This window comes from Antechinus flavipes, chromosome 3 (assembly GCF_016432865.1).
Source record: "Antechinus flavipes isolate AdamAnt ecotype Samford, QLD, Australia chromosome 3, AdamAnt_v2, whole genome shotgun sequence".
Lineage (NCBI taxonomy): Eukaryota > Metazoa > Chordata > Mammalia > Dasyuromorphia > Dasyuridae > Antechinus > Antechinus flavipes.
The window spans coordinates 396,435,360-396,557,255 of NC_067400.1; the positions used below are offsets into that span (position 1 = coordinate 396,435,360).

The following is a 121,896-nucleotide window of genomic DNA, read 5'->3' on the forward strand; positions in this document are numbered from 1 at the left end:
ATCTGAGAACCATTTTTACTAATTTTTCTATTTCTTGTTAGTTGATAAAGGTCATGGCTAATTTTTCTAAAACTCTATTTAGAACTTTAACTTCTTTCCTTGACATATTTTATTATTTTTCTAATCTTAATATTATTTTCTGTTTTCTTCCTGTATTTCAAAGTTTTTAAAATTTTTATACACTGTCATTTGATGCATATGTTTAGTGGCAATATGATTTCTTTATTCATGGCACTTTTAAGTATATTGTAATTTCCTTGCTTCTCTATTTTTAAGTGTCCTTATTTTTATTATTGCCTTGTCTGATATTATAGCTACTATCCTTGCCTTTATTGTACTAATGTAAGGCATAATTGCTTCTATACCTAACCCTTATCCTAACTTTATAATGCTTTGTTTGCCATTTCTTTGTAAACCACATTGTTGTATTCTTTCTAAGCTATTTGGCCATTCTCTGTATAATGGCTAAATTTATTTGATTCAATTATGATTTTTAAATATGTTTTCTCCTTACATTTCCTTTTAAATATTATTCTGACTGGGATCTTTTAGTTCTTTCTTTCTTTCTGGCTGCAAGCAGTGTTTGAATTCTTTATCTAATCAATCAGAAAATTGGATTTTCCCTGTAACCCTTGTAGGTGGTATGTTCAATTTGGTTTCTTTCAAGAAGAATCTTAATTTTTACCTTGCCACAGGCTCTAATATTTCTTGAATTTTTTCTTTTATGATTTCTTAAAATGTTGTAGTTCAATTCTTTTTGTCCCTTTTGGTTTAGTTATGATTTTTAGAGTATAAGTAATGATGATTCCCAAATTCTTTTCTGGTTTTCCGGGTCAGTTATTTGTGTGTGTGTGTGTGTGTGTGTGTGTATGCCTATAGACATATAGATATAAAATTACTTATCCTAAATTTTCATTTTATGATACTGTGCTATTTCTTGTTGCTTTGCTGAACTATTGAATTGTTTGCTTTGTTCTGTTATTCTCTAGGGTGTCAACTACTTGGAGAAAGTTGTATACTTTTTGCTTTTTTCTTCTTTCCAAATGTTTAATTTCATCTTTATCTGCTTTGGCTCTTCCTTTATTTCTTTTATCACCCACTGGAGTCCTTGTGGCTAATTTTTTTTTGCTTCTCCTCCAGTTCCCCATTTATGTTGACAGCTTTAGTTCTTGGATTAAGGCTTTGTGTCAAAGACAGAAATTGCTTTCTCTCTCACACATACTGCTGGATGGAGTGACTGAGATCAGATATGGTCTTCCATTGTAATTTTGGTGTGGGATAATGCTGTCCATGAATTAAGTCCTATCTTCACTACGATCTGGATTATGAACCAAACTACAAGGCATTGCAATCAAGACCATTCTATAGTCTGCTTCTAAATCTGAATTTATTAACATTGGTTCTAGGACCCAAGTTGTATTGATACACTTTTCCTTAAGTGGCCATTTACCCAGATATCTGCTATTTCAGGTCCATAGAATACCCCCACCACAAGACCGTGCTGAGTGTAGGTTGGTCTCTTAATGGATACTCAAATTCCTGCAAGTTGCTCTGACTTGGCCTTTTTCTTTTGTGCTACCCCTAGCAGGGACCCTGAACCCTTGAGTGGGGCCAGGAACTGGACCTTTGCTTCAGGTCTTCTGTTTCCTTGTGCTATTAGTGATGAGACAGAAAAGCCCAATGATATTCTTCTTTCATTCTGTTGTTTCCTATGGAGCTCTTCACCATTACTAAGTAATAAATATGCCTCAAGGAATAAAGTTGGAGTTTGTAAAAGATGTTTTTGAACCTCTAGGGATTAGAACTATGTCTAACAGATACTGTACAACTGAACAATGTAGATCAATATATTTATAAAAGCTGATTTTTTTTTCATTATGAAGTCTCCTGAACTATATTTAGTACAGATGACAAATATTTTAAAAAGTTGTTATTTTCATTGTTGCATTATAAAACAAATACATTATTTTACATATATTGTAAGGGAATATTCTTACAGAGTAAATTATATAAAGAGGTTAAGAAATATTTACTAAATTTGTTGAATGGATGAAAAACAAATGATATGGAATTTAAAAATTCCAACTATATATATAAAGAACCTTTCAATCTAATTAGACTTTTTATACATATGTGTAATTTATTTCAGTTTACAAAATGGTGAATCTTAATTAAAACAATCATTTGTAACATAAGATAATACAAAAAATGCTTAATACGTGATTATAAAGTTTTAAAGGAAGAAAGATTCCTTAATGGAAAAGAAAAAAACAAAATATTCCACCTTACTGAATAATTTGTAAGCAAGCATCACATAGTTTTTGGAAGGTGTGTTAAGTGATGAAAAAATGGGCGACCATGAACACATCCCTTAATTTCATTTCCAAGCTGTCGCTTCATCCTATAGATAATATCTTGTACATCTTCTTTTGATAAATATAAAGGTAGCTGTCGAGAAAGACGCACTGCTTCTCCCTATTAAAAAAAAAAGCCACAAAGATATCATTAATTTTTTGAAAAAGATATTCATAATTTTGGCAGATTTGGTGAAGACAAGTTGGATACATAATAAGTTTTTTTTAAATTATAGTAAGATAATATTTTAGATGAAAAACAGATACTTTCAAAATATTTTATTTATATTTAATATATTTACATATATCGAATATATATTATTACTATATTAACAAATATATATATATGTATATATATTTAATATGAATCTTTTGGGGGAAGAAAACACTGCAATTGTAAATTACTGCAAAGTAATATTTTTATTTTCTTTTTTTTACCTACTTTCACAGCAGGAGACTGGTTTTATCCTGATCTTACAAATGCTTAAGTACTTTCTTCCAGCATATTATATAACAAATAAAGCATCAAATTTCCATTTATTAAATAATATGGATTTGTAAAAAGAGATAAATATTGGGGATGAGCTAGTACACTTCATCCTGCCTATGGAACAAGTATTTAGTATAAGATGGATATATCAATTACTGACTCCATTGTCAGTATTATTATTTATCAAAATTCCCAAAGCATTTTCTTATTAGGTGCCTTATCTATAAGAATGTTCCCCATAGGATGCTCATCAATTTGGAAAAGACTGAACAAGTTGTGGTATATGATTGTGTTGGCATACTATTGTGCTATAAGAAATTATGAAGAGAATGGTTTCAGAAAAACCTGGAAAGATTTATATGAACTGACATAAAGTGAAGTGATGAGAACCAGGAGAATATTGCACATAATACAACAATATCGTTTTGACATCCACTATGAGTGATTTGGTTACTCTCATCACTATGAAGATCCATAACAATTCGAAAGATCTCATGATGAAAAATGTTATCTGCCTCCCAAAAGAGAATTGATAAACTCTTAAGTATAGAATGAAGCATATATTTTTTTCTATTTTATTTTTTAATTTTTTGCAATATGGCTAATATGGAAATTTTTTCCCCTCATGTGTGATGGATATCACATTGCTTGCCTTCTTAATGGATGGGGAGGAATGAGAGAGAATTGGAAATTAAAAATTTTAAAAGTGAATGTTAAAAAAGACATCATTGTTCTAGCCTCCCTTTCCCAAAGAAGAAAAGCTAATAATGATGATAAAATCATTAAACAAAAAATAAACAAAAGATCGTTCCCCGTAATGAATCCAAAAATAGCATGATAGTAAGGCTTTAGTGTAGATGAATGGTAAAAATATTCTAAAATAATGATTTTTTGCAACTTTCTTACATTCAAATTAATAGACAAATGGCTTAATTTTCTAATTCAGAACAGTCTTAAGTCCTCTTAAAGTCTGCTAACGAATAAAATACTAACATACCTCTAAATAATTTATTACTTTACGAGGTCTACATTCATAAACTTCCTTTGCATTTTTATTTAGCACTGCATTAAGGATTTCTTTTAAGTCCAATATTCCATAGAATGGGATACAATTAGCCATTCCTTCTATTTCCAGATGGTTTTCAGTAACTGAAGTTCCTGGAATAAAGAAAAAAAATAATAAAATCTTACATCAATTTTGAATTACATTCCAGAACATATCCATTAAAAACAAAATCAATGTTAAAACATTTAGTGGACTTTGATTAGAATTCAATTTGGAAAAATATTTCTTTTTTCCCTTACTTAGAGACCATATAATTTCCCACAGGGCTCCACATTAAGAGGTGGTGCCCACTGACACTCCACATGTGCCTCAAGTAATGTAATTTCATCTAAGTTATTGCTGTTTTGCTGATTCTATTTGCTTAGAACATTTCTTTCTTTGGAGAGAAAATGAAGTCCCATGATATTTATTAAAATAAAAGTGACTTTAAGCATTTTACCAACTGCTATTCAAGTTCCTAACCAAGATTCCGTTCTGGGCTCTATATTTTCCCCTCTTCATTCTCTCTCTCTGAAAATTCATCCACTGACATAGGTTCAATTATCATCTCTAAAAAGACAATTCCCAAATCTAAATATTTATCTTAAAATACTCAGATGAATCTGTGATCTCACCAATAAGGATGGTTTCTCCAATTATGCAGATTATAAGTCATTCACAGAAGTCATCTATGTATGCACATCCTGTGTGATTTTTGCCTATGTCCTCTCATATATCCACTACACAAGAGACCCCAACATGAAAAAAGCTTTTTTCACTTTCTTCTGACATAATAAGTGTACTAATGGAGCACTGTCATCCTTCATTATATGACTGATTCATCTTCTTTTTGAATCAATTTATTTTCCACATAACAATCTTTATTCCTGTTCTCCTTTAAAGTTCTTCTTTTTTACATGTTGAAACTTGAATATACCCATCATGTCCTCTCTATTGTTCTCCCAATGATACTCATTATCAGTGTTTCAAACTACTGTATTTCATGACTCAAAAATATTAATATCACCAAAAGAATGTTAATTATACGAGTCTTTGTTTTTAAAAGAAGCTTTGGGTAATTAAAACAGTTTTATAATTTCAAGTTGGCAATCCATCTCATTCTCCTCCTACTTAATTCTGTGCTCATCTCATTATCCATATGTATATATTTCATAGATGGACCAATTGATGAGATGTACAGATTGTTCCCCCAAATGAATCCTATAAAATGATTAACACACGTTCCTCACCCATTTGGTTTTTCCTAATTATTAGGTCAAACTATTTTGAATGGTTCCAGATCTCTTAAAAAAGATTCTACAGTATCCCTAACATTGGATGCAATCAGCAGGCTATCCACAGAAACATCTGGAGCACTTTACCATCCATTGAAAATTCTTCTTCACTTTGGATTCTATATCGGATGTCCTCCACAGAGTTGTGGACAACCTTTGAAGAGCATAAGTCTCTCACTTATGTCTGATGTTTATAATCAGAGTATTTGAACAAAATTATTTTTGTTATTATCATTTAAGAAATTGTGAATGAGTTTGATGTCTCAATATGAGATATTTTGTTGATACTTTTAAGGTAGCATTTTGCTCTACCAAATCAAAGGTTTGTGTGTGTATGTATGTATGTCTGTGTATACATGTATATATGTATTTAAAAAGCAATACATATAGTAGTATCTTGTAATCACTTTTCAGTCAATTGTGTAATGATAAAAATATGGCCCACTGTTACATTTTCCTCATCCTCCCTGTTCAAGTGGTTTCCAAGTTCTGATCAAATCCTTTTTGATTCTATCTTCACATCATCTTCCATGTCTGTCTCTTTTTTATTCACCTCATCTTAGTTAAGGATCCCATTACCTCTTATTTGGATGATGAATGAAACTAGTCCTTCTGTCTTTAGAATCTCCCGATATTTCTAACATGAAGATCCATATATACTATCCCACCTAAAAATAGCAAATAACCTCATACTGTCGCTCATATTTCCAGTCTTGTTCATATTATTCTCTGACCTGCAGAGAATCTTCTACTCCTACCAATTTTGTTTACAACTTACTCTCTATATGATAATATTTCATCTTCTGCCAACCACATATCAGAAGCCATCTTCTATAACAGATAATTCCTCATATTCCCAAGTTTTTAGTGCTACCGTCTTCTTGAAATTAATTTACATATACCATATATTTAATAATACTTTAAATGCTATGTTCTCATAATATAATATAAGTTTCTTCAGGGCATGAACTATTTTGATTTTGAATTTCTAGTACCTAATACAGTAATCAGTACATAAGTGCAATGGGAGCTATAAAGATAAAATGGTTTCTGCCCATGAGGAATTTAAACAAATAGAAAAATCAAGACTAGTACTAGAATAATTGTAATTGATATGAGAAATGCAAACAGATGAGAAATACAAAGAGCTATGAGAACACATGAAAAAGATTGCTTCCATCTTTAGAATAAGGCAAACATTCATGAAGGAGGATAACATTGAGCCATTAATAATAGTTAAATAGTGACAGAAGAAAATGAGTATATACAAGAAATTCTCCAGAAGGAGCTAACAAGAGTGATAAAAAACTCAAAGAATGGTAGCCAGACCATATCATTTAAAATACAGGAAAAAAAGGAGCATAGAGAAGGATATGGGAGATAATTTTCTTAAGTATTAATTATGCCTAACATTAGATATATTATTTGGAGGCAGGACAGTATATTAGAATGAACACTGGCTCTGGACTCAGAAGAACTGGATTCAAATTCCTTTTTCGAGTCTTTGGGCAGGTCACTTAAACTCTCTAGGCTGATGACTTTGAATTTTTTTTTTCCCCCAGTTTTGTATTTAAGCTCCTGTGATCCTAACTCACCTGTAACAATTGGACTCTAGAGAACTATTCCCTTGTAAAAACTGAATGACAACTATCAAAAAAAAATTCAAAGAAATTGGTAGAATTACTAATTACTTGATTGTTTCAGTAGTTTTGGACACCAATTATCTATTTTCTAGAACTAAGCACAGAGTTCAAGTAATCTCTTTAATGGAAAATAAAAACTTATTTGGCAGCTCAAAAGGAAAAAAAAATCTAACTTTGAGAATATAAGAAATAAGAAATCTGTATCTATATGTTGGAGAGTTTCTGGATGTTCTGGAACAAACTAGTTCCAGAAAAAGAAGGAATCCACCATCAAGACCACATGCCTACTGAGTCTAAAAAGAGATGCTAGTTTAGAATGAAAGATAAAGAATCTAGTTTCAACAAAGTTCAAAAAAGAACTTTAGAGAGTTCTGAACCACAGAACTGAAGGAGCAAAGTAGAAAACTGTAGGATAGCCTTGAGTTACTACAGTTACTACAGGGGATACTGAAAGTCAAGAGCTCATTAAAGTATTTTCTTCATCCAGAAGAGAAAACCCTTCAGCAATTGCAAAGAATGGCTCAAAGCAATATACAGTATGGTCCAGAAGCAGGAGATGAGCTGAAGGGTTCAACCTGGAGATATGATTAAAAATCTCTTAGAAGGGCTAAATATTTCACTATTCCAGAAAGAAGTACCAACCTAAATCCATTTAAGAATAAAAACTTCTTCATTATCCCCAAATAGGACTATGAAAAAGGAAAAGAATGAGAGGCCAGAAGCTCAATAAATTGTGTAAGCCAATTTCATCTCTAGGTTTGTAATGGCCAAACTGGGGATCTTAATCTCTTTATAAAAAGAAAAAAAGGAAAGAAAAGAAAATGTATGTTTTTTTCCCTGATCATTAAGCAAAACAAATAGGGCAGTGTAAATGTTAAAAGGATGATAAAAATAATATGAAACTATCTCATTTATTAAAACAACATGAATACAAGGCAAATTGTTTCAAATCCATTTCATAAGTAGGAACCAATTATTTATCCATAAGGCATATAATGGCCTTTTTAAAATGCGACTTAGAAAAGTTCTTACATAGGTATTATTTATATGTTGAGAAGAAAGTTAATATGTCAAAATGATAGAAAATAATTTAAGGAAACTAATAATTCAAAATAAAAATTCAAAAGGGAGTTTACAAAAGAAAGCATTTGAATTTATTTTTCAAATTTAGTAAATGTTAAACATGTCATCACACCTGGTATCAATTTTATCCTGAATCCATTTGCTGTAAGACGTGGATCAGAGAAATAGATCGAACCACTGAAGTCTTGATCATCTGTTGTCATTTTATTTAAGATCTCTAAATATTGCGATCCATTGAAAAGACTGAAAAAGAAATCATGGTCTTTTAATTTATCAAATTATATATGACAAAATTAAGAAACCTAAAACAAAATTAAGAAAATTAAGAAACAATTCTCCCATAATTCCCTTAGAAGACTGCTCAAGGTCCATTTTTAAAGTGTTCTCATAATGAATCACATTGTTAAAAAAAAAATCTGATATTTATTAGATAATTACAATATGTATAAGGTATGGTTTGGTAAAGGGGAAATTAACAATATCTCTTATTTCTATAAAGAAGCAGTATGGTATGGTGAAGAAGTAATAGTCTTAAGGGTGAGTTCTGCTATTAGCTGGTATTATTTCAGACACTTCACTTTTCTAAGACAAGTCTAAAAAATGATTCTAATATTTACAACATCTACCTTTTAGGGTTATTATGAAGCAAACAGTATATAAGCTATAGAATACTCTTAATAATTACTACTCACATTTATATAAGGTTTACAAAGCATAACTATCCTCACAACATCCTTAAGTTGTTAGTATTAGTATCTTGATTTTACAGATAATAAAACAGGACCATAAAAGTTAGATGATTTGTCTAATGTCACAGAGATAAAAGTGACTGATTCAAGTTTGAACTTTTGTGTCCTGGTGCTAGGTTTAGTGTTTCTTTTACTCTACTATGCTGCCCCTTAAGTATACAGAGTTACTAGATACATTAATTTTGCTAATATGGGGCCTTGAACATAACAAGTACTCAAAAATACAGGCCAAATTGAATTTTACAGTCAGTAACATTTATCAAGGACTCACAATACTGAAAAATTTACCTAAGGCACTACAAAGAACTAAAAAGGAATAAAGGCAGCTTATAGCTACTATGCTGAAATAAAATTTGGAAGAATGCACAAAATGCTTTTCAAATCTAATAACTCATATATAATGCTTTTTATATATACTATCATATGCCACATAATATTACATATTAATATTTTACAAATCTGAGATTCTTTTTTTAAAAAAGGATACAGCAATACATTAATTATCAAGATACTTAAGACATCATCTTGTTTAACTTCCAATTTCTGGGCAGAACTTTTAAAATGATTAAAATGAGATAGTATCCTTCTTATTCTTAAGAACTTCTAGGGAAATAGATTCCATAATTTTTCTTAGTAACTTGTTCTAATATCTAATAACTCTAATAGTCAGGGAAAGCTTCCTGCATAGTTTAGCATGGAGATCAGCAGGCTGTGGCACTTGTGCCAAGGATGGTCACGAGCTGAATTTGAGTGGTGTGGCCTGGATTGGCCCTCTGCAAAATTGTGAAGTAGCCAAAATTCATCTTTGGCACATACCCAATTGATGCCAATCTTGCTAGACTATATCATATAAGAGCTTCTTGGGATGGGGAGTTGGGGGGAATGGGCTGCTGATTTCTGTGTGTCTACCATCCTATTATTTTCAGAAATGGGTGCTCTAAAACCAGTCTCCATATTCCCCTCAACTGAAGGAATAAATGAAGACCAAATCAACATATGAGTTAAAGAAGAGACACCATAGCCTGAAAGAAGTATTTGGCTGTGATCAGGAGATATGTGCTGACCTAACTTTACATTGATCACACTGACTGTTTGACCTTTAGAATACCACTTCACTTCTTTATGCTTTTATTTTTATCCATTCCAAAAATGGAAATATCTGCAGCTATGTAATAATTCACGCATTACTTTTAAAAATACATAAATATATAAATAATAAAATCATCCTACCTCTCATAAAAGAAACATGTATTGCATAATAGAGACCTGTACTAGTGCTAGAAGATATAGATCATAAGTCTTTTGTGTCATAGTGAGGTTTTTTCCAAAAAAAAATTCAATGGGATATGTCAAGACATCGGCCATTAGTCAATTCATGCTTACAAGAAAGCAATTATCATTTTCCCCTTAAGATGCCCAAATTATTTCTTAGTGGTGCATTTGGGCCATTATAGCTTACAGTAAATATTACCCTAGTAGAGTCTCTTAATAATTGGGATGAATGAACTGGATGAATAAGTATACTTTATAGAATGTTGTGCAAATCATTCTATCTCTGTAGAATTTTTAATTACTATAAATAATTTTTTTAAAGTTTAGAATTCAAGCTATTCTTTATTTACATGTAACTTAAGTTTTAAAAATTCAAAATAACTATTAAAGAAATAAAATCCAGCATATTTTTATTTCTCTAACATACCTCTCTGTTAATATCACTGGATTTTCCAGTGGCTCTGCAGGAAGTTTATGATTCTCAATTAGTCTTTTAAAAAGTAAAGCTTCTTCCACTCTGTATGGATTTAACAACATAATCTCTGTTTTGGAACCAATTACCCATGCATCAGGAAAACTTAAATGGTGAATCAGGCAAAGTTGTTCTTTATGAAGAAAGTCACCCTTCATATACTTGTCATACTTAAATTTTAAGGTTTTCATAGAAAAAGGAACCTGTACAATTTTTGTATTTTGTGCCTTGTTTTTCCTTTTCTCACTTTGCAATTGAAAAAGTTCATCAAGCTTTGGCTGATTAGAAAATGAAGTTTTCAGATTCTGTTTCTGTGCCAGATTCTGTGCTGCTGTTAGTTTCAATCTTTTCCCGTCATTATCTTTTAGTGTTCTTTGTAACCCCTGCTCAGTAGCTTTCTTGATTTGCTTATTGTAACGTTCTAGATCTTTAGTAGCTTTTTCTTCATATCTTAAAAAAAAAAGGGGGGAGGAAAAATGCAGCCAATAAGAATATAATCAGTTACATTCTTAATTGATAAAATACATACAAAATATAAAGAAATGATAAATAAAATGCAGTTGAGGTAATGAATATTAATGAATTTGTTTTTGTGTGCAAAAAGTACAATGTACTAACATTTAAGTTCTCTATTAGTGTTTTTAATTCCAGAGAGTTAATTAAGCAAATCAGAATTCAATACACCTAAAATTCCTTTAATTATTTCCTTAACAACAATATACATTAGTAAGCACATTTTTCTAATGGTAGTACTGTGTTTTCACTTTTTCTTTTGGAATCACTGAAACTATATATTAAATATTAACATGATAAATTTAAACTTCAGAATTTTAGTAAAAGCAAAACTCAGAGGTGAAAGCTTATTGGGGGAGGTGAGGAGACTGGGAATAGGGATTGGGAAGTTAAGTGACTTGGCCAAAGTCACACAGCTAGCATTTGTAAGAGGCAGGAATGTAATTCAGATTTCCATGATTTCAAAAATAGACCTCTCTATCTCTCAATGTGAGGACAGTAGTTTTAATATGCATTGAATGGTATTTCCAAGAATTTCACTAGTTTCTATAGTTGTGTTCAATGTTTTCATTTGCTTGCTGTTTGCTTCTTTTGAGATTGCAAGTAACAAAATTATTGACTGAAATCCAAGAGTTTATAACTCTATTTATTTTGAAAGATCCATAATAGCCCTATTTTGAAATAACATTTTTATTGTAATGCTCTTAAGAATTTGTTATTTTATGAGTTATGCCTAGAGTAAGGTCTGGATTTGAAAATTTATCAGTGACTGATCTTACACAAATCACTTTAATTCTATGAGTTCTCATTTTTCTCATTGTCAAAACACATATAGAATAATTACTTTTATCTTGCAAGGCTGCTGGGAAAATACTTAGCAACTTTTAAATATGAATGTGAATTATCATCACCAGTATGGGTATATTCCTTCCATTGATACAAAAAAGTAACCTCTTTATATACCTTCTTATTTTGTACAACTCTAGTCCTTACTTTAACAATTCAAAAAACATTTAATAAAGCACCTAGCATGTGCAAAATATTACACTATAGAAGATAACAGAGTTCACAAGGGTAAAGAACATTGCTTCACAATAAATACAATGAAAAATGTTTGGGGGCATTTATTTCACATTTGAAAATTTTTGAGTTCCCTTCTTTTACTTACAGGATCTGAATAGGAAAATAAAATCCACTTAATTTTCAATATAAAACATTTTAATAACAATAGAAATAAGTAGTTTTAGTTGTTGGAACATTAAAATTCAGGATTTTTCCTGCATGGTGGAAAATTAGTTTAACAAAAAGGTCACCATTTGTAATTAATTATAATGTTCAAACTTTCACATATGGTATCAATCTTAGGTTTACTCAAGTAGTCAATTTAATTAGTTTCTTGGGATGAACAGTATGCCATGTCCAAGAAAATATTAAGTAAATGTTGAGATAAAAAACAGCTGCTACCTATGTAGTTAATGCGGTTAAGGGATTTATTAACCTGAATGGAAAAAATTAATCCTTAACACTATTGAGGTTTTGATCTCACCAATAAGCAATCTTTATTCAAAGAATGTTAATGGAATAAAGAAAACATCTAATTATATGGCTTTGACTAACTAAGTTTTAGTAGAATCTAGTGTCTAAAATACCAAATTAACAATGGAAATGAGTTACTGATATGGCTCCTCCAACTGAATCTCTAAATTGCCATTCATCTGACTGAAATTCCCAGTGGCAGAGGGAATCTACAGTACATTACCCAGATTTAGATTCCAAACTGCTGAAGAAGGGCAAAGAGACAAGAAATCCTAGTTCTGTTACCCTTTTAAATAGAATATCAGTAAGCAGCTCAGAAGTCCTGATCCTATCCTATCCCTGCATAATACTATACACCAAGTATTTTTAAGCACTTTCTACGTGCCTGGCACTGTTCTATGTAATGGAGTTACAAAGAAAGGCAAAAAATAGGGCCTACTCTCCAAAAGCTTACAATCTAATGAGGGGAGACAACATGTAAAACACTATGTACAAACTACATAAAGGATACAATGGAGAAAAACAACAGAGGGAAGACATTACCATCAAAGAGAATTAGGCAAGGCTTTTTATATAAGATGGGCTTTTGGCTGGAATTTGAAGGAAGCCAGAGATTGCAGGAAATGGAGATGGGGAGGGAGAGAATTTTAGGAATAAGGGACAATCTAGGAAAATACATGAAGTTGGAAAATAGAGTGCCTTGTTTGAGGAATAGCAAGGAGGTCAGTGTCACTGGAATGGAGAATACTTGGAGAGGAATAATATTTATGACCAAAAAGTGGGAATCCAGGTTATGAAGGGCACCAAATGCCAAACAGAGGATTTTATATCTGGTCACAGAGATAAACCACTGAAATTTATCAAATGTAGAGAAGGGGAAAGGTATGTATGACATGATTAGATTCATGGTTTAAAAATATGACAACTAAATGGAAGATGGGGAGGAATGAGAAGAGATTTGAAACAGAAAAACAAAACAGAAGAGTCTGGTGGGTATCAAAGAAAAGAAAGGAGCATCTATGAGAAATGTTATATTTGGCATAACTGGAAACTGATTTTACTTGAGTAGCAGAAGTGCATACAGTGGTATCCTAAATAGGAATATAAAGTAGGAAAATGGGAGGGTTTTGGGGGAAAGGGAATGAATTCACTTTTGGACATGTTGAGATTAAGATGTCAATGAGAAGCCCAATTAGACATATCCATATAGACAGTTGGGGATATGACATTAAAGATCACAGAAAGAGAGAAGAATCTGCATAGAAATGTTATGAAACCATGAAATCTGAATCCATGAAAGCTGAAGAAATCATTGAATGAAATATTATAGAGGAAGAAGAAACATCTCTGGATACAGCCTTGGGGGACACATCCATGAATAGTTATCCAGCAAAGGAAACTGAAAAGGAATAATCAGGTGGAAGGAGAAATAGGAGTAGACCCAGAGAAAACTAGAAAGAAAAGTATCAAGGAGGAAAGGATGATTAACTGTCAAAAGTTGCTTTTACAATGTCAAAGTATTACTTTATCATGTAAAGTACTTTATCACTAAAAAGGGCATAGAAAGTACTTCTGTATTAAGAAAAAATAAAACATTGAATTAATTGGTATAAGATTTAAGACTGCTCTTTCACAGATGAATAGTTTAGTATTTGGGAGTATTAGGAAAAAAAAGCTTTGGTTTAATAAAACTTGCTAAAAATATGTGTGTAAAGAAAGTTTTCACATGAGATTTTAGAAGTTTGGAACAGAAAAAGAGTTGTAAAACAAATATAAAGACAAATCATTTTTGTAAGGATATAAGATGATTTCTCAATTTACATATATACAAACATGTACACATGTATATTTACATCATATATACACAATGTAAATATATATACACACATATATACATGTTGGATGGTTTAAAGAGGACAGAGAGATTTTACTTTAAAAATGTATGAGCATGAAGAAACCTTGTAAAGTACAAAAGATTAAGATGGAGAGCAGTTTTGAGAATTTTAAGAGAAGAAGCATGGCTCAACTCACTGAAAATAACTTTTTAAATGTCATATTACTATTTAGAAGCTAAGGGATGATTAAATACAGACAGTTGATTTTGTAGAGAAAATGTAGCCAACTATTATCTCCTAAGTGAAAGGCTCCAGAAAAACTGGAAAGGCTAAGATGGTGAAGGGAAGAGAATAAAAGATTTGTCAGAAGAGGAAAGACTCAACAGGGGATTAAAATGCAATTCTGTTAGAGATGTATAAAAAAATCAACAGCAAGAGAAATCTTCTTTTCTTTTTTTTCCAAGGCAATAGAGGTTAGGTGACTTACCCAAGGTCACACAGCTAGGCAGTATCAAATCTCTGAAGGTGGATTTGAACTCAGATCCTCCTGATTTCAAACTCAGTGCTTTAACTACTGTGGCACCTAGCTTTTATCTGCTATTTTTTTACTTACTGAATAAAATTTTAATACCAGTTATTGTCTTTCACTCTACTACCCAGAATTTGAGAGAAGGGAAGTTAAGTGTTGCTCTTTGCTTTCCCCTCTGGTTTAAGGGAGAAAAGCTTTTACATCTGTTTTACTATATATAGGAAGAGCTGATGAGAACTAATAGAATGACTCAGGATCCTGATAAGTGGAGAGTTGGTAAAGCTGGCTGACCTTACCCAGAGAGACAAGCTAAGCTGTTCTGAATTCTGTTGTGACTGAATAGATAATGCAGCATTTCTATAAGTTTAAGCAGCTAGATGGTCTTATCTATACTGCCCAAAGATAACCAGTGTGATGATCTTTGCAGTTTTTGGCTTAGAGGGAACTGCTAGCCAATTCAGTAATGTAACATTTTCAAATGCTCTTCTAATGGTGAATGTATGTTGAAAGAGTTTGTAAATGTTATACTGGAAATAGAAGGAAGGAATAATATAGAACCTACTATGAACCACACACACTATGCTAAACATACACATGAAAAAGACAAATAATAATGAATTTGATCCTCATCACAACCTTGTTAGGTGGGTGCTATTATAAGAACCCTCATTTTACAGTTGAGAGGTTTGAGGCAAATAGAAGGTAAGCAATTTGCCCCAGGATCACAGAGCTATAAATATCTGAGGCTAGAAGTCAGGTTTAAGTGTAAAAGAGAAGAGTTGTCTACTGAAGACAACCAGTAGATGAGCAGTTAAAAAGAAGTGACTTTTGTGTGTGTGATGCAAATGTTTTGAATGAACCAATAACACAAAATCCTATAATCCAGGCTTAAAAGTCATCTTAAATACATGGGTTTTCTTTCCTCTAGCAGTTTTCTGTTAGTTTTCCCTAAGACTGTGTGCACTGTTACCCACAAATACTGGGCATAGCAATTACAAACTCTTTTAACTTACGTTCACCATTATAAGAGAGTGAAATCTAGGTTTATATGTGAATTGTGACATATTTGTTATTTCTGCATTTGTTTAATATGAGCAGTACCTATGATTTTTATTTCTTTTGCTTTGTTCTAAGTAAATGATTATGTTTAAGATATCCAAGTATCACCATTGTGAGTAGGTGTTCTGTGTAAATGGAAATATACTAGTGAGGATCAAAAGCTAAAACTAATAGGAGGGAGAATGTACCCCCTAAACAGAGTTGCCTTAGGACCCTGATATAATCTCATATGTAACTTCATGGTCCTGGTATATGGAACGTAGATCTGAGTTTTTTTTTTTAACTTTAATAATATCTTATTTTTCCAATTCACATGTAAAGATAGTTTTCAACATTCATTTTTGAGTTCCAATTTGTTTTTTCCCCCTCCCTTTCTTACTTACTTTTCCCAGCATGAAATCTGATATAGGTACAATCATATGTGTGTGTGTGTGTGTGTGTGTGTATACACACACACGCGCGCACACACACACACACACACACACACACACACACACACACATATATACAATCAATTTAAACACATTTTCACGTTAGCCATGGTGGAAAAGAAAAATCAGAAAAAAGGGAAAAACCACAAGAAAGAAAAAAACAAAACAAAAAAGATGAAAATAGGATGTTTTGATCTGCCTTTAGTTTCTATAGTTCTTTCTCTGGAAGTAGATGACATTTTCCACCTAAGTAACTTATAAGAACAGGTTGGAGGAAGTCAGCCTGCCCAAAGAGGAAAATAGGTGTCCACATGTTTGGGTATGAGAACCTAGTGTGGGGATATAGATATCCCAAACATGTTATATTTGTATCGCAGAACCTTTGTTTCTCTACAGTGGGAAAGGCATTTCTACTTTGTTTCAATCTTTAGAATTCTTTCATGATGTAGGATTGTTAGGAACCAGTATAACCTAGAATAGTTTTATGTAGACTGCAATAAAATTGTAGCAAAAATTCTGGAATCATTACTCCCTACTTTCTTCAGACATCAATTTTAAAAATTTCCCCTTATTTTCAATAATAAGGGCTTTAGTTCCAAGTTGTGAATCATTTCTTCATGTTTTCATATATATTCTCCAAAATAAATTTAACTTTAATATAAGATGAAAATCAAAGTTACTACCCAGAGATTCCCCCCTAAGTATTGCATACTTAGATGGAATATGAATACTCCCTACTTTAATGCAGATTATAACCTATCTGTGTCTTTTTACTCTTTGCAATTATTGTTGACATCTTCCTTTCCACAGCTAGGTAATTCTAATAACCATTTAAAAAATATAAAAGTCCTAATTCTGGAGCTGCAGAAGGAGATGAAGCATTTGCTGAATCAAAAGGGAAAAACAAAGAAAATATGTTTCCTTTTGAAACAGATGAAACATCTGTCACTGTGGAGTTAAATTGTGGGGTTAAAACTGGCAATTCTGCTATTCACAGCAGAATTTTTATGGTAGATTTACCACTTTATGGTGCAGTGGAGAATGCACTGAGTCTGAAGTTAGGAAGAGCTGAGTTTAAATCAAGCCTTAGATATTCAATAGCTTTATGACCTTGGGCAAATCATTTAGCCTCGATTTCTTTAATTATGAAATGGATATAATAATAGCATCTATCTCAAAAGGTTGTTTTGAGGATCAAATGAGATAATATTTTAAAAGGATTCCAATGGTATCCTATGTAACAGTACATTCAAACTAAGATTTATTAAGTGATTCTCATATCAGGACACTCTGCTAGGGATTATGGGAAATACAAAGATAGCTAAGACATATTGTTTGTCTTCAATGCACACAGATGAGAATATTTTAAATGAGGTAAAAAAAATGAGATTTTTTTTTTTTTTTTGGTAATGAAAATTAAGAGATTTGAGTTCAAAGATGGCTTAACAGAGGAAGTGGTACTAACTAAATTGAGGACAAGAATTTCAACAGAAGGTTAAAGAAATGCTTTTCAGCTTTTGGGGAAAGAATGAAGGTGCATAGGTGGGGGAAAAAAGGATTATTTCAGTAATGGTAAGCTCAGTTTGGCTGGAACAGAAAGCATATGAGAGAAGAAGAAATAAGGATGGAAAAATAAAGTAGAGACAGATTGTGGAGAACTAAAAAAAAAACCAAAAAACAAAAAAACCAGGCTGGCTTTTATTTGATAAGTAGAGGAGAATCAGAGACAACTTTTTTTTAAGGAGGAGAAAAATGAAAATTAGCAGGATCACTGACAGAAATGTAGAGAATAAATTGGAGAGGGTAAAACTGAAGGATGTGTGTTTATGTTTGTGTTTATGTGTAAATGATACTCTGAGGCTACTGCAATAGTCTAAGCAGTAGATAATTAGGGACTGAATTAAAGAGTTGGCATTGGAATATAAAGAAGGCTGAGTGACATTTCTTGTACAGTTCGAATCAAGAGAATTTGGCAACTGATAATATCTGTAAAGTGAGAAGATAATAGAAAAGGAAAGAAAAACATCTAAAGTGATTTTCAGTTTTTTAAAGTTATTGATCCCTGGTGTTATCAACAGAAATAGAGAACTCGAGATAGATAAAGAGTAGTTTTTATTGTATTATTTTTTAAATAATGAGTTGGGCTTTTGAAGATAAGTTTGAGGTACAATAAGATAACAAAGGAAGTGTTCAAAAGTTAACTGGAAATGAAGAGAAGGGAGTAAGGGCTAAACATATAGAGACTTAAAGAGTCAGAATATGATGTGGTAGCTGTAGCTGTGGAAGTGGATAAGGATCCAGGGAAATGGAAAAAAAGTTCAGCTGTACCTAAAGGGCTATAAAACTGTGCATATCCCTTGATCCAACAGTCTCACAATTGGGTCTGTATCCCAAAGAAATTATAAAAGCGGGAAAAGGATCCACATGTGCAAAAATGTTTGTAGCAGATCTTCTTGTAATGGCAAGGAATTGGAAACTGATGGGCATGCACATCAGATGAAGAATGGCTGAATAAGTTGTATATGAATGTTATGGAATGTTACTGTTCTATAAGAAACAATCAGCAGGATGATTTCAGAGAGGCCTGGGGAGACTTACATGAACTTATGCTAAGTGAAGTGAGCAGAATCCAGAGGACATTGTACACAGCAACAAGATTATGTTATGATCAACTGTGATAGCCTTGATTCTTTTCAAAAATGAAGTGATTCAAAGTGATTCCAATAGATTTATGATGGAAAGTGCCATCTGCATTCAGAGAGAGAGAGAACTATGAAGACTGAATATGAATCAAAGTATAGTATTTTCACTTTTTGTGGTTGTTTTTTGCTTTTTTTTCTTTCTCATGTTTTTTTTTTTTCCCTTTTTATTTTTTTTTTTTATTTTTCTTATAAAACATGACAGATATGGAAATATATTTAGAAGAAATGCACATGTCTAATTACCATATCTGATTACTTGCTGTCTTGGGGAGGGAAAAAATTTAGAACTCAAGGGTTTACTACAAAGGTGAATATTGAAAACTATCTTTTTTCCATGTATTAGAAAAGTAAAATTTAATAAAGTAAAATAAAATTCAAGAATAAAATCTTAGGGAAATATTTAATGGAGGGGAAAGAAATCTTAAAAAGAATGACCAGGAAGGTGGTAGAAAGAAAACCAGTAGCATGAAGCCAACAAAGGAATGAATTTCAAAGATATCTACTAGTAACCAATGTCAAATGCTTCAGAGGTCAGAGGATGAGTGTAAATAAAAAGCTACACCAGGTATGGATAACTGCTTCCTCCAAAAAATAACACACTTCTTTTTTTTTTTTTCCCTGAGGCAATTGGGGTTAAGTGACTTGCCCAGGGTCACACAGCTAGGAAGGCAGCTAGGATGTGCAAGATCAGATTTGAAATCAGGTCCTCCTGACTTCAGGGCTGGTGCTCTATTCACTGAGCCATCTAGCTGCCCCATATAACTTACTTCTTAAGAAAAATGAAGCAGTACTATTCTATTTGTGTTTAAGATGAAGCTGGGACCCTCTGTAGTTGCTACATGGAATCAAAGATTAGTAGGATAAGATAATTGGTTGAGAATTACATGCTTAGAATAAAACTATTTCAGGTATACTTTAGAGAGAAACAGAAACTGGATGACTATCATTTGACACAAATGGGCCGGGATAAAGGAGGTGATCAACATATCTAAAAGTGAACACATTAAGGGGCAATTATGAAGATGCAGAAGAGAAAAGGGAGGATATTTAGTGGGAAAAGGAAGAGAAAAGGTGTCACTGTATGCTTGTGTGTAGTATTTAATGTTACCGAACCCTGAAACAACCAACACAGCTGTGTTGAACTCCAAAGTATATACTCAATGGGACTTACACACAATAGGGATGATATGATAAAAACTGTAACAAATGTTTGCATCACTATTATGGATATTTGGATAGATGGCAAGGATAAGACAAAACTAAGGAGGATATTGGACCTAATGATCAATGTTAACCCAATGGATCAATATATTTAGAGAAAATGATATTTTCTGTCAGAAAAAGAAACTAGGTAGCAGTGGACAGAGTTTTGGACAGAGTTTTACTCCAAGAGGCAAAAAGACCTGAGTTCAAATGTGGCTTCAAATATTTACTAGTTATGTAACCCTGGGAAGTCACTTAAACTCCATTGCCTCAGTTTTTTCAACTGTAAAATGGGCATAATAAAAGAACCTAGCTTGAAAAGTTGTTGTGAGGATCAAATGAAATAAAATTTGTTAAGCACTCAGCCTGGGGCCTTGCATATGGTAAGCATTATATGTTTATTCCCTATTCCACTCCAAATTAGAAAACTGATGGATCTTGTAGACAATCCAAATAATTCTAAAGAGATAAGTTAACTTCCATGCACTTAGAATTATTTGCCGTTTCTTCTATTTCATCTCCTAGCCCAGGGCAGAACAATCAAACAGTTGAATATGTATGTACATAGATTTCATGTGTGAACATTATTATACAACTGCATCTTAGCCCTTACTGCAGCAAGTTAATCTTTCTATTCCATTTTCATCTCAGGTCACAAAGGCTGTTCCAAATGTTAACTCTTTTCAAAGTTTTCAACATCATCCTCTCTGCCACCCTCTTACTTGAGGCCTTGTCTAACACTTTATCGAAAAAAAGTTATTTGCCAGAACTCTTCTCTCCTCCACTTCTGACAACTATTTCTCCTTATCTCAGAGGCCTTAAGCTTCCCCTCCCCCCTTTCTTCTAGGCTTTGTTAAAGAAGTAGATTTCCTAACCAAGTCAAATCCTCTACATGTACTTTTGAACCCCTCTCTTCCCTTCTTTTTTCAGCAAACTGCCTCTATTATTATCCCTTCTATCACTCTAATCTTCCATGTCTTCTACTGGTTCCTTTTCTGCTACAAACAATTCCAAGTCTTCTCAAAAACTAAAAATTCTTTAACAGATCCCATTGCTATTGTACTATATGCTTCTTCCCTTTCTCAGTCTAACTTCTTGGAAAAAAAGCCTACAATTAATACTTCCACTTCCTCTCCTCTCACTCTCTTCTAATCCTCTGTAATCTCTCCTTATCAAATTTCTCTCAGCAGTTACAGATGATTTTTTAATTGGCAAAAGTATTGGACCTTTTCTCATTTCCTCATCAATCTAATGAATCTTTTCTTACTTTTCATCCTTCTTGACCTTTTTGAAGCATTTGATACAGCTGACTACATTCTCCTAGATATTCTCTGCAGTCTGGGTTTCTGTGATACTGTTTCTCTACCATTTCTTTTCTTACATGACTGCTTCTTCTCAGTGTTCTTTGTTAGCTCATCATTCAAGATATATCTTGAATGGGTGTTCAGCAAGACTCTGTCCTGGGTCCTCTTTATTCTTTTTACATTCTCTCTTAATGATCTCATAAGCTCCTGACATATAGAAAAAACAGAATTCTAGTCACTCTCCTAAGTCCCGTCACCAACAGTATATATCATATTTCAAACTATTTTGAAGGCATTTCAAAAAAAGAATCTCATTATTTTTTACTCTTTATCCAAAACTATACCTCTTCCAAATTTCCCTATCATTGTCAAAGACATCACCATTCTTCCAGTTACTTCGGTTTACAACCTCAGTGTCATCCTCAACTCCTCATTCTCAATCACTCTTCATATGCCAGCAGTTGCCATGTCTTGTTACTTCTACTCAACAGCATACATAGTTACCACCCTACTTCAGGTTCTCATCACCTCTCACCTGGACTACTGCAATAGTCTCTTAATTGTTTTTTCTGTTTTAAGTCTATCTAACATTCCAATTTATCATCAACATAGTTATTTTAAGGCAGGTCAGTCTAATTAAGTTACTTCCTTGCTCTGTTTTGTCTCCAGCATCAAATAAAAATCTTCTTGGTATTTAAAGTTCTTTATAACCTGCTCCCTTTCTACTTTTCAAGTCTTCTGGTACATGTACCTATGCACATTTACATGTGTACACACACACACACACACACTCTCTCTCTCTCTCTCTCTTCCTCCCTTTCCTAACTCAATCGATTAATTCAGTAATCTCTTTTATGTAGGGGGAAAAAAATCTTCTAAAAAGTAAAGTAAATCATAGACTATAAAACTATAGAAGATCCAAGTGAGTTTTCATGTTCTTTCTCTTTCTATTCAACACTAATGCTACATTTAGGTAGCCCAATTTATTATTTTTCTCAAGGCTAAAATCTTTAACTAAAAGGTTAACTTTTAGAACTCCCATTTTAAAGAAAATTTTACTTAAAGTTTTTTGGAGGTGTTTTTTTCCTTTTTATCAGATAAACAAAGTGTTTAGATATGGCATTTAGGGAATATGTCTTCTTGCTTTCTACCCTGTCTCTGGGATTAGGCTCACCTTGAATTAAAACTTTCAAGTTGAAATAGTGTTGAAATTTTCACCCTAAAACCCTATCATTCTTACTGGTGAATATTTCACACGACCCGCTACATCACAGCCAGCTCTGGCCATACTTTGCTTTGCTTTCTAACCCTCTCTTACCTGCCATGTTACTGTCTCATGTACCCTCTGATCAGCTTCTCCTCTCCTCCCAGCACACCTCCCTCATCTGGTCATTGCTAATAATAAGTATGTCAGTTTACTCCTCTGACAATCCCTAGAATTTTCTAAACTACAATAGCCCCATCATGAATACCACACTTCTTTACTTCTGCCACGGTTCCCCAATTAAAATGTAATCTCCTTTAGGACAGGATTTGTATTGTTTCTATTTTTTATCCCTAGTGATTAGTATAGAGCATGAAACATAATAAGTGTTACTTTATTACATTTACTCACTTAGGCCTTAAAGCTCCTATTAATTCTTTGAAGACTTACAAAAAATTCCACACCACTTCTTTCCAGGAAAACTAAAAATTCTGTGGTAGTTCATTATTTTCTAATTTACAAATTTTTAATTCTATAAAGAAAAACTCACACAATTCCTAATGGTCCATGTATATAGGCAAGGAGCGATTACTGCTGACTTTATAAGTTAGGGATCTACATAGTTCCATGGAAGAATTGCATTAGTTGCATAATTACCTTCTGGTTGTTCATAAGAAAATACCTTGGAGCAACAAATTAAAACCTATTATATACAGAACCTGGACTTGCTTTAAGTGACTTTATCCCCACAAAGAGAATGATTACATTCTGAAATGTTAAAAACACTATATCATGGCCTCAAGGGGAAAAAAATATAACAAAAACTTTAAATTTTTCTCCCTAGCTGGCTATTAAAGCAGGAATAAATGTAGAAGGAGGAAGATGGAATGGAAAAAGGCTAGGTTAAAATTTTTATTACATAAGCCTAAAATGGAAAAGATGCACAATGGCTCTACAGAAAAACTTTTTTCTCTCAGTTTGGTACCCTGCCTGATCAAAACTAATTTCTAAGAAAAGTCAGCTTTTACCTTAGGAGCTTGGCTAGCCATCCAGGAGAATTCCCTACACCAGGGGAAAAAAGCTCACACACACACACACACACACACACACAAAATCTTTCCCGTTACTGAGATGTCTTGGAACACTTGAACAAATGGATATATAATGCCTATAATATACAAGGATGAATGAGAAAAAATAAAAACTTAAAAGGAAGTATTTACTAGATTTTGGTAATTTGCTAAAATATGGGATATCAGTGACTGCTACACAAAAAACAGAATTAGCAGAATTCTTGATTCTATATAGAAAAGATTTTTTTTAAACACTGAAATATAGAAATATAGAATGAGTAAAATAGTAATTCTGTCTTCTAATTCTAGGTTTAGGTTTTTTTATGAGAATTTTATTCTCATAAATTTAGGATGTGCCATATGTATGTTTATAAAGGTATTTGCACAAGTGTATGTAGACATGCATGCACATGCACACATATGTACACAAGTGTATATATACATACAAATATTTGTATACGCATACATCTTAGGTAACCAGGTTAGGAAAAAAAATATTTCAAACATTTTATCTTCAAATATTTGACTATTTGTAAACATCTTGATATCAAAAAGGCAAAACAGAGGTTCCTGAGGTCTATAAACTTTTTAAAAAATATTCTGATAATTATATTTCATTATAATCGATTTCCTTTTTTATCATGCATTTTATGTATGCATTTAAAAACATTCTGAGGAATATATAGGCTTCACCAGACTGCCATGACACAGAAAAAGATTAATCATTTCTGTCCTAAATCAGTTAAGAACACCACGCTATTTTATTTTCTCAATACTTACTCTGCTCATCTAATTTTAAAACAGTGACATCTAAGCTTAGTTATATTGGGTAGCTACTATTCAGAGACTGATAAACAGTACTGTTGATTTATAATTTTAAAAGTTTCTAATTTTATAACAAAATATAATTAAGCTAGAATTATACTACAATATGCAATCACATAGAATATTCCGATATTAACTCTTGAGTTGTCTAGATTAATGTCACATTCTAGTCTTATGAAATAACATATCATCTAAGCAAAATAAACAATAAAGAAAGTGATGTTTTTAAATTGAAAAGCAGAATGGAAAATCTCTAACATCAAACTTAAATCAGAAAACAGTAAGGTCCTGTACTAAATAAAAAATGAAAATTAGAAACAAAGTAATGCCAGAAAGGGATCCTAGACCTGCCAGAAAATAATTTTCCATTTTCTTTTTTCATAAGTAATTAATATTTATTTTATTTTTTTCACCTAATGAGTCATATAGAATGGAAACAACTAAGCATTCTGGTCACATGTAAGATCTGGAAACTTACTTCATTCTTTCCTCTTCACTCAATGTCTTCCACAGTTCTTCAATTTGTGCTGTCATATCCTTTACACAGGTCTTTGGATTTTCACTGAGACATTTTGAACGTTGATCTTGAATAAAAAGAGCTCTTGCTGAAATGGGTTTCTTAATTACTCGGTTGCTAATTAAATCATAGGCTGTAAGCTGCCCATATTTATCATCTATCACATTTGATTTTTTTTTACTGGGGCTTTCACTGGGACTCTTCTGTTCAACACTTTGTTGATTACAATTTATATTTACATCAGATGTTAAATCTTTTGCTGTTGGCACACAAATTTTCACAGGTTCAATGTTCTTTCCAAATGGATTTTTAAGTGCACTTCCCTTACTCCAATCATCCGCACAGATTTCAAAAGACCTTTCAGATACTGTTGCTTCCTCATTTTTTTCCAATTCATTAATAGGTCTGTCTCCACTACCATTTGTAGAGTGAATGTGCTTTAGAGCATCTAGAGTAAACATTTCACTATGTTGGCCTTGGTTATCCTTACATGAAGAAAAATTATTTATAAAGACATCCTGACATGTATTTTTATTTGCTTTATCAGTGCTACAATTTTCACTGTCAAAATCATGAGAATTATCACGAGAAGTTATCTGATGCTTTAAGCAGACCTCAGTGTTATTTCCTGATTCACAATTCTGCATTTCATGTTGGAATGAAAAAGTTGAAATATCAACATTTGAATAACTATTTCCAGATGATTCCATTTCATTAATATGCACATCTGTTAGTATTGTTCTGTTAACAGCCATGTCAACTGAGGAAACATCTGCTTTATTATTTTCACGAGAATTTGTACTAGGTAGTGATCCATACCATGATGTCAACACATTTTCAACAGCAATTAAAACAGATTCCTAAAAACAAAAGTCACCAAATGTTAGAGGAAATCACTTATAAAATAATTAATAGTTGTGTAGAAAACATGAAAAAAATAAAAGAACATGCATCTCTATATAAACTTGCAGCTAAAGAATGATTTTCTAAATCCCATTTTGATATTTGACTCTTATGAGTTTTATAATGTCTTACCTTTTAATGTACAAATTAGATGCATCTAGGCATCAAAAATTATAAAGTCAATATGGCTAACTATACAAAAAAAATTAATAGGTCAGTTTCACAGGTCATATAGCTTAGTATTATGTTTTTGAAAATGACATTAAGGATGTTTTGTCTTAGGGCATTATTGCTCATCATGAAATCCACAGAAAAAGTTAAGAATTAAGCTTAGTAGTCATTCCTAAGTTTCCCTAATAACCTGTTATGAATCAAATAATTTATATATGTCTTCTTGAATCTATTTGTATTTTTCAATCTATAGTAGTTGATCTTTGGAGTAATGAGTTCCATAAATTTAATACTTCCTTTCATTTATACTAAAACTATCATTTTCAAACTTCAAAGGATACCTTCTTTCTCATGTTATTTCTTTTTCCTCATCTTCTTCCCCTGTTTATCTTTTCTAACCTTTCTATTTTCCTTCTCCTGATACAGAGTACAGAAAGGATTATAAGCAGAAGAAAAGAAGGGTTAAAGAAAGCTCTGTGAAATTATATCAAAAAGGAGGTCAAACTTAACTTCAATTTCTTTAAGTTCCAGGATCTGATGGGATAAGTCACTTTAGTCATACCTTTCAGAAGTTTATAAACTTCAATCAAATTCTTCTTCCAAGACTTAACAATAACCAAAAAAAGAATATATATGAAATTACGTTACCTTATTTTGTAATAATACTTGACTTTTATCAGGAGTCAAATTTACATCCACATCTGCTGTAGGCACAACAATTTTCATGAAGAAGATTGGATAAGAACGAGTTGACTCTTTTAGGCATTTCTCATTGTAGTAGTGTCGAATTAACTACAAATATATGGAGCAAATTTAAATTAGAGTTAACTGTAAAATAGGGTGAAACCAATTTAAAAAATATAGGACCACATTTATCAAAGAAATGAAGTGATGACAGATAAAACATAAAATGGACAAAATATTTCTATCCTAAAGTTCCTTTACAGACTTTGAATTGCTTATGAAAATTTAAACAAACAACAGTGATCAAAGTCCAAAATAATTAGGCTTCATGAATCAAAGGAGGTTTAAAAAAAAAAAAATTCTAGTCCTCATAAAATAAAGATTTAGTCTGTTTGTAAATGAAAATATAGTTTTGATTCTTGTACCAGATTTTAAAAAAATTTTCCAAAATGTGGTTACCTTTACCTTTAAGATGTCTTTTTGATGTACTGGTCGATTATTTATAAAAATAAAACTCCTTTCTGGAGTTGAAAGATTTGTCAAGGAATGATCAGAATCAAGCTTTGGAAGAAATCCACTCAAATGAATCTAAAATTTCAAGAAAAAGTTAAATATTACTTTGGGAATAATTCATATATAATTTTGTTAATAAATATGGCCTCTGAAATAGGAGAAGGATCAGATTATGGACAGGACTTGTGATTTCCTCGATATAGATAGCTCCCAAGTGAAGAAGCTCTCTCTACAATTACAAGATGGCACTTCCACTCAAATTTTTAGTATTGTATCGGGGGTTCTTAAACTTTTTTGTATCATGGATTTTTTTGGGGTACTTTGGTGAAGACTTTCAATCATTTCTCAGAATGTTTTTAAATGCATAAAACACAAAAGATTACCAAGGAAACAAATTATACTGAAATATAGCTATCAAAAACAATGTTTTTGACCATAGGTTAATTAATGATTTGCTAAATTTGCTAGAAAATATAAATGTATTTGAAAAAAGTCTCTTTCCTTAATTTTGTTGTATAAATAAATGAAAACATGTGGTTAGTTAACAATACATAATTTTATATATACATAAATTACATATTATAAAACTAGTTAACTACATAGTTATATATAGTTATGTATACATATAATTCTGTATATAATTGTATAGTTTTATATAACTACATAGTTAACTAACTATATCCACAGACACACACTACCTTCCCAAGAAAATCAAAATATAACAACTTCATTTATGGTCTTAATTTCAATATTTTCATGACTACAGGAATATGACATAATAATGACAGAGTTCAACATTATTCAATTTTATGTTTTTTTCCCCCTAATACTATTTCTTTCCATTACCATCTCTGCTCTCTTTGCCCTTTTTTTTCTCTTTTACTGATAGAAGGGAGGAAAAGAAAGACTTATAGCAAATATTAAACATTATGTTAATAGGAATAAATGCATGAAAAAGCACTCATTACACTTAATTTTAATTTCCCAAAGTCTGAAGACATTCTTTTCTTTCGGGTTTGTGGCCTTTTCTTTCTTTCTTTCTTTTTTTTTTTAAAAGAGCAACTGTGATGAAGCTACTTGTCTACGGTCATACAGCTAATAAGTATCAGATGTCTGAAGCTGGATTTGAATTTACGTCCTCCTGACTCCAGGATTAGTGCTTTATCCACTGCACCACATACCTGTCCCAAACACAACTTTTTTCCAAGATCATCTTGGTCACAAAATTTGTAAAGTTAAAATCTCAAATATAAACATTTTTCAATTATTGTTCTTAAACAAAATCTTCTATCTTCTTCAAATGCTTCCTTGTCACTCTCCCATTTATACACAGAATGTAGGAATGTTTAGGAAAAAATGCAAAGTTCATTTCCACATATGTCATGTCTCATTTTAATTTTGAGGACTTATAAGGCAACAGCCAACTTGCAAAATAATATTCTTACTGGATTTCTGTTTAATTTTTGGAGTTTCTTAGCAATCTTTTTTTCCCCCGAGGCAATTGGGGTTAAGTGACTTACACAGGCTCACACAGCTAGGAAGTGTTAAGAATCTGAGGCCAGATTTGAACTCAGGTCCTCCTGACTTCAAGGCTGGTGCTCTATCCAATGCATCACCTAGCTGTCCCTTTCGTGGCACTCTTAATAAAAGTAACCACTTGTTAAAAACTTTATCTACTAATAAGCTAGACATTTCATTTATAAAGCTCATATTCATGTTTGCATTTTTGTTTTTAATACTTCCAGAATAGCTATAGATTTGAAGTAAGGGGAGACTTTAGAAAAGGATAATCATAGAGAAGATGAGGAACAAGAGGCATGGAAAAAGCCCTTGTTCTATCCATTCAGTTCAATTTAGTCCCTGGGCTGGTGAGGCTCTAATTTTTTATCTTAATTATTTCTTCCAATATTATCTTGCTAATTCTTCCACTCTGATTATCTCTGATAGTCCAATGATATTCCTATTCTCACATCTGATCAGGCCTGTCTCTATGCTTCCCAATTAAGTTCCTTGAAGGCAGGAAAGCTTTACATTTTTCTTTGTATTCGCAAAGTAATAAGTTCTTGGTGACTGACTGATGGTCTCCCTCACCCATATGTTCCCACTAAAAAAAAGTAGCCTTCTTGTTTCTCTGCTTCCATGGTGATGGCAACCAACCTAATAACTTAATATGCATTAATGAAAGAAGACTTGGGCAGAGAATATCTCCTTTTCCCAGGAACTTTCCTCCTCTCCAGTAACAAGTGAATTTTAACTTTGGCTTTTCAAAACTAATTTTCCTGAAATTAATTGTAAAATTTCTGATTAAACAGAAAAGTGAATTAGCAAAGAAGTTGTTTTTGGATAGGCAGAAGGACCTTGGGGCACCTTACAAGATACACTGTGTGGGCTGCCACCTAAGTATAAGGTTGTCTTTGAGTGCATTACGCATTACTTCTTTTAGACCACTAAGTGCATTATTGTTGCTGTGCCAAATTTTACCAATTAGTGAAAATAAATAAATCCACATCATCCATTACAAATGATACTACTTAATTCATTGTAAAATTTCACAGTACTTATAAATGGTAGTTTAATTTATAAGGTAACATGAGATATCTCTGTAGCACCTGCTGAGCAGTGGGGTGAGGCCACTGGGTCTTTGAAAGATTTACATGGTTTATGAATTTCCAAAAAAGACTCTGCCCCAGAAAAGATAACAAGCAAATAAAAAATATTCCTAATGTTTTCATTTTCTTGCATTTATCCAATTAATTTAAAAAATATAATTTAATTATAAGCATAGGACAAACATATGAGTGAGGCTAATCTTAACATTATAATATTTAATTCATAATACTGAAGTTATATAAAAGGTGAAATGAAAAGGTAAAACCCTGGAAAATATATTAAAGCAATTACTAAATCAAAATTTCTTTGGGGAAGATAGTTTAACACAGCTGGCTGAAATGTTCACTTTATGGTTTACAATTTTTCATTAAGTTTAAGAAAACACACCACATTTTATGAAAATAATTACCTACAGAAAGAAAATTTCAAGGAATGTGTAGTTCTAATTTAAAAAAAGGTTTTAGAACAAATTAGCTTGACTTCTATAGTTTTTTTTTTGGTTTTTTTTTTTGCTGTGATGAGGCTAAAATGATCTTGCTAAACATGTTGAAAATTTAAACCAGAAATAATTCTAGCAGTGTGATGCATGCCAGGTTTGCAAACTGTACCTGTTTGTAAAAAGAATAGGAAATGAAGCAACTTTCAATTACACATGGAGGTATCTAAAGAGACAAATTCGAATAACAGTAAAATGAAAATCAGGCTAGGTCACAAAGGAGAAAAAGAAACATCAGGTGAGAACAAAGACATAAACAAAAATAAGATATAGTCCGCAAGAGCCATAAAAGACAATGTCATTTTACTACATAATTATTGATTAACAAAGAATAAATCAAGTCAAACATCTTTACTTGGTATTTGTATTAACCATCTATGATCAGAATAACTCCTATTGTGCCCAAATATAAAGATAAATAATTGGACACCATTTTAAAATATTCGAGATGTTTAAGTCATTAGAATTCATGACGAGCAACAAAATTTGTGTAAAGACTTGGTAAAAATTACAGGACTCAGGAATTATTTTTAAAGACTAACAAATTAGAGTTACTAGAAATACAATGGGAAAAGTTTGAATATTCTGCCCACATTTGAAAGATTAATCTTAAAAACTCTAGTTTACTAGTTTACTAGTAATTAGAGTTACTAGAGTTTACTAAAAAATCCTAGTTTACTGTCTTACCATTATAATGAACTGACCCTTCAGATTCCTTAAAGCTACACTAGCATGCACACATTCTGGCAAAGGCTCCAATATAATCATTGTAATGGATGGACTATATCTCACTGAAGAACATGACACTAAGTTTAGAGAAGATCAGCAATTGGTTGGGACAGGAAATGTTTTGTGATCAGAGAATTCATGAAGCCTACAGTTATAGAGGGATTACAATCTGTGTGGATAGAGGGAGTGCCCACACTGATAAATTTACACATAATGCAATATAAGTAATATGTAAATTGCAGAGTAGTCAATCAGTTTAGCTGAAAAGGTAGCCAGAGGAAAAAACTGTTTATGATAGTTAAACTTTCTGGCAAGAGATAATAATTCTAAGAAATCCATCGAAAAATTGCATTAGAAGGCACTTCAGAGAGTATCTAACCTGCATATGACTAAATCACTTTAACACCACAAACCTGGCAAATGATTATCCAGTCCTGGGTTAAATAATCCCTTGAAAGGGTGAATCCACTATTTCTCGATGTGAAAATGTAAATAAAATTAGGACTTGTTAAGAACAAAAGTCACTCAGTTACTAAGAAAATTCCCTATGATTCAATTACTGAAAATCTTTCCTTTTCTAAATTGTATTCTTTAAAATCAGCAAAAAGGAAGAACATTTAATCCAGACCTCTCATTCTCACTTGATTGTGAAAATTTCCATAAAAGTGGCTTGAAATTGGCATCTCCTTCTGGTCAATTTATCCTGCAGGCAAAACAGATTTTTAAAAATATGTATCCACTATTTCTGCTCCCAGGCTGCAAGCTCACCCTGGTCACTCAAAGGATGACTCACAGCAGGGTAGGTAGGATTGTTCAGGTCCAAGATCACTTGAAGAAGTGAGCTGGAATGAGAGGAAATCTATGGTAATGGATCCTCTCCTCTTGAACAACAGACATTCAGTCCAGGAAGCAAGATAAGGATGAGGCATAAGGATGTTTTATATGAGTATCTTTTCTTTTCCTTGGCTGAGGAAAAAGTAAATCCATTTGATGTGAACTCTTACTCAATTTTCTTCATTTCAAAATCCCTTGATGTCATCTCTCCCACTCTCTCCCTTTCCCTTAGGTTCTGACAAAGATGTGAACCTTTAGCTTGCTGAGGCCAGTCCCTATGTATATATTTCACTTTAATCCATTCTGTCTTCAGATTGTATTCTCAATTATCCCCTCTATCTAAAGGTTTCTTCTTTATTGCCTTTAAACATGTTTAAGTTTTCCCCATCTTAAAAGACCTTCTCTTTATCCTAATATGCCTTCAAAGTATCATCCTCTAATCTTTCTTAGGACAACTTAAAAAAAACCTATCTATATTCCATGTCTTCATGTTCTCTATTATCACTCATTTTTTCAATCCTTTGCAACCTGTTTTATCTTAGAAATATGATCTTTACTAGAGAAATTTTCTACAAAGTTTTTTCTTTAATTTCTTGCTTTTCTTCTAATTTTAGTTGTAATGGTTTTGTTTGTGCATAAACTCTTTAATTTTATATAATAAAAATTATCTATCTACCTTCTGTGACTATTCCTATCTTTTATTTGGTCATGAACAGGTTCCCTTGTCCACTGATCTAGGAGGTAATTTCTTTTATACTTTAATTCATTTATGGTATCAGTTTTTATTATTTAAATAATGTACCCATTTGGAGTTTTGTCTTGGTAAAAAAAAAAAAAAAAAAAAAAAAAAAAAGAGAGAGAGAGAAAGAGATGTTAGCCTATATCTAGTTTCTGCCAGACTATTTTTCAGTTTTCCCAACAGTTTTTGTCAGAGTGAGTTCTTGCTTCAAAAGTTGAGACCTTTGGGTACATCAACAGTATTTGAGTTTAGTAGGTATATGTGATCATTTGCTTCTGTATACTGTATACCCAATCTGTTCTTCTAATCAATCTCCTTATTTCTTATCTACTATCAATTTTTTTTTTAAACAATTGTGGCTTTGTTATTATATTTGCAACCTAGTCCTGCCAGGCCCCCTCCCCCCAGGCTCCTCCCATTTTTCCCCCACCAACTACCTTGATATTCTTGATTTTTTGTTCTTTCCATTGAATTTTGTTATTTTTTTCCCTAGATTTCCAAAGTAAGCCTTTGGTAATTTAGAGGTATTCTTGAGATAACAATATCACTTTTATTATATTGGCCTGACTTAATGTGAAAAAATATTTCTCCAATTATTTAGATATCTTTATTTATATAAAGGGTATTTTGTAACTATGTTCATAATAGTTCCTCTATGTGTCATAGCAGAAAAAAAATTCTGATATATTACACTATCATTAATTATTTTAAATGGGATATTTCTATCTATCCTGCTGGTCATATATATTTTTGTTGTGGATTTATTTAATATTCTACAACTTTGCTTAAATTGTTAATTATTACAATTAGTTTTCTAGTTCAAATTCTAGGGTTCTCTAAGTAAATCATTATGCAATCAGCAAAAGGTAAAAGTTTTGTTTCCTCTTTCTTTAAGTATTCCTTTGATATCCTTTCAAGTCTTACTGTTTTATTTAGCTGTATATTTTTAGCTGTATATATTGCAGAAAGCAATGATCTTCAAAAAGATAAAAGAACATAAGTTTATAACTAAGAATATATTCCCCAGAAAATTGAATATAATCCTACAAGAGGGAAAATAAATCTTTAATGAAATAAAAGGGCTTCCAAGCATCTTGTAAATAAAAAACCTGAGGTAAGTAGGAAATCTGACATTTTATAAACACGGGACTGAGGAGAGTCATAGAAAAGTAAACATGGACATGCAGTCATAAAGTATCACTGTTAAATTGCTTACACTTATAAAGGAGAGTGTATATGTAGCCCCTCAGAACTATGTCATTAGAAGATGTCATAGAAGGAATTTAATTTCACAGAGTGGAAATGAATCTGTCATGTTTTTGATGTACTTAAAAGAAAAAGAATGTAAAGGATGAGGAAGAATATACTGAGAAAGGAAAGAAGGGAGAAAAAGTATGTCATATATGTGAAGAATGCAAGTAGAAGTGTATACAATAAGGAGGGAGGATGGGGGGAAGTGACACCTGCACCTAACTCTCATCTGAAATAGTCAAAAGAAGGTAAGAATATACATAAACATACCCCCCACATATGAATATAAAAATACATTTAAGTTGAAGGGGAAAAAATGGGAAAGGGATAAGGAGAAATAAGAGGGAATAAGAGAAAATGTAGATCAAGAAAGGAATTAGACAGAAGCAAAATAATCTTCTAGAGAAGAAAAGAAGAAAAAGCAGAAGAGAATAAAACGGGATACAGAAAAGGATAGAATGGATTAGAAACCAAAATTCAAACCAGAATCCAAAAATATACTGCTTATAAGAAACACAGTTGAAACTGAAAAATACATACAGAGTTAAAATAAGGAGCTGGAGCAGAATCTATTTTGCTTCAATTGAAGTGAAAAAAGGAAAGGGTTACAATCATAATCACTAAAAAAGCAACAGCAAAAATAGACCTAACTAAAAGAGATAAAAAGGGATATGAAATTTTGCTAAAAGGATCCATTGACATACTAAACATATATGTTCAAAATGGTACAGCATCTAAATTCTTAAAGGAAAGGTTAAAAAAAGAAATGAAAGTCCTAAATAGAATTTTTAAAAAGTAAGATATGATAGACCTCTGGAGAATACTGAATCATAATAGAAAAGGATGTGTCCAGAACCAAATATGTTGAATTCTATCCAGGGACCTCTCTTCTTCTGTGCTTGAAATCATCCACTCCAAAAGATTCAATTACCTTCTCCATGCAGATGATTCTCCCATTTATTTATCCAACTTTAAACTCTCTCCTAATCTCCAGTCATGTTTCCATATAGCTATTAAATCTCTAATTATATTTCTACTAATATCTTAAACTTAATGTGTCATCTTTCTACTCAAAGCCTCCATGCCTCCTAAATTCTTTATTAATTTTTAGGGTACCATCATATACCCAGTAACCCTGGCTTGATACCTAGGTGTCATCCATAACTCCTTACTGTTTCTTTATCTCCCTTATCTAATATCTTGTATTTGGCCACTTCTCTTCTTTGAGTACTACCACCCTCTGCAGGCCTTTAATATCAGGACTTCAGTAACCTGTTAATGAGTATCCCTGGTTCAAGTCTCTTCCCATTTTAGTCCATCCTCTATTTACCAAACTGATCTTCCTAAAGTATAGGTCTGACAAATTCTAGTGATTCCTGATTTCCTCCAGAATCTAATATAAAACCCGATTTGGCATTTAAAGCTCTTTATAACCAGATCCTTCTTTTCTGTTCCTGCACAAGTCTTCCAATATTGTACATTTTCACTGGCTATCTCCATGCCTGGAATTCACTCCCATATTATCTCTATTTCTTGGCTTCCTTCAAGTCTCGGCTAAAATTCCTGGTTTTCCTTAAAATATTAAGGAGTAAATAAGTACTTTCCTTTTGAGATTACCTCCAATTTATTGTCTTGTCTGAAGATTTTTTTTTAAACATGCTGTCACCCCATTAGGTTCTGAGCTCTTTGCCTGTAGCTTTGCTTGTATCATTGATGTTTATCATAGTGCCTGGCACATAACAGATGTTTAATAAATGCAAGTTGATGTGACTTGTTGGACAAAATTAAGGCAAGACATTGCTGAGATGAGATGTCTGGCAGTAAAGAGCTACTTCTGGATGAGCCCTGCTCTTGAGAGGGAATCACTCTTTATTTTTTTCCTTTCACCTTTACTACAGGGTAGCATGGAATAAATTTATTTATTCTCTTTCCTGTGATACTGGTCAAGAGAGAAAAGTCAGCTATGAAGTTTAGAGAAAATAACAATGGGATGTTGGGTTTCAAGATGTAGCAAAGAGGCCCCAGGACCCCAGATGAAAGATGAGACCAGCAGAGTGCTACTTCTACAAGGGGGAATTAAGTATAAAGACATCTTGAGCCGAAAGAATATTCAGGCTATACAGTAGTAGTGACATGAAATGTTTTGGTTACATAAATTCCCTACACATATAACTCACTCCCATTTCACTCTATGTGTGTACCCACTTTTCCAAATTTCTGTTTATGAGTATACCCTGGATTGATGTTGAGGAATATTTTGTAAATACTATTCTTAAAATATTCTAAAAATTCTATCACAACTTTGATCCAGGTATATCCTCATCCCTCATCCCCACTTTTTGGATTCTTTTTGTGTATTGTCTTATCTAATCAGATTATATGCTCCTTGAAGATAGGGTCTGCCTTTTTTTTTTTTGTATTTGTATCCCTAGTACTTAACACAGTACCCAGTATATAGGAGGTACTGAATAAATGTTTAATGATTGGCTGGTTTCATCTTAAAAAATGACTTTTCTTTCAGGTGTATCTTTTGGTTACTAAAAGTACATGCCAATTCATAAACTATAATTTTAAAAGTATGCACCCAAGTCATAATTCTTCTAAGATTGGACCTCTACCTACTATGCCATATTACTTATCAATGGAAAAATAACAATACTCAATGTATGTGAATCATCTACATCATTATATATCTAAATTCTTAAGGGAAAAACTAATCAATCTGTGGGGAGAATAAAATAAAAAACAGTAATCATCAGGGTCTGTTATATAAATAATCTTTTAAATCTAGACACAAAAAATAATTTAATATGTACAGTTTTAAAATAGGTATGAAGGACTTTGATGACTATTGAGTAGGACTTGTAAAGAGTATAATTATTTTTCAACTTTGAATGGCAACTTTTCAAAAAGTGAATGTGGTCTAGGCGCTCATATAAGGAACTCAATTAAATACTATAAAGCAGAAATATTAAACATATCCCTTACAGAGTAAAATGCAGTAATAATGAAAATTAACAGGGATATTTGAAGGAAGAATTCAGGCTTAAATGGAGACCAAACTATATAATTTTAATAACAAAGAAGTCAAAGAGTATATTACAAACACAATAAAAATTTTGTGACACCAAATCATATTAAGAAAATAAAGACTGATGTGATACAAAAAAAAATTCTTAGAGGAAAATGTATATGTCAAAACATATTAACAAAATGAAGAAAGAAGAGATCAATGAATTAAAAATAGAAATTAAAAACCTTAAGGAAATTACCCCTAAAAAAGAACCAAAAAAAAATTCTGAAAATCTAAGAAAAACATCCAAATCAAACATTTATATAATTTTTAAAATTTTCAATTTTTTTCAAAAAGATCAATTAAATGGTATGCTATTAGCTGATTTGTTTTTTTTTTTTTTTTTAAGGAAAAGAAAATCATGAGATAAGGAAAAAATTGCAAAAAGAAATTCACAATAAAAACAAAATAAAAAATTATCATAAATTTCTGTATTCAATTATATGTCAATAAAATTGAAAACAAACAAAATGGATGAATAATGTTTATAGAACAATAAAACACATAGATCAACAAGAACATGGGAACCTAAATGCCTAATTGTCAGAAACCGAACAAGTGGTAACCAAAAAATTTCTGGGCCCAAATGGGCTTTCAAACTAATTCTATTAATCATTTACAGAATAACTAACACATTGTTTCTAAAAGTAGATCTAGGAGTACCCTTATCATATGAGAAAAATATGATCCAAATACCCCACCAAATTAGGGACAGAAAAGTCAAAGAAAAATAAGATATCCCTAAACTCAAATTTTTATAGAGGCAATATGTTAAAAGGTTAAATAATGGATTTGAAATTAGAAAGACCTGAATTGAAACGATACTTCCCAAATTTACTAATTGGATGATATAAACAAGTCACCTGATCTCTGAGTGTCACTTTTCTCATCTGTAAAGTGGGAATAATAATAATGATGATGATGATGATAACTGCACCACCTAGTTCACAAGAATGTAATGGGAATAAAATCAGATAATATATATAAAGCAGTTGACAAGCTTTAGTGTTATATAAATGGTCAGTAAACAGAAATGCATACAAATAAATAAACTATAGAATATTAGTTAGAAAAATGATGAAGATCAAAATAAAGATACAGGCAAAATGCTATAAGAAATACAAGTGAAATAACTTTTAGCTGGGATGGGAGGTGAAAAGAGTAAAGAAAAGATATTACAGAAAGCTTCACAGAGGAAAAAGAGCAGAAATTCAGCAAAAGAGACCAAGAGGAAGTGGTTGGAGGTAGGATGAGAACTGGAAGAAAAGAATGTCATCAAAGGAAAGGGAAGAAATATTTTTTCTTGATTTAAAAAAAAGATTAACAACAAAAGGGGGAGCACTTACCAAGTAAAATGGAAAAAATATTGTCAAACTAAGAATCTACAACTTAGCTTGCTTTGAAAAAGTGTGTATAAATGCACATACAAGGTATGTATGTATGTAAATACAAAGTAATATAAAAGAAAAAAGTACAACAAATTTAACTTAGTACTTTCAAAGCTATACTTACTGTGTATTTCTTTCTGTATTTCCTTTTGTTCTCTTCTGAACAAAATCTTTTAAATATTTCAATGACTATTTTGGAGGTAACACTATTATAAGCCCCCCACTCTACCTCCTTCATTCAATTACAAAAAATGAAAAACCAAATCTTATAAAAAACACAGTCAACCTGCCTACTGACTGTGTCTGAAAATGTGTGTCTTTTTAAAACCTTGAATATGTCAGCTCTACAGATATTGGAAGCTTGCATCATTGTTAGACCTCTGATATTGTGGCTAGTCACTACACTAATCAGAGTTCTCAAAACTTTCAAAATTATTCTTTTTTATAATTTTCTTATGTAAAATGCTCTTCTGGATAAAATGTTCTTCTGGATTGGGAGCAGAGAATATTAAGAAGAAGGTGGTCAATAGTGTCAAATGATGCAGAAAGATCATGGAAGATGAGAACTGGAAAAAGGCCATTCATTCAGTGGATCTGGCAATTTAGGTCATTTGTGACCCAGAGGTTGAAAAGTACATGGTTAGTAAAGAAAAAAGAGGTAGAGATTATAGACCATTCTTTCTGCAAATGAAAAGATTAGAAAACAGTTTGAAGGGTTTGGGGAAATTTCTTGAGAACAGAGAAGATCCAAGTATGTTTATAAGCAAAAGAGGAGAAAGAAAAAAGGAGAAGAAAGAGGGAGGGAAAGAGAGACAAAAGTAAAAGAAATTATGAGGTAGAGGATGTAAAGAGAAAATGGTCAAGAAAGCAAGATATTAGAAAAGATTTGAACAGAGGGAATTATATGCGAAAGTGTAGCATATTTGATTCTTGGAAAACTGAAAGAGATGTGCATTCTTCAATAGAATAATTAAGTTTTTCAAATCTGGCTAAAAAACAACTTTCATATACTAAATCCCACCTTCCATTATTTTCACAATATGTTGGTAACACATTTCCTTGTAAGAAAATTGTCCTAAATATTTAATAAAATATACTTATAAAATATATTTCTGTCTTATGGAAGAGATAAGGTTCTCAAAAATTATACTAGAACAATAGAAGGTCAGCCAGGATATAGTAAGTCAGAAAATATCTGAATACACGATTAGTATATATAAGCAATGTATGCAGATATATCACATAGAAGTCAAAGTTATAAAGAAAAAGTTCACATACACCAAAACATTCACTGAACAGCCAGAAAATCAACTATAAGGCATTTTTTTCAGGGAAACCAAAAACAGAAAGAAAGAAAATTCATAGCAACATGTTTCTGTAATGGAAAAAAATTCAAAGAAAACAAGTACATAAACATAAACTGGAAAATGGCTAAACAAATTGTGTTTATATGTATGGAATGGGATTTCAGAATGCCATTTTAAAAAAAAAAGGTAACTATGAGGGATTCTTAGAAACATATAAGAAGACTTATATGAATTTATATAGAATAAAGCAAGTAAAAGCACACTAAGAGAATATACATGATTTTAATATCAATGATCTAACAAAAAAGGGTGCTATATTCTTTATTAGAAGGGAGGACTCTGGACTATGAGAGAAGACGTGTCACTAAATGACTATAATGTAAAAAATGAAGATATCAAAACTTTTTTTAATGGGAAAGAAGAAAGTACTGAGAATCAGAGTTTTCAGACCATTTACAAGAAATGACATCATAGATGACACTCTTAATGTACATATCTATCCAATGTTCTAATTACTACAGTACTGCAGAAACTTAACATAATGGCACTCATGCTAAAAAATGTAACCAGTAATGACATATGTGACTGGAAATTAAAGTGGAATGGTTGTTTATTGAGAATGAAAGAGAATAAATAGAGAATCTAAGTGCTATATTGATACTACCTAACATCCAGAGGAAAATCTCTTTATGGACAAAATACACAAAATTAAGAGCAAAATACAACCAAACAATGACAACAGACTATTTTTTATAGAAATTTTAACAGTGAAAACCAAGAGACAGCAGAATGACTTGAATAGGATAATAGAATAAATATGATTTTTTTTTTTAATGTGAAAGAAAATAATTGATGGAATGAAATCTCTAAGGAAACCGTGATCTTGTTCCATTCACAAGTGAATGGAGTATCCTTAACAATAAAAGTCCCTTCATTATACTTAAATTCTGTAAATATATTAAAAATACTAAACAACAGATATGAATAAAGTACTTCATAGATACAAAATGTTTTATATACAACATATTTTACTTCACCATAAATGGGAATAATACCAGGCTTACTCTCTCTCTCTCTGTCTGCTTAGTTACATTGGGCATTATTTATGATTTTTAAAAATTTGATATTTCATTATATTATGTTTTGTATAAATAGTAGAGGTGGTATAAAAAAGAATTGAAGTACATTTAAAATTCCATCATCATTTCAATACCTGAGATACTTCAGAGTGATGCTGAAAGGCCTCCATATTACTCATCATGCTAGTTCCCAGGACTGCCATCAAAGCTGTTTTGTGATCTGAAACTCTGTTTTTCTGCCAAATGATTACCTGAAACAAAATGGCAGGGTCAAATCTTGTAACATTGAATTTAGATTTATAAAGCTCAACATAGCTATAATAAATCTATCACATTATAGACTCATATGAAAAATATTGTTATATTAAAATTCCATCCTCAAATAATGCTTTCAACATCACCTAGAAGCTACAGTAATTCAATTCAGATCATCTTTTAAGAATTGGCTCCAAATAAAGTATCATTTTACTGAAGATGACTAGGAAACATGCACTGTAACATTTCTATAAACAGATTAAGTGATATAAAAAGCAGATTGTTTTCAGCTAATTAAAGTTCAGTTTCATTCAAGGCAGTAATAGAATCAATGATAGATATGGATAATAGCTTATAGGGAAAAGTGTTGCAAGTTTTATTCTTTGATGCCAACTATGTGGAGAAGTACATTAATAATGACAGACCTAATCATCTATCAATTTATATATATTTAAAAATCTGACTTTTAAAACTGTATTTTAATAGAGACATTGATAAATTGGTGGAACAAACTGGACTAACTATTCTGGAGAACAATTTAGAATTATGTTCAAATGTTAAGGACCATGCCTAGGTGAAGGCTCAGGTCAGTTCTTCAAAAAGCCTTCACAGCTGTGAATCATAATATCTGAAGGAGTTGCAAAGCAGCCTTTGCTGACTGAAACAGGTGTTGTTTGTGGACTGGGAATGAGATAAATTGGAGGCAGAGGAAAGAGGAGAGAAGTCAGAGATTAACAACTGCCTCTCAGTCTCCTTATATCACCATCATCCTCTCACATGAAGAAATCCATTCTACAGGTCTCAGTTAGACCTTCAGCAGCCACTAGCAGATGGTTCCCTTATCACAACAATCAAAGAATTATAAAACTGTGAATAGATTTTTTGACTCAGCAAAACCCATTATTACATCTGTAGTACTCATCATTAGTATGGTCCCAAGTATGATAACTATTTTTAACCTTGGAAACCCAAAAGATCCATCAAATCATAGAAGAACTTTGGGTTGTAAAAGGAAAACTGCCCACTGACTAAATCACATGGTTATAGAATATTTTTGGTAGGGAAAATGGTTTGTTCATTGAGTATAATGACATTACAAATTCAAGACAAATCACAGACAAAAAATTTAACTCCCATATCTATCACTAGTTTCATCAAATGAGATTCATGCTAGCAAAGTTAACATTCTCTGTCCTTTGAAGTTTTATTTATGTTTGGACTATATATGATTTTGGATTTCTTCAGAAGGCTCTGTCAGTGATTAAATTAAAAGAGAAAACGCTCAGAATCTTTTCAAACACCAAAGGAAAAGAGAATTCTAAGTGGAGAAGCTATTCAAATTTCATTTTCTTTCCTAGTGGCTTATGGTCTCCTATTCCTCCTTTGCCACTTTGGAAATTACCCTGACTTCAAAAGCTCCTTTGGCTCCTCCCACAAAAATCCTCACACTTTCTTCTATTACCTCTTCTTTTTACTAAATCTTTTTCAATGATCCCCACAACCTATAAAGCCCCATTTCATTTTACATTGAGTTTTTTTTTTTCCCCATTGATTTCTTTAGCATGGATCCATGATACCTTAGCAAATTTAGCATCTTCTTTTACCTTGGGAGTTCATAATACCAAACCTGTTAGATGAGCCAGTTTGATTATCCTTGTAGTAAAAGAGCCACAAAATAATTCTTTTATCATTTCTTCCATGGCATCATCTAAATCTTTGAAAAAGTTTTAAATAACTAGCTTTATGTTTTACTTGTTTTCTGTCTTTTTTTTTTTTTTTTTTTTTTAAATTCCAATCTTACTGGTCTACTCTCTATTTTGCTGCCAAAAGAAAAAAAACCCTAAATTTCTTTTGTGAGATCATCAGGGGAAAATTCTATGAATGCATATCCTTTAGGTAAGTTTTAGTTGTTTGGGGGCATGCTGACAGACATCTTTTCACGTATAATTCCTCAGAATACGTCTATTAAAAATTCAGCACATTATAAGTGTTTTAGAAATGTTTAACTTCTTCTCTTTCTTCAGTGGCACTTCAAGTATGAGGATAATGCCTTTTTTTGAATTTTCTTGCTCTTGACTCTTTTCTCTTCTGTAATTCCTATTGATGACCTGACTACCAAGATCTGTTCCTTGTTTCTCTTCCAAGGTCCTGTTCACATCTGCTTTTGCTTTAAAGTCAATTTTGGTGATTCCTTTTGAGGGCCTATCTTTGATTCTAACTAATCTAATTTCAAAAGCATTTTCAAACATTTCCTTTAGTTCTTGTTAATTATATTCATGAGGCAAGTTTTTGACCAAGATGGTTTTTTGCATTTCAAAATTTTTCATTTTACTTTGATTTTTCAGTTTAATATCAGTAAAAAACTTTAGAGTTATTGAATTCCAGAATTTTTTCCAAATCTTTAGCAAATTCAAATTCCAAACAGCCAAACTTCTGTACAAACCAACTTAGATATTTACATTTGTAAGATCATTTATTTGCAAAGAAGGTATTATTACTAGTTTTTATTTCAGAAGAGCTTTTATAGAAGTTCAGATTTCTAGTAATGAGATTAAAAAGTGTAGATGGTTTAACTTTTAATTTCTGTTTCTTGGTATTAGGGACAATTTGTTCATTTCTTTTTTCATCTTTCCAGTTTGATTCTTAAGGAGACATTCTCTTTTAGCCAGGTAACATTTTTTGTTTCTTAAAAAAAAAAAAAAATTCCCAAATTATTGTATTGAAATTTAGGTAAGTGACCAATTAAGATGAGAATGAGTTTTTAAGTATACAAGTAATCTATTTATCATACTCATTATCTGAATTAAATGAATCACCAGGATAATTAGTCCAAATGGATAGAGGAGGACCTTTCCTTCTTTCATTTCACTTCTGCATAGGTATCTCTATGAAGATGAAGATGTTCACTTGGTTCAAGAGGAAGACCTTTTTTAACAAAGGGTTAGGCTTTGGTCAAAGGAATAAGAAACACTGCACTCACCCAACAGAATAAAAATTCTGCTTTCTTGGAATGTTATTCTTTTAAAAGACAAAAGGTTTATGAGCTTATAAAAAAAAATTACCTCTATAAAAGAAAGCAGTTTCAAAGGTTTCTTTAGCTGATATTAGTCAAGTTACATCAGACTTCTGAAATGGCTCTATTTAAAATGGTGCCACTACTAACTAAAAATGGCATAAAAGGGTTCCAAGGCTGCAAATGAAATTTCAGATGAGGAATAATGTGCTTGCCACATTATAATGATTTCTCATATAACAATACATTCATACCAAAGAACACCTGGTAAAACAAACAAAAAAAATTATAGGCATATAATATTTGTGGCACCATAGGCATTGGCAATTTATTTAATTTTCATGGGAAATCTATCCTTTTAAAATAAGAAATAGAGATACTATATCGGCAATAATTTATTATAATGCTCTCAAGAATAACTAATAGCATAAAAATATTAGAAATAGAGTAGCATTGGTCATTTTGGGTAATTACTGCATTTACACTTTCTAAAAAATCAGTCTACCCTTTCCATAGATAATAAAACAAAATCAACATTTTTCATCATTTTTTTCTATAATATTCATGATTAGAATATTCCAAGTGATCACTTTTGCACTAGAATTTAGCCATAAAGTATAGTTTAACTAAGCTAATTCCAACTAGCATTTCCTCTAATATATGCGCTTCAGTGCTGAATTTTAAAATAAAGGAATAAAATAACTCTACCAAAACAAATGAATACTTAACAATTTTTTTCCAATCAGTATAATGCTTATGACACAACTAATATAACCATCACAGTTTATTTTTGTTTATGTTAGTGTGATGCCCCAGGTACAGATATAAATCTTAGCTGCTGATTAATGCAAGGATGTTATTACACTGCCTGATCTGCTGAATAGCTAGTATACATAACTGTAAAAAGATCACTCAGTAAATGGGTTTTGGAAAAGCTATGAAACATGAGAACTATTAAACACAGACTTTAAAAAGTAGACACAGCTAGCAATTTGGGGGTATTATTCCACACTGGCAAATTATTGCATCAGATTAGGTCAGTAGAGTTTCCTGATATTATTTATATTTCAATTTGTAACAAATATTGAATATATCTGACAACTAGTTAACACTTATTCTATTATTCAGGTAATTTAACTTTTGAGATTGGATACATTACTAAATAACAAAATTTGATACTTAACAATTAGATACCAAGGAGGAATTGAATTTAATTATCTTCAGGAAATATAAATGATTTAAGAGAAATAAAGGGGATCATCAGCATAAGAGAAACAATCTTGCTTCCAAAATCAAGTTTATACATAGTTGGTTTCTTGCAATTTTTCACATCTATATATTTTTTGTATTTTGGTAGCAGGCTGAACTTGGGCTATAAATACTGCAACACATACCCCCATATGTTTTCTATCTAGGTCAAACAAACTTGGAGCATCTGGATGTGCCAAGTAAGAATCTGACTCTAGTCAGTATGATGACAGTGCAAAAACAACCCAATCAAAAATATATTATTACATGCAGACCATCTTAGGTTTGATTAGAGTTAGCCAAATATATCTTCTCTCCATTCCTTATTTCATTGACAGACACTACAAAAAAATAGAGTGGTCATGTAGCCATAACCAGTATTTAATACTTAGATCATATATATGTAAATTCTGATTTATGTCTGAATATCAAAACTGAAATCTATGATAAATGGGGAGAGGGACTCCAAACACTTGCTAATGCAAATTTAATCAGAAAATGCCATATTAAGCTTACCCAAGTGATACTGACTCATCAGCACAATATGCTTATTTGTCTATAATTCATCCAAAACTGTAAATTTCTGTTTCCTACACTCTTTGAATTTGCAGTTTGCTGATTTTGGGGACCTAGTGAAATGAATATAGCTTATCTCAATTATCTATTCTCCAATTACTATTTGCCACCTAATGATAATAATTTCTTGTTCAAAAAATGAAAAGTATGCAAGATCAGTCAAAATCATCATTTTTCTGTACAAGACATAAATACATAATATTCTACGTAATGTATTGTGATATACAATATATATAAATTATATACTATAGACATATTATTGAACATCAACTTTTACATATGCTGTTTTACATATACTAACATATTAAATACCATAACAATTTAATGACTGTAGCAACTTATTAAAGACCTCTCTTTATAAGGGATGTACATAATAAAAGTATTTATGTCTCAAGTTTTTGCATTACAGATAACACAATGTATCCATTGATATCAATACAACTGTCATTACTAAAATAAAAAATGTTTTATTACTTTTACAATGTTATAAATAATGACAAACATTTTAGAAATCTAGATTTCAAAAATGTTTGCACAATACATATATTTTATTTAAATCCTAGAGCAGTGGTTCTCAAACTTTTGTTCTCAGTATCTTCATGTTGTTAAAAAAAACTATTGAGGATCTGTTCAAAGAGTTTTTGTTATATTTATAGCTATTTACTATATTAGAAATAAAAAATAATTTTGAATTTGTAGACCCTCTGAAAGGGTTTCAGAGATCCCAACAATTCTTTGGACTACACTTTGAGGACCACTGCCCTAGAGGATTCATTTTTCATTATTTACATAATCTATTCTTAAATATTTTTGGGAAAGGAAGCATCTTTATCTTAGATGGTATTTGTTACCTCACTGGATTATATAATTTCTCTTCTTGGAATAATCTGAGAATAGATTATACTTGCATTCACTATATGTAATCTCCCTTCTGGAATAATTTGAGAATATAGACTGTACCTGAACACACTATATCAACAGATAAGATAGTTGAATAAATGAATAGAGAGGTAATTAAGTGATAAAAATTACATTAAAAAACTGTATTTGAGTGGAAAAACGATTGAAGAAAAGGAAATCAATTTCTAGAACTCTTTTGCTCTAAGTCACTGTGAAATTAAAGTAGCTAAGGATGATATAGGAAAATTAATTTGCTAAAAATATTCACTTTTGAGTTCTCACTTTCTAAATAAAGCTTTCCATACAATACTGTTTATTGGTAGGGTTTTTGCTATTCTAAGTTAAAAAAAAAAAAAAAAGAAAAGATGTCACACTTTTTTTTCAAATTTATTTTCTTGAGGGATTTTTTTTGGGGGCAAAGAGAATTATATTTTCACAACATGACTTTTATGGAAATATTTTGAATAACTTGACACTTCTCAATGGGTTTGGGAGAAGAGAGGAAAGGAGAAAATCTGGAGCTCAAAGTTTAAAAAACAAACAAACATTAAAATCGTTAATATACACCTGAAAACAGGTATACCAGGTGAAAAGTGCAAAAGTGCATAAAGGGAACAATATGTAAGAAAGCACCTGAAAGAAAAGACTGAAGTTGTAGTAGTAGCTGTACCTAACAATAAACTTGCTTGTATAAAATGGAGAGAGGAGGCACTATACATTTGCTAATTAAAAAAAATAATCCTATTGTTGCTTCACACTCTTACTATATAAACATGCAAGTTGAGATTTTTAGGTCACCTGCACCAATCTAGACAACATATTACTTAAATTTAAAACATCCTTTCCCTATTTATAAAAACAGCAGGCGGAAAGAAAGTTTATCCTGACAACCCAGTACTGTCATTCAAGAATTGCTCAACAGAATTTTATCAGTACTACAGCTACTGCTTAGAATAACTGATACATATTTTAGGATCAGGAGACCATTTGAAAAACATCTTATATATGAGTAGATTAAATCTGTGCCTTCTAAACATGATAACCATCCTTTAAAGTAGCTTTTAAAATATATGTGTTATATATATATATATATATATATATATATATATATATATATATATATATATATAGCCAAATTTCATCTCCATATATTTTTTCCATCTTGATGCCAACACCTCTTTTTCTCCAAGTGCTGAAAACATGAATCCCTATTTCTTTTTTTGTATTTTGCTTTATTTCCTATTTGCTCCCTCACACATAATCAATTTTCAAATCACACTATTCTTACTATTAAAATAATTTTTGAATCTGGTTCCTTCCTCTTCATCTTAACTGTTATCCTGCTTAATCAATTATTAGTTTTATAATCTGCTTTTTTTTTTTTTTGGACTATCTACTGTGCCTCCAACAATTCACCTTAAATCTAGCCATCTAATTCATTTTTTGAAAATGTTACTTTTTATTGCCTCACCAAGATCCTTAAAACTTCAGAAATTCATCAGTTATTTTCAAGATCAAGACTAAACCTGTGATCTTAAGCTTCAAAATCCTCCATTAATTGGTAACCACCTTTAAGTGTGGTTCCTTCTTTTGCTACTTCTAAGACTTTAATAGGTCATCATATCTCAGTAAGAGACAAAGCTAGCTTCATTCTGTATAATTACTGGCTCAAATAAATTCTATAATGAAGAAAAAAATCAAACAATTTGACACAGACTTTAAAAAAACAAAACACAACATCATTTTGCCAAGTCAAATTTTTTTCTGGCAAAGCATTTCAATAGAAAAAACACAATCAAACAAGAAGTATTTATTAACAAGATTATTATGTGGACACTGCAAGCTCTAGGGATATAAGCTCTATATAGAGTAAATGATGTCAAAATTAATTACAAATTGTTGTAGATAATATACCTGTGGGTATAATAGACAGTTTGAATATTATTTCTCTAGGTATCCATGCTCAAAGCCCTTGAATTTCCTTTCCAGAATCCTGCCATCCTCAATCCCCTAAAAAACACCAGTAATTTTTATTGATTCTTTGCAAAGCCAATTCTATTATAGTTCTCCTGTGCCTTTTAGTACTATTTCCTCTACCTTTATTCAAAACCTTATCCCCTCAGATCTAGACTGTTGTTATCTTCTGACTGGTTTTATCCCCTTAGATCTAGACTGTTGTTATCTTCTGACTGGTTTTTCTACCATCTTCTGTATACTCCTATTAGCTTAATCTTCCTAAAACACACTCTATGATGATGCAATTTGGTTCTTCACAAACCTTTAAAGATTCCTCGGTGCCTACAGACAATAGTTCAATCTCTAGGCTAGCATTCAGGATCCACCATGATATAGACTCCTTCTGCCTAATTTCTTCACTACTTTCATCATAAACCTCCTGTTTCAATCTCCCAGTCAACTGGGCCCTTGAACATTCTTTATATTCTCCTGACTTGATAAAAAATTAGAAAGTAGAAAGATAGAAAGTAGAAAGTCTTATCAAGCCTCTTTTTGCTCACAATTCCCTCACTTTTTGTTCTCTTCTCTCTACTTTTCCAAATCTTATCCTTCCTTTAAAATACAAAAAAAATTTTGCATCCTTCACAAAGTCTTCCCCCACCATCTCTGTTTGAAATGACACTGTCTTCTGAAATACTAGATCATATACTGTCTGAGCAACTGGTTTGTCAATTAGTCTTCTAATACCTTGTGATTATTTTGTTATTAATGTAGTGAAAATATCTTGTTCTTTAACTTTGCACATGTTTTATGTTTTTCTTCACCCAGTAGATTGTAAACTCCTTGAATGTAGGGACTGAATCTAATGCTTTTTATCTTCAATACTTTTGATGTGTCTTTTAGCTCTCTTATGCCAAAACACCTCCCATATTTCCTAATTAGATTTTATATTTAGATTTCTATGAAAGTTAGTAAAGTCTGAAATTCTTAAGTTATAAAAGGGATTGATATACTTAACATTTAAATTACGAGTCCACTTCAATAATTTCATAATTATATAATTTGAAAGTTTGAAGGTAATTTAATAGCCTTTTCATTTTGCAAAAAAAAAAATGAGGCCTATACAGATTGAAAGTGACTGATCAAGGTCACATAGTTTGTGTACAAAAAAGTTGAAAACTTGGATTAAAGACTGCTTTTACTTGTCTCTGTTGCTTTCAATTGACCTGTGTTAAAGGGAATGAAATTTCAGTTTTGATACTAAATGAATAATAACAATACTAATAGTAGACTGACATTTTTTTAGTGTTTTAAAATTTCCAAAGGACCATAAATATATATTATCTCATTTGAGCATTACAACCACTTTATGACCATAGGTATAACAGGTATATCCCTATTTTACAGAGAAGGAAACTGAGGCTCAGAGAGATTTAGTGACTTAGTTAAGAGTCAAAGGTGGGATAAGAAAGTAATTTTTCCTGATTACAAGTCCTGACTTAATCTATTATGCCAGCTATTATGACAGGATGCTTTTCTTGAAAAAGTTTACTAAGAATAAGTCCCTTTACTGGTGTAGTATGATTCTTCATGATGGATTGAGATGTTTGTATTATGATTATAAACCAGGAGATAGAAGCACTGCTTTTATTGAGTGGTTTTCAAAATATGGTATATAGGAGGCAGCTAGATGGTACAGTAGATAGAGTGCCAGCCCTGAGTTCAAATCTGGCCTCAGACACTTAACACTTCCTAGCTGTGTAACCCTGGGCAATCACTTAATCCCAAATGCCTCAGTAAAACAAACAAAAAAACACAAAAAATAACATATGTAAAGGAGCTGAGATTGTTATCAGTTTAATATTATCAGATGTTTAATGGCTCACTTGTTCAAAGAGGAGAAGATACCTGAACAACAAAAATGTAAATAATGAGAATTTCTTCTAAAAATAAACCAAATAAAAGACTGCCAAAAGGATAAAATATCAAAAGAAGACTTTATAACTAACATGCAGCACAAAATAATGAGGATAACAATAGCTGACACTAATATATATAAGACTTTACAACTTACAAAGCACTTCACAAAAACATTTCAACTGAGTATTGCAACAGTCTGTTGATGTAGATAAAGTGTTATTTACTACATTTTATAAAAGAGGAAACTGAGGCTCAGAGAGGTTAAGTGACTTGACACAAGGTCACAAAAGGGAAACAATTCCTCTGATTCCAATTCTCTCACTATAATACATTGTACTTTCAGATTCAAACCCTATTCCAGGAGAAGTATGAGAGAAAACAGCTCAGCTCTGCTTTAGTTGGTGTTTTACTTCTTCTAATGATGCAGTTAAATGTGTTGCATCAACTTATATCTCTAAATTTTTCAACACCACCAAATACATATATGAAAAGTAAAAGAAATTATTAAAAGAAATTGGAAAAAAAATTTTAACTTTAAAATAATCATTATTAAAGATGGAGGAAAAGAAGAGGAGGACATAGGGCAGTGCCTTGTATATAGCAGGTACTTAATAAATGTCTGCTGCACTGAAATGTATGACCTACAATCATCCAAGAAAGTTTTAAATGGTCTAAAATTTATGCACACAACAAAGGATATCACTCTCTTTTGTAATATTTTAGAGGTTCCCAGAAGAATGATTCCAAATCAAGATCTCAAAGCATTCCACTGTATACTTAAATAACAAGAAATAAAATCAAATTCATTGTAAAACATACACACACACACACACACACACACACCCCTTCAAAAAAGAAATGAAAGAGTTATCACAAAACCAAAAAAGAAAGGATATAGCATTTTGAAAAGGTTAAGGGTTATTATTTAAAATTTTTCAAAATTCACCTCTCCTCAAAATATAGCTTACAATTTTTTAAAAAGTAATTCTTCGGGAAAATTTTTCATGGCATATGAAATGTTTAAAATGCTGAACTAGGTTTGGCTATAACTGAGAAACATGAGAAATAACTAATTCTTAGAAATAGCCATCTTTACAGAGTAAAAGTATATATAGCAGGATCCTACAGGTGGTTTAATCATAATATCTAAAGCTAAAATCACTCGCACTGATTAATTAGCAGTAGTTAACTACGGAACAGCTTTAACACTTCTCTAAATAATGTCTACTTTAAATAAACTTACTGAATCCACTTGAAAATAATTTCCCTTTGGCTGTCTCATTATTCAATATGCTTTCAAGGAACATGGTGATGAAAGAAGAAAAATACCTCTTTCTAACATAACCATACTGGCAAGAGGATCAACATTATCAGTATTCAAAGAATGTCTTGGCAGGATAAACCTTCATAAAAAGAAGGAACACTATCTAATCCAAGTCGTCAAAATAGCAATAGTACTTCTCATATTATGTGGAGTATAAATGTTTATTACCAGTGCAGGAAAAAAAAAAGTTGAAAATAATAGAAAGACATGAATACTGTCATTTAAAAAATTCTAATTTAGAAAAAATTCTTTAGACAAATTCTTTTAAGAATGTTAAAATTCCATTTTTTTAAAGTAGGAAAAGATTAAAAATAGCAAGCTATTTTTGATTTAATATTCATATTTAATTCAAATATTGATTCTTATTTTGAAGATGATATCAAAAGTAGCCCTCCCTTAGGGAAAAAAAAAAAAAGCGTGAGGATAGATAGCTTTTATGAGTTGTGTATATTTCTTCCTCAAATTACTTCTAAAGTTTAATGTTACCACTTAACAATTAAACTTCAACCAATTTGCTTTTCAAACTATACTGGTTTTTAGTCATAGTCACTTACAAAGTACTTTTATGTAAACTGTTATTCTAAATATGCCATCTATTCTTTGGACTTTATTTTGCTTGAAATAAATGTCAGTGACATCATGTGATCTGGTCAACATATGGCAGAGGTGAGCCTATGTTCTCAAAGATCACACCAGCAAAATACAAAAGCTAAGCAGTTCTGCTACATTAGAGAAAATCTTCAAGTATAATTTCAGTAACAAAGCATTATCTCCTTTCCAAGGATCAGCTTGAATGAATTCTCTGACAGTGGCAGTCTACAGAATAAAAATGTAAAATAAACTTCAATTTTATGCCTTCCCTTTTTTAATCTCTGCAGTGATAGTTGAAAAATGATGAAGAGGAGACAAGAACTAAAAATTGTAACTTTTAGAACATTCATGATTATTATAAGAACTCAATTTGAAAGCTTTTTCCAGTGATCAACAAAAGAAATTGCTACTGAAGGTACAGAAAAAAAAGTTTCTGTTCTATATAAATGAAACTAGAAAACAAAAGGAAAGTATAGTTAAATGCTGACATGTTTACTTTGAAAAGGTTATTAAAGGAGATGATGGAGTGATCTTCCCATACATCCAAAGTAATGAAACACAATATTCACCTAGTATCGGCAGGGTTTTTGATAAACGTTTTCAAAAAGGACAAAATAAAGATTTGCCAACATTTAATAAAGAGAAAGAAGAGGTAGAGAAATCTTAAGAAGAATTTGATAAGGCCTTCCAAGTTAAATAACCATATTACTTCATAGTTTATTATTTTAATGTAAAGATTAGGATAGGGAAAAATGATGATAAAGAATTGCTTTGGTAAAATGTACATAAGCAAAAATAAGAAAAGCCAAAGACTTAATGACTAAACAGAAGTCCCAAACCTGTAAATATCATGAATATTTTCTTCAAGAAGAAAATCATGATGAGCAAGACACAGCAAACATCAAATTAACATAATAAAAAATTAATTTTAAGACAGCAAAAACTTGGCTACCAAAAAAGTTATTTTCGAAACAGAAATCTACATACATTTAGATCATAAACTTGTTTTATCAGAGATTAAAACCAATACTAAACTAGCAGAATAACAATGACAAGATGGAGCAGGCAAATAAGGTGATTCTAATCTAATTTAATTAATAATCTTAATAAATAATCTTATTGAAAGCATCTATTAGATAGGGTCTTGATGCTTCCAAATGGGAAATAGATAACATAATAGATAATTATTTTCTGAGAAAGTTTAGTCAATGTAAATCAATTGCTCCAAGAAAACAAAAAAGCCTAGAAACTCTTAGCCAGTATATATGTGAATAATCTTTTAAAGAGCAGGATATGGCAGGTAAAAGTAATAATTTAGAATACTTCATACATGAAATCTGATGGAGGATGAGAAATATTATGAAGTGACCACTTCATAAAAAAGTGGCAAGAAGTAAGATAAAAAGAATTATAACAAAAGCTCATTGTGACACAACTAAACTCAATCATTTTGAGGATTTTTAAGTATGAAACCAGACAGAAGATAATAAACAGACAAAATTGGAAAAGATTCATAAAGATTTTGAGAGTAAATCACTAATTTGGGATTCTAAAATTATAATCAACAAAATATCACTAATGAAAAGAAAAAAAAGAGAAGAAGAATAGTTGAACCCAGATGTTTGAGAGTAAAGATAGCTAAAGAAACTGATTCTCAAGATATCTGAAAGGTTACTAAATACTTCAAAAAAAATCATGGACTTTATTACTACTTTCAAAAAAAGGTAATTGAGAAGATATAAATTAAAAATTTAAGAATACTTTCCCTATCTTACAAAATCTTTATGAGAATAATATACACAAGTATCAAACACATCCTTGATGAAAATATAAGAAGGGAACAGGGAGATTTTTTTTACAAATAACATTCTATATCAGACATCTTTATAGTCACACAATAGACTTACTATTTGTTGAATAGAAGAAAGCATTTAATTTGGTAGAGTGAAATATTGCCAGAACACTGTCCTCCAAAAAGAGGTCTATTCTTGTTCTTCAGTCGTTTCAGCTATGTCTGACTTTTTGTGACCCTGTTTGGGGTTGTCTTGGAAAAGGTACTGGAGTGGTTTGCCAATTCCTTTTCCAGATGATTTTATAGCTGAGTAAAGAAACTAAGGTAAACAGATGCCTTGCCCAGAGTCATACAGCTAATGTTTGAGGTCAGATTTGAACTAATGAAGATGAGTCTTTCTGACTCCAAGAATGTCACCCTCTATACATTGTGTCCATTGTCTCCTATACACTCATCAAAACTTTAAAATTCCCTTGAAGATCTAATGTATATTGTTTTTTTCAGAGGCTTCCTGATTATTAATATTAACTGAGGCATTAAAAAATTGTTTGCCACTTGAAGGATGTTCATGAGAAACCAAATTGAAAACATTTATTAGAGAGAGTGAAGTCCTTTAAATTCTCCAGTTTGAAGATGACATGTGGACTGACTACATTAAATCCTTGAATACTTCAGTTTCCTAAATGTGACTCATAATCACTCAAAAGCAACTACTTAATTGTCCATGTAAGAATATCAAGTGAATGAGTAAAAAACAATCATAGATCTCAAAGTTTGAAAGGACCTAAAAGAGAAAATGGTGAAGATCAATATCAAAAAGGAAAGGTCAGAATAAAAAAAAAAAAAAAACCCTTCAAAAACTGGAGATGGGAAAAAGATCAGACACAAAAAAGCTTGCTGGAGATACCAAGCAAATTGTATGATTTTTTAAAAAAAATTGTAAGCTTCCGAATACTGCATAGTATAAAATATTACCTTAATCAGTTTTTCTAGAGAAGCAGAATTTGTTTTATTAGTCCAGTCCATATACTCCCCCCCAAAAAAACTTATTACAACAAATTCAACTAGTGGTAACTATCTGCAAAAAAGATTGCCAATCCCTTAAGACTAAATACCTAAATGGATTATCAGAGTCCAAGTCAGATGAGTCAGAATATCAGAGGTCATTCTACTTAGCAACGTAAAGTAAATTTCCCTGTTCGGATACATATCATATCCAAGACTTCTGAGATTGTGTGCTTCTTTCCATTAGCAGCATGGAGGATAACATGTCAAGAGATTTTAGATCTGGAATTAAGAGGATATGACTTCAAATCCTGTGTGACCCTCAAGAAGCTATTTCATCCCTCTGGGACTGTTTTCTTACCATAAGAGGTTTAGAAGAGATAACTACAAAATCCTCTTCCAGTTCCAAATCTGGGACTCTAAAACACATCAAATGTTTTACTTCTCTTTCCTTTACTAGCCCTTTTCTCATCCCCCAAAATAAATATAACATAACCAAGGCATGCAGTTCCTACATTCTTTTATCTAATTCTACTTTCATTACCTACTCCTTCCATACTTGTTTCTCTTTTTCAAACCCTTCTTGGTCCTAACTTGAGGCCATCTTGAACTTTTATTAAAGTATTAAAAAAAAATCTGTTCATACCTGGATGTATAAAAATTGTATTTATGCCACCATGCCTGAATAAAAGATAATAAGTCACTGCATGGGGGGAAGAGGGGAGAAATCTGCCAATAGAGAGGAGTTCTACCTACTGAGGCAGCCCCTTCCACTGTAAAATTTTTCTAATTGTTAAAAGAATTTTTTCCAAATTTAATCCTTTCTCCATGATAGCTTTCAACTATTTCAACTATGAGGGCATCTTCTTAATATTCGATATTTGTTCAACTAATACTGAGTTCTTTCACCATTTTGGTAATCCTTTCTCTTAACACTGTTCCACTTAGTAATGCCATTCCCTGAAAATGGATAAAAATAATCTAAAAAGTTTGTCAGCAGTTGTGTACAGAGGAATTACCAAAAACCTCTTTATTCCTGGGAGCTATGTTTCTCTTAATATAGCCCAAAATCATTTGTTTTTCTGGCTATCGTATTATACTATAATCTTACAGTGAAATGACAAGCCCAGTACAATTCAAATAATTTTGTATTCTGAAGTTGATTTTTTAAATTCAAATGTAAAACTAGGTTATCTCTGTCATTCAGGTCAATTTTAAAGCCTGCCAAGATTTTTTAGGTTCTGACTCTATTATACAATGTGATATATAGTATTCCCAGGCTTTTTGTTCTCTGAAAAGTTGTTCATTATGCCATTTATACCTTTATCTAAATCATGGATGAAAACATTATATAATATGGGAAGCACAGATTTTGGGAATATTTGCTGGGGTATCTCCTTCTAAGCTGACAAAGAAAAATGAAAGATTACTGTTGTGTTCAGCCATTTAACGAATTCCCAAACCATCTTATTATAATAAGGTTTACTGTCTTGCCCACACTGCTATATTTGTTCCAAAAGAATAGTCAAAAAGTACCAGATAAATACTTAATAGCTAATTTCCCAGAAATATTGGGAGGGGCAAAAAAATTTATCTTGCTTTTGGGAAATTTACATTCTAATGAGGAAATGGGCAAATAACTAGGAAGATTTAAGAAATACACTGAGTAATTTAGAAGGCAATATGAGGGAGAAGTACTTAATAGTTGAGGGAACTGGGGAAGGCCTCCAATAGAAGATGAAAATCTGAGCTGAAGGAAAGCATTATACCTAAGAACTGGAAGAACAGACAATTCCAGGCCAGCTCAAAGGCATGCAGATGATATAAAGTGTCATATCTGGGAAACAATAAGGAGGCCACTACTGAGTATGTAGAGGGAGGTAAAGTGTAAGGCCAAGTTATAAAGCACTCCTGGATCTTTTTGGTACTATGGTTCTTTTTAAAATGTTTGCCAATGATGGCTTTAGAAATATTTTCCAAAATTTTCTCAGGAACTGAAATTAACCTTATTGGCTTAATTTTAACTGGTTTGCAGATTCTGTTATCTTCCATTTAAAAAACTGGAAAATTTATTCTTCTTTATACCTGTGGTATTTCTCCTGTTCTTATGTCTTCTTTTCTCCCTCAGCTTCTTAACAGGTTTTTCTAAATACTGTTTATATTTAAATTCTAGTCTTTTTTGGAAATATCCCCATTATTTCCTTCTTTCTAACAGGGACCATTTCTTGCATCCCATACTTCTCTCCTCACACAGTTTTTTTTTTTTTTTTTTTTTTTTTTTTTTAATTAATTGTTCATTAAATGTCTGGTAGAATTTACTTGTGACTCCACCTGGCCTGGAGATTTTTTCCTTAAGATTTCATTAATTACGAGCAGGTAGGTGGCCCGGTGGATACAGCCCTTTAGTCAGGAGGACCTGAGTTCAAATCTGGCCTCAGACACTTAAAACTTCCTAGTTGTGTGAACCTGGGCAAGTCACTTAATCCCAAATGCCACAGCAAAAAAAAAAAAAAAAAAAATTAACTGCCTGTGTTCAATTTCTCTTTTACTAAAATGGGACTATTTAAGTGTTTTATTTACTCTTCTGTTTACCTGGGCAATTTATATTTTTGTAAATATTCATCTATTTCAGTTAGATTGTCAGACTTGCTGCCACAGAGCTGGGCAAAATAGCTCCTAATTATTGCTTTAATTTCTTTTTAATTGGTGGTAACTACACCCTTTTAATTTTTGAAGCTGGTGATTTGGTTATTATTTTCCTTTTTCTGATCAAATTAAAACAAAGCTTTATCTACTTTGTTAGTTTTTTTCATAAAACCAATTCTTAGTTTTATTTATTAGTTCAATAGTTTTCTTAATTTCAAAATTTCTAATTTGGTATTGACAGTTTTTAATTTTTTTCTAACTTTTTTAGTTGCATGTCTAATTCATTGATCTCCTCTTTTTCTATTTTATTTATGTAGCTATTTAGAGATATAAATTTTCCCCTAAGAACTGCTTTGGCCACATCTCATAGGTTTTGGTACGTTAATTCATTATTGTCATTTATTTGGATGAAATTATGGATTGTTTCTGTAATTTGTTTGACCCATTAATTCTTTAGAATTAGATTAATTTCCGATTGGTTTTTAGTTTATCTTTCCTTGTTCCTTTATTGAACATAATTTTTATTGCATTGTAGTCTGAAATGGAAGCATTTACTATTTCTGTCCTTTTGCATTTGATTGTGACGTTTTTATGCCCTAATACAGTTAATTTTTGTGTATTGCCAAGAAAAAGGTGGATTCCTTTCTGTCTCTATTCAAATTTGTCAAGAGATTTATCATATCTATGTTTTCTACAATCCTACTAACTTCTCTAATTTCTTTTTCATTTTGTGGTTAGATTTGTCTGATTCTGAGAAGGGAATGTTGAGATCTCCCACTAGAATAGTTTTACTGTTTCTTTCTTCCTATAACTGGCTTAAAATCTTCTCTAGGAATTTGCCTGCTCTACCACTTGTTGCATACATGTTTAGTATCCTTATTACTTCATTATTTACGATACCCTTTATCAAGATATACTTTCCCTCCTTAATCTTTTTTTTTTTTAAATAACTTTATATTGACAGAATCCATGCCAGGGTAATTTTTTTTTTTTTTACAACATTATCCTTTGCACTCGTTTCTGTTCCAATTTTTTCCCCTCCCTCCCTCCACCCCCTCCCCTAGATGGCAAGCAGTCCTTTATATGTTGGATATGTTGCAGTATATCCTAGATACAATATATGTGTGCAGAACCGAACAGTTTTCTTGTTGCACAGGGAGAATTGAATTCAGAAGGTATAAATAACCCGGGAAGAAAAACAAAAATGCAAGCAATTTATATTCATTTCCCAGTGTTCTTTCTCTGGGTGTAGCTGCTTCTGTCCATCTTTGATCAATTAAGGCTCTCTTTATCAAAGAGATCCACTTCCATCAGAATACATCCTCAAACAGTATCATTGTTGAGGTATATAATGATCTCCTGGTTCTGCTCATTTCACTCAGCATCAGTTCATGTAAGTCTCGCCAGTCCTCTCCCTCCTTAATCTTTTAATGAGATTTTTACTTTTGCTTTATCTAAGATCAGAATTGCTACCCCTGCTTTCTTTACTTTAGCTGAACATGATAAATACGGTTCCAGTTTTTTTTACCTTCACTCTCTATGTGCTGTGTCAAATGTGTTTCTTATAAATAACATATTGTAGGATTCTATTTTTTTAAATGAACTCTGCTATTTGCTTCCATTTTATGGGAGAGTTCATTCCATTCCATTCCCAGTTATGATTACCAGTTCTGTACTTCCCTCCATCCTATTTTCTCCACAGTATATACTTTTGTTCTCTTTTCACCCGGAACTCAGTAGGATGATTTTTTTTTTAACCATCTTACCCACTATCAGACAATACTCACCTTCCTTCCTTTTCCCCTCCACTGTAACACCTCTTTTGTACCTCTTCATGAGAACTAATTGTCCCATTATACTTCTCCTTTTTTCGTTTTCCAGGTACAGATCTTTTCCTACCCCTTAATGTATTTTTTCTTTGATATCACATTAGAGACCATTTACAACCACACCCTCAAAACATGTGCCTGCCCTCCATTTGCCCCAGTGACAGTTATAGTTCTCAAGAGTTAAAGATATTGTTTTCGCATCTAGAGATGCAAAAAGTGTAACCTTTAAATATATATTTTCCTCATTTATCTTTCTATAATTGTCTTGAGCCTTGTGTTTGTAGATTAAAATTTCTGTTTAATTCTTGTTTTTTCAATAGAAATAGTTTAAAATTTCTTACTTCATTGAAGCTCCATCTCCTACCCTGAAAGATGATGCTCAGTCTCTCTGGGTAGTTAATTCTTGGTTGTAACCCCAGATCTTTTGCCTTCCAGAATATGGTATTCCAGGCCCTCCAATCCTTTATTGTAGAAGCTGCTAGATCCTATGTAATGCTGACTGTTGCTCCTTGATATCTGAATTGTTTTTGTCTGATAGCTTACAATATTTTTTTTCCCTAGAGAGTACAGTTTTATAGTTTTGCAACAATGTCCCTTGGGATTTTCCTTATGGGATTTCTTTCCAGAGGTGATCAACAAATTCTTTCAATGAGTATTTCCACCTCTGTTTCTAGAATAGTGGGGCAATTTTCTTTAATGACCTCTTGAAAAATGCTATCCAGATTATTTTTTTTGGTCATAGCCTTGAGGTAAGCCAAATAATTTTTAAATTGTCTCTTCTGGATCTATTTTCCAGGTTCACTATTTCGCCAATGAGTATTTTCACATTTTCTTCCATTTTTTTCATTCTTTTTTTTTTTTTTTTTGGTTTGATCCTAGCTGTCTCATGAAGTCATTAGCTTCCATTTGCCGTGTTCTCGTTTTTAATGTGATTTTTTTTTTTTTTTTTTTTTTAGTTATCTTCTTTATCTCCTTTTCCATTTGGTTTATTCTATTGTTTAAGGAGTTGTTTTCTTCATATAATATTTTCCCTTCCTTTTTCAAACTGCTGACTCTCTCATGCATACTTCTCATTTCTTTTCTCATTATTTCTTCTACCTCTCTTTTTTGCCTTTTGAAGTCATTTATGAAAATTTCCAAGAGCCTGTCACCATAGAAAATTTCTTATGGTCAAGGTTCTTTTCTGTTTCTTGCTCATTCTCTTTCCTTTTCTTTTAGTATTTCCTTCTTTTTTTTTACTTTTAAGGTGGAGGAGCTCTGCTACTGGGGTAAAAGAGGCACTGTCCTAGGCTTCCTGTGCAGTTCTGAGCCTTGGCTTTGAGCCTAGCGCCCCCTTGTGTTTGCAGGAGTAGCGTTGCCTGGTTTCCCAGGATTTGCCTTCCAAGCTAGGACTGAAAGCTGCCTCCCTGCTGTGCTCCTCTCCTGAGCAAGGACTGAAAGTCTGAGTTTCTGATTTGCTGGGTTTAAGACCCTCTCACCAGTTTTCCCAGAGTCTATTTCACCCAGGCTGAACACCCTTTTCACCCCAGTGAGACTGACCTTTCTTGAAGTTTTTTCGGGTTATCTCGAGCTGTAGAGGGGTTTCATCTTGTCATATTCTGTTCAGAGGCTTGGCTTCATGTGGTTTTGAGGGAAACTGGGAGAGTTTGAATAGCTTCCTGACTTTACTCTGCCTTCCTCACATAAGTTATAATTTTAGTTCAGGACCTTACCATTTCTCATTCACATTAATTTTTTTTCCCTCAATTGTACAATATTTTCCCAAATACATGTAAAAACAATATTCAACATTCATTTTTGTAAGACTTTATGTTCCAAATTTTTCTCTCTCCCTTCTTCACATCTCTCTCTCTCCAAGACAGCAAGCAATCTGATACAGGTTAAACATGCACAGTTTTTCTAAACATATTTCCACATTTGTCATGGTTGCCAAGAAATATCAAAATAAAAGAAAAAAAAACAATAAACAAACAATAAAAGGTGAAAATACCATGCTTCAATCCACATTCAGTGTCCATAGTTCTCTTTGGATGTGAATGGCATTTTCCATCCCAAGTCTATTGGAATTATCTTGAATCACTGCAATGCTGAGAAGAGTTAAGTCATAAATGACTATCACATAATGTTGTTACTGTGTACAATGTTCTCTTTGTTCTGCTCACTTCACTCACATCAGTTCATGTAATTCTTTCTGAACTTATCAACCTGCTCATTATTTCTTAATAGAACAATAATATTCCATTACATTCACATATCATAACTTATTCAACCATTCCCCTACTGAGGAGTATGCCACTACAAAAAGAGCTGTTATAAACACTTTTCTATATGTGAGTCCTTTCCCCTCTTTTATGATCTCTTTGGAATACCAATAGAGTAGTTTCATTCACTGAAATAGCTAACTTTTTCTCTGCCTAAAGTGTCTGAAGCCAGATTTGATTTCCAAAAAAATGTACCACCTATTACTCCCCATTTATATTGTATTTTTTCTCTTTACTTTTATTCCAAATACATACACATACACACACACATACACACATATATATGTTCTTGTCATAGAATGTAAAATCTTTGAGAGCAGAATTGTTCATTTTTTATATTCTATCCTCAATAAATATAGTAATCCTTAGTAAATTTTTTTTTGATTGACTGAAAGAAAAATAGCTATGCAAAAAAAATTTTTATCTGGTCACTGTATCAGACTTGACACACCACCTTCCATTCCAATAGTTCCTTGCTGAGAGAGGACATTTCTAGAATCATCATTGGTTTTCCTGTTATCCTTTTAGTAACCTTTTTATTTATGTGGATATGGACTTTATGCATTCTGTTTCATTAGTTGTTTATTCTTCTTTGTATTATATACATTTTTCTAAGTTTCTGTGAAGTTATAATCATTTCTACTAACATAATAATATTCTATAACATTCATATACAACAGTTTAGCCAATCTTTAATCAATGAATAGCCATTTTTGTTTTCAGTTCTTTCTTACCATAAAAAACTCGTATATTGAATATTCTGATATATACAAGATCTTTGTTTATACCTTTTACTTCCTTAGGATATAAGCTCAGTAGAACTGTTGGATCAAAGGGTATGAACAATTTAGTCACTTATCTTTCATGATTCAAAGTGATTTACAGAATGCTTTGACAAGTTCACAGTATTAGTGCCCCAGTTTTCCCATATCCCCTCTAGCATTTATCATTATCTTTTCCTGTTACTTTAATTAATCTGAGAGATATGGTCCCTCAGAGCTGTTTCCTTTTTGATGTGATTTTTCTTGTGCAGTATGATAATTGTGGAAATATGTATAGCAGAATTGCACATGTTTAATATATATTAGATTATATGCCATCTTGGGGAGGAGCTAAGGAGAAGGGATGGACAAAAAAAAATTTGCAACACAAAATTTTGCAAAGGTGAAGGTTGAAAACTATCTATGTATTTCTTTTACCAATAAAAAGTTTTAAAAATAAATAAATAAATGGAAAGAAAATACACTCCTTGAGGGTAGGGAACATTTCAATTTTCTATCAGTATCCCTAATACCTACTTACACTGTGATGTGTCAGCACTACAATAAATGTTTAATAAATAGTTGTTGACTGACTGACATTGTGATACACTTGGATTAAGTTATAGTATGTACTCTGATTTTTAAGTAATTTTACTGGTGTGGTTTTGTTCTAAGCTTAACAAAATCTTCTTCCAGAAATGTAATTTTTATCAAAGAAAACCAGATACAGGAGACTTCTAAATCATATCAATATTCCTTGAATATTTTCACTTTTGTCTTTTAAGAGAAGGAATTAGTCTTGGGTTTTCTTTCTTATTCCTTAAAATAAAGAGGAGGTGGGTGAAATACAATTAGCAATAGTAATTAGGAAAGGAATTTTGAAGTAAGTTTCATTGATAAAGCCTTCATTTCTCAAATGTATAAAGGACTATGCTCAAAGGGTTATAAAATCATACACATCTTTTTAATAATTATTGTACTAGGATGAATCAAAAAAGAGATTTTTTAAAAAAAGAAAAGGACATAAATATACAGAAATATTTATGGCTGCTCTTTTCTCAGAGAAAAGAATCAGAAATTGAGGGTATGCACATCATTTGAGGAATGGTTGAATAAATTGGGGCATGTGATTATGATGGAATATTATTGTTCCATACAAAATGAGCAGAATACTCTCAGAAAAATCTGGAAAGTTCTCCATTAATTCAAGCAAATTGAAACATACTGTGTATAAAATAACAGCAATGTTATGGGATGATCACAACTGAATGACATTATTTTCAGCAATACAATGATCCACAGCTATTCTGAAGAATTTATGATGAAAAATGTTATACATACTCAAAGAAAGAATGGATTGTATGTGAATATGGATTGAAGCATTCTTTTTAAAAAACAACAACTTTATTTTTCTTGGTAGGAAGAGTGCATAAATTAATTCATTTTCCTTCTCCTTTTCTATTTTGCTAATGTATGACTAATAATATAATGTTCCTGAGAGTCAAAAAGAGGGAGTAATGTTGGAATCCTTACAAAGTGTTAACTCATTAGAGTTGATAGAGACAATAATTATTTAATTTAGCATGGTACTTAGCAAATCCTCTAGCTCACTAATGTATTAAAGTACTCATTGGAGTTCACACTTTTGGGAGATTCGCAAGTCAGTATTCAGTATGAGATTCACAAGCCAGAAACCTATAATCCCACTCTCAGATCCCATAATCCCATTCTCTTGGAGGAGGAGTCAACCTTTTACACTGAGCATAAAAAGAGTTTCAGTGAGCCAGTCAGTCAGTTCAGCAGAAGCCCTTTCTCAGAGGTAAGACAGATTCATTCCATCTCCCACCTTTGTGCTGGCTGGAGGCTGAAGGGAGCAGAAGCAAAGGACTAGCAGCAAGAGCTCTTGGAACCAAGGAGAAAGAAGGCCTCCAGAAAACTAGCCGAGCCCCAAATGAAGGAGATAAGATTTTGGAAGAGACAATAAAAGACTGTATTTTAACACTTGGCTGCATTTGAGGTGATTATTACTCTTAACTGAAATTAAGGCTGCCTCCAGAAAACCTCCCCAAGAAACCTGCTCCCAGAGAACCATTATATTAAAGAAAAAGAACACCACAGAGTAACAGCAGGGATTCATCTGAGCTTTCCCCCAAAGTTCTCCAAATACTTTAAAATAATGATTAATCAAATTCTAGAGCAGCAGAACCTATGGAGTCAAAGAATTTTCCAGCCCAAAACAATTTAGATCAAAAGAAAAAATGTGTTATACCAGGGTGAAAGAAGAGTCCAGTCCAGTGCAGGCTGTGTGCTAACACAGAATGAGCCCAACAAACCAGGAATAGGCCTGGGATGGCTGAATCAGTAGCAGCAGTGGCAGTTTCCAGACCTCTCAGCCACAGACAGTAAAAAGATTAGATAGCAAATCAGAAGATTTAAAAGAGTCCCTTTGCTAGCAATAGGAGGAGAACTTTTGCACATTTTTTAAGTCCCCAGTGTGAGGAAGCAGTTAACACAGTAGAACTTGCAGCCACAAGAGAGATGGACTATGGTTACAAGTTCCAGGTTTTGAAAGAGTGCTTGTGATCACTTACAAACCAGTGCAAAGTACAGGAATGTAGTAAACACACCTCTCCCTAGATCAAACCACTTTGGAAGAGCCAAAAACTTACAGATCCCCAGAATTATCTCTAAAAAGAGCTGCAATAAAACACTGAAGCTTAGAACAGTGTCCCTTCCACTTGGGAAGCAGAGCCCCACTTAAGCACAGAGTTAAAAGGCAAAAAATACATTGGAAAATGAGGACATAGAAAAAAAAAAGTGACCACAGAAAGTTGGTAGAAAGAAAGGATGCTTATGGTAACAAGGAAGATCAAAACATATCCTCAGAAGAAAAAAAACAAAGTCAAAATTCCTGTAACCAAAATCTCAAAGAAAATATGAAATAATCTCAGACTACGAAAGACTTCAAAAAATAAAAAAGTAGAGGGAAAATTGGGAAGAGAAAGGAGTAAAATGCAATAAAATCATGAAAAAAAAGAATCAACAGCTTGATAAAGAAGACACAAAGAATACTGAAGAAAATAAAACCTTCTAGACTAAGCCTAATGGCAAGTAAAAAAAAAAAAGGCACAAAAACACAATGAAGAGAAGAATACCTTGAAAAGTAGAATTGGCCAAATGGAAAAAGATACATAAAAATGCACTGAGGAAAGCTCATTAAAATGTAGAATTAGTCAAATGGAAAAGAAGGCACGAAATTTCACAAAAGGAAGTAATTCCTAAAAAGTTAGAATTGGGCAAGTAGAAGCTAATGATTTTATGAAACATCAAGAAACAAACAAAATCAAAAGAATTAAAAAAATAGAAGAAAATGTGAAATATCTCTTGGAAAAATTAATGACTTGGAAAATAGAATAAGAGGAAATAATTTAAATATTATTGAACCTACCTGAAAGTAAAGATAAAAAAGAGACTATTATCAAGAAAAACTACCCTCATATTCTAGACAGAAGGTAAAACAGAAATTGAAAGAATTTACTGCTCACCTCCTGGTAAGACATCCCCAAATGAAAAATCCAAGGAATATTATAGTCAAATTCCAGAATTCCCAAATCAAGAAGAAAAAATTGTAAGCACCCAAAAAGAAATCCAAGTATCATGGAGCCACAATCAGAATAACACAAGATTTACCAGCTTCTACATTAAAGGATCAAAGGCTTTAGAATATGATATTCTGGAGGAGAAAAGAGCTAGCATTACAACCAAGAATCACATACTAAGCAAAACTGAATAAAATCCTTCAGAGTTAAAAAAAAGGATATTCAATATAATTCAATGTAATGTTATTAGATTATTTTTAGAAGAACATAACAGAATTTTCGACAAAAAAGAATATAATGCTCTCTGAGCACTGCATTTTAGGAGGTTGTTTTATCATTATCATTTACTTTTCCAAAGCTATTAATTATTTCTATAATTTATTCTTTGATTTTTTTTTTTTTTATTTAAGGTTTTGTTGTTAAGTTTCCATTTGGGTCTGTATTTTTTTTAATGGTAGTCCCTGAATCAATTTCTGTTCCTATTGCATTATGAATGTAAAGGATATATGTACAAAGACCATTCTTTATGAATTCAAATACTAAAACACTTGAAGCATACAAGTTTATTCCTGATATTGGTTTGTGATCTATGGGTTCTTTTAGCATAACACAATTTTTCCTTGTTTACACTTTTTAAAAAATGTTTGCTTTTGCTTTATCTGATAGCATAATAGTAATTCCTGCTTTTTTCAAGTTCATTCATTTAATGCAAGGTAAATTTTTCCCACTGCCCTTAGTTTCATTTTAAATGTCTTTTTATTTTAAACATGTTTCTTGTAAACAAAAGAATGCAACATTTTGTTTTCTTATCCAGCCAGACATTTTCTTGTTTTATTGGATTGTTTAATCCATTAACATTTAAAGTTATGAGTTAAGATTTATATTTTTCTCCACCGAAATTTGTTCTTTTTTTAAAAGTTATAATTTTTCTCGTCTTTTGTTGTAAATACAGTATTATGCTCCTTCAGTTACTTTAATTTTTTTTAAGGCAGCTCTGTTAGTACTAGCTTTCTTTCTCTCACCTCTGATCTCTTCTTCTCATTTGTATCCCATTATATTTTATTAGTTTCTCCTGTTTTTATTCAATTATATATTTATTCCTTTTCATTTTCTTCTCAGTGAAATGGGTTCCCCATCAGCTAGTTTTGTTCATTAGTTCATTTTACTTCATATTTTTGTTACCTTTAAAAAAAAAAAAAGATTTTTCACTTTTTTCATTACCTATCTTTGTTTAAACTTTCATTCTCTGATTCACGATCCCTATAATCATCTGGTCTCCTCTCTTTTCTCTGTATTCTTCATACAACCAATCTTTTCAAAAAATACATTCTAGGCTCTTCCTTCTACACACTTTTTTGCCACAGCCTCACAAGGCTTATCACATGGATTTTCTTTTTCCTTTGTGCTTCACTTTGAGAACAATGTCAATTATTACAGCTATTAGTCCACAGTACATCACCCCCTGTTCATGCTACCCTCACATGGGTTATATCCTCTCTTACTGACCTTTTCCCCTGATCCTCCAGGTGCCAGTTGCCCCCAAGCGTTTCCAAATCTCCTGTCCCAGGACAAAAAGACATTCTGAGGTACAAAATTCCCTGGACTTCATCCAGTATAACGTTCTTATGTCCCTTGACTCACAAGAATATTCATTAGTGGAACTCCTTTCTCTACAAAGTAAAGACCCTTTATTTTCTTCCCCTTTTCAATATTTCATCCTTCCTCTCATTCATTATTGTAGGCTTTTTTCTTCATGAGACAACAGTGGTCACTTTGCCTTCACTACTAGTTCTAGATTTGATCCCAGTTTATCACTCATTGTTCTTTACTCCCTTTCTCCTCTCTTCCTCTTTCATGTACTCTCTCATGTTGCAATGTTGTCCCACAAAAGCAGCATTCCCAAGTAGGCAGGGTGTTTTTAGGTTCTACCCATAATGCCTCTGTTGGCCTTATCACTGCTACCTTTACAAGATTTCCAACTTCAACCCCCGTCAATTTGTATACACTTATAAAAGTTTCTTACTAGTCTTTTTGTTGCCACTATGCTGTTATTGCTGTCTGCACTGATTCAATTCTCTGTATTTCTGTTGTTTTATTTGTTCAAGAAGCAAATAATTTTTTCAGTTGTTCTTTTCTTTCTAAAAATGTTTTAAACTTTTTTTTAAATTACTGAACATGCATCTTTTGTCCTGTATTAAGCAGATTTGCAGGATAAATCAACTTGGGCTGCATCCTTACTGCACCTCTTTTCAGAACATATTTTTCCATTACTCCTCCTTCTTCTAGTAGATTTGAAATAGTCTTGAGGTAATCAAATGCCCTTTCCTTTGTATTTGAAGATCTTTCTCTTGATGTTTTGCAGATCTTGTTTCCAAATTGAATTGTCTTTTTTTCTTTTTTCCTGGAGATAATTTGTGAATTCTTTTTATTAGAATTTAATGTATTCCTAAGCAGTCTCTTTTATTATTTCCTTCATTATGGCATAATTTTTTTTTGCCCTCTTGTCTTCTTTTGGGAGCTCTATGATCCTAACTAATACAACCTGTCTTTTAGGTTCATGGAATTGGTACCATCTGGATGCTATGCTCTTCGCTTAGGTTTGGTGGAATGCTTCACAGTCCCCCCAAAATATGGCATCCTGCCCTGATGATTTGTCTCAATCCCTTAGTCCTTTAGTTCTCTGTCCTACCACCAACAGTTCAGATCTTGCTTACTCCAGTTCAGAGCTTTCCAGCACTGATGCATTCAGGTTTTAGCACCCAACAGGCTTTTACTCCTGCAAGGCTGTGGCCAATCTGACTATTGAGGCCTGGAAAAACTCCCACAGTGTAGAGCCGGAGGAGTCTCTATAGCACAGAAAGAGGGAAGATGGGAACAGAGTTCAGGGATGAGTTTTGATATAAGCCTGTGTCACAATCTGCTAGTAGAGGTCTTGCTGCTGCTGGCATATAAAGAAGAGAAAGGGTACAGAATGAATTCAGAGTCAGAAGTCTGAATTTCTAGGTTTGTTTATTTACATTTTCTTTTGGATTCTGGGTATTTCAGACCATGAAAACAGCTTTATCTTTGGTATATAACTTTTGTTTTGGAAAGATTTGAGAGGCCATAAGGATTGAAGTAAACGTCTTGATGATCACAAAACCAAACTTTGCAATAACTCCCAATTAAAGTTTCTTCTTTCTCCAAGCTACCCTCCATGCAGCTGATAAAATTTTTTTTTAATGATAAAATTTTTTAATAAAATTTTTAACTCAATTGACGATGTCACTCTCCCACTCAATAAATTCTAGTGGCTCACTCATATTTTTAGGTCTCTTACTTTGTTTGGCCTTTTAAATCTTTGACAATCTGGTCCCAACCTATCTTTCTAGTCTTATTATATATTATTCTAATTAACAAGTTCTATGATTTAGCAAAATGGGCCTTATCTTTGCTCCTCATACATAATAGTACATGTCCTTTCAATCTTATGATGTATTCTCTCCTCACATCTATCTCACAGACAACTTTCTTCAATACTGAGTTCAAATGATATATGAAGTATTTCCTGATTCCTCAGTTGTTCATGCACCCTTTTTCAATTATTTTGTATATACTTTCATATATACAAATTGTCTCCCCGATATAATCTAAACTTTCTTAGTGCAGGGTCTGTTTCATTTTTGTCTTTTGATCCCCAGTACCAAGCATAGTGCCTAGAACATGTTTGAAGCTTAATAAATATTTAAAAATTGATCAGCTTTTATATGTTGGGAGAGAGATAGAGAAAAATGTGGATTACAACATTACAGTATTTTCACCTTTATTGTTGCTGTTTGCTTGCTTGCTTTTATTTTTTTTTTCAGTTTTTCCCCTTTTTGACCTGATTTTTCTTTTGCAGCATGATAAATGTGAAATTATGTTTAGAAAAATCACACATATTTAACCTATACTGGATTGCTTGCTGTCTGGGGAGGAGGAAGGTGAAAAGGGAGGGTAGAAAATTTGAAACACAAAGTTTAGCAAGAGTGAATGGTGAAAATTATTTTTGTATTTTGAAAAATAAAAAGCTATTATTATAAAAAAAGAAAATTAAAAAATGATGGATCAGCTTCTATAGTTTTATCATCATTTTCTCAGTGAAGTCTTCCCTGACCTCTTGTTCTCCAAATTATATTGTGCCTCTTCCAACTATCTTGCATTTACTTATTTATGTACATGTCATAAAAGTCCCAAGTAAGCTGTGCTCTTTTATCCCCTAGTATCCCCTGCACAGAATAAACATAATTTTTTTAAAATTGTGCTATTAATTTTCCTAAGGAATAATCTCTATAAATGAAACTTGGGCATGAAGGATGAATTATCTTTTCCCTCCTCTCAAAAACATTTCATAAGTTATTTTATAAAAAACAAAAATCTTACCTTGTTATGTGTAAAAATAATCCTTAATTCAGGTTTGAGAATACCATAGGCTATAAGAAGGTCTTGGATTTTTTTCAATTCATCCTTACATCTTTTTGCTGTTGAGTAAAATTGTTTTCTTACAGGAAGATTCTTAAATAGTTTCAATGCAGTTACAGTTGTACCTATAAGCAAAATATAATAAATATCAACTCCCCCAAAACAATGTTCACAAAAGGTAAATTTTAATTACATTCCAATGAAGAAATTAATTCACCTGAAAAATTCTCGAGTCAAATCTCTAGAGATTTAAATTAAATCTGAATGTGAATGAATGTGAATCTAAATGAAATTCTAAATACCAAAAAGAAATCATAAAAACAAATAATTATTGAGACACAATCATAATGGTGAAATCATATGCCAAAATTTCTAAGAAGAAATCCCCCAAAAGTTTTATTCCTAAGAACAAACACTATCAAAATAGAAAAAGAGAGGAATATTCAATAAAAAATAATTAGGATGTCAAAAAATAAACCCAAAATAATAATAATAAAAAAGCAAACATCTTGATAATCAGTGAAGTAATTAACTGGAAACCAAAAAGCCTAAAAAACTGATAAACAAAACTAAAAGCTAAAAGAGTACCAAAACTGACAAATATTTAGGATTATTAATTAAGGATAAAATGAATGGAATGGAATGAAAGAAAAAAAAATAAATGAAACACAAAGTAAAATCACAATTGAACCAGCAAAAATAAAAAGAATTACAGGAAACCATTATGCAGCTATATGTAGCCCTCCCTCAAATCTGAACAGAAGAGAAATATATTATACCAAAAAACTCCAATTAATAGAATACCAAGTTCTGTTAAAAAAAAAAAAATCCAATCTGAGGAATGGTAATAGAACCAGTTGCAAAGGAATGAAGAAAACAAACAAAAAACCCCACAAACATCCTGTTCCTAATATATTTACAAGAAAATTCTATCACACTTTCCTAATAAATATAGAAGTAAAGTAAGGCTATATCTTCCTCTTCCCATTATTATTTTATATAATTCAAGAAATGCTATTAATAGCACAAAGATTAGAGAATAAATGAAGACAAAACAATCCCTATTTGTTAGTACAATATTTTACTTAGGAAATTCTAAGGAATTAGCAGAAAAACTAATTGAGACAAGACCTTTAGTAGTTATAGTATACAAAATAATGCACAAAAAGTCACAGAATTATTAAGTATTAGCATGTTTAATAGGCAATAATAAAAAGGAAGTCCCATTCAAAATAATCACAAAATTAATAAAATATTTGAGTTGATTTACCAAAACATACTCAATAGTTTTAAGCAACACTGTGAAAACTGTCTCCTTCAACATGTTTATCAAATGGCCTTTATATTTTAGATTCTTGCATCCATTTGGAGTTTGTTATGGTATATGTTACAAGATACTGCTCAGATTGCTTTCAAAGCTTTTTTTCAAGTAGGACAGTGGTGCTCAAGTGTTTGGTCTCAGGTCCCTTTACACTTAAAAAAACATTTTATTTAGTATTTTATTTTTCCTCAGTTAAGTAAAAACAATCTCTAACATTCATTTTTAAAACTTTGAGTTCCAAATTCTCTCCTTTCCTCCTTTCCCACCTGCCTGCGAAAGCAAGCAATTCAATATAAGTTATATATGTATAGTCATGCAAAACATTTCCAAAATAATCATATTGTGAAAGAAAACAAACAAAAATTCCAAACCAACCCATCAAGAAAATTAAAACTAATATGAGCTAATGCAAAGTGAAATATACTGGATACAAAGTAACTATAATATTGTAAGATGATCAGCTGTCAATGATTTAGTTATTCTCATTTATACAATGATCCAAAACAGCTCTGAAGGATTTATGATGAAAGATGCTACTCATACCTAAAGAACTGATGGTGTAGGAATACAAATTGAAACATACTTTTTAAACTTTATTTTTCTTGAGGTTTTAGTTTTACACACACAAACACACACAAAGGACCCTATGTACAAAAATATTTATAGCAGCTCTTTTCTGGGGGCAAAGAATTAGAAACTGAGGGGATGCCCATCACTTGGATAATGTATTTAAAAAAAAAAAAGCATATGCGATTATGATGAAAGACTTTTGTGCTATAAGAAATGATGTAAATAAATTTGTTGTTGTTTTTTTTAATATGTTTCAATTTGTATTCAGACACCACCAGTTCTTTCTCTGCCTTATGGATAGCATTTTTCATCATAAGTCCTTCAGAGCTGTCTTGGATCATTGTATTGCTGAGAAACACTAAGTCATTCATAACTAAAATCATTTTACAATATTGCTGTTACTTTATCCACAAAAGATTTCACTTTGCAACTCATGGAAGTCTTTCCAGCAAAGAATGCCTCAAAGAACTTTTGTTTATTTATTGATATTGGAATTGGTATTAGAATTTAAAAATATTATTATGAAAATAGTTTGAGATCAATTACTCAAAGAGTTGAAGTTCTATGGTTTGTTCAATGTTAAAATGCTGTACATGATTCCTCCTGGATCTTATGGTCTATTGATGAACTTTTAATTTTAAGCAATAACAGATAAGTGTCTTGATGCCTACTGGCTATACATTTAGACCTAATACTTCTAGATCTTCTTCCAACGTAAGAGAAAAAACAGTATTTCTTCTGGGATTCTTGACCACTTATTTCTCCAAATAGATTTTTTTTTTAAATTTTTTGTCTAGTGCCATAAAGTGACCCTTTAGAAGTATGACTGATATGGCATTTATTCTATAGATTAATTAAGGAAGTTTTACATTTTTTATTAAAACAGCATTGGCTAACAGGAGCAATTAATTACTTTCCAATACATTAGCCTATCTTTATTTCTACAGTGATTTATAGTCACATTCATCTAATTTCTTGTTTGTTAGATATATTCCTAGATATAATATACATATCGAAGTTATTCTGAATTGCCTTTCTTTTTTCTCTCTTCCTTCTCAGTATTATATAATAGGAAAGTTGAGAATTTCTGTGGGTTTACTTTATATCCTGCTACTTAGCTAAGGTTAATTTCAATTTTTGGTTGTTTTCTCTTTGATATTAATGTTCCCTTAGAATCTTTTTTGGGGGAGGAGCATATTGCAACAGTTATCATTGCCAGAATTATATTAAGTGGTAGCAATATTTTATCTCAAGTGCTTTTGGAAAGGGAATCTAGCATTTTTCCAATATAAATAATGTTAGCTCTTAATTTTAAACAAATATTATTTACCAGAGAAAAGTCTATTTTATCCTTTTTTAAATATTTCAAAAATACAAATGGGTGCTATATTTTATTGAAAGTTGTTTTCTGCATTGACTATCATGTGATTTTTATTAATTTTGTTATAAAAAGGGTCTATACGATTCTTTACTAATATTGAACCAATCTTACATTCCTGATATGTACCCAAACTGATTACAGTATATACAGTTTTAATATGTTGTTGCCTCTACTATTATTTTATTCAATATTTTAAATTAATATTCATTAGTGATATTGTTCTGAAAATTTCTTCCTCACATTTTATATCCTTGGTGTAATATTCTAGTTTGATCGCTGGAAGTCTTTGGACCAGCCTTCATTTCAGCTGAGTAATCACCAAGAGAATAACTAGGTGATAAAGTCCAAAAGTCTTTACTGTCTCCTTCACAATCTGTCTCCTTGCCTGGAGCTCAGCTAGCTTTCTGGAGGTCCTCTGGAATGTGTCAGTTTCTTTGGGGGAGGAGGGAGGCAGGAGGACCACCACGATGATTTCTATCTTGAAGTCTGTCTCAGTCCAAGAGCTTGTACTCCAACTTCCAGTCCTCAGTCTTCCCCGAGTCTGTTTGAGTCCTCCTCTAGGTCTGACTCTGACTTCTTAAATACTCTATTACAATTAAATCCATTCATCATACTGAGTATAAGCCAATCATTATATCACTAGGGAACCATTATCTGTTGTAAGGTTAAATCAATCATACTGAACTAGAGAACTATTCATCACCATGCTAAACTAGATAACTATTGTTTTATCAATTCCAATGAGTTAATACCTTGTTGTAAGAATCCTTGTTTTAAGTACACTTCTCCAGAATTCTGGCCCATTACACTTGGTATAGGCATTACGAATATACTTGTTTTACTAACGGTGGAAATAGGCTTTCTATATATAATTTTTCAAATAATTTATATGACAATAAGTTAAATTTTCATGGAATGGTTGTTTGAAGTTACTTATAATTTGATTCAAGCCAGAGAATTTTTTTTCCTTTAGGAGTTCTATTTCTTTTACTGTGAATGGATTATTCAGATTCTCTACTTCCAGTTCTGCTGATAAGGATATTTAAAAAATATGTATCCTTCCATGTCAGTTATGTTTTGGGGGACATATACCTGGACCAAATAGTTTCTAATGATTTTCTGTTCATGTATTATGAACTCACTTTTTTTTTTTTTGCTTGAGTATGAAAATTTGGTTGTCTTCTTAAAAAACTTTTGTCTGGTATATTAATTTTCTAGTGTTTCTGGTTTCAGTCATCTAGTGTTTCTACTATTGCCTTTTTATAGAGGGAAAAACTGAGGTATGGAAGATTAGTGAATTATTCAGTGTCACAAAGCTAGTAAATGTTTGAGGCAGGATGTTAATTCAGCTTTTCTTGACTCTTAAGTCTAGAGCTATTTATTGAACCACCTAAATTCCTTTGATTGCACCAGTAATAGAATCAGGAACTTGAATTCTAAGGTTTTTTTTCCAGTGAACTTTGGGGAAATGAAAAAAAGTGATTAAACAAAAAGCTGAATTGATGAATAGTAGTAAAAACACTAGATAACCAGAAATACTAGAAAATTAATTGGAACATTGGCTAGGAACATTCTTTTTTAAAAAAATATTTGATAAGAAATAGAGCAGTGTGGACAACAACCACAAAATGAGTAGTGGTGCAGTGTATAAAAAACTAACCTAGAAATATGGAAGACCTGGGTTCAAGTCCTGTCTCTGATACTTGAGAATTAGGTAATTTTTGTCAGGTCACTTAACCATTCATGTCCCCGGACAAACTTCTAAGAGTAAAATGCAAAACAATTTCCTTTCCAGAAGTTCTCTACATTGGTAATCTACTACATTCCCAAACATCTCTCAAACCAAATTGAATTGTAATTGGGAAATAACTGATGAAATATAAATATGATAAAACCTAGATGACATTAATGTATGGTTACCTAAGTCAAGCTGTAACACCCTTCCTTCCCTCCCAAGATCCTTATGTACAATTTGGTAGCCCTGGTTTCCAACTGAATCTGGCACCACTTTGCTACACTAGTGGACTACACAAAAGTGTAGATTGGGATAGCACTCAGGCTGTTAATGTCACTTTTCTGTTTTGCTACATGGTTGATTACTCTCCTTTTGGGGCCATACATTTCTTGTTGTCATAACCCCCACTTGGTTACTGGAATGGTTCACTATTTTCTTCGCCAGATAATTTTATAGATAAGGAAACTGAGGCAAACAGAATTAAGTGACTTGCCCAGGTTCACGTAAGTGGTTAGTAGTTAGTGCTTGAGGTCAGACTGAACTCAGAAAGATGCAGCTTCCTAACTCCAGACTTAGTACCATCTCCACTGTACCACATAGTTTCTTAAAGGTTTTCAGAGTTTGATCTTATTCATAATTCTTAACGTGCAAGTGGTACAACCAATTGATTATATTTGAATGTATGTGTATGTAGAGAATATATATAGTGATGTAATGATATGTACGTGGTACAGAACTTGCCTCAGAGTCAGGAAGATTATTGCCAATTTTCTGGGTGTGAGGTAAAAGTTCAGGAAATATTTTATTTCACATTTCTCTTATTAATGGTGATCTGAATAAGTCTTCCTTACAGTTAAGTTTGCAATTTATCTTTTGAAATGTCTGTCTGTTGCCTTTGACCACTTATCTAACAGCTACTAATGAATATTGTGTTTAATTCCCTATATATGTTGACTATTAGACCTTTATCAGAGATAACTATAATAAAACTTTCCCAATCAAGTTTCCCTTCTTATTATAGCTGCATTGATTTTGTTCTGAAAAGGGTTTTCAATTTAAAGTAATCAAAATTGTTTTTTCTTTGTGACTTCCTGATCTCCCTTGTATTATCAAAAAATATTCCCCCAAAATATAGTTGAGAAAAGGTTCTTTTTTTTTCTTTTGGCTAGGCAATTGGGATTAAGTGACTTGCCAAATGTTACACAGCTAGTAAGTGGCAAGTATCTGAGACTGAATTTGAACTCAGGTCCTCCTGACTCTAGGGCCTGCTTTACCCATCTGGGGACTTATGCAAGACACAAAAGTCAAGGCAAGAGCACTTCAGGGATGCTCGTGTCTCCAATCCAGCCAATCTTTGAGACTGTACAAATTCCAAAGGCCTTCCCACCTCAGGTTATCCCAGAATGGTGCTTTATGTGATCGAATGTAGAAAGCTGAAGATAGTGGGGGAACTCTGAGTAAGGTATAAGACCCTTTAGGCCAGAGGGATCGACTGGCAATGTCTGCTTTGGCTCCCCATCTCCCCAAAGGGCTGTCAGCTTTCCTGAAAAGTCAGGGAGGGCATGACCACCTGTGTTCTACTTGAAGCAAGGAATACTTACAGTGAAGAGGAATTTACATATCAATAGCAGGGTGCTTATAGTTAGCACATGCTCAGTGTCTGTAGTGATGTAATCATACAAAGGTATTTAGGGGCTGAGAGGACTTGAAATAAATGAACTCCATCTCTGACCAATCTCTTGGGTCTCTTGCCTTTTTCATTCCTCTACTAAGACCAAGGATTCGGGCTACTCTCAAGATTTTTCCAGAGAGCTAGTCTGGATAGTATATTTTGGCACCCCAGCGTGGGGACTCTAGGAAGCACACTACAGTCTAAAGTAAGGCAGAATGTGTAAATCAAGAAATAGTGGTACAGAAAGAATGGGTGACTTAAAGTGGACAGAACAGGAGAGCTGTGTCATTGTCTGAATGACCTTCAGGGAGGACCAAGTAACTTCTAGTGAGTGACAAACAGCTTACTTTAACTGCTGTATTTCTAACTGGATTGTCTCCTGAAGACTCAATTTTTTAAAATAGAATTTTTAAAAATAAAATTTTATAAATTTTTTTATAAAATTTCTATAAACCCACACAATGGTAGTTTTCTCAATTCAAAATTTTCTCATCCTATATAACTAATTCCAACTCTTAGTGGCATGAAGGAGAATCCTGCATTATCACCTACTAGTAAAGCTTCTCCTGTTTTCCCACTGCAGATTATATTAACTTTGTATTATTTTATCATTTTAAAACTTAGCCCTACAATATTGTAGCCCATGTTTTTTTTTTTTTTTTAATTATATAAACTAGAGATATATTTTTTACCAAATATGCAGCTATGGATAAAATTACATAGTTTAGACTCTTTTTTTTTTTTATATGATGAATTAAACTAATTTTTCATAATAAAAAACCATTCTTGCAAATGGTTTGATGATTTGATTAATAAACCAAATTTGATTATAGCAAATTTTTTTGGATATATAAATTTTTTTTTGGGGGGGGGAGGGGGCTGAAGCAACTGAGGTTAAGTGACTTGCCTAGGGTCACACAGCTAGGAAGTGTTGTGTCTGGGACCAGATTTGAACTCAGGTCCTCCTGACTTCAGGGTTGGTGCTCTAACCAGTGTGCCACCTAGCTGCACTCTGGATATATATTTTTTTTTTTTTGGTTAACACTTTATATAAAAATTTGAATCAACATCCATTAGTAATATCAATTCATATTTCTTTTTTTTTAATTCATCCCTAGTTTAGGTATAGAAAACATATTTATCTGATAAAAACAGGTCAATAGAATCACATGTTTTCTAAATTTAGAGAAAATAACTTCTGTTATTCCATACTGAGACTAACTTCTATAGAAATAGATGTCAATTGCACTTTTAGGATATGATAAATTTATCTGAAAATGCAGCTGGAGTTTTTTCCATTAATAGTTCCTTACTTCTTCAATATTACTTTCTGAGATTAGGCTAAGAGCTCTATTTTATGTTCTATCAATCTGGGAATTTTACAAACATATATGATAATTATCTATATGCTTTAAATTCCACTTTTTAGCATATGATTGTATATGGAAAGTTTAAAGAATAGTTTTGTTCCTTTAATTAGTGGTGAATTTATCTTATTTTTTAAAATCTGGATCTCTTTTTTATAAGATTAAATGTTTATTGATTTTGATATCACCTTCAAAAAGCCAACTTTTAATTTTATTATTTTTATGTTTGTATTTTATCTATTCTCTAAATTGTATATTCACTTTATTAAACTTTTCTTTTTAAAATTTTGATAATGTATTTTCAGAGGTATAACTTACCTTCATCTTCCAAATTCTTTTTTTAGATAGCTGTTAATTGTTAATTAATTTGCAAAGATAGAATCTATTCCCTTTCCCATTTCAATCTTTAACACTTAACTAGGTCAAAGTGTCTCAATCACTCATAGGATTTAGAATAAGTGTTAAAAGGCCTTTTAGTTGGAATGACATTTCCTCAAGAATTGTTTTTGGATAGGTTATACAAATTTAACTATGTCCTGGGAATGATCTATAAATTATTAAATAAATTTAGAAGGAATTAGATTCCAAAAATGAGAGAAAATGTGGTTATCTAACATGCCATTAAGGAGAAACCACTTAAAGGAAGAGAAAAGAAGAGGATATGGATTAGGCTTTGGCCAAGTTTTGATTCCTCCTTTCCTACTTTGATCAAAGGAAGCTTTCCTGAACTCTAAAGGAATCATAATATTCTGGACTTCCTATTCTCCTCTCAATGTCCTAATGCCATCCCTGGATCAGCTGATAAGTACACTGAAAGCCAAGTACAGAAGTGTTACTCAATGCATTGTTAGTTTTCCTTTGATTATCTTCTTGGTCCATCCCTTTTGCCTGCTTTGTTATTTTTTATTTAAAAGCATAGGGGTAACTAGGTGGTGCAGTAGATAGAGCACCAGCCCTGAAGCCAGGAGGACCTGAGTTCAAATTTGACCTTAGATACTTAATACTTAATAGCTGTGTGACTCTGGGTAAGTCACTTAATCCCAATTGTTTGAGGGGAAAAGAAAAGAAAAACATAAACTAGGTATGCCCTTTCTATTGCCATATTTCACTCATGCCATGGTACTGGATTTGCTTCTCTATCTCCAGTTTATTGGATAAGTCATATTTTGTACTTTTTTGTATAACTATAAGGGCCATGAATATCATTACTTTATTGCTTTCTGGATAATGAGACTTCCTGAGTCTCTCCATTACTTTTACTCCTCCTGAGTCATACACTGTATTCACTTAGCTATCTGGGATATAGATGACTCTTATTCCTCTCTATTTCATTTTAAGATTACTTGATCAGAAATGCAAATCTTCAAATATGTTATTTCCAGTCTTCAATAACTGCACTTTGTCTCAATCCAAGTGTCATTACTGTATCTTATGCTATGGTATATAAGTTCAGATTCCATTCTCTGATCTAAAAACACCGAATTTCACAGTAAAACCTGAGAAGGGGGAACCTGAGAGAATAATGATCACCCTTGATAATATCATCTCCTCTACAACAAGACTATTTTCAATTAGTCTTTTTTATTCTATAATTCGAATAAGATAATATTTTTTAAAGTACTTAGCAAAGTGCCTGGCACAAAGTAGGGGCTATATATGTTTATACCCTTCCTTTCCTTTTCCCTTCCACCATCATATTCTTATGCTACCCTTGCCTTTAATTAGAAATAGTGACAAAGCTACCTGTTTCCCTAAGGTTCTTAGTTTCTTATCCTAGACTTTATAACCTAAACAGATTAGTACTAATGTGCACACTTTCCAGGTTATCAAATCAAAAATTATCCCTTTATTTAGAGTACATGACAAAATAGGAAAGAAAAATCCACAGATTTTTTTTTCTCCATCAGATAAAAAGGTTACAGTGGGACTTACTCAAAATATCTTTTTGTGTATGAACTACATATCATTTACTAGATTTTTGATACCAGTGATTTGCGTACATGCTTCAACATAGATTTTAACTCATCTGAGACTTCTTAGCCTATGTGAATCTTATCAATGTCTTCTTCATAAATCCTCCACATGATCTACTCAGTGATGGAAGGTTTCTTCTTCTGATGGATATTAGTGCAGCACTAAAGCTGTCTATTTCACCATGTCTACTCCCTTTTCCAATATCCTTAATGATGTCTATTACAGACATGAAAATTCACTAGACCTTAGTAATTAAATAGGATCCATCCATAAAAAGGTTGATCCTTTAAAAAGGAGTAAGTTGATGCTTCCAAATTCAGAGGTCACCATCTACTATCATATTTTATAAGAGAATTCTTACCATTTAACTGCTCAACTCTGACTTCAATATATTCTAGAGACTGTAATTAAATTAGTCCTTGCTATGTATGGCCAAATAGGCTATATAATTAATAAGGCAACTATTTATTATCATACAGTAAAAAAGTATGACTATTAGTATATCAGGAATGTTTTTAAATGTTCACAGAAAGCCTCTGTTCCTAAATTAAGCTAAAAAGATCTTTCAATACATGCTCATTTACACTGCAGGGATTTAAAAAGAACATGATGCTCTACTTTAAATAACAGGGTAGGGAAATGAAATGTCTCAAGTAAAGTACTTTAAGTGTGTTACTTTCACAATCTGAGTTCTCATTGATACAGCAATAAGAGTTAAGAAAGTTGATTTACAAGGATAAGTCCAAAAAATAACTTTAAAATACTGACAACCTGATTCAAGGAGATTAACTGAGGTAATGATAGAAGCAGGAGATGGGGTGGGAGAGGGAGGGGGCAGGAATTAAGTCAGATTTTTTGGTAAATAGATTTTAAAAGTTTAAGAGAATATTATTGATTTCTATTTAAAAAGTGAATTGTGAATTCAAATGTGGATTAAATATCTAAAGACATTAAATAACATTTGTGTAATATATGTGCTAAATGCATATATCAAATTCTTTGGGGTTTTGGTATTTCTCTTCAACAGCATAATCTTCAACAACATAATCTTTACCTTTAAAAATAAGAGTTAAATCCATTGGTATTCCTGAAAAATGACTTGTAAAAGGTTTTGAAATTTACTTTAGAAAAAGGTAGCTTCATTGTATTTTTACTTTTTGTCTGTTTTCTTTCTTATGTTTTTTTTCTCCCCTTTTGGTCTGATTTTTCTTGTACAACATGACAAAGATGGAAATATGTTTAAAAGGACGGTTTTCTATTTAACCTACATCAGACTGCTTGCTGTCTTGGGGTAAAAGGAAGTTAAGGAGGGAGGGAGAAAAACTTAGAACACAAGGTCTTATAAGAAAGAATGTTGAAAGCTATCTTTACATATATTTGAAAAAGAAAAAGACTATTAAATATTGAAAAGAAAATGATAGCTTCAGTACACCATAGCCTAAAGTCATCATTTGTATCTATAGCTAACTTTCTACAAGCATCTTCCAATCTGATGATGTTAAAAGTAATGCTAAAATAGAAAAATTTCTTCCACTGAAAATATTAACCTACAGAAACCTTAAAGGCACAGGTATAAAATGGGATAGTAGCACTAGTTTTATCTTACACTGAAAATATTTAAATGGAGGCTGAATGACAGCTGCTGAAATGTGAGTCTGTGATTCAATCACTCAAATAAATATCATAGCTAAGGCTATATAAACACACAAAAAACTTCTGCAAGTGTTTGCAAATTTCTAAAATCTATCTTCAAAACAAGCTGAGATTTGCAAGAACATTGGTTTTTGTTTCCCCATTCAACCATTTATTTGGAGAAAAAAACTGAGTCACAAGAATTAATAGTTTTACACCAATCTTTTAATGTATACGCCTTAAAAAAACAGGACTACATTAAAGAATAAAAAGCACATAAATGACTAAAGAGTTGTCCCCACACTTGATCACAACCATACCTGGCTCACAATTGCTAATGGGGACAAATAAAGAAGGGCAAAGAGAAGGAAGAGGAAAATCAACCAGCAAAAGGGCAAAGATCAGGTGGACTCAATGCTTAAGGTTTGTTATTTCACAGTTCCCATGGAGATGAACACAGAGAGGCATGAGAAGTATGAGTGATGCAGAACCATCAGCCATCCAGATTAGACTGCCTACTACAAAGATAAAAATAAATACATTTAAGTTTTATAAGGTAACTGGATTAGTGCAAGGCACTCTACTGGAGTCTCCTCTGGAAAGCCACTTAAACTTTTCCTAATAGTTTCCTAATTTGACCTCCTAAGAACTGGAGATAAGGACCCTTTTGCTCAAAATAGCCCTTCTTTTAATTCTTGATGTTTGAAACAGGTAAAGATTCACATTTTACAAATGTTAGTAAAGAATTTAACAAACTTGCTATTTCTTAGAATTTAAAATTAGAATTACAATATGCATGTTGAATAGTTTTTAGAATTTAATTCATTTTTGTAAGATTAAAAAAAAAAACCATATGATCTTTGATTGTCTGGATGACTGATTTTTCCTTCATTTGTCCAGTCAAGATGCAAATATATCAATAAAGGAATGGTTACCGGTACATAATCTGAGGATTTTAAAGATACAAACAATGCTTTCCTCTAATAGCACTTTTCTTAGCCCAACACCAAAAAATATTAAGAAACAGTGATCCAATGAAAAGAAAAGTTAATCTTTGGAAAAATAATCCTAACTACTTTATATTTAAAAGCAGGAAGAATTTAGAAAAATATGCTAATTTGAAAAATTTGTAAAATTAATTTGTGAATTGTAATTTGTAATTTGTAAAATTACAAGACAATTTGGAAGAAAAAAGGGAAAACATTCCACTTCAAATAAACAATTTCTTGGACTACAAATTTAATTAGCAGAAGTATACATTTTAAGTACTAACATTTAAGTACTAACATATAGATACACTTATTATGACCTATTTTATATTATAGTTACATACATATATGTTGAATTTCCTTATTAAATTGTAAATGTTATGCAGATAAAGGATGTTTAATAATCTTTATATATTCTCCAGTGTCTTTAACAACACTTTCTATGTAGTAGTTACTTTAAGAATAATCAATTAAAGTGAAAATAATTCGCAAAGGAAAAAAAGGAGAAAAGATTAAAGAATACATATGAAAATCTAGTTAAGCAATTTTATCCTTACAAATGAGAGTACAACACCTATAAAAGGAGTGTATAAATAGGCAAGATATCACTTATAATTAAAAATAAATGAGCAGATGTGTAAAGCACAAAAAATTTGGATTACTAATACCAATATTTTTTTTTTTCCTGAGAGGCAACTGGGATTAAATGACTTGCCCAGGGTCACACAGTTTATTAAGTATTAAGTGCCTGAGGCCAGATTTGAACTCAGATCCTCCAGGCTCCAGGACAGGTGCTCTTCTCTATTGCACATCTAGCAACTCTTACTACCAGTAAAAATATCTCACCTGTGCTCTCTTGAGCTCTCTTTTTCCTCAGAGGCTTCTCTCAGGAGCTATGAAATGTTTTGCTATTCCCTAGCTCTTGAAGCTCTTTCCTCCTGAAACATAAACTTCTAGGTACGTTTTCTTCCCTTAAAAGAATATAAATTCCTTCAGAGGAGGAACTGTTTCTTTTTTGCCTTTAAATTGCCTTGTACAGCTCTTTACATAGAGTTGGCATGCAAAATGAGTTTTGTTGAAAATTTGTTGAATGAGTGAATTTCATCTGTAACACTTTGATAATCAGTCATCTATTTCTACTTTTATTGCTTTTACATAATATATTGTCATAAATCAGGAGCATGGCTACTTGAATTTTCTCTTGCCCTATTCCCCTCATACAATTACAAACATTTCTGATGTGGCTGGTCAGGATCTGGGCTGAGAATTAGTCTTTAAGCAACTAGCCATAGTGGTTTCAACTAAATGTTCAGAAGAAACAAGAATGGATATGCAACTTATACAAGTTTTGAAATCTGCTGAATAACATATAGAAAAAAATAGGAAGCGAAAAGAATGTTGCAAAATTTCTTTCTTACCTTGTCCAAGATGTGAAGGCTTTTGGGAAATTATATGACCACTGCTATCTAAAGCATACTGAGTACTGAAGTTGTCAGCAGCTGTCTTTGTTGTAATTAAAACCTAAAATAAAAAATTCAAATAAAATGATTTTTTAAATATATAAAGTAGGCCCATAAACTAACCTAGATTTCAAATTATTCTTACTGATAACTACTTAAACCAGACATTTTAACTTTTGTGGAAACTTTCATTATTCACAAAATTAGATAAAAATAGGATGGAAAAATAAAAATGTTTTATGCTGAAAATTACTTACAGTGAGTTTTGTAGATTATATTTTCATTGTGACACAAACAGAAAGTTGTGTTTGGAATTCCTATTTACTTAAGTTTTGTTCCTGAAAAAAATTTTTGTCTGTAAAATATTTAAACATACTGTAAAGTTTGCTAGATAGAATCACATTAATACTTTTATAACTGAGAAGTCAACTTTTTTCCCATTTGCAGTTTATATACAAAGTAAATTTTATTGAGTTTTAAAAAAACAAGCTATATGTATACATACACAAAATTTTCTAGTACATGTTGAACCACATGCTTCTTTGCATACCAGAGAGAGAATTTTTTATATTCAAGATAACTTTGCATAAATGCCATTTATAAATAAGATCAAGAGGAAAAAAAAAAACAAAACAAACTAAAGAAACTATCTTTTCCAAAATGAAAAGGATTACTAAGTTGCAACTTCTGGCCATGAAAATATAACTCTGAATTTAGCAGAGGCCGTATGATAATTTCCAATATCAACTTTTTCTTCACTCAGTCTCCTTTAGACAAACTGAAAGGGAACAAAATGATCAAATGTAACAGGAAATCTTGACGGAGGATCAGTTAAGGGGTGGAAATTTCAATTCCTAACAGGTCAATTTCATCAGTCAGTGATGCTAACTTTCTTACTATTTCTAACACATGATATTACTTATCATCAGGCAGTATTATATACCCAAACTATATAATTACCTGTCTCAATATTTAAGCAACTATTCAAGCTCTTTCTCAAATTACTTTCTAGTGTCTCAAAATTCATAAACAAAATTTCTTCCTAAAATTAACTTAAATTGTCCTTAGTACAATTCAAATACCTACTAACAAATTCCTCTTCCCAAAAAGAATAGATTGATTCTTATAATTTCGTGGAGGCATTTTATTTTTTTCCAAATGAATTATCCTATGATTGTGCCTTTAAAAGGAGCCTTGTATTTATATACTCTCTTTTCCAAAATGCCAAGGTCAACTGAATTCTATTTCTATTCTCCAAAGAGCTAGCCACCTGACACAAGTTGGTGTCATAAGCAAAGGATGGCCTGGAACTGAGTTCTAGTACTAACTCTGCCAGTGGCTGGCTAGATGGTCCTGAATAAATGATTACACTATCATCTGTAAGAGAAGAGTGATGATAAGATGAAGATGATGCTAATACTTTGTAAGGTTACATAGTGTCTTTGGTTTAATAAGTTCAAAGCATTTTATAGATCTTAACTCATTCACCCCTTAAATACACTAGCAGATGGCAAATATTTTCCAGTCTAGATGGCATGAAATAACAAAAAGTAAAGTGGATTCTCTATAGTCTCAAATGAATTAACGCAGCAACAAATAACGGAACCTACTATCTTACTCTTCAAAATAAAAAAAAATATTTTTTTAATTTAAATTTGTACAGTGTCATAAGAATTGTTTATATGGAAAATAATCTAAGACTTACAGTCATAGATAATAAAGACATGCACAGACCTATTTTATAATTATAAATTACTGTCACATGTTACAAATTTCAAGAATACAGAGTTCAAATTAATTGCTTTCATACAATAAAAAAAAATCAAATCAAGAAGTTATTATCCAAATTTACTGATATATGTTAAACCATCCAGGTTTACCTGGCATCTAGGGGAGGGAGTAGGGGGAAGGAGAAAATTTGGAATAGAAGGTTTTGTAGGGGTCAATATTGAAAAAATTACTATGCATATGTTTTGTAAATAAAGATATAATTTTTAAAAAGAGAGAATGTGTCTACCATTAATAACCGCATAGAAATGATTTTCAAAAACATATTTTAGTGAATTGAGGACGAAAACACATGAGACCTAGTTCTGATTGTACAACTAATTAGCTGGAATATCTTGAATAAATCGCTTTATCTCTTTTTGATTCTTGTAAAATGGGATAGATGATAAGTTTTTGGTGTACTGTACTAGAACTTGGTAAAAGAGGTTGCGAAGAGATACAAAGTTTAGATAATACAATGCTGGCTTTCTTGGGAGTTTATTGCTTAAAAGAATTTAAAAGATAACATAAATGTGTGTGTGTGTGTGTGTGTGTGTGTGTGTGTGTATTGCATATATACAGACATACAAATGTAATTATAAAGCAAAATAATTCAATACCTCAATATCATCTAATATCCTTTCTGTTTATTTTCGCTTATTTTATTAAACAAAGAGATTTTTCTTAGAAGAGAGAATTTCTAAAATACTCAGATATTTACTTTCATAAGACTATATTCCTCTAAAGGCAACCTGAAACATTACAAAACTAATAAAATATTGGGAATAGCCTTCAAGAATGAGCATTCTCTTATTTTTTTTTTTTATTCTTAAATAACTTTTTATTGATAGAACCCATGCCAAGGTAATTTTTTACAGTATTATCCCTTGCATTCATTTCTGTTCCGATTTTTCCCCTCCCTCCCTCCACCTCCTCCCCTAGATGGCAAGCAGTCTTTTACATGTTGAATAGGTTACAGTATATCCTAGATACAATATATGTGTGCAGAACCGAACAGTTTTCTTGTTGCACAGGAAGAATTTAATTCAGAAGGTATAAATAACCTGGAAAGAAAAACAAAAATGCAAGCAGTTTATATTCATTTCCCAGTGTTCTTTCTTTGGGTGTAGCTGCTTCTGTCCATCTTTGATCAATTAAAGCTCTCTTTATCGAAGAGATCCACTTCCATCAGAATACATTGAGGCATTCTCTTAAATCAAAGCTATTTGGACAGCCTATGAGGTAAACGAACAGGGTTTCTGTCTCAGTAATAACCCCAAGTCAGACTATATATGGGCTAAGTATAGAAAATAAGAGAATATAATCTTACACAGATATATGAAATAAATAAAATAAATAATTAAATAGAAATGAAAGAGGTGGTGGCAGAGCCAAGATGACAGAGAAAAGGCAGGAATTCACATAAGCTCTCCCAGATTCCCCTCCAAACAAGTTTAAATAATGGCTCAAAACAAATTTTGGAGCAGCAGAACTCATAAAAAGCTGGGGTGAAACTATTTTCCAGCTCAAGACAACTTAGCAGGGCAGCAGAAACATCTTCTTATAGGATTAGATCAATCATATCGAACCATGCTAAATTAGATAATTATTGTCTCTATCAACTCGAATGACTTAGCAATTTGTAAAGATTCCAACAGTTATGGGGTGAGAAAAGATGAAAGCCCAGCACAGTTCACACCAGTGCAGGCTTCATGCCAGCAAACAAGCAGAAGGCTTTCAGGGAACCTGAATCAGCTGCAATACTGGCTTCTGGGGCTCTTGGTCAGAAGAAGATAAAGGGATTGGGCAGCTGGTTGAAAGATTACAGGGAAATGACTTGGTTACATTGCACATACATAGATCCGGATCACAATCACAGGTCACAGTCCCAAGAAGAAGAAGAACACCAGTACACATCTATCTCCTTAAATCATACCACCTTCGAAGAACCAAGAACTTAAAGACCCCAACAACTACCTCTGAAAATAGCTATACAAAATCTTAAATAAAATATTAGCAAAAAGATTACAGAAAATCATCCCCAGGATAATGCATTATGACCAAGTAGGATTTATACCAGGAATGCAGGGCTGGTTCAATATTAGGAAAACTATTAGCATAATTGACTATATCAATAACCAAACTAACAAAAACCATATGATCATCTCAATAGATGCAGAAAAAGCACTTGATAAAATCCAACATCCATTCCTAATAAAAACACTTGAGAATATAGGAATAAATTGACTTTTCCTTAAAATAGTCAGGAGCATATATTTAAAACTATCAATAAGCATCATATGCAATGGGGAGAAACTGGAACCTTTCCCAGTAAGATATGGAGTGAAGCAAGGTTGCCGACTATCACCATTAGTATTCAATATTGTATTAGAAACGTTAGCCTTGGCAATAAGAGTTGAGAAAGAGATTAAAGGAATTAGAGTAGGCAAGGAAGAAACCAAACTATCATCACTCTTTGCAGATGATATGATGATATGTTTAAAGAAGCCCAGAGAATCTACTAAAAAGCTATTAGAAATAATTTGTAACTTTAGCAAAGTTGCAAGATACAAAATAAATCCCCATAAATCCTCAGCATTTTTATACATCACCAACAAAATCCAACAGCAAGAAATACAAAGAGAAATTCCATTCAAAATAACTGTCAACAGCATAAAATATTTGGAAATCTATCTACCAAAGGAAAGTCAGGACTTATATGAGCAAAATTACAAAAAACTTTCCACACAAATAAAGTCAGACTTAAATAATTGGAAAAATATTAAGTGTTCTTGGATAGGCCAAGCAAATATAATAAAGATGACAATACTCCCTAAACTAGTCTATTTATTTAGTGCTATACCCCTTAGACTCCCAAGAAAATATTTTAATGATCTAGAAAAAATAACAACAAAATTCATATGGAAGAACAAAAGATTGAGAATCTCAAGGGAATTAATAAAAAAAAAAAATCAAATGAAGGTAGCCTAGATGTACTTAATCTAAAACTATATTATAAAGCAGCAGTCACCAAAATCATTTGGTATTGGCTAAGAAATAGATTAGTTGATCAGTGGAATAGGTTAGGTTCACAAGACAGAATACTCAACTATAGCAATCTAGTGTTTGACAAACCCGAAGATCCTAACTTTGGGGATAAGAATTCATTATTTGACAAAAACCGCTGGGATAATTGGAAATTAATATGGCAGAAATTAGGCATGGACCCACATTTAACACCATATATACCAAGATAAGATCAAAATGGGTCCATGATTTAGGCATAAAGAATGAGATTATAAATAAATTAGAGGAACTATCCTATGTTATCTGCCCATTCTATTGAGGAAGTCATTGGACACTTGGGGTAGACATCCAAATAACTCACTGATGTGTGTAAACCCCATAGGTTACTCTCAACCACAGAAGATAATACTTGTAACGCTTAAGAACTTTCTCAATATTATGGCTGTTAGGAAGAAACACATAGACAAAGGGCACAAGTATGAGGTGAATATGATAGAGTGATATCTAAAAAATAAAATTAATGAATGAGAAAAAGGAATTCACAGGGAAAAGAAGAAAGAGAGAAGTAGAAATTGATAATTATCTCACATAAAATAGCTGTGAAAGAGCATTTACAATGGAATGGAAGGTAAAGCTTGAACCTTATTCTCATCAGAACTGGTTCAAAAAGTGAATAGCAGACATACTCAGTTGGCTATAGAAACCTATCTTATCTTACAGAAAAATAGGAGGAGAATGGGGATGATGAAAAAAGAGGATAGATGGATTGGGGAAGGCAATACTCAAAAAGAAGGAAAAAGTAAAAGGGTGGGGGGAGAGGAAAAGGAGGGGGGTAGAGAGAAAGAGAGAGAGAGAGAGAGAGAGAAAGGATAAATCAGACTGGAGGAAGAGAAGTAGGATGGAAGGAAATACACAGTAATCATAATTATGAAAAAAAATTATTATATCAAATTTATGATAAAGTTCTCATTTTTCAAATATATACAGAGTTTAGAAAGATTTGTAAAAAAGAACCATTCCTCAATTGATAGTCAATGGATATGAACAGGCAAAAAAAGTAATCAAAGCTATCTACAAGTATGGAAAAAAAAAATGTTCTTAATCACTACTGATTAGAGAAATGCTAAAGAAAATAACTCTGAGGTACAAAATGCTTATCAGACTGGCTAATATGAGTGAAAAGGAAAATGACAAATATTGGAGGGGATGGAGAAAAACTAATAGTGAAGTAATAAACTGATTCAATCATTCTGAAGAGCAATTTGGAATTTTATTCAAAGGGCATTATAGTCATACATACCCATTTACCAAACAATACCACTACTATATCCGTATCCCCAAAAAAATTTTTAAAGAGAAAAGGACTTATCATACATGCAAAAATATTTATAGCAGCTCTTTTTGTGATGTCAAAAAATTGGAAACTGAAGGCATGCTCATCAATTGGGGACTGGCTGAATAAATTGTGGTATATGATTGTAATGGAATACTTTGGTGCTATAAGAAATGACAAGTAGCATACATGCAGAACAATCTAGAAAAATAGGCATGAACTGATAATGTACAGTGAAATAGAAACAGGAACACTGCACACAGTAAAGCAATATTGTGCAATGATCAATTGTAAATGATTTAACTATTTTTGCAATACAGTGATCCAAGACAATTCTAAAGGACTTATGATGAAAAATGTCATCCATCTCCAGAGAAAGAATTGGAGTCTGAATGCAGATCAAAGCATACTTTTTTTTATACTTTTTCTTGGAATTTTTTGTCTGTGTTTTCTTTCACAATATGACTGATATGGAAATGTTTTGTGTAATTGCACACATATAATCTATATCAAATTGTCTTCTCAGTGAAAGTGGGCAGTGAAGGAGGGAATAAGATAATTTAAAAGAGAGAAATTAAAAAGTAAATGTTTAAAATTATGTTTGTATTAATTGGAGAAAAATAAAATTTGCCTTATTCTCTCTTCCAGGCTTAGCTCCCTTTTGTATGCTATTTTTCTTCATGCAAATACTTGTTCATTTTTTTTGCTGCAGTTCAGTGATGTCTGATTCTACAGCACCACATGGACCAAAGCATGACAATATTGTCCTTGGATTTTTCTTGGCCAAAATAGTAGAATGAGTTGCCATTCACTGCTCCAGTGGATCAAGGCAAATAGAAATTAAATGACTTACCCACAGTCACAAAACTTCTAAATATGGAATCAAGCCTTGATTCCAAGTCCAGCAATCTAATTACCGAGCCACCTGTCTCTGATCTTCACTCTGTCACCTTCCAAATGTTCAAACTAATGTACCTTTCCAGTAGTCTCAACTCCTGTGTTTATATTTCAACATTTGTATTTAACTTTGTTGTTTTCATCAGAATGTGATTAGAATGTCCTCTAAGGAGTCACTAACGTTCACCTTTTTACACCCTGAAGGGTTTTCTCCTTTAAGTTGTATTGCCTAAGTTATTCTGAACTTTTGTCTTTTATCCTTTCAAATATCTATATCATTTGTTCATGCTCCTCTACTTGATGAAGATAACAGCAGAAATCTTGATTAATCCCAACTAAGGTTGTTAAGTACTTGAACTTGTTTCAGTCTGCTTGCAGTATTTCTTTGATCTGGAATCTCTGGATTTTGCCTATGATGTTTATGGGAGTTTTCATTTTGGGCTTCTTTGAGGAGGTAACCTGAAGATTCTATTTTCTTCTGCTTTTTAATTTTATTATGTCTGAAATGTTTTCTTCTTTCAAAATTTCTTGAAATATGGTATTTAGAATTTTGTGGTAACTCTTTCCTTGACCTGTTTTCTAGAATAATTGTTTTTGAAAGGAGATAACATATATATCCTTCCTTTTCTTTTTTTTTTATTTTTCTTTTGTTTTTATTCTAGTATTTCTGTTGCCTCAAAAACTCACTGCTTTTTCCTTGTCTACCTTAATTTTCAGAAGTCATTTATTTTGGAAAAGTTTTACACCAAGAATAAAGCTTGTTATTCTTTCCAATTCTTTCTTCTAGAGTTCCCATTTACTTTATAATATCCCTTTAAAAAAAAATCTCTTTATCTTTTTCAGAAATTTTAGGAGTACTTATTCTTAAGTCATATCTTTATCTAAAATTCAGTGTGCAATTGCCATGATGTTTTTTCTTCTTAGTTCATGTCCTTGGTCTATAAAATTGTTTATCAGTGTGTTTTCCTTACTCATTTTATTAGCTTTACTAACACATTTTGTATATAGCCTGGCTTTGATTGATCTAGTAACTCTTGGATATAACATGGCAGCCACCTTTATGATGACAGATGAGTGTATGTGTGTATATATATGTCTGTCTCCAAACTATATTGTTTCTGCTAGTCTTCATATCCATTGCTATTAGAGATAGAGATCTCAAATTTGCCTTGAATCTTGTAACAATAGAGCACTGAGCTCTTCAAGGTCTGGTTAGTGTGCTGAAAAACTTTCAGAGCCTTTGAAGGTGCAGATTCATTACTACCTTCTTGATATGTAATTTATCACTTATATAGTTCCTGCTACTAGGTTCTGAACAATATTTGATTGCTCTGGGGCTTCTTTTCTGAAGCTCTCAGGAGTTACTGCTCCTTCCTCATTTAGAGCTATGATTATTTGTGGATGGTTAACAACATTAAAGATTCTAAGAGGCTGTATTCTGACTCCTCTTTGTGAAGGTCAGAGTCTTCAGGGGAACTTACTGCTGGAGTTTCTTCACTATAGATTTCTACGGTAAGAAATTAAGTTCTCTTATTCCTAGTATAGAATGCTGCTATAATCTCCCAATTCCACTAAAGTATTTTAAAAAGCCTCCACGTGGGCAGCTAGATGGTGCAGTGGATAGAGTGCCTGCCCTGAAGCCAGGAGGACCTGAGTTCAAATCCAGCATCAGACACTTAATACTTCCTAGCTAGTATGACCCTGGGCAAGTCACTTAATCCAAATGGCTTAGCAAAAAAAAAAAAAAAGAAAGAAAGAAGGAAGGAAAGAAGGAATGAAAAAGAAAAAGCTTCCACATGCTATTTTTTCCCCCAACATCTCTAGGAAGATCCACAATCTATTGTCTGCAATCTTTAGGGTGTTGCCCCATGCCAGCATAGGTTGGATGAAGATAGTATAGTTTTCCCAAAAATTTCTTAATTATTATTTGATCTGATGTTCTTTTTTTAAGTCTTGCTGAATATGCTTGGTATCTGGATTATTCTGTTACTTCTGTCATCTTGATTGGAAGTCTCCTTCTGGCCCTTCCATCTGATTTGCTGCTTGTTTTTGTTGTTGTTCAGTTGTGTCCAACTCTTTGTAAGCCTATTTGGAGTTTTCTTGGCAAAAATACTGAAGTGGTTTGTCATTTCCTTCCCCAACTCAGTATACACATGAGGAAACTGAAGCAAACAAGGTTAAATGACTTGCCCAAGATTACATTGTCAGTGAGTATTGGAAACCAGACTTAATAAGTCTTCCTGATTCCAAACCTAATGTTCTAATCACTGTGCTGTCTAGCCAATACTGAGTGATGTCATTTCCTTTTCTAGCTCATTTTATAGACGAGGAAATCGAGACAAACAAGGTTAAGTGACTTACGCGAGACAAACAAGGTTAAGTGACTTACGCAGCTAGTAAGTGTCTGAGGCCAGATTTCAACTCAGGAAGATGAGTCTTCCTGAAGGTCCAATGCTCTATCCACTAGTGCCACCTAGTTGCCCAGCTAACACCTCCTAAATCCACTGTCTCCCCAATCAAAATGTAAGCTTTCAATGAGTAAAGTCTGTCTTGTTTTCCTATTTTCAATACCTTGTATATAAGTATTTATGCTCTTCATTCAAAAGCAAGAATGTTAACTTACAGTGCTTATAATGAACAATCATTTATTAAGCATATACTATTTCATATATTGTGATAAACTAGAGGTAAGAAGAAACAATTGAGTGCAAATTTAGCCTCACACACTGACTAGCTGTGTGAGCCTGAGCAAATTACTTAAGCTCTATGTGCATTAGTTTCCTCAACTGTAAAATGGGGCTAACAATAGTACTTACTTCCCAGGTTGTTATGAGAATCAAATGAGACGATATTTGTAAAGCACTTAACATAGGATCTGGTACTTAGTATGCATTTTATAAATGCTTGTTCCCCTCTCATCATCCTGTGACATAGACACAAGGATAGTATATATCCCTGAACAGGTCAAACTTTTACTTATTCCATTTTCTTCTTTGTCAATGGTCATAAACATTCTTCAAAAAAAGGTTCATGTACTACTTTGTTATAGTAAGCATTCAACAAATATGTGATTGATGAAGCAGCAATTGTTTTTCTGAAAAGGTTGATTCTAAATACCAACACTATAAATTGGATAATTTTGATTATATTAAAAAGGTTTTGGGGAAAAAAAAGATCAATGTACCCAAGATTAGAAGGAAAGCAGAAAACTGGGGAAAAATATTTATAGCCAAGGATTCTGATCAAAGCTTCATTTCTTTTTCTCTTTTTTTTTTTAATTAAAGCTTTTTATTTTTCAAAACAGCAGACAATTAGGGCAGCTAGGTGGTGCAGTGGATAGAGCACCACCCCTGAAGTGAGGAGGACCTGAGTTGTTGATGGTTCTCTTTATCACTGAACAATTAGAACTTGTTTGAATCATCTCATTGTTGAAGAGGGCCACGTCCATCATAATTGATCATTGTATAGTCTTGTTGTTGCCATGTATAATGATCTCCTGCTTCTGCTGATATCACTTAGCATCAGTTCATATAAGTCTCTCCAGGCCTCTCTGAAAGCATCCTGCTGGTCATTTCTTACTGAACCATAATATTCCATAACATTCATATACCAAAATTTACTCACCCATTCTCCAGCCAATGGACATCCATTTAGTTTCTAGTTTCTAACCATTACAAAAAGGCCTGCCACAAACATTTTTGCCTATGTGGGTTCCTTTCATTTCTTTAATATCTCTTTGGAATATAATCCCAGTAGTAACACTGCTGGGTCAAAGGATATACACCGTTTCATAAAACTTTTTGAGCATAGTTCCAAATTGCTCTCCAGAATGGTTGAAGTCATTCACAACTCCACCAACAATGTATTCGAGTCCCAGTTTTCCCACATATCCTCCAACATTTGTCATTATCTTTTTCTGTCATCTTAGCCAATCTGACAGGTGTGTAGTAGTACCTCAGAGCTGTCTTAATTTGCATTTCTCTGATCAATAGTGATTTAGAGCACCTTTTCATATGACTAGAAATAGTTTCAATTTCTTCACCTGAAAATCATCTGTTCATAGCCTTTGGCCATGTATTATTTGGAAATTGGTCAAGGCTTCATTTCTAAAAAAAAATACAAAATTGACTCAAATTTATAATACAAGCCATCCTCCAGTTGATACATAGTCAAAGAATATGAACACAATTTTCAGATGAAGAAATTAAAAACATTTCTAGTCATTAAAAAATGATCTAAATCACCGTTGATTAGAGAAATGCACATTAAAACAATTCTGAGATACTACTACACACCTCTCAAATTGGCTAAGATGACAGGAAAAGATGATAAATGCTGGAGGAGATGTGGGAAAACTAGGACACTCATACAATATTGGTGAAGTTGTGAACTGATCCAACAATTCTGGAGAGCACTTAGAACTATGCTCGAAAAGCTATTAAAGTGTGCATATTCTTTGATCTAGCAGGGTTTATAACCGGATCTGTATTTCAAAGAAATCATAAAAAAGGGAAAAGGACCCACATGTGCAAAAATGTTTGCAGTGGCCCTTTTTGTAATGGCAAGGAATTGGAAAATGAATGTTACATTCATCAGTTAGTGAATGATTAAGTTATGGTATATGAATGTAATGTAATACTATTCTATAAGAAATGATTAGCAGAATGATTTCAGAGAGACTTGACTTGAATTGACACTAAGTGAAGTGAATAAAACCAAGAGAACATTGTACACAGCAACAAGAAGATTATGTGATGATCAATTCTGATGGAATTGGCTCTTTTCAACAATGAGGTGATTTGGGCCAATTCCAATAGACTTGTGATGGAGAGAGCCATCTGCATCCAGAGAGAAGACTATGGGGACTGAATGAAGGTCACAACATAGTATTTTCACCTTTGTTGTTATGGTTTGCTTTTTTTTCTTTCTCATTTATTTTCCTTTTTGATCTGATTTTTTTTTTTTGTACAGCATGATAAATATGGAAATATGTTTGCAGAAGTATGTTTAGAAGAATTGCACATATTTCACCTATATTGGATTACATGCTGTCTACCAAGGGAGGAAGGTGGGAGGAAGGGAGGGAGAAAAATTTGGAACATCAGGTTTCACAAGGAAGAATGTTAAATACTATCTTTGCATGTATTTTGAAAATTAAAAAAAAAACTTATTAAAAATAAATTTTAAGGCTGTTATTTTATTAGTAATTGATGCTTTCTTACAGACAATAATAAAATAAACTAGGATAAGACAATGTGTTACAATGAAAAGTTCTATTTAAGGCCTCAAAATTTTTAGAAAAGAAAATGTTACAGAATCTTATAACATATTCCACAATATTTCAACTAATTTAATAACACATTATGCAAGCCATTGTTACTCATAAGGAAATATCAAAGTTGTCTTTTATTAAAATAATCACTGATTTCTTAATTCTGAAGATCAAGCTTACTTTAGCTATTCATATTTCAAGTTTACTAAGTATATAAAATGCAAATAAAAGTAATTAAAGTTAGAATCTTAAAGGCTTAAACTAAAAAAGAAAAACAGTTATTGTGAGCAGTAAACTTATTATACAGAAATTACATCCATTACTTTGTACTTCTAAAGTAAAAAAACAAACAAACAAAAAAACAAAAAAACCAAGTATAGTGCTGCCATCTAGCAAACAAACTTATTAATTACTCAGTGGCAGCTCTGAAAAGTGATGAAAAGTGAACACAGACTTAACTGGGATATCAAACAAACAAAAAAGAATTGTTTTTTCTAACATTTGTCAATACTAAACCCAAAGATAAAAGATTATTTGTCAATTTTAAACAAATGAGGGAAAAAAAGGGAGAGATGGGAAGAATCAGGTTTACAAATAAGAAATATACATTCTAGGATATAAAGGATCACAGAAAAATATTAATGAAATTTTTTATCTTACCTCAGCTATACAACAAATTGACCCCAAGGCTTCCCCACGAAAACCATAAGTTGTTAAGTTTTCAAGATCTTCATGACTGTTTATTTTTGAAGTATAGTGCTTTACTGCCATCACAGGTGCATCAACAGCTTTGATCCCATCACCATTGTCTCGAACTTCTATTTTATCAAATCCATAATTTTCCTACAAAGGACAAAAAGTTATGAAAAATTATTTAGTTAATTACTTAGCTTCTAATGCAAAAAGTACAACAAATATAACTGAAGTGTGTTACATTTTTAAAAGTTAAGTATGGGGAAATCAAATAACAAATTTTGGGGTATTCTAAAAATTTATAACAGAAGGGTTATAAATTATACTACAGGAAATGGAAATGTTTTCTGAATATTATACCATATAATAATTGCTAGTACTTTAATTTTCTAAACACAATTTATTTTGTATTCAGTACAGTTGTGATAATTATCTTCCCTTCAAAGTATTTTTTGGAAATTATTATCATGGTTTAAAGTTTTAAAAGTTTTCTATGAAGCAAAATCAAAATTATAGGTTTTGCTATTGTAAATGTTTACTTTATAAATTTCCTTTTCTTTCTTAATTTAGAGGGAGGACAGAACCTTAAAATGATCAAGAAAGTGATATCCTAAAAAATCTGTAAAATGTTGTTTCTTTGTTGAATTAGTATTAGTAGGTACCTGGTCGGGAAGTATAATCTTTGAAGATGATAGCTGGGGGTAGCTGCTAGCACAATGAATGGATCATGTGGATTTAGGAAGACCTGAGTTCAAATCTTATCTCATATATTAGCTGTGGCCCTGGGCAAGTCACTTGACCTGTCTGCCTCAGTTTTCCTGTAAAATAGGGATAATAACAGAACCTATCCCTCTAGGTTATTGTGAGGATCAAAGGAAATAAAAACTGAGATGCTTAGCATGGCACCTGGCACACAGTAAGTACTATGTAAATGGTGACTATGAATCAGAAAAGATCAATTACAATTTAATGAGATTACAAGACATGAATTTATTCAAAGGACATTTACTAAAAAGGCACACATGAGACTTGGTATCCTGTTGAAAAGAAACAGGGAACTCCTTTAATTGGTTTTCAATGACTGGGAACAGTATCTAAAATGACTGAAGACTGGAGTATCTAAAGAGATGAATTTTAGTTAGAATAGGCACCTCTTCTGTGAGTTTTGAAATTCTTCAGCTAAATTAATGCTGAATGTGAAATAATTCAAGACTTCTGGACTTGTAGTCCAGACTTTAAACAAGACAGATTTTTGTGTGCAAATAATAATTAATTAGCATGAAAAAAGAAAATGTACTAATTGCTCTGGCCTTTCACTGGCTTATTTTCATTGTTAAGAAAACTTACCAGCTTAACATCTATATTTGTGGCACCAGCATCCAATGAATTTTCTATTAGCTCTTTTACAACACTGATCACAGAAGTGATCACTTGAGAACTTGAAAGGAGCCGAACAGTAGCTGCAGGCAACTGCTTCATTCTTCTTAAAAGTAGAACTATTTGGGGAAAACATAAGAAATAGTAAGATGATAGCGCATCACAAAAAATTAGTTTCAAAAACAGGTCCAACTTCTTTTTTGGGTATTTAAATTTTTATATCTTGAACTCATGAAGTCTAAAGCCAAAAACTTAAGACCCAGACTTGTAAGGGTCAAGTCACTTACAAGTGCAAAAAGGAAGTGAACAAACTGTGCCTGAGATCCCAGCTTTGCCTGAGATCCAAGGAACTGATTTCTGTGAATAAACAGAGCCCGCCTCCTGGGTGGGAACTGACCACATTGAGATAGCATCATTAACGAAAGGCGTTTCCTTCTCTGATTGGCTGTGCATGTGACCTCACAGACCCTATTTAAGCTGTGGGAAGTAGTTCTTTAAACTGGTGTTCAGTGGGAGTCGGCAGGAGGTCAGCTAGGCAGCATTTGAACACATGAATAAAAGGTCTTGAGCTTGCACATGGCTGTTCTCGAGAGCTCTACCATGTATCTAAACCATCATTCCTATAAAATGATGGCCAGAGATCTCTGAAGACCTCAGACATAGATAAGTTTGTAAAAATTGGTTTAAGCACTGCAAAAGACAGTGGCCAGAGATTTCTCTGAGGGCCTGGGAATTAGGAGAGACTGGCAATAGTGAATACAGAGTGGAACAAGGGTATTCGCAAATGTAGTGAATGCCTTGCGCTAACATTCACACAGACTGACCTGCTCCCTTTACCCTCCACAAAATAGCTACTGTTTTGATTTTCCTGTTTTCTATAATAGCATCACAATTTCTTTTGGCACTCAATTATCTTTTATTCTTCCTTCTTTCCAGTTTTCCTCTTCATATCCAATTAGTTTCCTCCCATATCTCAAAAACTCTTAGTTTTGAAGATTCTGTATTCATCTTATACTCTTTCTATTCCTACTGCTATCATAACACATAATATACCATAACACTTTCCAAAGACTCACCTAATTGACAACATAAGCTTCCCAACTGATCTCCCTCCTCTTATCTGTATTACACATCACCACAAAAGTAATCTTCTTATAAGGCTTTTCTCAATCTAGCCTCAGCCTAAATTCCTACTATTCATCCCTTATCCTTCATTCTAATCAAGGCAAATCCTTAGTTCTAAACAAAACATCTTATTATTGTAGTTCAGTCATGTTTGATAATCTTCCCATCTCCATATCAATACTATCCACAGGGTTGTTGTTGTTATTTTTTGTCAAAGATTGTCATTTCCTTCTTCAATGAATTAAGGCAAACAGAAGTTAAGTGACTTCCACAGGGTCATACAGCTGGTAAGTATCTGAGTCTGAATTTGAACTCAGATCTTCCTAAACCTCTGAGTCACTCTGCTTCCTCTAAGAAATCTTTTTATTACTCCCTACTATGCATTGAAATATAGCTTGTGAAATCTCCTTCTATCATTTCCTACTATGACTGTCCTACCAAACTGTTTATCTTAAATCTTTCCTCTTAGATGTGAATGATTTATCTCCTCCCTTCTATAGCATATATCTTCTATATCATTTTTTGGGGGGTACATGCCATTTATTTCCCCAAATGGACTATAGGATCATTGAGATTAGGGACATAGCTTCATATATAAACACACACACACACACAAAATCACCACCACTAAGCACAGTGCCTTGTCCTTAAGTTTTTAAATCCATATTTTTTGAGTGACTTAAAACTATTGTTTGTTCGTTGTTTTGTTCTTTCTTTTTCCAAAGAGGACCAATGATATTGCAAAATGATGTTCTGATTCATGCATAAATTGAATTTAAGGAAGGGTTACACAAAGTTGCCAGCCTCATTCTCTCTTTCAGAGTCATTGAAGTCCAGTAGCAACACAAGAGTCAGGACAATAAGTGATGGCCAAAGACACACTGGATGGCATTGGTGTTTTATTTGTCTGATCAGAGTTTAAGGGCTCAAGTGTCTGCATCACTTGCTTTCATGGCCACTGGAACAAATTGTTCTCACCTGCCTATTTTAACAGAGGATGTCTTCAAATAGTTGGGATAGAAAATCCCTTAACTCACCCCTGGGTTTGTGGCTGGTCTATTATCCTAAACCATCTCCCAAGACAGTTTTACTGGCTGTGTCCATTATGATGCTCAAGCTTCTTGGAGCTATGGGTGAGTTGAGTGCTGGAGGGACACCAAAAGTGGATGAGTAATCTTAACAAGGGCTCAGCAAGCCCTCATACTAGAGATACTAATCCTCCTTGAACATGTTGATAAGGGGAATAGAAATAGTAAACCACAGGAGTTTATGAAGTAGGGAATTTCATAACTATACCCTGTGCTTAAAGAAAATCATTCTGGCACATATGTAGAAATTGATTTATGTGCAAGGAGATCAATCAGGAGGATTGAAATAGTCTAGGTGAAAGATGACAAAGAGTTGACCAGGTGAAGAGAGAGAAGTGGGCAAACACAAGAGATACTGTAGAAATAAAATCACCATAACTTGTGAGGGAATGTGAATATTTGAAGACTGATAGGAGATTGAGAACCTGGGTGACTAGAAGGATAGTAATATTCTCAACAAAATCAAGAATAGTTTTATTGGAAAGATAAGAAGTTCTGTTTTGAACATTTGAGTTTGAGATGACTATGGGGGATCCAGATTAAAATGTCCACAAGCAACTAGTGATGTGGAATTGGAGCTTGAACAAAAGACCTGATATTTAGATTTGGAAGTCATTTGCACAAAGATAATTCATGGAAATTGGATACAGTTGACCAAACTAAAGAAAGAGAAAAGTACCTAGACAAAATAATATACAAACGCAGAAAAGAGTATAGTAATCAATAATGATTCTGCAAAAGAGAATGAGAAGGAATGGTCAGGCAAAGAGAAGGTGAATCAAAAAAGAACAATGAAGTCCCTTCTTGTTGGACCTCAATTTTCTATATTATAAAATGATGGGGGCATATTCTTCAGGAACAGGAACTGCACCTGGGATTTTATTATTTATGGAAATTCCCTCTCCTTAAGAAGACTTGCATTTTCTTTGAAACTTAGAGCCTTAAAGAGTTGCCTAGAAAACTGAAAATTAAGTGATTAACCCAAGATCCCACAACCAGAGGTCAGAAAGGCACCCAAGTTTTCATGGCTGTAAAATGAGTTCTCAATCCACTGCATCAGGGATTGGCGAACTACAATCCAAGGATAATATCCAACTTATTACTTTTTAGTTGACCAGGAGCAAAGTATGGTTTGTACATTTTAAAAATTATTAGCTCCCAGTTTGCCAATCCCTGCACTACACCATCCTGCCTTTCATTAAGATCCTATTCTATTAGAAATAAAAGTGGTTGTATTGGGATAGAAAGCAAGACTGAGAAGCAGGAAAATCAAAGTTCAAGTCCCACCTCTGACACATATTAGCTGCATGACTTTGGGCAAATCACTTAACTCTATGGTATCCTGGACAGCTTTAATACTAAATTATAGAGAAGGTACAATTAATATTGATAGAAGAAACTTACTCATTCAATAGTTTCCTATATTAATGAAATCATAGATCCTATCCCTCTATGCAAAGGACATCTAAGGTCTCAGAGTTTTCAGAGTCTGATGCTTTATTGTGACATATCCCACCATTGGCTGTCTCTATTGCAGAAATGTATTAGCTGTGTGATTTATGGCAAATTATTTTACCTGTTTGCCCATTTTTCTGATTTGGAAAGAGAAATAATAATGATAGCTGTTGTACAGATCAGATGATTGTACAAGTGCTTTGCAAAAAGCAAATGCTATAAGAATTTAAACTATTTTATTGGATGTAATTCCTTCATATTTGACAACTTTATGGGTTTTTAGATATGACCAACATATAATGCCAAGGTGTTATAAATGATTTTTGTGTGTGTAAAATAATTTGGAAGCAATTTCAATTAAATTTAAGGTCACCATACTAGGACAGTGCATAGAGGAGAATCTCTTTCTCTTTCTTCCCCCTTTCCTCCTTGACTGCAGCAGGAATAGAAGGATGGACCGATGAAGAGAGAAAGAGAAAGAAATATACTCAATTCACTGAAACTTATTACTTAAGATATGATAGTAAAAACAGTTTTTAGGGGGCTTTATTCCAAGCCCACTAAAGGGATATGTAAGTTGTAATCTATTTGCAGAGATAGTGTTAACAGGATTTAATAGTTTGGGAACCCTAGAAAAAACAGAAAAGCAATTCATTGCTTCTTTAAAAACTGGAAGAAATAGTTTGCTTTTGAATTATTGGGAGTCAGACTTTTCTGTATCTGTAAGTATCTTATCTGTAAGTAAAAAATATCACTTAATCTTTCCCTGATTCACTAAAGAGAAAAGATTTGTGTGAAATGGGAAAACACGCAAAAAAGAGTTAAGTTTGATTAGAACTTCTCATTCAAATTTTGGAAATCTCATAAACTAAAGTTGTCAATTTTAAAATAACTTTTTAAACTAATATGTTTGTTAAAAGTGGAAACTTGATTGCAATTATGTGAATTTCCTAAGCACTTTTTCAATAGATTTTGTTCTACCTGAATTTTAAGAATTGCCTTGTTTTCTTTGTTAAAAAAAGGGAAAATTATTTAAAGGAACAGGAAGGGAAACCAAAACCATCCCTGAGAACTTCCAAAGCTACAACAGCTGGGGGAAAGAATAAACTAAACAACTGAAAGAAGGTGGAAAGTTTATTTTATCAGCCTTGCCAATCATGTTTTATAATGTTTTGCAAATGTAATTTAGGGAATTAGGTATTTCCACCTTTGCTTTCAAATTAAGAGGAGATTGCCACTAAGACTATTTGGCTATTACTTGTGAAAAGGTTAAGATTGTTAACTGAATTATTTGTAGTTATTGTCATTGTTAAAACCTAAAATTGATAACTACTGTGTGTAGAAAAAGATAAGGTGAAAGCCTTAAAAGTTTGCCTTGAGATATGAAGTATGCAGTATTCTTTCTCTTCAGAACAGGTGGAGGTATCAAATAGCACAACCTACAGAAGCATTAAAGGGTGGGCAGGTATGAATAGCAAGTTCAGTCCCTTCTCTGGGATATCTGTCAACTTCCCTTAATTTGTAAGCTTGCTAGATTTCTTGAATCCATCTGTGTAGGCAAATGTTCAGCCTGAGAAACGACCTTGTTTAGATTATATAGTTGCTAAACAAGTAATGTGTTTACTTAGAATCTTAAACTTGTTAATGTATAAAAATGATTTCTAATGATTAATCTTTGTACCAGTATGAGTTTAAACTCAAAAAGAAAATCATGTGAAAGATGTTAAGTTAAATTCCTCATACATATGAGTCCGGACAAACTTTTATGGCTTCACTGTTACTTCATGAGAATAAAAATAATCTATCTAGCCCTAAGCTATGATTAGTAGAATTTGTATGACCCACATAAGTCATCAGCATTCTTATATATCACTAACAAAACCCAACAGTTAGAGTTACAAAAAGAAATTCCATTTAAAGTAACTACTGATTGTATAAAATATTTAGGAATCTATCTGCCAAGGGAAAATCAGAAACTTTATGAGCAAAACTACAAAACACTTTCCACACAAATTAAGTCTGATCTAACCAACTGGAAAAATATTAAATGCTCTTGGATTGGGCGAGCAAATATAATAAAGATGACAATACTACCTAAATTAATCTACTTATTTAGTGCTATACCAATCAGACACCCAAAAAACTACTTTGATGAATTAGAAAAAATAACAACAAAGTTCATATGGAAAAACAAAAGGTCAAGAATTTCAAGGGAATTAATGAAAAAAAAATCAAATGAAGGTGGCCTAGCTGTACCAGATCTAAAATTATATTATAAAGCAGCAGTTACTAAAACCATCTGGTATTGGCTAAGAAATAGACTAGTTGATCAATGGAATAGGTCAGGTTCAAAGGACAAAACAGCCAATAACTTTAATAATATAGTGTTTGACAAACCCAAAGACACCAGTTTCTGGGATAAGAATGCATTATTTGACAAAAATTGCTGGGAAAATTGGAAATCAGTATGGCAGAAACTAGGCATTGACCCACACTTAACACCGTACACCAAGATAAGGTCAAAATGGGTTCATGACCTAGGCATAAAGAATGAGATGATAAATAAATTGGAAGGGCATAGGATAGTTTACCTCGCAGACCTGTGGAAGAGGGAGGAATTTATGACCAAAGAAGAACTAGAGATCACTATTGACCACAACATAGAAAATTTTGATTATATCAAATTGAAAAGTTTTTGTACAAACAAAACAAATGCAAACAAGATTAGAAGGGAAACAATAAACTGGGAAAACATTTTTACAATCAAAGGTTCTGATAAAGTCCTCATTTCCAAAATATATAGAGAATTGACTCTAATTTATAAGAAATCAAACCATTCTCCAATTGATAAATGGTCAAAGGATATGAACAGACAATTCTCAGACGAAGAAATTGAAACTACTTATAGACATATGAAAATATGCTCCAAATCATTATTAATCAGAGAAATGCAAATTAAGACAACTCTGAGATACCACTACACACCTGTCAGATTGGCTAGAATGACAGAGAAAGATAATGGGGAAGGTTGGAGGGAATGTGGGAAAACAGGGACACTGATACATTGTTGGTGGAATTGTGAACACATCCAGCCATTCTGGAGAGCAATTTGGAACTATGCTCAAAAAGTTATCAAACTGTGCATACCCTTTGATCCAGCAGTGTTTCTACTGGGCTAATACTCCAAAGAGATACTAAAGAAAGGAAAGGGACCTGTATGTGCCAAAATGTTTGTGGCAGCCCTGTTTGTAGTGGCTAGAAGCTGGAAAATGAAAGGATGTCCATCAATTGGAGAATGGTTGAGTAAATTGTGGTATATGAATGTTATGGAATATTATTGTTCTGTAAGGAATGACCAGCAGGATGAATACAGAGAGGACTGGTGAGACTTACATGAACTGATGCTGAGTGAAATGAGCAGAACCAGGAGATCATTATATACCTCAACAACGATACTGTTTGAGGATGTATTCTGATGGAAGTGGATATTTTCGATAAAGAGAGCCTTAATTGATCAAAGATGGACAGAAGCAGCTACACCCAGAGAAAGAACACTGGGAAATGAATATAAATTGCTTGCATTTTTGTTTTTCTTCCCGGGTTATTTATACCTTCTGAATTCAATTCTCCCTGTACAACAAGAAAACTGTTCGGTTCTGCACAAATATATTGTATCCAGGATATACTGTAACCTATTCAACATGTAAAGGACTGCTTGCCATCTGGGGGAAGGGGTGGAGGGAGGGAGGGGAAAAATCAGAACAGAAATGAATGCAAGGGATAATGCTGTAAAAAATTACCCTGGCATGCGTTCTATCAATAAAAAGATATTAAAATTAAAAAAAAAATTTGTATGATTGTCTGATAGATCATTAAGTCAGCAATCCATTATTTGTGAGAAATGCCATAAATTATTCAGAGGAATGTCATCTTGAACATCAGAAATAGATGTCTGTATCTGGGAAAGAGATAGAAGGATAACCTTGGCCTTTGCTTAAGGTCAAATCCTTCTGACTCAAGTTTCCAGCTGTGTTCCTTTGAACATGACTGTTTCCCATCTGATTATTTCTGAGTCTGGCTATGAGGTGTAATTGTTACTGCATAAGTTTTGACTATTACCTGAAGTCACATAGAGCTAAGGATGCTTAATCCTGCTATGTACATGCTTCCAGGCTGAAACCTGAAGGACGGTTTTGATGCCATTATAATCATATCCCTGCTTTTTTTCCTCTTATAGCAAATTTCTATAATCAGAGCAAGTAACAGTAGAACTCATGAGCACAATATCAGTATGTAAGATCTTGTTGTTTTCAATCTGAAAATATGCACTTATATCCTAAACAATTAGGTAAATGAGTATTTGGTCCAGTCATCTGCCAATTACTAGATATATATGTGTATGAAATAAGGTCCTTAAATGTTTCAAAATGATGTAAGAATATTTGACTACTGATAACAACCATCTGTGGGACCTAATTTATTCTATTGATTATTGAAATTAAATTTGAAACATCTTCAGTATGGTTTAGAGAAGACAATTTTAGTGCATTCAGTTTTCTTAGAGGGATGTAACAATGGGATATTTTGTGTTACACCAATGAAAAAGTCAATTTTATTCAAGTTTGTTACTAGTACAAGTTTCATACTAGTACTAGTGTGAAGATAACTTCTGTTTGTACTGTTTTGTCCTGTGTTTTCTTATAAATGCTATTTGATATGTACTGTTCTGCGATTGAAGTACCCTCCCAAGTATTTTAACATGGTGTTTACCTGCAAGGATCTTGTTACTCAAGTTTCTATGCCAACTATTATTCAATCTTTTTGTGAGCTTTATCTCAAGTCCTGTATCTCCAACTTATTTGCTCAACTGGGATACTGTTCTGAGACTCAGCACCCCTTAGCACCTACCCTCCTTGACTTAGATCTTCCTAAACAGGGCCAACTCTTATGCCCCTCCCTTTTTAGGCTGAAGCAGCTCTGGAAAATGATCTTCATCCCTTTGCCTCAAAAGAATTTGGGTCCCAACTGCTTGAGGGGGAAATGATATGGTACAACTTCTAGAAAGAATGTAGTCCCCCCGCCTTGGAAGTGATTTAATTAAAAATAATGTATTTCTATCTGACCAGGAGGCTATGGCCATAAATACTGCTGACTGTCAAATAACAAACAGCCTGTTGGTCAGTAATCATAGAGTTTCTGAAATTAGTGAGCAACAATAATGAAGTGCTTAAAGTTAATTCGGTTAGGAACAAAATTGAGTGCCTGCCATTTGACTTAGTTATGTTTCAGGCTTAAAAACACTCCTCCAGAAAATCCTCCCCCACCATTTCTGCCCAGAGAACTATGGAGGGTACTGCATCATCACACAAAGTCAGAACTAGACAACTCCAACTCTAAGCCATAAAATTAGCATATCAGTAACATCAAACACCTGTTTTCTCTAAGTTTTCCCCATAAATTTACCTTCATGCTCTTGATTCTTTGCTAACTTCTTTAGCCTACTTCAATTGGCATTACAATTAATAATAAATTTTGTCCCTTGACTTGCAGACGAGTCTAAGCCTGAAAAATCTTTTGAGATACTTCACAACACTAGTCTGGAATCTCAATATTTTCAGGTCCCCCTTGAATCCCAACAATATCTAAGGATGGCTTTGAACTCAGGTTCTTGAAGTCAGGTCTTCCTGATTCACTGTGAGAGATGCTACCTCTAAAGCCTTTATTTTTCTCATCTAAAGTATCTAGGTTACTTTTTTTTTCCCCCCAAACATGCCTTTCCCCCTTGCATTTATCTACCTCTGTATTTTAATTCAATATATTCTTCTCTCTTGTAAATATCCTCATCCTCATCTCCACTTGAAAACTCTTCTTTTAAAACCCAACTTAAAAACACCACCTTCTTTAACTGTTTCCCAGGAACACCCCAACTAGAAGTGATTTCTCCCTTTCTATTCAAGTCTTATATCATTAATTTTATACTACTAATTGATTCTTAGATCACACTTCTTCCTAATAAATTTCTATCTTAGGGAATTAAGTGGTGTATCAGATAAAAGTACTGTGCCTAAAGTCAAGAAGACTTGCATTCAAATCCAAAAAGTTAAATTCTATTTGCCTGAGTTTCCTCATCTGTATACTGAGGAGAATTCCATCTATATGAGAGGGTCATTGTGAGGAAAGTTCTTTGCATTATGTCTGACAGAAAGTAGGCCCAATATAAATGCTAATTCTCTCCCCTCTATAGATCCTTTTGACTTCAAATTCAGAATTCTTTCTATTGTAATTGCATCATATGCTGGTCTTCATCATTTCACAGTAAGTGAGGGAAGAGTTGACAGAGAGCAAGAATTAAGAGAAAAATACTGAAATTTAAAATGAGTACTTTAAAAAAAATGGCTGGGGGAAAAATTTTTCCCCATAATCTTGATGTTTAAAAAAAAAGAGAGAATTTGGATTCCTATAAAAATTCTAGAGCAATCAAAAGTCATTATCTTCAAGAAGTATTTCCATTTCCATATTCAGTTTCTATCCCCTCCCTCAACATATAATACAATGATTTTCCTTTCTTAGTTCTGCTATCATCCCATTTTTCAAAAATTTACATTAGTTTCCCATTACCCACAGAATAAAATCTAAATTTCTCAATCTGGCTCTTTATTATTTAACCAAAGAGTATTTTTTTTTTAATAGATGGCTGCTATATGCTAGGTATTATGAGCACTGGAGATACAAACAGAAAGATAAAACAATCTATGATCTCAAGAAGTTTAAATTATGTTTTCCAAACCCACCACAATTTAATCTTTAATGTTTTAGATAAAATAAATTATTCCTTGTTCCCTACATTCACCATCCTGCCTCCATGTCATTTATTTATGCTGGCTTTTTTACTTGGAAAATTCTTACATACATTTTGACTTACTGGACTATCTCTTCAACTTTGATACCATAAATATTTTCTGTGTAACTCTGAGAAAGTCATTTAAACTCCATTGCCTCAGTTTCCTCATCTGCAAAATGGGGTTTATAAAGGCAGCTACCTCCCAGGGTTTTTGAAGATCAATTGAGATAACGATTGCAAAGTACTTGCCATTCCATTGTTATTTTATCCTTCTTCCTCCTCTGAACCTCAAATATACTTTCTTTTGGGATGCAATTTCCCAAAAAGGTAATACTAAAACTCTCTTAGCATCATCTTTCCCTGAATATCTAAAAATGACTTATAGTAAGCATACTCTTAAAATAGTATGTTAAAATAAATTGTCCTTTGCTAAATGTCCAGTTTTCTATCTCTAAAATAACATAAGGAAGTTGGGAGAGAAATCGGATCTTTTTTTGTACTTCCGGAAGTTTTTGTTTTACACCCAAAGTGGGAAGTTTAAACTTCACTAAAAATTAAAGTTTAGATTACTCAAATAATAATACCTTTCTCAGTATACCAATCAATATGTATCAACAATAACACAAGTTCATTAATTTGGATAAGGATGGGTCCCTTAAAAATCATTCAGTCCAAACACCTAAGGACATGGTTTAATACAAGACAAAAATGACAAAAATTCTGGATATGTATTTGAGTATATATGGCGCCTCGTAGGGCACTTTGATACTTAGGCCAAAATAGCACACACTTAAAAAACAAGGTGAGCATGGTTGTGGACTAGGTCTCCAATCAAGGTCGGATACATTGTAGCTTCTCAGGAATGAAAAGCATCATTTCTACAGAGAAAAAAAAAAAAAAAAAAACAAAAAACAAAACTCCAAAAAAACCCCCATAAGCTCAAAATTTCCTTGATCCTGTTTTTCCAAGTTCTGGACACACATGCAAACATTCACATACTTATAATATACGCTAGTACATACTCATACATAACACACATTTGTGCACGCGTGTATACACACAAACACGCACACGCGTGCGCACACACAAGCAGGGCCCCTAGGCTTCAGTGACTTCCCGGAGCCTACGGATGCAGAGGTCTCACTCTATAAGCCCCCCACGTGCGCGCTTACTCACTCACTGGAGACTATAGAAGAGAGAAGCCCAGCACCGAGAAGAAAATAAAAATGCCCGTTAGTCACATGATACTTTTCCTTCGGAGTAAAGGTTACAAACCAGTGGCGGCAAACTCTCACTTCCTCCCTCCCTCCAGATCTCCCTCCGCCTCTTCTAGGACCGCCCCCACCCCTACCCTTAGCCGTCCATCCAATCACCTAGCCCCGAGGGGCGGTGCAGACCTCCAGGTAGCCCAAGAATCTTAGAGGCGGATGTGAAGCCGTGGGCTGCTAGCCCCGCCTCCGGAGCGATCAGTTAGGATATGATTGGGTTGCCTGCCTGTCATTCCATCAGCCGCGGCATTCCGCTCCTAAGGCTTCCGCTAGCGACGTTTTCACCCTAGAAAAGAGTTCGGCTCAGACTCCAACAACCTGCCGGTGTGTGTGGCAGGGGCGGGAGTGCTTCCTCGAGCATTCCGAACATCGAGTGCCGCTCTGCGTACTTCTTCCGCTTGGTGCCCGTTTTGAGGTAAGAACTAGTGGGAGGAGATGGGCAGGGGAGCTCTATATTGGCTCCGGAGCCCTATGATCGCCTTGACAATCTCGAGCCACGTCTCCGTACTGGTCCCTGGACATCGAGGGTGTAGCAGCCTGGGAGAGAAAAGGATCCGCCCTGGACCCGAATGCCGTGGCCCTCGCGGTCCCTCCCCCACACCCTAACCCCTCATTTCCGCGGGGATTTGTCCTACAGGGCCGGTTCTTCGAATCTCTCCGGAGACCCGCGTGGGCCAAGTCATTTTATAGCAGCTGGAGCCAGCAGCGGGTACTGGTTGTGAAGGGGAGGTTCCGACCCTTGACCTTTAATCGTTTCCCCTGCGTAGCCTTCTGGCTGACCTGACCAGTGTGGGAAATGTCTTTTGACGTTTCGGGAAGGCTTTCTCATAGTGGTAGGACTGAAAAGTTTTTACTTTTTTTCCTCCTGCAGATTTTGTATTTGGTAAGGCAAGGTAAGGCAAGATTTTCAATGATTGAGTTGCAGAGAATTAACTTAGTATGTTTCTAACACACTTTTAGCTTTAAAAGTGTCCAGACGACCACTTAAATTTGTTGTAGAGGTGGCCTGATTGGTACAGGTTGGACTATATTCCCTGTGATGTTCATTTTCATTTTGAGATTCTGTGATTCAATACATTGACTAATTTCCCAAAGCTGTGGGGTAATGGAAATTATGTGAACACAAAGGTATTTTTTTTTTTTAAACCGACCCTGCTCAGCTTTTTTTCTTTACAATTTTGAACTTCAGGATATAAATGAGGTATTTTTCTTCACAGTAACATTGAAGGGTTGCTTTTCTTTTTTTTAAAGCAGGTATTTTGAGAAAGGGGATATTTATTCCTTCATTCCTCTCTTTCCAATGTAAGAGAAAAGGATGGGTTTTGGGGCCGTATTAACTATTTAGAGGCTCAAAATATTTGTGGGATGCCAAAATTTATGCTTTTCAAATAAATTTGGCTTTACTAAGGAAACTAAGAAAAATTTTCCTTCCCTGTCTTTTGAAGTTTTTAATAAAACTTTTATATTTAAAAAAGTACTATTTAGCACTGGTTTTTCAAGACTTAAAACACTTTGAAAAGTATAATTTGTCCAGTGTTACTTTCTTTCAACAATATAGCTATTTTAAAAACATACATCCTCATTTGCTCCATCTGGAAAATTCATCCACATTTTCTATTGTGGATTGTCATACGAGAAATCTTTGGGAGGAAGCTTTTAGAAGGATTTGAATTTGGAAACTTTAATTTGTCAAAGGTACTTTACAGAAATTATCAGTATCTGCTTATGCTAGATATTTTCTGCTATTTCCCCTCTACTTTGAAACAACTAAGAGATTAATGGCAGTGAATATTTCTTTCCTAGTGTTTCAATAGTGTTATTTTAAAGAATCTATTCATCTTTTCAGTGATAACAACTTCGTTTGATTTCATTGCTTTCCCTACAGAGCAAAAATGAATGTTGGAGTTGCTCACAGTGAGGTAAATCCAAATACTAGGGTAATGAACAGTCGTGGGATGTGGCTGACATATGCACTGGGAGTTGGTTTGCTTCATATTGTCTTGCTGAGTATTCCCTTCTTCAGCGTTCCTGTTGCTTGGACCTTAACAAATATTATACATAATCTGGTAAGAACTTTGCCTTAAATTAAGGAACTACTATCAGGGAGTAAAAACAAAAGTAAAGTTTAAAGTAATCGGGAAACTTGAAAAGATTTTTATTTTGTAAATTATACTTTGTAAGGAATTCGTATAGGGAATTGAGTAGTAAAATTTAAGAATAAACTAGAAAAATATAATTCAAAAATATGTTTTATAAATTCTTTATAAAAATAAAATTAGTGCGTATTTTAAACTGTTACATAAAACTTTCATAAATGAAAGTCCATTGGCAGATGTTATTTTTCCAGTAATAGTAAAAGATTTGTGTTGATCCATTTATATAAACTGTAACCCAGTCTCTCTTGCAATCAGCAGTTCTCATTTGTAATGTGGCTAATTAGGACTGGAACACAGTTTAGCTGGACAACAAGGCAAAGTTAACTGATTTGTATGGGAATCCAGCCTATGTGATTTTAGCCTTATAATCTGACTCTGACATAGTGATCCTAAAGCCAGCCTATTTATAGATTAGCATCTACTTCTAAAGAAATTATACAGTTTGACCAAATAAAATATCTTAAAATATTTAAACATTGTATTCTAAACCAGAGTGCACTCAATTTCTTAGATGTAAGAGAACTGGCACTAATTTTTTAACCTTTTTTTTTTTTTTTTTTAGTTCATACCATACACTACAAATTTCCAGTAATTATTTTATTTTTATTCAGTGTCAAGCTTACTATTACAATCATTAGTACAAATGAAATTAGCTTAGCTCAAAGATTAAATCTAGTCAATTCTTCTTGAACTCAATACAATGTGCGTCATTTTCTGCCTTTTGTTCCTTTAATACTAAGTCTCTTGTTGTAGAGTGTACATGTACTATTTATTTTTAAGTAATTGTAAATAGAAGTATTAGATTAATAATGTAGTTAATATACTCTTAAAGAGTTACATTAACAAAGCACTGTTATGCTTATATGCATAATATAAAATAATATAATATAAAATTTTAGGCACAGATGTGTGCCTTTGTGCAATGGAAAGGGGGTTTGAAAAGTTAAATGTAGCAATCAGAGGGCCTCCAAAAAAGTATATATCACTCATTCTAGGACAGCTTTTTTTTTCTTTCTTTCTTTCTTTCTTTTTTTTTTTTTTTTTTTTTGACATTTTCTTCAAGACCACACCCACTTACCACTTTTAAAATGACTCATGAAGTTGTTCCTTTGGTCTCAGCTGGACATCAAGTCCCATTAAATTTGCTTAATCAGCATAAGCAAAGATTGGAGTATGCTTTTTGAGGGTAAAGATTAGTAGTTAAGTTCTTTAGCATATATGCTGATACATGTTTTTTTTAAAAAGTGTGTGTGTGTATTTACACACACTAATCTCAAACTGAAGTTTTAAAAAAATTTCTCAACTTAAATAGAGAGCTTCTCTATTTAAAGTCCTTCTACCAATGAATTTGCAATGAATTTATAATGAATTTATAAGCAGACTTTGTGATAAACTTGAAGCAAGAAACTTACTGTGTTCTAGCTTCTCAATCATTTCATCTCTAAAATGGCTATAAGCCAGAATGAACTAGTTAATTAGTAGGGTTAGGAAGGATCAATTGTAATATATTTATGTAAAAAATACTTATAAAGCATTATATAATTGTGAACTATAATTAATTCAACATAATAGATATGTTGTACGAGATCCAGATATTACTTTAAGCATAGTAAATCAGATTTTTGCAAAAACTAATTTATAATTACATTCCCTCCCCCAACAATCTTGATTGCTGAAGTTTTGGGTAGGGAAAAGAAGAGAAAACTGACATATTACCTTGGACTATTTATTTTTGTTTTAGAGGACAGCATTCTAACATAGCCTAAAAGAAGTCTTTGTTAAGAAGCATTTGAGTCTTTTTGTTTTGGTTTTTCACTGGAGATTTGTGTGTGCAATTTTTTTTTTTTTTTAAAGAATGAATTTGGCCTAAAAAACAATTCCAAAGGATTCATTATGAAAAATGTTCTCTATCCCTAGACAAAAGAACTAATGGAGTCTAAATACAAATTGAAACATATTATTTTTCATTTTATATATATATATATATATATATATATATATATATATATATATATATATATATTTGTTGTTTTTTCATTTGGATCTGTCTTCTTTAACAATATAACTACTAAGATAAGCTGTGCTGCATGATTGAAAATGTATCATCTATAAATTGCTTACTGTCTCAAGGAGGAGGAAGGTGAGAAAGTGTAAGAGAAAATTTGGACTTCATAATTTGTTTTTTAAAAAGTTTAAAATTGTCTTTTCATGTAACTAGGGAAAAAAATAAAATATTTTTTAAAAAAAGAATAAAATTGGCTCAGCATAAAAGTACCATTGGTTTTGATCTGGTACTTGATTGGAAAGCCAGTGGCTAAAAATGAATCCTTGCATTTCCAACTACCTGCATACCAAATGTGGAAAGAGATGAGAAATTCTCTGTATTCTATTATAAGCTTCAATATTTTAATATAAAATAAAGCTTCACGGGCTTACTTTTTTGTCTTTTATCTCTGTGTCTGACATAGACTCATGGTAAATTTTTGTTGATAGTGGCTCATCAACAGAAGAGGGAAAAGGTAGTGTTTTTTTCTTGCTACTATTTTTGCAGCAGTGAGGTTTTATCATCAGACTGACCTATTGACATTCCGATAATAATGAAAGTTTAAAATTCAAGTTGTTAATACTGCAGCATGCATACTGACTCTTTTTGCATTTTTTCATGCCTATAAATACAAATATTAAGTTACTTTTTGGTGAAATACTCTTTATTTTCTAGGGAATGTATGTATTTTTACATGCAGTAAAAGGAACACCTTTTGAAACTCCTGACCAGGGTAAAGCGAGGCTGCTAACTCACTGGGAACAACTGGACTATGGAGTTCAATTTACTTCTTCACGGAAGTTCTTCACAATTTCTCCAATAATTCTGTGAGTAGAAATAACTCACTTTAGGAAAACTTGAAAAGGGAAGAATTAATTTTAAATTGTTTTTTTTTTTTTTTTTTTTTTTTGAACCATTGCAGGTATGGGAATGTTGTAAGAATCTTTATTAGCAGGCAGGTGGTAATACTATTGTCTTAGCAGCAAGCACTGAGAGAACCAAGCTCTGGAAGGAACATGAGAAAAGTATAAAACAAATTCTCTTCCTTTGTAGAAGAGAGGGGTCAGAATAAATAGATTTGAAATATATGAATGTAAGACAGTGGGAATATCCCACATCCTGCCTCCCACTAATCTTCCTAAAACAGTTGTTTGCTTGTGTCAACCTCTGATTAGAAACTGAGCAGTGTCTTGAGCACAAATTCATTTTTTGAGTTAGCTTGATATTTAAGGTCCTCCAGAGTTGACTTCTCTTTTACCTTAAGATGCTCCTGTTCCTCTGCACAAAATATCTGCTCCAGCCAAATTGGTGTACTTGGCATTCTTTTAGCATGTTTTCTCTATTCCATTTTTTTCCCCTTATGCCATTCATCCTGTGTAAAATTCAACCAGCATATCTATCTCTCTCTCTCTCTCTCTCTCTCTCTCTCTCTCTCTCTCTCTCTCTCTTTCTCTCTTTCTCTCTCTCTCTCTCCCTCTTTCTCTCTTTTTAAACACCTATCTTCTTCAGGGCATAGTGCTATTCTCTTTGGGAAATCAGAGGGTATCCTGAGGTGCTTGCCCTCAGGAAGTGGAGATAGGGAAATAGGAACATAAAATAATCTAATTTTTTCATGTTTACAGAGTACTTTCTAAATTAAAACTCTCAGAATATTAATCCATTCCACAAATGGATGTTATATTCATTTGTGATATTACACACAAATATTACTCAGAGGTGAATGAAGTTGTTTATAACCACACAGCTTGTAAAGGTTAGAAAAGATATTTATAATTCAGACCTCCTTATTTCAAGTCTGGTATTCCTTCTAATATGAAATGTTTTCACATTTTCTCATATACATGTACAGGCATACCTTATTGATTGATTGACTTTATTGCACATTTTCCATTTTTTACACTTTGAAGATTTATGGCAACCTTATTACACATTAAGCAAATCTAGTGGGGCCATTTCTCCAACAGCATGTGTTCATATCTCTTACATTTTTGGTATTTCCCTAAATATCTCATACTTTCATACCTTTTCATCATTATTCTGTCTGTTTTGGTGGCATGTAAACATTGATCTTTGATATTACTATCGTAATTGTTTTGGGACACCATGAACTGCTTCTATCTAAGATGGCAAATTTAATCAATTAATTAATCTGATTACTTCATGAACAGGCTGTTCTCATTTCTTTCCCTTTTCTTGGGCCTCCCTACTCCCTGAGACAACAGTATTGAAATTAGGTCAGTTAATCCTACAATGGCCCCTTCCGCATTCAAGTGAGGGGAAGAATCAATGATGTAGCAAGCATTATTATTGTTTTACTTTAAAGAAATTGACCACAGCTATTTCAGCCTTTAGTAGTCACTACCCTGCTTACAGCAGCCATCAAGATTGAGGCAAAACCCTCTACCAGCTCAGTGAAGATTCAGGTGATAATTAGCATTTTCTTATAAAAATTGTTATTTAATTAAGGTATGTATTCTTTTACATCTGATATGTGGTCCATTATTAAACCATTTCTCAGTCATATAAATTATATTCATTAACCTGAAGTTTTTTGCAGCTTTAGCACTCCTGATTGCAGTAATGCTATGTGTTTTCCTTTAGCTTTTTGAATAGTTACAGGAATCAGAACACTATATAATTCTACGTTGTTATTTACAAAAGCCCCACAATTATATACATCAATTTCATATTATGAATTTTCATTTTAATGTTATTTTTTTTTTTTAAATTACCTATACCTATGGTGAAGTTAGCTCTTCCTGGAGACAATTATAACTCTGATAAATCAAAACGTTTTCACTGCTCCTCTCTGATAAAACATGTAAGTTTGTGGGTTGAATTCTATTTTTAATTAATTATCCTGAGGAAGAACATTAAACTTATTATTTTATTAAATGGAATGTTGTGAAATTTACACGATCCAATAAGATATTTAACTTAAGATTAGTGTTTTTCAGTACCAATCTTTACATTTCCCCCAGAGTTCTTACAGTGTTAATTTTTGTGTGTTTTGAAAGTTGAGTTTGACTTAAATGCAATTGAAAGTAGTGAAAATTTTAGAGCTATTCTAGACTTCCTAGCATTATATTAACACCAGAACAAAATGTGATTATGAATTTGCTTTAAATATTTATCATTGAAACCACATTTAATGTGTAGACTGTAACAGTGAAAATAAACTGCTATTGTTAAGCTACCTTAAAACAACAAATAGGGGCAGCTAGGTGGCACAGTGGATAGAGCACCAATCCTGAAGTCAGGAGAATCTGAGTTGAAATGTGGTCTCAGACACTTAGCACTTCTTAACCCCAACTGCCTCAGCAAAAACAAAACAAAACAAAACAAAAAAAAACACTAATAATATCTTTCCAGTAGATGAATGAACTATGCACTGGAGATAAATCTTTTTCTTAGAAATGATAGATGCTTCATCAATCATGATACAGATTTTTGACATTATCTTCTTTAAAAATCTTTATCCCAGTTTCTTTTGTGATGTGTTCTACTGTTCTTGTTGTATTCTAACATATATATAAGTAAATGTTTACATCAATTAATTGTTTATTTTCTTTCATCCAGACATTTCTAAAAAATATTGTGGAATAGCAAACTGAGTAATTACTTAGTTATAGTTTTGTACCTGGATCCTTAACTACTTTCATGACTATCTTATAAAGCAGAATTTAAGAATAAGGGCAAGTGAGTTAGAGAGGATATTAACAATACATTTTATGTTTACCTCTCCCCCTTCTCCAATAGATTAGAAATTATCTGTTCACACAAGAAACTACCTTCCCAGTTATAATCACAAAGGGACAGAACATTTTATTCTCTGCCTTCTTTGTGTCAGAACACTTTGCAGTTAGTTAGATTTCATTCTAATATTATCTAGTAGTAGGTGGTGTTAATTTCACAAAAATCAAGGTTTGACATTTGAATCCAAATGTTTAAATTTAAACAAAATAGCTGGAATTTACAAGTGTTTTCTATTTTTCCTTTTTAAGTGGTTATGAATCTGTTAGACTACACCACTAGACCTCATATAGACATCCAGTAGGCAATGTTTTTATCTTCTTTTAAAACACTGTAAATATAACTTAGGTAAACATAAAATGTTCATGTCTTTGCAACTAAATAATATTTTAATCCAAAAATTAATTTTTTTTATCTTAATTCATCAAGTATTGTCTTTTGTTTTACTTTTTCCTCCCTTGCTCTATATATGTAACTGCATTAACCGCTTTTTAAAACTTTCTTTTACTGAACTTTTCCTCTATTTTGCTTACTAAAGAACTTGTAAATGACACTTTTAAAAAAACAAACAAACCCATATCTGTTTTTGTTTCCACAGATATTTTCTGGCAAGTTTCTACACCAAGTATGATCCTACACACTTCATCTTAAATACAGCTTCTCTCTTGAGTGTGCTAATTCCCAAAATGCCACAACTGCACGGTGTTCGAATCTTTGGTATTAATAAGTATTAAGCTGAAAATGTGAAACTGAACTATTCTGACCAAAACTTTGTGGCTACTGCTTTTTCTATAAAGAAGGAATAGGTAGCATGCTATGCTGTTTACATTGTAACGTGCAATGGGAAGTTTTTACATTCAAGGTCTAATACTTATTTGTATGCTATTTGGAAAAGCAGATTTTTATGAGATGCCTCTTAAGTATTTAACAGGTCTGCTAAATTTTTGCAGACGTTTTCCAGGAGAGTAGGGCAGGCCCTGCTCACAAATGATTGATAGTATAGTACAGTGAGAGCAGAAAAGCTCTGTACCAATACAGGAGTCTTGAAGATAGGAGTAGCTTAGTTTATAATGAAAGGGCATTATGTAGAAAGAGTTATCAGTTGTAAAAGTCAGGTTGAAGTAGATTTATATGTGGAGCAGAATCATCCTGTACAAAAGTGAAATATCCTATTCCTAAGACAGCCAGCTCTTTTTTATTTTACTTATTTGCTCTTTATTTTTGCTGGCTTATGATTCTGTCTCTAGACCTGGTGAGTTCTCTGGATGTATCAGAAGATGATGTGCTTTCAACCTCATAAATAGGATGTCAGTGTTGCTTCCTGCAGCTTTCTAGTGAGTGTTAAGATATTAATTTAAGGCAAAATTCTGCTGGGAATTTTTGTTTTTTAAAGGCTGCTAATCATTTTTGGAGGAAAAAAGACAACAAACTAATTTGATTCCAGGCAGTCTGAAACATAATGTGTAATTCTTTGATTATTTAGTTGAACCATTTAATGGCTAAAATCTCTTATCTGGAGAGGGATAGTTAAATTTTAAATAGACAGCTTAGAATATAAGGAAATTAGTTGTCTAGTAAAAAGATAACTTTCTCCAGCCATGGTACAAAATAAGCTACTAAACACTGGATGTGTTTTGTTTTTTTTCCCTAGTAGCTTTGCAGTAAAGAATTATACTTTCCCTTTATAGTTCCTTTTCTCCATCTCCAGTTTGTCTATTAGTTTTCAAGGTGGGTATCAATTTTAAGCGGTCAAGAAAGTGAACTTAAAGTTATTTTAAACCAGTCAATAGACCATTCTTATTGATATACATAATTCCTTATTGTAGTAAGGAATTCTTCAAAACTTTGTTAATGATAATTAGCTATAGCAAACATCAGAAAATAAATTATTTAAAAAATTAGCATTCCAAACTTCAATCATTTTTTGGAAAATTAAAATTAAAGTTAGTTTTGCACTATTTAAAAATCAGTCTATCTTAAAAATGCCATACTATCTTTAAATTGTCTCGGGGAGATCATTGTTTTGCATTGATAGTCTTCAGTATGGAAATCTATTATGTAATTGACTTTGTATGTTTTTGTCTTTTTCCCACATTTTGAAACACTAAGAAAAATGAATGTTTTACTTTAATAAATATTATTTTTTAATGGATGTAAGATTATTTCAACAGATGTAAAACTTGTCTTCAACTTTTCCTAAAAATAGTATTTATGGTGGTCTTTCCTACTTTATTTTAAATCAGTTTTATGACTTTTGGTCACAATTAAAATCAGATTCTTTTTGATCCTCCTTAGGGAGTTTCTTTGAAAAAGTATGCCTAAGAAAATTTCCTTACCCACCTTCATAGTTTTTGTGCAGCATAGGGCCAATAGTGTCTGACAGTAAAGATGCTTCATTTCCTTTCATATCAGTTATAAATTTTTAAATGTTGCCTTTGTTATGTTTCTACAGTTTTTATATTCTAGAAAAGCAGATTAAAAAGGCATATTATCTATTTTGAACATGATCTAAAGCAGCTGAAATTTTTGTTGTTTGTAACACTTTTAATACTGCAGCTACAATAAGTGCTAGGATAAGTACTGACATATTAGTAGGAGCTCAAAAGACAACTGTCTGTTTCCTTTTCAAATGACACAGGATAAAATTTCTCCCTTTCCCAATCTTTTATTGA

General features: G+C 32.5%; 2 protein-coding genes across 3 annotated transcripts; one reads left to right on the forward strand and one right to left on the reverse strand.

Moving 5' to 3' along the window:
- Nucleotides 1-2,114: 2,114 nt before the first annotated feature.
- On the reverse strand, nucleotides 2,115-111,337 carry PMS1 (PMS1 homolog 1, mismatch repair system component). 2 transcript variants are annotated; one of them, XM_051986024.1, is made up of 13 exons: nucleotides 111,184-111,337; nucleotides 99,465-99,613; nucleotides 98,085-98,267; nucleotides 85,087-85,189; nucleotides 70,989-71,152; nucleotides 41,046-41,162; nucleotides 27,358-27,480; nucleotides 26,857-27,000; nucleotides 25,096-25,994; nucleotides 10,359-10,853; nucleotides 8,023-8,153; nucleotides 3,842-4,002; nucleotides 2,115-2,475 (listed from the first exon to the last, which is right to left on the reverse strand). In XM_051986024.1, the coding sequence occupies exons 2-13, from the start codon at nucleotides 99,594-99,596 to the stop codon at nucleotides 2,311-2,313; spliced, it is 2,817 nt and encodes a 938-aa protein (XP_051841984.1). In that variant the 5' UTR covers nucleotides 99,597-99,613; nucleotides 111,184-111,337; the 3' UTR covers nucleotides 2,115-2,310. The 2 variants fall into 2 exon arrangements, with proteins under 2 accessions (XP_051841984.1, XP_051841985.1); XM_051986025.1 differs by lacking the exon at nucleotides 10,359-10,853.
- Nucleotides 111,338-111,423: 86 nt separating this feature from the next.
- ORMDL1 (ORMDL sphingolipid biosynthesis regulator 1) lies at nucleotides 111,424-121,372 on the forward strand. The gene is made up of 4 exons (XM_051986028.1): nucleotides 111,424-111,686; nucleotides 113,157-113,337; nucleotides 116,147-116,298; nucleotides 119,823-121,372. The coding sequence occupies exons 2-4, from the start codon at nucleotides 113,164-113,166 to the stop codon at nucleotides 119,956-119,958; spliced, it is 462 nt and encodes a 153-aa protein (XP_051841988.1). The 5' UTR covers nucleotides 111,424-111,686; nucleotides 113,157-113,163; the 3' UTR covers nucleotides 119,959-121,372.
- The last annotated feature ends 524 nt before the right edge of the window (nucleotides 121,373-121,896 follow it).

Coding starts and splice junctions, on each gene's coding strand:
- PMS1 (XM_051986024.1), bottom strand. CDS start 99,596: ATGAAGCAGTTGCCTGCAGCTACTGTTCGGCTCCTTTCAAGTTCTCAA. Junction 98,268..99,464: donor CAAATATAGATGTTAAGCTG/GTAAGTTTTCTT, acceptor TGTCCTTTGTAG/GAAAATTATGGATTTGATAA. Junction 71,153..85,086: donor GCCTTCACATCTTGGACAAG/GTAAGAAAGAAA, acceptor TTTTGCTTATAG/GTACAACTGTAACTGCATTG.
- ORMDL1 (XM_051986028.1), top strand. CDS start 113,164: ATGAATGTTGGAGTTGCTCACAGTGAGGTAAATCCAAATACTAGGGTA. Junction 113,338..116,146: donor CAAATATTATACATAATCTG/GTAAGAACTTTG, acceptor TTTATTTTCTAG/GGAATGTATGTATTTTTACA. Junction 116,299..119,822: donor ACAATTTCTCCAATAATTCT/GTGAGTAGAAAT, acceptor TTGTTTCCACAG/ATATTTTCTGGCAAGTTTCT.